General features: G+C 38.2%; 3 protein-coding genes across 8 annotated transcripts; 1 reads left to right on the plus strand and 2 right to left on the minus strand.

The window, feature by feature from the left end:
• Window positions 1-8,506: 8,506 nt before the first annotated feature.
• Window positions 8,507-17,613, minus strand: EIF1AX (eukaryotic translation initiation factor 1A X-linked). 2 transcript variants are annotated; one of them, XM_021552948.3, is made up of 7 exons: window positions 17,475-17,613; window positions 16,561-16,644; window positions 14,885-14,988; window positions 13,475-13,525; window positions 11,996-12,077; window positions 11,797-11,888; window positions 8,507-10,220 (listed from the first exon to the last, which is right to left on the minus strand). In XM_021552948.3, exons 1-7 carry the CDS (start codon window positions 17,488-17,490, stop codon window positions 10,215-10,217), a joined length of 435 nt encoding a protein of 144 aa, XP_021408623.1. In that variant the 5' UTR covers window positions 17,491-17,613; the 3' UTR covers window positions 8,507-10,214. The 2 variants fall into 2 exon arrangements, with proteins under 2 accessions (XP_021408623.1, XP_085415690.1); XM_085559564.1 differs by lacking the exons at window positions 8,507-10,220; window positions 11,797-11,888; window positions 11,996-12,077; window positions 13,475-13,525 and having other exon boundaries at window positions 14,933-14,988; window positions 17,152-17,510.
• A 1,514-nt stretch (window positions 17,614-19,127) lies between these two features.
• RPS6KA3 (ribosomal protein S6 kinase A3) lies at window positions 19,128-92,396 on the minus strand. Of its 5 annotated transcripts, XM_021552994.3 has the most exons (23): window positions 92,255-92,396; window positions 83,121-83,200; window positions 79,439-79,495; window positions 59,133-59,249; window positions 56,947-57,028; window positions 53,159-53,239; window positions 52,100-52,179; window positions 49,562-49,668; window positions 46,649-46,686; window positions 46,176-46,318; window positions 43,041-43,111; window positions 38,690-38,778; window positions 38,360-38,424; window positions 38,159-38,261; window positions 37,848-37,972; window positions 35,962-36,087; window positions 34,433-34,522; window positions 29,953-30,111; window positions 26,363-26,524; window positions 26,094-26,170; window positions 24,918-25,035; window positions 24,072-24,212; window positions 19,128-22,947 (listed from the first exon to the last, which is right to left on the minus strand). In XM_021552994.3, the coding sequence occupies exons 3-23, from the start codon at window positions 79,466-79,468 to the stop codon at window positions 22,825-22,827; spliced, it is 2,127 nt and encodes a 708-aa protein (XP_021408669.1). In that variant the 5' UTR covers window positions 79,469-79,495; window positions 83,121-83,200; window positions 92,255-92,396; the 3' UTR covers window positions 19,128-22,824. The 5 variants fall into 5 exon arrangements, with proteins under 5 accessions (XP_021408669.1, XP_021408671.1, XP_021408670.1 ...); XM_021552996.4 differs by lacking the exon at window positions 83,121-83,200 and having other exon boundaries at window positions 35,962-36,084; window positions 92,255-92,389; XM_021552995.4 differs by lacking the exon at window positions 83,121-83,200 and having other exon boundaries at window positions 92,255-92,389.
• Window positions 92,150-97,062, plus strand: LOC144248913 (uncharacterized). The gene is made up of 2 exons (XM_085559554.1): window positions 92,150-93,437; window positions 96,411-97,062. The coding sequence occupies exon 1, from the start codon at window positions 92,567-92,569 to the stop codon at window positions 93,080-93,082; it is 516 nt and encodes a 171-aa protein (XP_085415680.1). The 5' UTR covers window positions 92,150-92,566; the 3' UTR covers window positions 93,083-93,437; window positions 96,411-97,062.
• The last annotated feature ends 47,117 nt before the right edge of the window (window positions 97,063-144,179 follow it).

Below are 144,179 nucleotides of genomic sequence, written 5' to 3' on the forward strand. Positions count from 1 at the left end.
TTATGCTTCCCTATGATGAGATCATATAAGTGACCTGGTGGAAGAAGGGAGAGCAGTGGATGTTATCTGTGTTTGCTTTCAATGCTGTCTCTTATAACATCCTTGTAGAGAAACTGATAAAATACGTAAAAAGTCAATGGACAGTGGGGTGGATTAGAAACTGACTGAACTGCTGGACTCAAAGGGTTATGATCAGAGTCGTGAGCTCAAGATCGAGGTCAGTCACTTGTGGTGTAACCCTGGAGTTAATACTGCATAACATTTTCATTAATGGCCTGGATGATGAGACAGACTGCACCCTTTGCAGGTGACACAAAACTGGGAGGAGTAGGTGATACATCTGATGAGTGTGCTGCCATTCAAAGGGACTCTGGAGAAATGAGTCAACAGAATCCTTGCGAAGTTCAAGAAGGGGAAATGCCAAGTCCTGCACCTGGGGAAAAGAAGGGAAGTACCTGAGGATGGACTGAAACACTATGTCTGATCTCCTTTTTTCTTTTGTTGGAGTCCAAGCAGTAGAAATCTCCTTTTACCTGCCCTTGTCTCATGCAGTACCTGATCCAGTAGTTCAGTAAAAGCTGGTGCTGTTTGAACCACTGGTGACTGTCATTTCCATTCCCCTGTGACAGTGGGTGCTTGGCCATGGAAGGGCTCTTCAGCTTCTGACACTTAGAAGATTGAGCTGAAGACTCTTGTTTTAAATATTGCAGATAGAGAACTATGACTTTAGGGGTTGCTGACACTAAGGCAGTGCCAAATAAATAGGGCTTTGGATTAGATAATAGTTTGAATTAGAAGGGAACTTCAAAATAATCTATTTCAACACACCCCACCCTGCCCTCCCCCTACAATAAGCAGAGACATCCTCAGCTAGACCAGGTTGCTCAGAGCCCTGTCCAACTTGACCTGAAATGTTTCTAGGGGATGAATTATCCAACACCTCTCTAGGCAAACTGTTCTGGTGATTCACTACCCACTGCCAACACAAAAAACTTCTGATTTATAACTAGCCTAAAACCAAATTCTTTCAGTTTATAACTGTTATGCCTTGTCCTATTGCAACAGGCCCTGCTAAAAAGTTCATCCTTATCTTTCTTTTAAGCCCCTTCTAATATTAGAATGCTGCCCAGACCCTTCTGTTCTCCAGGCTGAACAGCCCCAACCCTCTCAACCTTTATTCATAAGGAGTGGTACTTCAGCTCTGGGATTGCAGTCGTGGCCCTCCCATGGACCAACAGGTTCATGTCTTTCCTGTGCTGAGGACACCAGAGCTGGATGCAGCATGCCAGGTGGGGTCTCATAAGAGTAGAGTAGCAGGGCAAAATTCTCTCCCTCACTGTTTTGCCCATGTTGTTTTTGGATTCAGCCCAGGACATGGTTGTTTTTCTGAGCTGCAAGTTGCACATTGCCAATTTGCATCCAGCTTTCCATCCACAAGTATCCTCAAGTCCTTCTCAGCAGGACTACTCTCAATCTGTTCATCCCCCAGTCTCTGCTGATACCAGGGATTCCTTCAGCCCAGGTGCAGCCTTTTGCTTTTGATCTTGTTAAACCTCATGAGATTTGCATAGGCCACTCCTTGAGCTTGTCCAGGTCCCTTTGGGTGTCATCCCATCCTTCAGGTGTGGCAGCCACACCACTCAGCTGGGTGCCACCTGCAAACTCACTGAGAGTGCACCTGCCCCCATCATGTCATGGATGTAGACATTAAACAGAACTGGTCCCACTACAGACCCCAAGGCACAGCCTTGACACAGTTCTCCATTTGGGCACTGAGCCACTGGACACTCCCCTGTAGAGGTGACCATCCAACCAATTTCTCATCTGCCAAACAGTCCTCCCATCAAATCCAGATAGACACAGAAAGGGACTTTCAAATGGTGCTGGGACAGTCTCAGAATAACAACAATTAAATTATTCCAGTGGTTGCACTTATTTCCTCAGAAAGCACCTCCTTAGAGGAAAGGCTGCAAGCTAATTAAATAAAAAGATGAACAACTGATCCTACAGAATGAACACTCAGACTGATTACAGACTTAAGAAAAATACTTTGTTTAAACACAAACTTAAAAATAACCCCAGAACCTCACAGCTCAAACAAGTATACCTTTGAAAGTCCTCTGGTATGACAAATATGTCCTACCCCCTATAGCAGAATTTGCTTTTCTTAGCTGGGATTCAGTAGATATAAATCACACCTTTGAAACTTAGCTCTAAGACTGCCAAACACTTTCAGATCTATCTATCTGTTATGACAGTAACCAGTACCATAGTCTGTGGTGCAGTTTTCAGTTACAGGCACTTCTAGTTGTGCTGAAGGTAAAAGCTAGTTTAAAAAGAAAATTAAAAAAGAGAACCTCTACATTTTTATGCAATACTTCCCATTTGTATTTTTCCATTCCTGCTCAGTCAATCACTCAGTTACCTTCTCTAACAGAGAGGTGAGTCAGGAGCTCTCAGATACTTGGAGTCAAGTTCTAATCTTGTGATTCAGACCAATTGCTTCAACAGCTCAGCCTGGTTCTGACTGCAGTGAAGAACACTGTTATGCTGACACTGCATCCAAAGCATTGTGTCCATTTTGAGGCTCCCCAGGCATGACAAAAATGAGCAGGAGATTCCTGAAGGAACTGGAGCACATGATACTGGGGAGACATTCATATGGCTGGGCTTGCTCAGGCCAGAGAAAAGAATGCTGAGGACAAATCTTTTCTGCAGCTACATAATTGAAGTGGAGGGGAAGAGAGAGCCAGACTCTTCTTGGCTGAACAAAATCATGGGTGAACAAAAGGCAATGGACATAACCCAGGGCACAAGACATTCAAATGAGATGCAAGGAAGTTATTTGTTTTCAAATTCTGGAACAGATTTCCCAGAGAGGCTGTGGAACCTCCAGCCTTGAAAATACTAAAAATGCAACAGGACAAAGCCATGAGCAACCTGCTCTAACTCAACCTGCTTTGTACAAAACACTGGACTTGCAACCTCCAGGGGTCCCTTCCAACCTAAGCAATTCTGTGAGTCAAACAGCTGCTGGAGGCCAGGATTTCCTCAGAGCCTCCAGAGGCTATACCAGTTCACAGCAGCATCTGTACCTCCACTGCTTTTCTCACCTCACAGTGCATTTTTCCTTCAGCTTAGCTGGCATTAATGCAAATGGAACAGTGAAGTGACCCAGATTAAAAAGAGGCTTGAAAAAAAAGAAGTTTTGTTAAGTAACTAAACAACTAAACTGCTCTGAGATGGCTCAGGCTGTGCTACATACACTGTTGTATTGTACTGTGGCAGAGGTTCAATTGAGTATTGACCAGGGAAGGACCTAAAGATAATTTATCCAAAAATATTGTCTTGCCAGTGATCACTGTTAAAATTTTTACAGTTGCAGAAATTCTCCTGTTTCAATAAATGTTATTTTCATCTTTTTATCTGCCATTTATACCAATGCAATATTATCTGCCAACACAACCATGGAGAAATAGAGTAACACAAATACTAATTTCCTAAAGTGGTCAGTACCAACTCTATACTAATAAACATAAAACTAACTTTAGTATCATTAAAGGACTACTCTTGCAGAAGAATTACAGTAGGGAAATTTGTTGCAAAGATTCCCAGACTACTGCTAATTCAGCTTAGCCTATGAGAGAAAAATGCAGCTTCTGATTTCTTCTTCTTGAATAATAAATAGTACATAATAGTAATAATATCTGCTGAAGAGATCATATGGATGTAGTACTTCAGCTGTGCAAACTAGGTGCATTCATTATTGTTACAGTGAAAAATATTAAAATATATGCAAACAAGCAGGAGCCCCTAATCTGAATTTGATTCCTAGATCTCCACTGGATCTCATTTTCTCCTCACATACTCTGTTCTTCAGCTTGTTCTAAGGATCAGGATAACTCCCAAATTATCTTGAAAGTTTAAATTTCTCTAGAATTATTGTCTGGGGAAAGTCCAGTGGTTTACAGTTTACCCTCCTTAGGTATGCACACATCAAAACAAATCCCCAAAACCTGTTTGAGAGTAAATAATATTTTCAAAACCATTAATAAGGAACGCTTGGGTAATAAAGAAGGAAACCATTAGGTGTCATACTCTCCTTCCTTTCCCCTGTTATTTTTGTAATTGATTTAGATGTCAATCTAGGCAAGTAATCAGAAACATGCTGTCTTCTCAAAATAAAGTTATTGGCTACTTGGCACTTAAGCTGTTTCCTCTAAATACCTCCCCATGCTCTAGACCAGACACATATCTTCAATGTTTTTTGATTCCCCAACATTTGCTTATGTAAGTAACTATTGATAGGCTAACCTAAACTGCCTGTAAACACACAAAATCAGCTACTGGCTGTATTATGTTCTCTTTCTTTGTAACCATACATTATTTTCTGTATTATCTTATACTAAATATTACAGTTAACCTAGACTTTGTGGTCCTAAACAGTAGCTTTACATCTGTTTAGTTTAAAAACTTTCATGAAGCCTGAGATTACTTTCTACATTTGTGGACAAAAATACACCTGGCAATATGATACATCAATTCAAACTGGGGAGAGGAGGGGCAGAGATAGTTGTTGAGGATTAAAGCACAATTTAATACAAAAAAGCACGAGCTTTTTCCACTTTTCAGCAACCGTTTCACTAGTCTGTGCAAAGGTAACAATACACCAGTAACAGTATTTGTTCCACTTACAGGTTGCACACCAATACTTCTAATGAAACAGTTCCTAGGCTGTTGCACATTTCCAACACCTTTGTGGAATTGGCACCCTGTTTTGGGAAGAGATTTCTGCTCACTCGTCCATACTCTGGTTAACAGCAGCAATCCAGACCCATTTCTAGGCTGGAACTTGTGTAAGTGCTATTAAGGGGATGCAGCTGACAACCACAGTGAGATACAGGTGCCCATTCCTTGGGACCAAGTCCCTCAAGAGGAATACAGTAACACTGGACAACACACCAGTGAATCCCAGGACATTTTTAAAGATGCTTTCAACTAACAGGGCTGCCAGAATCAGATCTGAAGATCCATCTCTGTATATTCCATCACATTACTTAGCACTGGCTATTTCTGCCATTTTCAGCAAAGCTTATGATCTAGCTGCATATTGTCACTTGTTCATGACAACAAGGTCCCCGTGTCAGAGCTGCTGCAAGACTCCCTCTGCTCAGCCACTGCTGCAACAGCTCATTATTAACATTCCTATGTATTCCAGAGCAACCTGGCAAGGCAAGCTAGGATAGTCACTGTCCAGTGGGTAAAAAGGCAGCAAGGTCTTCCACATCCTTTCAGGGTTTTGGGCTTCTTGACAAGTCTTCAAGATTACAACTTTAATCACTGTAGTTTCTGTATACGTCTTCATGAGCAGGGTGGACCTTTCTACTAGGTCAGGCAGCAAAAGACTAAAATTGTCTTTTGTCAAGGTTTTCTCAGAAACCTCGTTAATGCTCCTTTCTCCACCCTCCACCCCTGTCTACTACAGTTAGTTTCAAAGTCTTGTAAGTCAGAAGCCTCAAGCCCTGTGCAGCACTTGGCTTTCCTCTCCAAGCACTGAGGCTAAACATAGTCCCCACAGCGTCCTGTCATTGTCTTGAGGCTGAATCCTCCCTGACAGCCAGTACCACTGATAGTGGAACATATGTAATCTACACAGTTCTGGGTTTCCCACGGGGATCCTTCAGTATTTCTGCTGCTCTTTGCTGTATTTACTCCAGCTGGCAACAGCAGTATCCGTTGTTTCTGCCAGTGCCAGAGGTGCACCTAAGCCCGACGTGCTTCCATCAGCTGCTTCTTTAGGAAGGTGACCTACATTGAAAACCCTAAAAAAACCTCAAGTATATTTTCATTGCTGGCAATACTTACTGCAGACATGGGCACCTCAGAGTCTCTGAAAGCCAGGACTAGAAACTTCCTACTGAGATGCTAAGGCACCCTGCTTGCTCCTCTGTGTCAAAGTCTGGTTTTTTGTTTGTCTGCTCCCTCCAGAGGCCAAGCACACAAAGGCATTTAGCTGATCATCTTCCTCAACTGGGAATAGAATTCATTAATTTAACCATAATGATGAGTAGAGCTGATTAAGAAATACAGGGGCTGGTGACCACAAAACACTCCTACACCATCACAGCCTAGATACACAACAACAAACCACCTACTTCTGCAAGAGGGAAAAATTAATACCTACAAAACACAGTGAAGAGGGCTTCAAAAGAGAATTTACTGCTAAGCAAGTGATGCAGTAAGAGGCCCCAAGTCTCTGTCAGCTTCTGCTGAAGCTTTCCTTCCTTGAGCTGGCAGCATGGATATAAATAAAACTCCTGTGCAAGTGTCCTCTCTACACAGAGAAAAATGAATGGTCTCATCTGTGTATTTTTTGAAAGTATTTTTTTTGTCTCACTGAATTAGCTGCAATTACTAAATGAAGGTACTCATAGTTTTTACTTTGCCTTTTTATTTGGTTGTGATTGCATTTTATAATCAGAATGCTGAGCTCTGGCATTCCATCGGATAGGCAAGACAGCACAAGCTATAACCTGAATTAATCAATGGGAACTCTGACTCTTGCTTGCTGTGATTAAAAATGTAACAAAGCCAAGGCATCCTCCCTTACTTCTCCTTCTCCAAAAGGCAGGGCAATCACAGTGCAAGAAGTAAATCTTGAAGACCTATTTCTTCAACAAAATGAGAAAACACTGCCAACAGCTACCTGCAGAAAAGCCAGGCATGGGCCTCAAGTTTAAAGGGACAAATAAAGCTGCACTCATGCTACAACAGTATTATTTCAGATAATACTTCCCTCTTCCCACACATCTTCCAAAAACCTACACTTAAAAGTCTTCTTTGAGGCCTACAGAATAGCAGTGTCCACAGATGAGAAGCTAGGTTTGAGTCCTCTAGGGAGTCACAGGGTAACTCAAGTTCCCTGACATTCATATCCAGTAACAGCAAATAATTATGGATTAGACTGGAGCTCGCTCAACCACAGGAACAGCTGACACCCCAATTCACCTGAGAGCAGGACTTACCTTATGGCCAAAGGGTCTCAGGAAGCAGCAGTCCCTGCATTATTTCACACACAGAGATGCCACCAGTCCTACCAGTTTATCATGAAGAACCTGTGGAGTGTGGCCAGATAGCACACAGAGCAACCTGCCAGCCTTGGTCATCAGCTCTCTGACATTCATGGACACTATCCAGGAGACAAAGCAACCCCTGTGCCAGCCTAACCCCTGCAGGTTCCATCTGTACACTAATTTAGGTGTGTGTGTGTTTAATATGGTACCATATATAAGCGATTTATGGCATGTATCACATATCTGCATGGCACTATCACACAGTAGCTCAGATGTGCATGCTGGCACATGCAGAGCATGACACAACCTATCACCAGTAACAAATAAATGGCACAGAGGTCAACAGTCATGGGTTACCAGCTCCTCCTTTTGAGAAGGGAACAAGAGGTTGCTTCTCATACACTTTTTCAGTTGCTGGGTCTGGACTGTATCCACAGTAGAAAAGCATTAGGGCTCTCCAAGCAACATACACTTGTCCCTATTGTAAGGTGAAAAGATCTGGAACAATGGACAAAAATTATTTTTCAAAATATTAATCACAGAGAAAACCTTGAAGTGGGAAACAGAGAACACAAAGTTTTTATTTTAGATGTGGGAGAATAATCTTTGTATCCCTGCTTTCAGTTTTGCACTCTAGGGAAAAAGCCAACAGAAATTCTCACGCAAGAATAATGAAAAAATTATCTAGAAAATACTTTTACAGATGGAGTGCCTTTCACAGCTTTAGAGTCAGCAGCCTTGCAATGTTCTAGCTGGCAGCTGCTCTTCTACCACTGTTCTCTGAAGGGAGACATGGGAAAGCCAGCTTCTTGTGCAAGCTGCTTTTCCAGCCCAAATGAAAAAAGGCACGAGGAATGATATCAAGCTGCATAGATTGGACTGTTAAGGGAGCTTTAGCAGATGACAGAGAAACAAGGTGACTGAAGGTACTCACAAAGGCAATACAGTCCAGCTTATGAGTAGAAACTGAAGGGCATTAAGCTCATGCACTAACAAAAAATTAATAGTTAAGTAAGAAATTTCCTTAAAATCTGCAGATTAGGTTAAGCCAGATAAGAACCTGGGAGCAATGAAGACTGGAAGGAACCTCAGGGCAAACCACAACCACTTCTGACAGGAACAGCTCCATCTTTGACCCACAGCTGAAGTCTGTGTTACACTGAGAACTGTAGGCTCCCAAGAGCAGCAGTGTCTGTGTGTTTCCCCTTACCACTGACCATGCATTTATATTTCACATACAGAGTATGAGACTGACAAGTACAGTTCCCACAATACCAGAATCTTCAGTACCCGTTTTCTGCAATTTAACCACTAACCTTCCTGCTAGTACAACTGAAAGGACAGACACCTTCTGCACTTGGATCTCAAGAACTTTGAGAGCTTTTAAACATTTTCAGATCTGCTTAGCCTGCTGAATACAATGAGGAAACCAATGAGCTTAGGAGTGGTTTATCAGCCTTATTCAGAAACATTACACCATTTATGTTCCTTCACAATTGAACCTTACAGACATACAAAGACAGTAAATTGATACATTTAAGATCAGTTGAGTAAGAATGCTGTACTGGTAGTATCTCTCCCTCAATACTTACCAAGGTTTTACAACAAATAAAAATGTCAAAATCCATGAAATAATTACTTAATACTAAGAAAATGGTCTTCCTAAAGCAGGGTACCTGATCCATGCAAGGAAAATAGACACTACAATGAAAGAAAAAAGAGAAGACATTTTAACAAAAGCTCTGGATGTTTAAATCTCCTTAAGACTACATATAAAGCAAAGAGGCCACTCTGTAGTTAAAGTAATTTTGTTTTTATCTATTGGGGTAGTCACTTTACATCATACCAAAAAGACTGTATAAGGAATACAAGTGTCAAGAATCAGATCTTTATGGCACAAAAGGAATTTTTCCATTAACCTGCTTTCAGAATTGTTAAATACATAATTAAAGACAAAGACACTAAGGCTACCACAAAATAATATTTGCATGATGATGTTAGTCTTTATTCAGCTTCTCAATTGACTCCTCCAGTCTGAAGGTGGACAAGAATCTTTCCAGTAGTCTGTTTCACTGATTTATTCTGGATGAAAAGATTCTTTCTACTTTTGACACAAACTTATTTTCTTATTTATATTGTTACTCAAAGTTCACATAAGCTTTTATGTTGCACCTTACAATGTATGGAATTTCAGATTAAAATAAAACTCTACTCTTAACATAACCTTTTATATAATGTAAAAATATTCTACACGTTTAACATATCAAGAATGTTAAGCATTTACTTTGGGGAAAACCTATTTTATGCATTTTTCAGTGCAAACCCCACTGTGAAGGCTTTGCATTTGTGTCTCCCTGTTCAGTCGGGCGCCACCCAGTGTTCATCGTCTGCAGCTGCAGCTCGGCCACTGCACCAACCGCAGTTTCCAAAAAATTGCAAGTTTGAGATGCTGCTCACTGTTCATCTTTACTCCTCTCCCATCCCTCCCTCCACCATGGAAAACTGACATCTTTGAAATAATGAGTGTTTTCAATTATCAAAATCAGTATAAAAATAGCAGCATGCTACTAGATGCAAAAAGCAGAATCATCGTGCATTGTGAGTTTAAATGCAGATTTCTGCCTTCCTCTTATACTATCAAAATCTTTTTAAAGTTAACATCAAGGCAAGGGTTATAAGGACAGACACTGCATAGTATGATTTGATACTAATCTGAACTGGGTTATTTTCCTTTAATCAAAATCCATGATAATTACAGGGTAAACAATTTTTATTTCAAAATACAAGTTTAACTGGAATTGTAGTGATGAAAGCAGAAGAGGGGAAAAATGCAGTCTTTTACAGCCCATGTCACTGTATCTCACTTACATCCAGAGATAAAAGCTCTAATTGGTGAAGAGACAAAATATTTGTGGCATGTCATTGAACCTTTGTGATAATCCAGCGTTTTCCATTTCTAAAGAAATATAAATACTTTAAAACAAACATTGAAAATAAATCCTTTTGATGTAACAAACTACACTCTTTACTGAGAATTTTCAGTCTTCTTAAAAGTAAGGGACATCACCCAAAAAGTAATCGAAGTATCAATGTAGAACAATCCTTGGAGGAAAGAAGTTGGAATGTAAACCTCTGTCCAAATTATATCTGAAAAGCAAAAACACCACACCATGTATTTAATCCAAATGTATTTTTCATCAAGCAACTCTTTTACATTTCAACAGGAGACTTGCTGAACTCAGCACAGTCCTGTTTTGGCTCAGCTCATGCCCTTAACACATGAACAATTACTCCCTGCCTTTGTCCCCACAAGCCCTGTGACAATAAATGCAGGTGAGCAATTCTGCCTAACCACAGTATCTACAGTACAATTATACATCACTAGACCAGCCATAAATTAGGCCATGATTCTCAAAAATGAAAATAAAACCAAATTTGAGAGTCACTTCCCTAAGTGGTGACTTTCTAATTATCCTTGTGATATAAAAAACAAAGGTTCCACTGAGTTCCTCCTGTTAACAATGACCTTGGAAACCGCACATCATTCCAGATATATGACGGTGACCCTCAGAGAGGTTACTCACATCTTTTCTTTGTATCTTTTACTTTCTTAAAGCATGATATTAATGTTTTATTGAAGAGCTGGCAAAAGCTTAAAAATAATCATAGCTGCTCACTTAACCCCACACACAGATCCATTAGTTTGCAAACTTGTCCTACAGCTACTTATCTCTTTGATGTCTTTCAATAGCCTCATTATTAAAAGCATGCAGTACTAGTTTTCCTAGCTTCAATGAGCTAAATCTTCAGTAAGCTCAACCAATGACAGGCCTAAAGTGAAATTTTCAAAAGTCTGAAGAAAAATTCCTCAGCATTTTCATTTTAAAATACTTGATCTAATGAATCACATACTGATAATCTCAAAAAAGTCAGAATGGAAGAATTTTAAAAGAATTAGTCATATTATCAACTCAGAGAGAGGAGTAAAAAGATGAAGAATTAAAGCATAATAGGACTCTTAGAACAGTCTATCCAATTAAGTTAACTCACTGGCTCAGTAAGTTACTACTTATCCTCTCAGCCAGCTGACCCTGCACACATTCATCTCTCAGCTGTAAATTAAAGTGCATCAACTTAGAAAACATTAAACAGCAGATACTACTTCTGCAATTTACTATAAAATTTGGGTTGTAACAACTTTACTACTGTAATTTCAGAGTGTGCATGACCAATATTACAGTTTAGTGGTAAGCAGTAACACAACTGCCCGTGACAGTCAAGATAAAAAAAAACTATTAAGATGCAGCTTTTTGTAGTTTTTATGTAAACAGAAATGGAGACTTAAACCCTTTGTTTTTTAAAAAACAAATTCCTTAATTATTTCTGCAGTTCTGGTGGGACAGCAAGGCTGTTAAACCTAGAGGAACTGGGGGGTGTCAAACGACTGATTTTCCTTTAGGCACCTTCAGCCTGCTCTCCACGTGTGTTTTAGCAGCAGGACACCAAGTGTGCCATGTGTTCAGAGGCCAGCGCAGGAATGACTGTAGGACAGGAGAGAGGACAGACAGCTGGCACATGAATGCACCACACCACACCCTGAGGCAGTCCCTGAGCAGCAAAACTATCCTGAACACCCATGTATTCCTCGCTGTAGAACAACAGCAGCTTATTGCCAAAGATGAGGGCTTCAAGCATATGATAAAAATACACATTTACTACTTACATCATCAATATCTTCATCATCATCTCCAATATCATCAAACTGGATTTCATCATCATCTCCAGGACCAAATGTGTCTGTTTCATTGATTTTAGCTATGAAGGAATTTAGAGAAGTTAAGGAGTGCACTCACACTGTGCCAAGACAGACTGAGTATTCTTATCCAACATGAACTTCCAATTTGAAGTGAAAAGATTCCTACCATGTTCTGGAAGCTCCCCGTATGCTTTCAGGCTTCTGGCTTCATCTGCATTGTATTTTAGAATAACATCAGCCTTGTTATCCTAAATAAGAATTTATTAGAACATATTAGTCATCTATGAAGGAAAAATAAAACTCTTAACCTCAGCAGACTGCATTATTTGCAACAACTATATTATTCACAGTGAATTAACAGCTGCAATATTTATAGAAGAACATCTTGTTCTTCCTTCCCCTCCAGTTCCTTTAAATGTGAAGTAAACACATTGGAGTACTTTCGTTTCTTCTCAGTGATAACTTTAATTATCTCCAATTACAAGTAATTTATATATTCACAGAATGGTTTTGATTGGAAGGGACCTTAAAGATCATCTACTTCCAACCCCCCCTGCTATGGGCAGGGACACCTTCCACTAGACCAGGTTGCTCAATCTGGCATTGAACACTGCCAGGGATGGGGCATCCACAACTTCCCAGGGCAACAAGACAAAAGAGAACTTGAGACAAGTGAGAAATGTTGAGTATTCAAGAACTTGACAAGTTCAGTTCCATGCCTTTGAAATGAACCTTTCTTCAGACAATGCACACAGTGAGGTGCTGATGGTCAATCAGGAATCACAGAATTACTGGGTTGGAAGAGACCTTCAAGACCATTGAATCCAACGCAGCCCTAACACCTCAGCCAAACCATGGCACTGAGTGCTGTATCCAGTATTTTTTTTAAACACATCCAGGGATGGTGACTCCACCACCTCTCTGGGCAGACCATTCCAGTACTCTTATCACTCTTTCCATGAAAAACTCTTTCCTAATATCCAACCTATATTTCCCTTGGCGAAGTCAAAACAAAAAAAATTCCTGGTTTTAAGTACTTTAATATATACAATAAATGACAGTATTTTAAATGTTTTATAAACCTAATGCACATTTCAGAAGCAGGATCTATCCTGAACAACTGCTGACAACACTTAACATTCATGAAAGGCATTCACCTAATGAAAACCTGACAACTGCTTCCCATCACTGTTTATATTACGTAAAGTTACGCCACTCCATTTTGGGAAATTTTAGTACATACTAATTACTGATTAATTTGCCTCTTAAGGTAAAAGTCTAAACATCAAGGACCCAAAATACTGATTACCAACAATCCTAATTATTACAATAAAATATTTGTTACTTGACTCAATCTCCCTTTGTACCGCAGGATGCAAGCACCAAACAGCTACATCTGGAAAAAAACAGGTCAAGCTTGATGACAATAAGCACCTTCACTCACAAAGTCAGGGTTCAATTTAGAAGAACAAGTCAAACCAGAATTTGTCTACTCATTACAATCTTCATGTAGTACAAGGAAACTAAAAATCATGATTTAGCACAACTAAATACAAATGAAAATTTAGACAGGAATTTCCTCACAACACCTATAAAGCTACTTGTAAGATACTCCTTATAGAGTCATATTATACTGAATTTTTACCTGGTAGTCTCTTAAGCCAATCAATATAATATCAGACGTATTTATCCAGACCTGAAGGAAAAAACATATGTTGAAGAAATTCAACTTCTGTTGTATAACACAAGAACAAAACAGCACATTTAGACTTACGGAGAGACATGAAACATTTCACTACAGCCACCACCTTTATTTTCTAACCAGTATGCTAAAAATATCCAATTTAATGTTTTAACAGCAAACCCAAGGTCAGAAATACTTATAGTTACATTATTTTTACACATTATGGAGTTATTACAGGCTAATCAAAGTTCTTTGAAGAGCTTCTAGTCTACAGGGTGGTTACTAAGCCTTAACATCTGAGAAAACAAAGAATGCATCAAGACACCAGTAATGAACTCTGTGAACTGAGCTCCTCAGGGGCAAAAATTTAAAAAAAACCTGATGAAGGGGGTGATAGACAAGAACAGGGAAGAGCACAAGAAAATGAACTGAGTTGTTTCTAGAAACTGTTAACCAGAATTCTAGAAAATGTTAACCAGAAATCTTCAAAAGAGGATGTGCTTTAAAATGCACAGGGTGCTTCTATGTGGGTTCTATTCCACAAGCACTTGATTTTTTGGAGATTGAACTAATTTCAGTTGGAATTTCCTTTCTTTTAAACATAAGGAATAGATAAGTGGTGCCTTTTGTAGCAAGAAATTATTCTGCAGCACTCAGTGTTTACTTATGCACATTCTCCACTTCAACAGTTTCTTGCAGGCAGCTATAGCACTGCTTACACTGATCCCAAGACGTGTATTCAGTGCTGTCCAAAAAATTGAACAATCCAGAATGAAGACAGTGAATGTTTGCTTTCACTGGAAACAGACTGAGGGACCTCCTCCCCCTCACCATACACCAGCAGAGGACAGGAAGATGTAACACCAGACAAGGGCCAGAGGGGACACCATCTGAAGATGGCAAAGTTAAGAATGTAAACACACCTGACATCCCTGAAGGTAAAAATCTTTGCAACTAGCTTTCAACAAAAATATTTTGGGAACTGATGAAGTGGACAATGAAACAATGGCACTGGAGGTGTATTTTCTAAAGAGCCACCAAGCTGCCCATCTGTGATTATTACTTTAAATACATATAATTTTCTAGAATATGAAAAGCTTGTATTTCATAAGCAGCCAAAAAAACCTTCCCCTGAAATATGCACATAGAAAGGCAGCCCTTCAACTGTGAGCTTCACCCAAGAGCCAAAGACTGCCTATTCTTGTGCCAGCAATGGAAACAGAAGGACAGACTAGCTTACTATCAAAAAATAGTTTAAAACATAAAGTGCAGTAGAAATATTCATTTTTGTAACAAGCTACATATGTAAATTTTTACAATTACATATCATGTATAACATCATTATTTCCTATTGCAATGCTTCAGAATTACCTTTTTTCTTAGCTTCCCTCTAATATGACATAACCTCTTCACACCATCAAAACATAAAGCTTCCAGTCTTCCATTGCCTAACATCTTGATCACCTGGGCATATTCTGAAAGAGATGGTAACATACAGAATCATTTAGGCTGGAAAAGATCTTTAGGATCAACAAGTACAACTATTAACCCAGCACTCTTTAAGTCCACCACTAAGTCATGTCCTGAAGTGCCACAGAGCAAAACTTCTGAACAAATCCAGCTTCAAGACACAACCTTTTCAACTGTAACCCAAATCTGCTGTAATATTTTATCAAACATTAATTGCTGAGAAGAGCTTCAAGTACCCACACAGGCTGCTGAATGTATCACAGTTTTGTATCACTGTTGATGTTAACATTTTCAAATACTGTTCCTTCTTGGTTGCATCCACCCTCTTGTTCCCTCTGAAACGTTTACTATGGAAAATCTCAGAGCTATTGAGTCACACTCAGAGTATGAAAGTATATTACAACATCACAGGACCCGTCTTAAAGGACAACATCTCAGTGCTGTCACTGAGGCAGGAGAAAGCTGCATGCCCTGTACAGCCACCCACTGAGACTCTGAATCCCTCTTGCAGAGGCTCTGTGGACAACACCCCACTGTCCTTGAAAGGACATAACCCTTATCAGACTGGCTGGAAGGCAAAGAGCAGACTTCAGCTGAGGTCTGTGAACCACCTCTCTAACCCTCAATCTCTTCACCTTGTATTTCATCTTCTCCCTCACCAAGCTGCAAAAAAACCACATACTGGAGAACTCCACAGAATTAGTCCAATGAACCACAAGACTGTTCATAACTGAGAATAATGTTCCATTAAATAGATTTTGCTTGGGAGATGTAAGGGATCTTAAGTTTCAGATGTACATAAAAGTAAACTCCTTTTCTGCTTACAACCAACACAAAAGACCAGAACTTTGTTCAGTGGCACTTCTACAGTGATTTAAATCAGTACCCTTCCCATATTTCTAACAAACCAACTGATTAATTGGTTACTAGGAAAGCATTCATATCATGTGAGCAACCACCAGAGTGTGACACACAAGACAGGGCGAGCTGAAAGGGAGCTGAGCTCACTGTCACCAAAGGCAGGGCAGATGGGAAGCCCAGTCATCCCCTGGCTGACCCCTCTTGTGCCTTACTTCACCTCCCACTTCCATCTCCTGTTTTAATAACTGCTAGACTTCCAGCCCAGGAGCCAACTGCACTAAACCATCAGGGGACAGAACAGTGAGATGAGTTGCTCTGCCACATCAGTGACTTTGGGCGGCTCAGAGAAGGATCCAGGAGATGTTAGAGTCCATATAAAACAGAAAGTGGGACTGTGCATCCCAAGGGGAATTACTGGCAAAACTGAACCACATCTGCTAAGCCAGCTGCTCACAGACCCTCACACAAAGCTATCAAAAGGTTTATAGGAAATGTTTAAGTGCTGCTTTACACACAGCATGCACTAAGGTCAAGAAGAGAAAAACGTCATATTTAAGTGGTGAAGATATTGAAAATTTCCCTTCTCCTCCTGTCTTTCTCTTACATTCAATATGTCATTTGGAATTCAAATACAACCCCAATAAGAATACCTCCCTCTATTCTGTCACTTACAGTATGTGACTGAAAACAATGACATTGCCATATTAAAGACTCACCTTGCCCATCTTCTTTAAAGACCAGTTCTCTCTTTTCTGATTCATTCTCATTCTTACCTCGTCGCCTGTTTTTACCTCCTTTGCCTAAATTAAAAGTGGGAGAAGTAAAAAGCAGGTGTTACTGTGTTACTCTAGATACAGAGAGTGAAAAAAGTCAGACTTACAGAGATTTTTATGCCTGTACTCTATATGGCTATTTTAAGTATCCTACCCAGATCTAGATTCTTTTGCTTGCTTTTAAGTCTAAATTTTTAGCTGGGTAATAACAAAGTAATTTAACATTAGAATCTACACTGTTTAAACCGTCCTGCTTGCTCTGGAGTGACAGCAGCCTTTAAAATGATTTTCACAAGATGGCCAATTTCAGTTTGTGATCCCTGCTACCAAATACCTCAAAAACAACGGTGGGATAGCCCGATGCACATAATCGTCAAGAGCACATGAATAGCTTCAGTCACTGTGCTGCTGAAATCCCTGAAATACTCAAGACGAAGCTTACCCTCCAAGCGAAGCTGCCCTTTTTAAAAGGCACACACGTGGCAACAGCATTAGATGCTCTTCACGAAGAGAATAAGAGCAACTCATACTTGCCCCGCTGTTAAAATCTGCTGCTCCCTTTCCCTCGCGGTTTCCGCGTTTCTTTCCGGAGGAATGAAGGGAAGCGGCAGCAGCGCGGCCGGCGAGGGCACGGAGGAGCCGGGCCGCCCCTGAGGAGCGAGCCGCGGGCAGGGCCCCGCTCCCGGCCGGGCCCCGGCGGCCTCCGGGGCGGACCCGGCGGGCGGACCCGGCCCGGGCCCGCCGGGAGGGCCGCTCCGCCGCGGGCTCCACGTGAGGGGCCGCGGGCCTGCCCTGCGCCACCGCGCCTGGGCCCGGCCGCGCCGCCGCGGGCCCGGCCAAGGGAAAGGGCGACTCACCTTTATTCTTAGGCATGGCGCCGAACGCTCCGCCGCGGAGGGGCTGCGGGAGGGGCGGCGGGAGGGGCTGCGGGCGGGGGCGGCGGCTCGGGCTCGGCGGCGGCTCCGGGCGGGACCAGCGGCGGGGCCGGGGCTGCGCGGGCTCGTGCGCGGCGCTCCGGCCGCCGCGCCCGGCCGGCCACAGCGCCCCCCTGCGGCCCGGCGGACTCCAGCGGCGGGGGCCGCGCCCGGGGCCCGGGAATGGCCCGGGAATGGCCCGGGAATGGCCCCGGGAATGGCCCGGGAATGGCCCGGGAATGCCCCGGGAATAGACCGGAGAAGGGCCCCGCCTGGGCACCGCCCGGCGTTCTGCGGCGGAGCTCAAGGAAAACGAGGAGCGGCAGTGCGCGCCCCTGCAGCCCCGGGACACCGCGCAGCGCCCGGGGCCGCGGTGTTAGTGGTAACTCCTTCCAGTACCTGCAGTACCTGCCAGGAAAGATGCGGCGAGACTATTTGCAGGAGTTCGGCGTGACGGAACACGGAGGAGTGGGTTCAAATTGGAGAGATGAGAATTAGGAAGAAGGTCTTTACTGTGCGGCTGGTGAGGCAGTGGCACAGGCTGCCCGGAGGAGCTGTGGATGCCCCATGCACGGAGGTGTTCAAGGCAATGCTGGATGAGGCTCCGAGCACCCTGCTCCAGTGGGAGCTGTTCCTGCCACGGCAGGGGATTGGAACTGGATGATTTTCAAGCTCCACTCCAACCCAAACTATTCTCATTCTGTAAATAAGAGGGCACGAAGGTGAGGAAGGCTGACAGCAGGAGCTGCGGTATACCAATCCCCCCTTTCTACCTTTGCAGAATTTCTGGAGGTCTACAAATTATCCAGTTTACTTGTAAATAAATTAAAAAATATTTTTAGACAGGCAGCACAAAGTGTTGTGTGAACAGAGGGCCACAGCTATACACACCTCTAATTACAGGTGTGAATTTCACTGAGGAAATCACAGTACCCTTGCCCCATATCCATTACAAACTTCTCCATGTTACCCGATGCCTTTCTTCTGGTATGACTGCAACACTGGTACACTTAGCAAAACCTCTGCTTACATTCCTCACAAATCCACTATCCCAATTACTATAATTTTTGCACACCATGCAACCTCTGAAAATCTCTCATCTTTTCCAGGTTGCAAGGTTAAAAAGAATCACAGCTGTATGCTTCCAAGTTGTATGAGCTGCTAAAACATGGGCCTGTTGTTTACGGAGTACTTCTGCACATAGTGTTATGATTCAAATGTTTACGAAGTGTGTTAATTTTCCAACATGCCCATATTTTCAGTGTCCAGGGCAATGCAGGCATTGCATGTTTATTTCACAGCCTCCCATTAAGAGGTACTTTCGAGTTGACTGGAACCTCATGGGGTATTTAAATACAATATCCTTGCACTGTGCTCTTGCTGTATGTTAGATCAGGTCTATAAGCACCGGCTGAATATGAGTTTTTCCTTTGTCCCCATGTTTACCTTCCTCAACGTGCTGCAATGTTGAGACACTTACTTTTTACAAACCCTTTCTTGTTGGCACAGCACAGTGTGCTGTGAAGGTAGTTCAGCGCTAGTGATGAACAAGCAGTGACTTTTGTAACTGGTCAGAACAAATGATTACACAAAACAACCCTTTAAGATGTTTGAAAGTTTATTCATAGTAGAAATTTCAATTTCTTTTGAAGACTACAAAACCTGCCATTAGACAGGAAAACAAGCAATGATACTTTCCAAAACTGTTCATAGTTACATCTGGAACAGTTTTAATTACACATTAATAACATGATTGGAACATCTCTCAAATCAGACTCTGAATAAAACAACCATTTAAAGTATTCAGTACAATTAATTATTTTTTTAACTAGCATTTCAGTTCTATGACAGCAGTGCCAAGCATCTAACAGATGCTATTGTAATGGTCTAGAACAAGGTACAATACCACTGATTTCCTGGAACAGTACCTTAGACTCAATTACATGCCATGCTGAGAAAACTAGTATAAAGTATGATTGTATAGAATCGTAGAAAAATATTTTATCTGTGATTTTGCAATTTTTTAAAAATTGTTTAAGTAGACTTCCCCCCCCAACTAGGTTGCAAAATAATTACATCCCTCATAAGTACACCTTCCCTTTGATTAGGTCAAGAGTATCAAGATAAAGCTAATCATTTACATCATTTTCATACGTGAAAATTAATCTATTAACCATTGCTGCTTAGTAAGGGCCAGCACACTTTGAATTCTTTCCTTCCAGTAATAGAAGAGCACAGCTTTAGTTGGTAACACCACATTTACAAAAGCAAAACACACACACACACACACACAAATCCCAGACACTTAAATCTATTTTCTTATGGCCTTGTCTCTTCAGAAAAAGGTTTTAACTGTTTTCTTGAAAAACTCCTTATAAGCTTTACTCAATGTTATAGTGATTATGAACACAGAACTTTGCCATTTCAGGACACAGATGGCATTTAATGAGTATTGCAACTTCACTCTTCCCTCTGTTCCCTCATGCTCCCAAGCACAGTAAATGGTAATTTCACACTAAAAAAAAAAAAATTAAAAACAAACCATGGTCAACACATAGACAAATTCACCTGTATCTGCATTCTCTTTTTTTATCCTCTATGACTCTCTGAGTCACTTCCTAATGCTTTGCAGACCAAGCAGCAGTCCAGCAATACATTTACACAGTGTGTCATAAACTCACATTCTAACAGAAAAGTGCTGAGACTCAGAGAAGCATTATGTGGATTTCTTTATAGGTTATAACAACTGCAGCTATAAAAACCTTAAAAAAAAGTGGAAGTCATGAACATGGATCCAAACCAGGAAGTAAGGTACATAAACCATGCCTGGCTGTAAAATACACCTCCCTGATTAGGCAGGTTCTTTATACCTTGGTTTAGAAAGTAACTTAAAAATATAGTGGATCTAGACTTCAACCCATTCAGCTTAGGGTGTGCTGAATTTTCCTGTTTTGCTACAATTTCAAATGTTCATCTTCTGCTGATATATATACATGACTTAATAGCAACATTTGTAAAGTCTAGACTAAATTAACAGCTCACTTGAAAGTGTAGATACATAAAATGCAGGAGTTAACTTTGCTTCACTATTTGGCTAATGAGTTTGAGGACCACAAAATAAGGCTACAATAAAACTACTGAAAGTATTTTTTTATTATTTTAATGTGGATATTGCCAATAGTGAGGCAGCTTAACACTGCCTCTTTTTGGTCTGTTCTTTGCTAGGTACCTATATACACAAACTGAACAGAGTAGGAACTCCTTCCTGAAGTGAAATGTTATTACTGACACACTGGCAAGTACTGCCATCTTTTTATTTCAACAGCATTTAAATAATTTGGTTGACTAGATATGTCAGTCTTCTAATTAACACCTTAAAAGCCACCAAAAAGTACATTTTCCAGATTTTGAAAAGCCTGATTTAAAATTGTGCACAGAGCTGAAAAATATTTTTTTGAGAGGGAAGGTTTTACTAAATTCCTCTGGAACTGCTGACACTGTAAAAAAAAAAAAAAAAAAAAAAGATTGCCTTTTTCTGCCTCTGCTTAAAAATGTTTCTTGAAGGAAGGGTAGATGCATCTGTACAGTTAAAGGGAACTTCAATGCCAGAGCACCAAGTAAGGGAAAAATACCATTTGCTTGGGAAGAGCTGTGTTTTCAAATTTCTGAGAGCTAGGCAAATTTAAGAATCCTTGTTTATAAAACTAATTTCTTCACAATTCTATAATGGATTAAATATTTAGCAAAATTTTAAGGGAAAAAGAAGTGGGATCCTTTGTAGATCTAGCAAAGGAAGCTTCCCCAAGGAACTCAGAAATTCTGGCAGGACGAAACACTCCCATCCAGAACAAATCTGTGGTGTCATAAAGATGATTGTTCCTATCAACAAAGCACTGATGATTTCAGGGAAATAAGCCAATTAAGCACCATAAAAGAAAGTTAATACCACTAAACCAAGAAAATACCTTCTTATGCAAAACACAAAATTGCAATGTTCACCAACAGCCATTCACCCAGATCCATATTTCATTAAAGTTAGAATTCCCAACAGTCATTTCCTATCTGGAAGGACATTTTCATAGCCTATAATTTTGGTGGAATGGAACACTCACTGTATTCAAACACATTCCAGTGTTAATTAAAATTATCAGAAAGTAACTAACAGAACATTAGATCCATCAGTTTTGCAACTGCAATGAATGCAGTTTAAATCTACTCTTTGCAGGCTGCTGCTTATTAGCAACCAATAGGTTTTGCTTTATCTTCAAATTCTGCCTTTCTTCTGTAATGCCAACATTCATTCACTGAACAATTCCTTTTCAGCTTAAACAAAAGTAATAGAATACAGATAAAATATTAACAATGGATTATAAGAATAAACCATATAGAAATGTCCTCTATCAGAAAGTATTTAGCAATAATTCCTGAGTCCAGAGATTAGATGGGAGGGACTAAAAGGGAGGGGAGGGGTAACAAAGACAGTGAGATATGGAGCAAGTTATCTTTTCTCTGGGTTACATTACCTATAGGATATATAGTATAGTGAGAGATTCACTGCTTAAATTTCATAACATGACATGTGGCATCAAAAACACAGAAATGTAGAAAAGACATAGGCAAAGAAAACTACTTATCCATAGTATTACATTCAATAGCTGTTTAACAGTCAGGCTTCTTTTAGAGCTGTCCAACAATACTGATTAATCCAGGTGAACTGTTTAATCAGACTTACTTGTCATAATGATTAATAATATCTAAGTAAAACAAGGCATGTATACATTAAAGAAAACAGCACGGAAATGTACTGCTTGTGAACTGTTTACAAAAACATACAAAATGTTGGATGGCACAATGTATAGTGCTAATATAAACAGATTGTTTAAGCTAAGTGCTTAACATAAACTGTCCATCTCGACCTGTAACAAAGAATATTTTAGGGGACAAAAAAAATATTCCTTATAAAAATAATGCTATGTGGTGCAGAGTGCTTTATTCAGTGTATTTTTGACGGAGGTGGCATTTGTAATTCTTCTGGTTTACTCAGTGGCGAACATGGTAATTCTCATTGTTTCCACTTGTCACTCCATTTGCAGCTCCGGTAAGATCAGTAACTTGCCATCAACAGTTTAAAGCGAGAGTAGATGAAAGCAGTAGCAGCAGCAGGAGCAGCAGCATTATAGGTACCAGCTGGGACAGAGTGTGCTTGCAGGTATCTGTCAGATATGTGCTACCTGTCGCCATGGTTTGTGCTATCATCTTATGCTGTGGTACCAAGTGTCTGGTTGAGGTCATTTCACAGGGCTGTTGAGGTAATTTTTTTAATACCTCTCCTCTGAGCAAGAGTAGAACGGCCAACTGGCTCCAAAACTGGTGACTGGTTACGATTCAAAGCAGAATAAGTTGCTGCCATTGCACCCTGTGGGGCAGAGGGGAAAAGAACAGTAAGAGTAGGTTGTGACTGATGCATACACTACAGCAGTGCTAAATGCCAGAAACTCTGAAGTTTCAACTTTCAGACTATTTTCATCTACAAAACAGAAACATACTACTGCGTTACTCAAGTCCTAGAAGTGTTAGAAGCGAGTGTTTTTTAGGGTAATAAATAGTTCTACATTGCTTAGTCAAACCCAGAAGGTACAAGCTAGGTTGCCAAATTAAGTTCTATCACTATGTTATGTGAAAGAGCTGGGGAATGAAATCCAATTGGTAGACTGTCTCTGCTTATAACTTACATAACCATTTTAGTTTCCAACAAAATATTTAAAAATCACCCACATTATTCAGCACATAAAATTAATTAAAAAAAAATTATAAAGTTGTGAGCTGTAGGATCAGAACTCCCCTCCTTCCCACTTGTGTTTTGGATGCTAGAACTTTCTAATAGCTGACTCAGAGAGAGTGTTAATTATATTCTTCTGATCCCTTTTATGTTGCACAAGAGATTCTTGAAAGTAGGACTGAAAACAAGGTTGAATACAAAGAAGTAGAATTCAATTATTTTTGATTTTCCTCTGCTTGTTCAAAGTGAAAAAGTTCCAAGTTGTTTCAGACAGAGTGCAGAAGTGTGATAGCATAGTAATTAACACTGCCCTTTTGACTTCTCTTCAGCTTTTACTGTGATCACAAAGTATTCTGTTTTCCTTCAGTTACTGGCAAGTACCCTCCTCTGAAACGATAAAGTTAGCAAGCGATTTTACAGCTCCCCTATAGTCACCTGACATTTTTCACTTGGAGAAGAATGATTTAGGCTGGTTTCTAAAAGCACTTAAACCTTCCAGTGTAAGTAAACCCAATAGATTTAAAACACAATACTATTTTTTTTCCCAAATATATTAGATGTATCACCTGTCAGTGGTTTCACATTAAATCCTATTACATATTACAAGTTCATTTTATGGCTTTGTGCAACATCCAGTCACAACAACTTTTTTACAGTATTTAGAAGATACACCTGCTACCCCCAACCTTAAAAACAAAACCCCTTTTGTTTATACTAATTTTGGCTAAACAGCAAGCTGAAAAAAAAAAATCTATACTTACCTTCACTAAATGGGGAGCATCCTGCCTGTTCAGCTGGTATTGAGGCAACTGGTCACAGTGAACTATCCAGGGGTGACTGAGAACTTGGGCTGCAGTCAGTCTTTGATGAGGGTCAACATGAAGCATTTTTGAAACAAGGTCCTGTCAATGAAGATCAATGGAAATAACAGCAGAACTTCAACTTTAAAACAAATTAATAGTTCAAAACTATCAAATATTCTAGAAGTATAAAAATATGTGCATAATGTCAGTTTAAAACAAAGGAAAAACTACCAGCAGTGCTAACAGTTTATTTTTTAATTATGTGACTTAATAGACATTTGGTAACACGAGTATGGTATCCAATTAAATGCGGAAAATTTTAGCATTTCAAGCATCCATCTAGAAGGGCCATAAGGGATATTGCACACTGAGGTTCATAATCTATTTGCTGTTAAAAACAGAATTCTCAAAAAAGTAATTCTTCATTGGTTTTCATTATCATGAATTAGGGTACCTGTATGATTTTTGAATGTCATTCTTCCACATGAAGCTTTATCAAAGCACTTCTCACCATGGATGACTGTATGTGTGATTACTGATAAAACACACTAGATTTCTGAGGACAGCTGTTAACTGCTACAGTGTAAGTCACACCTGTTCTTTCCTCCTACATGCAAGTGACTGCTGAAACATGAACTGATCAAAACCAGGAAACGAAATTCTAGGCACATAAGGGATTAGATCAGTATTTTAATATAACAATGGGGGAACTTAGCCAATTGTCTATGATATAACATATACGTTATAATCAACAATGTTGCAATCCATCCCTGATCCCCGAAGAGACAAAGCAAATATACTTGCCTTAGCTGTGTCTGAAACACTGTTCCAATAACCACCGCTGAGGGAGAACTTCCCACTTCCTATTCGGGCCAAAATCTCCTCCGGGGTATCATCAGGACCATTTGCAAAAGGAGTGTAGCTATTTAATCAAACAAATTCAATGTAAGCAACTTCCATTACCTGGGTCTCAGTAAGTATTATAAATCTGATTGCAATTTCAGCATAATTATAGGCAACAAATAGTCAAACAGATGTAACAAGAATTTATTCTTAACATGTGAAAATACATGGTACTGACTATAGATCTGCTCTTATTGCATGTATTTCCTCTGTGTCTGGTTTGAAAACCAGATTTTTCCTATAGCAGTTCACATACTGGTGGGTCCTGAATTACAGAAAGTATTCTTTAAACTTTCATATTCAAGTACTAAACCAACCCATTCTGTTGTAAATCTAAATGTCTGAGAATGAATAAAGCTGGTTTAATGCCAGAGGAAAAAAGGTGCACCAATTTTCCTTGCTTGACTGTACATACTCTTGCTGCTATCAGAATGCCCCCAACCAAAAAAGAGTTTTTGTTTGTATGTTTGTCACTTATTTTAAAATACAAAAATCTTTGATGATGTTAACTCAACCAAAGTGGCAACCTGAATAACCAAGCATAAAAAGACACTTGCTATTGCATTTGCTAAATAAATTTTATTTTGAACTTCTGGTACTAAAGTTGAATTTCTTATCATCTTTTACACAATTAATTTCTGTTGCATATACAAATGCCTTTCTTTTGCATTTATTATATTTTAACTGCATCACTTAAAACATTCAGTGGCTGGATTTTGCACAGAAATATGCTTTAATGCATTGCAATTATATTTGCAACATATATTTTCTTCAATATATATGCTGCTTAATCTGTCTTTTAATTTTCACATGAAACAATAAATTCTTAGTGCAAAATCACCTTTAAGCAGAAATTAAAGCCCTAAAGTAGAGGAGACATTAGAAACAAAGAACTTTTCACACCAGTCCCTGAAAACTTGGATTTTACTAAAGGCAAACCCTTTTCTCAACCCCGAAGTTGAGATGAATCAGTACTTTGACAGAAACATCTGCAACAGTCGGCCTACTTTTATTACTGGTTTTGCTTGCATTGGTTTGGTATTCTACAGCAAAGCAAATGATAACCATTACCCTTACCCAGTGAGCATGGTATAAAGTAGAACACCAAGGCTCCATATGTCACATGCAGCATCATAACCTTGCCTCTTTAAAACCTGAGGGAGACAAATATTTTTTTGAAAAAAATGCTTGGAAATGCTCTGATTATGCTATAAAAATGGTAAAATTTCAAATTTTTACTGTTTACAGAATGATTATACTTGTTGCACAAGAACAAAAAAAAAATCTATCTTGCAAAAAAATCTCAGTAAAATATATCAAGCCATATAAACTATCCTGGGTTTTACCTCTGGTGCAACAAAATTTGCTGTGTAGCATGGAGTCATCAGAAGACCATTTTCTGCTCGCAGTTGTTTTGCAAAACCAAAGTCACAAATTCTAATTGATTCTGGATTACCAGATTCATCAACATAAAGAATATTGCTAGGCTTCAGGTCTCTGTGAACAACCTAAAAAAAAAAAGCCATTAAATACAATAAGCTAAACAATAAGCTAAACATATGAAAAACTTTTTATTTTAATTGGCAATTCTGCTACTTAATTTTAAGTCTCCCATTTGCATGCTCAGTTTCCAGAGTTCCAGCTTCCACCATCAGCTGCAGTGTTTTGATGATCTGTGGTGTCTGGAGCATGACAATTCTAACTTGGAAACTCTTAACTATAAAACCCCCTCCAGACATCCCTGTCACCCTAATTTATTTGTACAGACAGTTCCAGATGTATCTTCTAATAGTTGAATCATGTCTTTCCTTTTAACATGCATAACTAACAGGCTCTTTAAATCAGAACCTTTGGTTTCTAATATCTTTTGGAGTCGGGGTGCCCATAGCTACTGATGTGCCACCTTGCTATGTAACCACAGACTATTTACTGCTGGAGTAACTCTGTATTCCATTCTCTTCACTCAGACAATCTGAATTAATCTCAGAAGAACACTTAAAGCCTGATGAAGAAGGAATTTTAATAATAATAATAATAATAAAACTCCCAACAAAGTATCGAAGAGGTATTCTCCAAATACCCAAAAAAGCCTGTACTGGTTCCCAAGTGTCTCCTTTTGCAGGAGCTCAAGATGTAAAATGCTTGACAATACTGGAGAAGCTGCCAATGTTCTGGCAGAATTTGAAGCTATGTTATAACAAGACTTAACAAAACCTGGCATTCACAAGGACAGTCTTTGAAATCAGTTGACCTGCTGTATTTTCTTCACAAGACTAAGTTAGCCTACAGCCTCCAGAGACTCTGCTCTCTGTGAAGAAGAGGGTATAATACCACTGTAAGACAGCAGAGTGGAGCTAAGTGTCCTCCTTTAAATATGAAAGCAGAACATGAGGGCCTTTATCTTCCTTGTTGTGTTGTGTGTTTCACTAATGTTCAACACAGCTTTTCATGGTTAAATTTAAATGGAAGAGATTGCAAAATATTTCATTAAAGTAATCACATTAGAAGAAGATACCCCCAGACTTCTGCAAGTAAGTGGTATCTAAAATTCAGGAGCCAAACACACTCATCCAAACCTAGCAGGGTTTCAGGACAGCAACATGAGACCAAGGGGTAAGAGTGCAGAGGGTCATGCACTTTGCAAAGCTATTTAACACATTAAGTCCATTTAATAGAAGCTTCTCCAGCATGCAAATCCTGTGCAATTCTCAGATTTAACAAACCAAGTACCTAAACTTGTAAGCTGAAATATATAAATTATATTAAAGAATTTAACTTGGAACAGTAGGTCTTAAGGGGAACATCTTGGCTTGAGATGTCAGTGTATGAGAGAATCAGTTCCTGACTGCCCTTGTTTTTTAGTTTTGTCCTTAATAATGAGCCAAACAACCTTTACTGCTCCAAGAGGCAAATAAAAAAACCCCACATTTTATTCTTGTTGATGTTTTGGGGTTTTTTTGGAGAGAGATTCTAAAAGGGGTAGAAAGGAAGAAGTGAGCAATGGAAGCGCCACAGAGCTGAAGATTTGGCAGTTTCTAGAACAGTCTGAGTTGTATGCTTTTTTTGAAAGAAGGGGAAGCGAGGCTCAGGTAGGAGGACGAGGAAGTTTAACAGTGCATTTCAAATTAAACCACTACTTCCCAAGCAACCAAAATGTTTATGTAAAAGACTAAGTGAAACACCTTCCTATCTTAAACTGTTTCCCCAAAGGTAAATTTTGAAAATATTTAAAAATACATTTTTTCAATTGCCAGACTGTTTAGATTATGTTGGTATTTTGTGCAGAAATAACATTTTATTTTAGAGCAACAGAAAAGAACAAAGTACCAGGCAGGAACTTTCAGTTCTTTATTTCTTAGCATTGCACTTTTGACCAGAAGTCTCAATTACCTATCAGCATTCAGAAGTCTGCTGCTCCAAGAGGACATAATACTACTTGTTTACCTGTTTTATGATGTCTCTTGTGCAAATCCTTAATCACTGTATGTTGGCCCTCATACTTTTAAAATGCTTTGGGTGATTGAGCATTGGAAGCACTACTTATCCTGAGGATTTCACTCCTTGCTTAGCTAGTTTCTCAGTTCAGAAATATCAATGTCCATGAGTAAACTCTTCCTGGAAAGGTTGTGGAAACTGCACACAGATGCAGAGATTGTCAAACCAGACATTACCTAACAGCATATTTAAATAAGCTCCTCCAGTGTCCAAAGAGTTTCAACAGGAAAATCCACTGAAGATATGAAGGACTCTTCCAAAAAATAGACTACTCAAGTGCCCACTATTTACATATATGGCCAGCTTTCCTGTGGAGGTGTACTTAATGTAAGACTTGAAAATTTACAAAAGCAAACATTCCAAAGTGCATGTGGTCTAACAGAAGTTAAAATGCCAATATTTACAGAAATCTACTGTAAAGAAACGGAAACCCCTAAAATCCCTTACTTGATGCAAGGACTCTGGGCCTCTTTCAGCCACATGTGGCAAGAATGAACCAAGTTATGATTTGTTATTCTATTATCTTTATTTCCTTACAGAAGGTATCAAGATTTGATCATAATTCCAATGGGTGCTGCTGGCCAAGGACTATAATCTGTGCACATAGGCTCCAAAAACCACACACAAGAGGAAGTGACTGGAGTGATGAATCACAGAATGAGATACCAAATAACTTTGATGCTAAGTTTTCTGAAATAATAGCTTCCAGCCATGACAGTGTGTATTGAATTGTTGTTATTTAAAATAATTTGAGTACTGTATGTTCTAAAAAGCATATTTTCTTGGGTAACAACATCATGTATTAGCAGCTTGACTTTTTCCTCGCACCCTTATTTTCTGCTTTTTCTCCATGCCCTTTTTCTTGTTTTATTAAAAATGCAACACAACTTGTCTTTCTTGCCATACAATTATCACACAGTCCTTCTCTATGTTTGAACTACTTCCTCTGTCTCCAAATTAATTTCCCAAAGCGTCTGTCTCCTACAAGTTCCTGACCCTATGGCACAGGAGTTACAAGTCATAAACCATGTTCTTCAAAACCAAGAAGTCAAAAGAATTACAAGTATGACAGGTGGAAAATAAATTTCCAGGGTATATCACAGGACAAGACTGAAATTACATTAGGTCCCATGGCTATGCAACAACAGTGGTCCTAGCACTTCTTCCTGAACTTTCTTCCCCTCATATCCTCTCTGTTAGTAATTATCTGCATATTTCACAGAACTGCTGACAGACTGCGCAAAGAACAACAGAAGCAGTTGCATCATCTCAGTTATCTGAACACATACAGAGCTGATAAGGAAAGTTTAGATTTCAACACAAATTCCTGTTTACCAAAAACTACTTACCACACAGAACAATGTATCAAGATACAAGTTTATGCTTCTGAAAGAGAAGAGTATCAATAGCTAAAAGCACTTTGTCTGAGATGAAAACTTACCCCCTGTGTGTGGAGATATTCAACTGTTTTTGTTATTGTGAACAGAACAGCACTAGCTTCTCGTTCTGAGAAAAATTTTTGTCTAAGAATTTTATCCAGCAGTTCTCCTCCTTTCATAAGTTCTGTTACTACATACACATATTTTCCATCATCATACACCTGCAAAAAGTACATAAAAATTTAAATTTAAAAAGATTCATACTCTGCTGTCTTCCTGTGAAACACACAGAGATAGTGCAGGTGTGTCCACACGCTGTTTTCTTCAATTGTTTTCCCTGTATTTCATAACCCACATGCTATCCAAATGTTGTTCATCTTCAGAAGTGAACACAAAATCTTTACAAAAAGGCAATGCCATACCAAAATAACATAGAAATACTGTGATGAAAGTGTTTAAAGATAGAAGGATAAGTAACAGGAAGTTTCCCCCACACAGGTTCACTAAACCAAAGGAAACTAGACGTAAGAAATGAAGTAGTAGAAATGGAAGCTAGTCTAATTAAGACAAAACCAGAGCTAATTCAAGCAGCAACTATTGCACCAAATTAAAAATACAAACAGAGATAATTCCAACAGTCAAACAAAAAAAAAGGAAAAAAATGAATCTATGTTTATCTCAAATAGCCTCTATGAACCATGAATAAGAAGTTGCTATAATAAAAACCTAAAACTTACATATTACTCTGCACATAAAGCCTATGCCAAAGTCTAAAAGCATTAAAATATCCCTATTTTTTCCTTTACTTCTAGTCATGGAAAATGGCTTAATTTTTGCATGGATTTTATTGTCTAGGGAAGCATTTGAGAATTCTTTACATTTTCACCAGAGGGCACTACAGACTGAGTGATACCAAAGCACATTTTAAGGTACTTACACTTCAGCATTTCACTCCAGTTGCACTTCCAGAGAATCTTAGAATGGCTTAGGTTGAAAGAGACCCTAAAGATCATCTAGTCCCAACCCTCCTCCATAGGCAGGGGCACGTTTCACTAGATCAGGTTGCTCAAAGCATCCAACCTGACCTGGGAGTTCCAACTTAATCCAGAAACAATTCCTGCTTTAGTGAAATCTTTTACAAACTGTTCCCTTTAATAGTTTCCACCTACTTTTATGGTGATGTCACAATTGTTATTTTCAGTAAAATGTGTAAAATAAAAAATAATTTGTATTTAAGTAGAAACAATTACCAAAATTATAGTAAAATAAATTTAGGACTAGAGATCAGCTAAGTAACAGAAAATAAGAATAAAAAAAAAGTTTACATCCCAACTCCCTGGTCTTAAGTTGCCTAGGAAAAAGTTGCTAATAAAGTTCTAAGCATCAAAATTTTTGTTCTCCTAACAATACTAAAAGGATTTATTTTCTCACCAAATTAAAAAAAGAAGAAAGTTAAAGAATTCTGTGGGCCTTACAAGCTTATGATCTTAAGAGGATGAAGACATGACGGGTTTCTGTGTTCTCATTTAACAGGAATTTTTCCCCCATGAAATATAAATTATTCAGCACCTGAATGTGTTTGTATTAAGACTTTAAATATTACACAGTATTCAAAACCAGAATTATCTAATTCTAGATTCTAAACAGGATTTTTTAAAAATAGGTATGCTTCCTCTAATCCTGGTATTACATGATAAACATAGTTTATTTCATTTGACACGACAGAGCATACACATCTCAGGATTGAAGAATTCAAGCAAAATTTGCATTTGATTCCTATTTTACCTGCTGGTCTTGTCTGTCAACCAAAAAAACCCAGAGATAACTCCCAAACAAACCATTCTCCTTGTACCAATTCCTCTAATGGTATTACCAACTCAAGTTGGTTTTGAATAAATGCTGATGAAGTCTTCTTCACAGATGCACAGTATCATGCTAAGATCACAAATGTGACACTACTTTTTAAAATTAACTGAGCACAAGCCACAGGTCAGTAAGTATGTTTTCTCTACAAGGTAAAGTGGAAGAAACTATACTGAGAAACATATGTAGGCGTATGAACATAATGCATAATACATCATGGAGAAAGAAATCAAGGGTTTTGCCAAGGGAAGTAAGATTTTACAGACATATTATGAGGCTCTTTTGAAATCATAAATAAGCTCTTGGACAGGAAGACTGGATATCTTGTATTCAGGTTTCTAAAATGTTTCTGAAAAGATTCTTCAGGCAATGCTTTAAATAACTCAAAGCAGGACAAAAGTTCTGTTACAGAACAGTAACTATTACATAAAAAGAGTAAAATACTTATAATGGTCTGGCACAGGAAGTTTCTATGTAATGTTTTGTTGGAAGCTGTGTGCTTCCTCCCTTCTTACACTGTTTCCTAGTCATCCACTAAGGGCCTCTGTCAGAAGCAGGATATTGGATAAGAAGGCTATCTGAATTAGTACAATATAGCTGCTTTTGTTTATATACTGTGTAACTGAAAAAGACCACTGATAACAATCTGAAGGAAAACCCCCAGAGGACTGTGCACTGCAAGAAAGAATTTGGTCTCTTGAATATCCATTGTTTCAATCCAAACACCTTCAGAATTAAATTACATAAAAAAGCTGAACAAGAATGAAAACTTCCATCTTAAGCAAAATCTAAGTATTCTGCATTTCTTCTTGAGCTAGAAGAAAAAATAGAAATTATCTCTTGCAGAATAATAATTTTCAAAGCAGGTACTTAAATGCTGAAATATTTTATTTTGGCACTTCAGATTAGAAACATTGAAGTTGTGATGTGGAACTAAATGAAAAATTGAGCAAATCAACAATGAATTATATTTTTACAACAGTACTCTAGAGTTTGAGACCTGAAGGCAAAATACTCCTTATCTTCTCTGAAAGCTGTAATAGCACACCACTATAATGTGGGATATGTAAGCAATCTGCCCCATGGGTCTGTACTAGGGCAAGAAAAACCTAATGTCAAATTCTTAAGGATTTATACAAGATTCTATTACATATGAATTTTATATATCTTTTCTTACACTGGACATCCTTCCATAATTTCTGCTTGGGGAACTGATCTGAAGCAGAAGCGAGTGAGAATTACAGCCTCTCGCTTTGTGGGCTTAAGGTTTTTTTTTGGATAGTCTTCTATTTGTATACTGCTGTTGTTGTGCATGAAATATGGTTCCTGCTGGAAGATGACTGATGATGATAAAAGATTAATTACAAAGTGAAATAATTCAGCATATATTGTAGCTGTTTAAGACTGCCTAGATTTCGATTTCTGTTCTCAATGTAAAATATTCATCATGCTTAAGTTCAGGTTAAGTGCTCACATTCTCATGTTTGTCTTCCTGATTAAACAACGTAAGATGTGTTATGAATTAAAGTAGCACATGAGCCCATCATGCAGCACTAAAAGCACCATGAATGCTGATGCAGGTTCTGTTCAGCACAGCTCTCAAGTAGCTTTACTGTCCAACTGCATGGAACAGAACAGAAAGTGGGACTGTAATGTGGTATCTTGCTCACAATAAGATAAGCTCCCTGGTGGGCTTCTCTGAAGATCTACCTTATTTTCTCTGTCCAGTAAAGGGCCAAACAGTATGATATCCATAAAGTGAAGACAGATTATAGTAGATCAACTTCATGCAGAGATCTCTAGTGCTCATCTCCACGGTATTTATGAGCTGTTGTTTTAATGACTTCAAAATGTCTGACAATCTCCTTTCAGCTGAGCTCAGCTTCCTGGAAATGGTTTGCTGTTTTGCCTGGGGTTTGGTTTGCGGGACCAGAATATTTCCCTGCAGTCTAAGAAAGTCATTAAGCATTTTAATTTTTAATCCTCTCTAATGAATAACCAAGGAGACAAAGACAATTTTCTTTTTCAGTTAGGTCATCAGAATATTCTGTTCACTATGAAAACCCTCTACCTCCCAGCTTATGTTATTCCTGTCTTTTTATGGACAAAGAATTTCCATGGTCAGAGCAAATAACACCAAGAAAAAATACCTAGATAGTGTTCATACAGAAGCCAGATAAAGATACTGGGTAAAAAAGAGTGAAAACTATAGACATGGCAAGATTTTGTCTACTACTGAGTAATACTTGCTACTGTCCATGAAAATTACTTTGGGTACTGTGCTAACAGTGAGTCCTTTGTTATATAATAATGTACATAAAAATTGCTTTTGATTAATGTAGGGAAAATCAGATTTGAAGTCAACTAAGCAATCAAAAAACTTCCCTTATCCTTTAAAAACACAGCCAACATTAAATAAATTACTCTTCTGCTAAGATTTATGAAGGATGAATTATTCGACTCATGAGAATAACACTGTACCACAATATATGCATCTTTAAAAGAAAACACAAGACATTCCAGTAAAAAAATGAACACTATTGAATAAACTGCATTGTTTTATTTTTAAATACTGAAATAACATGAACATAAATCTAAAATAGGTCGCTTCTCATCTCTCAAATTAGAAATTATTCACAATTGTAATACAGTAAAGGATGTCTTTAAAACACTACTTACATCTTTCAGGGTAATAATATTTGGATGCTGTCCATAGCGCAGCAGGATTTCAATCTCTTCTGTTGGATCTCTTTTACTCTTGTCAATAATCTGTAAGAGCACATACAGACATAGGCATAGTTCTTTTTGTGGATCTAGTGTAAGGCTTTGGTATGCTTATTAGCATCAATAGTTAATCAGTATTTATTGTTGCAAAAGGCATGGATTATAACCAAAACCAAGTCTGTTAAATTGGAAAATTAAACCAAGGCAAAGCAAAAAATACTGGGAAAAATGAAAAAATCTCTTTTGAAAATAATTTTGGAGGATAAGTGACCTAATGTCTTTGTGATAAATAATGCAAGGTTGTTCAGTAGGTAAGACTTCAGCGATCCATTATTTAATAAAATAATTTAACACAAGATATTGTTCAGATTATGCTAATGAATTGACTTTCACAATGCTAATCTCAAATATTTGGTACAGCAAAGAAAGCAGGAGAGAAAGAGAATAAAAATAAATAGAAAAAGTAAAAAATTCTCAGAGTTAATTCAAACATACATTCATTACAAAATGAATGACGCTCTTGCTCTAAAGTTCACCTTGTTCAAGCAAGCAAAGTAACAGTTTACCCTACTTAAATGTATTCTTGTTCTTCCCACATTTTCCTCTCCTGAACTGCACAATCTTCTATAATGTCTCTTCCATTGTTGTGTTACCCCTTCATCCTTATTCCCATACTGCTACTCATCCCCTGCTAACACATCAGACACTGATATCTTATTGTTTTTTTCAAGATTCCTTGAGGAAAAAAATGCCCTAAGAGAGGCAATAGAAAAGTAAGTGACTCTTCACAACAAATGTCATAGCTAGATAGGGAATTATTAGCTATGCTGGGACTTTCTTGCAGTTTCAAGAAATTACTTCAAATTGAAAGCACCGAAGTCAAATCTGTTCCAGGCCAGAACTAGAAGAAAAACAAGTATTTAACTACCAGATTGAAACTGGAAGGTTCTGAGGAGCCAATCTACATACTGAATTCATCTTTGTATTTTACATAATTAAGTAGTAAGCTGTTCAACAATTCAAAAAGAGAACTGCCTCATAGAATAGAATTTAAAGACTGCTTTTTTTCCCCCCACTTATAAAGTCTGCTAATCCATACTCTTGCTTTTATAGTAATCATTTGGACCCAGGTTATTACACAGAAAGACAAAAAACCTTATCACTGCAGTTCTGGGAAATCTACTGATTTCAACTGAGAACTTAATGCCTTCAGAGAAGTGCTAAAAAGCCCTATAGAATAACAAAAACAACATTAAAAACATTGCTGAAATCGAGGAAGCCAAAACAGAGTTGAAGTTTATTTTGGAAGTTGTACCAGACTGAAGACTGTTATGAAATCCTTACCTATTTGAGAATTTATGAATTTACTTCTACAGTTTTTTATATATATAAAAAAAACCCACCTTAATCTCTGTTTCTCTATTACAAATAAAAGATGCCTAATGCTAAAATCTGAGAAGTGTGGTTTATAACAAAGTAATTACCTTTACAGCATATTCCATATTTGATGCTTTATGAACACATCTCTTGCAGACAGAGTAAGAGCCAACTCCAATATCTTCCTTTACTTCATATCCATCAGTGAACTGAATGCTGTTCCTGTGCAACTGCTACCAAAATAACACTATCAGTTAATGAATATTCTTCATATGTAACTGATTTTTATATTAAAATAACTTTTTAAAAATTCATATTGATTTGCTTAGAATTTTAACTGATGACCCTACTAGATCAAAGTGGTCTAAATCCCCACTACCGTCTGTTCAAAATTAGTATAAGATAAATTATATATTACACATGCTTTAATTAATGCACACTGTAATTTAGAAACTGACAACATTATTTTTCTGATTGCTGCTTTACTAATTTAAAGATAAAAACTCAAACCCCCCAAAAAATCAGAAGACTTCAAGATAAAATAGTGATACAACAATGGTAAAGTAGTATCACTGTCTTCATTATCTGAATAGACAGAATGCCAGCTGGAGAATTCAAACATACTGAATAGAATCAGATTGGCCGGAATTGCATGGAATGGCAGTCAAAAATCCTTTCACAGAAATAAAAAGCTGAAAGGAGGACAAGTGCTCACTCTTGTAAGGGAAGGAAATGGTGTTCTAGTGTATGGAGTTTGTGCAAAGGATGCAAAGCATTTGCAGGAAACCATCTGGGTATCCTGCAGCACAGAAAAGAGGAAATAGGAGTGAGGAAGTTGTTGAGGGGCACAGAGGAAAGGCAGGAGAGAAACAGACCTTTACAAGAGAAGGAAACCATATACAAAGAGCAAAAATGCCATCTACAAAACTATGTGGGAATGAAGCAGCACAGAGCAGCTTTCAGAAACTTTTAGTAAGATCCCAGGATCAGAAATAATTCTGATGCATATATCAAATCAGAAAGCTTCTTGAGAATAAAAAAGGATCTAAATTCATATCTTTAAAAAATTTATTACACATGAAACAGTAATGTGTAGAAAAGCACGTTGCAACAATTCTAGACATGGGAGTGTTAAAGAAATACAAGGGCTATTATTCAAATTCTGTATAAATTGTGGGGTTTTTAAAATTTTCTCAGACATTTGCAAAATACCAGTGCACTGAAAAATACAAATAAACCAAATCATAGAAATAAATCCAATCATAAACCAAATAATTTATTCCTACCTATACACTTCAACACAATTTAGATCATAAGTTGGTTTTCATGACTCAGTAATTATTAAAAGCAGAGAGAGGAGGCAAACAATTTTTACAGAGGTTTCCTCTTCCAGGTGACAACCTCACAATTATTAATACATGGGACTCTACTGGAGTCACTGAAATACATCAAGGAAGCCAAAGCTTGAGTGTGCACTGTAACACTGACTTGTATGATGCACTGATACCAGCCACAAAAAGCACAGATTAGCTAACTAACTTCAAGTGGCTTAGGAGAGACAGAATATGTCCTGAGCCACGGATTCCAGCAGTCCAGAACATCCAGATACAATTCACCATCATATTCCAGTGCTTTCTACTACTGCATTGCAGGAGTCAACTGACATTTTCATGTATGGGGGGAAAAATCCAATAAATCAATATATCTGTTATTCCACTCCACCTTATAGTTATGGCTTGACATTAAAGAGTTAATACAGTACAGGTGGTAGAAGGTTTTCATTTAGGGTTGAAGCCTGTTTGAACCTGTAGCTGCTCAGTAATTATACAGGTTCTGTACCTTCAGAGATTTTGTTTGGATGAAATAATCTGATCTTTACTTTTCTTGTATAAAATAGGACAATGATTTTGTCATGATATCTCATTCTATGACAAGGAAACAATCCATCCACCAAGAGACAACACTGATTTTTTTTTTTTATTAATGTACTCACCTGGACAATTGAATGCACTCCAACTGTCTGCATTGCTTGGCTTTCATCATCTGATGCAATAGCTACAAAACTAAACCCCCGAAAAAGCTGATGTGCATTAGCACTGGGTGGAATACCAGGTGAATCTGAAAAATACATCATATATTTATAAGCAGAGTCTTCAACATGTAGATAGGAGATTAAGTACTGATATTTTGGTAGCACCTTGAATTTGTAAAGACAACAATTTCTATAAAATTTTGAAAGAAAAAAATTTGAAATTAAAATTCTGTCTCTTGAATATGTAAATTTTCTCATTCATATCTCTTTACCTTTTGGAGTTTTTGCTGTAAACTCAGGGTCAAAATAAAATGTATCTTCAGGTCTGCCAGTTGCAGGTTTAAAAGGAGGATGAATTTCTCTCCGGTACAATTTCTGAAGAGAAGGGACAAATTGTAAATGGAAAAGTTATATGATACCATGAAAGATTTAACCAAGAAATTTACTGGATTGATTTTCAATTAGATACTCACATTCCAATCTATTTTGGAAAAGAATGCATGCCTCTTAATTTCTTCTACTCCATCTGGACCTGCTCCTTTTATAAGGAAGAAAAATGTCTATGAATTATTTTCTTCTTAATAAAAGGAATGGCTAGCAAAATTACATTTCTTATTCCTTCTGCTTTAATTTTAGAGGTATGACTAGCAGAGATGATAATACTTTGGTGGTCACTTGAAGGGCAAACTACATTCTTCCTTTAAAGCCTATTTTACATAGGAAACAAAATTTTAGTCAGTTTAATGATCACTGATATTATGAACATTATGATCAAATTTAAAATATTCCGCTAAAAACTTTACCTAATCTGTTTGCTGGGTTTCTCTTGAAGAGCATTCGCAGGAGACTCTGTGCTTCAAGACTCAAGAATTGGGGCATTCCAAGTTTGGCCCTAGAGAATAAAAATAATTAATAGTATACAAGCATATCTAGGTAAGGATTAACTCTGCATTCCCCCTGTCCTTTGCCATTCAACAAGTCCATAATAAATGAAGTAGCATCACTGAGAAATTGCCTTCAGACATCAGACACAGAGCAAAAGTGCTGTCAGTCATGTAAACATGTTTGGGTTTCTAATTTTTTTTTTTAAGTAGTATAGTATTTTCAGTAATGACTCAGGAACTTAAGTAGAGGAAAAGGTGGAAAAACATGTAGAGAAGAATAGATAGAGAATAGCAGTTTATAAACTTGTAAATTTTCATAATATGCTTTGATCCACTTATAGGTCCAGTTACTGGCAAATGACACCAAAGCATTCTGATAGTTATATAATAGAAGGACTAAGAAAAGTACCACAGTATGACACACACCAAGATGACCCAGGAAACAAAGTAGAATACATAAATTCAATTAAGGTAGGACAGATCTTGCAGGATTAGCTGGTTAAAAAAACCAAAACAAAACCAAAACAAAAAGACCCACTCTTCTTTTCCTTTTTGCTCCCCTCCCCAATTTATTTCAAATAATACTTTTACTATTTGACAGCCTTGAATTTTTAGATTTAAGATTTTGTACTTCTTTAATTAAATTTTGTTTTGTAACCCTTGTCATATTTTTTTTTCTCTCCCTTTAATGTTGTGCCTTCATTCTTTCTGGGCTTACTGGGTTACTAGGGCTTACTTTTTCTTGTAACTATGATAATGGTAAGGAGGGGTATAATTCCCTCCTTTCCATCACTAATTCAGCCTGTAGCTTATATTCTGTAACAGTCCATGACACAAGCTCTGTGTTTCAATCAGAACCTGATCTGTCTTGCATTCCAGCTACTTGTAGATACCTCTGCATCACTTGTGTAAATGCAAATGTGTTGCCACTGATTTACTATTCATTACTTTAAAACTAGAACTTAGTTTTTCTACTTAATTTTCCATTCCTTTCAGCATTAAAAAAGCTAGGGCAGGGAGGAGGAAAAGCTGAAAAACACTGGCTTCTTCAGGCTCCTCAAAAACATACTATAGACAGATCAAGGCCACCAGAAGAGGGGAGGAATCGGCAGTGGGCCATCCAACTCTTCCTGACTGGCATGCACCACCACCTTTCACAAAATCCTGTATCAGGCACATGACAGAGGAGAAGGAAAGGCAACTGCCAGGTCTCCTCCGAGTTCCTATATTATGCAACTACATGAGTGACAGCATTTTTTTTCTGACATTCCTGATAGACAATGGCAAAATTTTATATGAAGGCATACCTCTTAAGTAAAGGATAAAAATGTTTAAAATTTCAGCAACCTATGATTACTCTAAACTGCAGGGCTTTCCAGTTTTAGGCAAAACACACAAGAATAAACAAAAATTTGTCTTGATAATGTTATAAGAAATAAAGAAACCTTGAAAAAATTTGTTTTAAGAAGAATGCATTTTCTGTGTATTTTTAGGAACAGAAGGTAAGGAAAGCAATATATTGTAAATGTACCCTATGGAAACCAGAATTCATATGCACGCCTGTCCATTTGAAAGTTTTATGAAAAATTTAAGGAAAAATATGCTAGGTATGTGGAAAAGAAAAGAAAACACAGATCAGAAAAAAAAGTGTGGACTTAATCAGAAAACACTTCAAAATATCTTCTGGTTTTCAGCTGCTTTAATGACCAAAAGAAAAACATGTCTATGCAAGATAATATTCATAAGAACATGAAACATTAAAAGAGAGTAAAATGTCTTTATATCATAGCACACTTTCTGTACAGCTATTTGAAAAGACTAGAAGGTGAAAAAAAGTTGGAAAGAAGTTGGATTTTATTAAGAGATACATTCTCAAATGAAATATGAAAGTTATTACAGAATCATAGAAATCTCAAATTGCTTAGGTTGGAAAAGACCTTTAAGATTATCAAGTCCAACCATTAAGCCAGCACCACCCAGTCCACCACTAAACCACATCCCTGTGTGCCACATCTTTTTAAAAGACCTCCAGAGATGGTGAATCAGCCACTTCCCTGGGCAGGCTGTTCCAATGCTTTACAAGCCTTTCAATGAAGAAATTTTTCCCAGTATCCAATCTAAACCACCCATAGTGCAATTTGAAGTCATTTCCTCTCATCCTGTTGCTTCTTACTATGGAGAAGAGACTGACCCCCACCTGGCTACAGCCTTCTTTCCAGGTAGCTTTAGAGTGATAAGGCCTCCCCTGTGCACGCTCCAGAATAAACAAACCCAGTTTTCTCAGCTGTTCCCCACAGGATCTGTGCTCCAGACCCTTCACTGGCTCCATTGCTCTTCTCTGGACTCACTCCAGCACCTTGATGTCCTCCTAGTGAGAAGCCAGAGACTGGACACAGGATTTGAGGTGCAGCATGACCAGTGCTGAGTACAGGGTGACAACTGCTGCCCTGGACTGCTGGCCACACTGTTGCTGACACAGGCCAGGATGCCATTGGCTTTTTGGCCACATAGGCACATGCTGGCTTATGTTCAGCAGTTGTTGACCAAAACTCCCTGGAGCTTTTCTGCCAGGCAACTTTGCAGCCACTCTTCCCTAAGCCTAGTATGTTCTCTTAGTAGGACCTGGAGCTTGGCCCCACTGAACCTCACCCTACAGGCCTCATCCCATTGATTCAGCCTGTCCAGATCCCTCTGTACAGCCTTCCTACTCTCCAGCAGACCCATATGCCCTCTTACCCAGGTTGGGGGCACCTGCAAACTGACACTCAATCCCCTTGTCCAGGTTGTTGATACAGAAGTTAATCAGGACTGGCCCCTTGAGAACACCACTTGTGACCACCCATCAGCTGGATTTCACTCAATTCATCACCACTCTCTGGGCTATGAATGACTATGAACATCAATTACCTGGAGAAATGCAAGGATACTCTACATGGCAGCTGAATACAGAAGATATTTATAGCAACAGCAAAAGGATTGTTGAGGAACAGAGTGGAGTCACATGCAGGCAAAGAGAAGAAGAGAAAGATATGACTCATGAGACACAGAAAAAAAAGGCTCCTGAACCAAGTGAGGGTGCAGCAGACTATCTCAGACTAGTTTCTTGTAAATAGGAGGTGGTCAGAAGGAGTTTATGTTTGCTGTGAATAGATAGAACTTTTTAGTTAAAAGACATTGAATAATCACAACATAAAGATTTGATATGGCATAGTGCTGAGGCAGCAGAAGAAACTAGCATCACTAAATATATTTGCAAATAAGATGAAGAAAAAAAACAAGGGCAAAGAATAACATAACATGTATGCATTATGAAAGCAAAAGCCAGGAAAATGATGAGTGTGTTTTCTAGTGGTTTTCATGTTCTAATTATTATTTACAGAAAATATGAAAGAATTCCATATATTTATTTTTCAAAACAGACTTTCAGTGCAAAAGAAATTCCACCTTTGATATATGGGTAGACAAGTGGTTAGCAGGACTGAGAACAATGCTAAACAATTAAGCAGAAAACAAATGAGAAAACTAAGATAATCTTACAAACTTCCATGGAAAAAAACAGTATTAGTTAAAAATAGATGGAAACAGAGAAGTGAACCTATGATATGAGGAAACAGACTTGTTTGCACAGTGTTTGGCTACAGTCCCAAAAATGGGGCATTTATGCCATAGATTGTACTAGTTTAAAGAACATGTGGGGATCTGGCAAGGAAAAAAGCAGACCTTCATTAGCAAAACCAAGAACATTAACTGCATGAAGGAAAGCAATTCCTGCAATAGAGCTAATGCAAAATCTATGCTGAAAACAGCAAAGGGAAAAATTGGAGCTTAGGTGAATCATAGGACAGTACAGAAGGGAGGAGTACTGGGGGGAGCTGGTAAGATAAAGAAGGATAAGAAGTGAAAATACTTTCTCAAAAAAACTCCAAAAACCTAAAACAAAGGAAAAAAAAAACCCAACAAGGAAAAATGCACATGTTATCAAAAAGGATAAGAAAGTTAAAATATTATGGAAATAAGATGTGAGAGATCATGTGGTTGGAGAAGTTATTATTACAGATTAAAGAGCTGCTATGAAATCCTTTGTACCTGGTATGGTGGAGGAATAGTGAAGCAAATTAGATAGGCAGCAAAGGGAATTAATAATATGGAATAGGGAGTGAGGATTTACCAGTACCTTTGAAAATGAGGGAGGAGTAGAAATTAGATATTGCAGCCCGGAGGGCATCCCTGTAGAATACCTGATGAGATATATAAATAAGAGTGTACTCACTTGAGAATCATAGTCATGGTTTCTTTTCTGTCTTTCCCTTGGAAAGGTAGAGTACCAGTGAGCATTTCAAACTGTATAGAGTAAAACTTTCATCAATTACATTACCTGGACAAAAACTAATTTTTGACAAAACTACTTAGCATCTTAACCTTCCAAAATTCATGCATGCTAACAATCAAGTCTGCACAAAACAACTTCATTGTACAGTTTCAATTTGTAAGAACATTGAGCAGCCTTTGCCATTTTTAAAGCTGCAAAATATTTTCCTATATTGGTAACTTGCTTTACATCCTTTTATCTGAACAACTTAGACTATAATGTTCTGTGTTTCATTTCTGCCTAAAAATTTTGTTCTAGGAAGACTTGATCTGTACAACTTTATTTTTAAACAAAGGGGAGGGGTAGGGAAAAAGGTTTTCCTTTCAAAGGTTAGTGATGATTTCTCCTCATGCAGAAGTTTTTAAAAAGGTCAAAATTTTGAAAATTGGCATGTACACAGCCTTCATTGGGAAGGGGAAAAGGTTAGCTGATTGACAAAGACATGCATGATGAAAAGTGGTTACTGTATGCATACAGTGGAAATAAAGCCTGAAGGAACACGGAAGAGCTACACAGTACGTGCATGCACATTCTACAGTGCCTGGCAGTAAGCAACAGACACTGCTAAAATACTGATTTGTTCTGAAAGTGACTGAGTAAAAATAGATAAATATAAAGGCACTCCTGTTGGACTGCAGTATGCTGCAGGGATATCAGATCTAAGTGAGGCAGTGAAAGCAGTCCAGCAGCAGCCATGGCAGCCAGCACTTAGGCAGAAATTGGAATTTTTTGATTTAAAGACTGCAAAATAATTTAGTTCAATGCAATTTCATGGCATACGGTTAATGACATCAAAATTAAAATAAATTATAAAGAAGCCCTCTGAACAGCTTATGCAAATGTCACACTGGTATCCTGAACACAAGGTATCCTCTATTCCCCTCTTTTCTGGTATGACCCAAGCATTCAGCCTCCTAAACATAAAAGATGGAGTGAAAAATAATGTGTGACTACAGTATTTGTAGATCTACAGTAAGAGCATGAAGTTGCACTAACAGTATTCTTTAAAACACCATTTTATTGAAATAAAATTTGAATTTTTACTACCATATCTTCACTACTGGTAGATACTTTATAGTCTAGATAATATTTCTTACTGATATATTAAAAAAATTTAATAATAATGCCAACATGAAAAAAGACTACTTTTAACTTTAATACCTAAGACAATTGTCAGGAAGATGTGAGAGGGATAAACCAGAACTGTAAGTTGAAAAAAAAAATTTTGTTTGTGGTTTAGAAAGATCTTCACACGGTGCACTTAAAAAAATAAAACCTTTTCAAAAAGGTAACTTCGGAGTGCTCCACTTACACTTGCAGGAAATATAGTTTCTTTAACAAGCTCCTAATTTGTCACAAACACATATATTTGTATTAACAGCTCAACATGTGTATTCTTTGTCATCGCTCCCAAATACTATATTCCAACATTAATAGGCCAATAATAATAGGCTTATAGAATAAGCCAACATTGGCCTTTCCTATTTATGTTTTATTTCAGGAGGAGAGTACCTCAGTGCTTCTGGAAACCTTAAATGAATGTTTTTACTTGTGTGACATCCCTTAAAACTGTTGCTGTTTTAAAGGACAAATTGGAATATAATTCTTAACAATGGCTTAAGCAAACTTTGTGTCTAGCACAAGAAAAGAAGCCAAATGATTTGTTGTAATATCTTTAAAGTATCCATTTCTATGCTATAATCTCTGTTCACTCTAGTTACTGTGTACTTATACCACAACAACCATCACTTGAATTTTAGATCAGCTCAGAAATTAAGAATTAATTAAAAGGGGATATTTACAGATTGATTATGAAAATTACAAACTATAAATGCAAGCAACAAAAATATGTCCTAGAGAAAGTTGCACTATATTTCATATACTACTTTACAGAATTTGGTTTTTAAGGTCATATTTTTGTATTCAAAGTAGAAGTCAAAGTATTTAATATGCAGTGCACTTAAGACTGTGAAAGCCACCCTAGTCACAGCTAACATCTCTACAGCAATTTTCAATTATACCATATCCATTTGATAAACAGCAAATTATGTTTCTTAGCTTTATAAATTAAAGCTGAAGTTTAATTATATTTGTGTTATCAACAACAAATATTCTGCAAGTACATTGCAATTATCTTTTAATTGACTGTTCTTAATGATAAAATGCATGGTTGTGAGGAGTGTGTGTGCTTGTCTGGAGAGAGTTCTGTTATCAGGTGCTACTTTTACATAGTCAGTTTTCAGATCACAACAGCATTCTAATCACCATAAAGCAATAGGATGACCTATTTTCAGACACAAGAGTCCTTCTTGTACTATAAAGCACACACATTAGTTGTACTGTTACAGTTATGTAGCAGAAGCAGTAAGAAATGAATACATTTATACAATTATTTAATTTTCATGTCAAAAATCCACACAGATATTTTTAGTATTAAGTCTTTCAGCATTCCTTAAATACCAAACATAATGATTCTTTTCCAATTAATATTCCATATACATAATATTTCCCCTGACCCTGCAATTTTACAGTAATTACCCCTTGTAGAAACACCATAAGCAACTGAGAAACTATATCCCTTATCAGGTGTCATTTAGATAAATTTGATGTGTGAGAACAGCAGTTAACAATTGTTATTATTCCACTAACTTGTAATTACACCATAGACTCTAATTAGAAAGTTACCAATCTCCTTCTTCCTCTTGAATGTAAATTCAAATTTAAAATTTGAATATTAATTTCTCCCCCACTTTGGAATAGAATTTTTCTGTATACTTCTTTATTGCTCTTGGTCCCCATAAAGCACCATAGATATAAAATATTTTAATTAGATAATAAAAATATGGTATATTACTGGATATAAAACCTAGTCCATGTTCTTGATCAAACTCTGTAGTGTTATTGATTTCACACAATTTAGATTTCCTTTGTAGTTAAAATTCGTGTAAAGCTCACCTTACGGGTTAGGGTTTGATTTGTTTCATCAGCCCTTGCAAACCACAATTTTGCTATTATTTACATTTACCAGAAACCTACCATTAAAACACCAAAGGACCACCAGTCTGCACTCTGTGTATGGCCTCGTCTGTTAACAACTTCTGGTGCCATATATTCCACTGTTCCACAGAAAGAGTAGGCTTTTTTTTCATGATCAATTGACTCCTTACTTAAGCCAAAATCTGAAAGGAAAAAAATAATTCCAAATGTAATTAAAAAAAAAAGTGTTATGCTTTTATCATTCATATAGACAACTGAACACTAATATGGAAATTACAGGATTCTCCTTCCCTCCCCACATTATTATAGGTCCATAAATCAGATATATTTGTAAATCTTATTGAAATATTTACAGATTTCATTTATTTCAAGCTAATTACATTGCTTGCTTCTGCAGCTAAATTACCAATCAGTTAAATTTACTTATTTTATCATACTGGTTTACCAAAAGGAAAATGCAAAGGTTATAGTATGAACAGAAACGATCCTAGTATTGTAATTCCTTTATTCACCTGTCAATTTGATATGTCCTTCTTCATCAAGCAGGATGCTAAAAAAACAATAAAAATAATATTAGAAAGTAATTAAAACATCTTAAGTATTGTTTCAGACAACATACTGACAACATTTAGGAATAAACAGCAGAGGACACACAAAGAGAGGGAGAATTAAACCTGCATGAAAATGAATTATTGGAAGATACATTCAAACTACACATTTTCTTTTCCTTCTACTCTTTCTTTTTAAAGATTAAGAAACAAATTTACTGGTGTTTTATTCAACTATTTGATTAAATTCAGTATGTAGTAACAGCTTTGACCATCTGCAGCACATGCAGCACTACTGTAATTGTTAAAAACAGAGGCATAGTTCTATTTCTCTTATACCAGGTTATGCTTTCATATATATACATAACAGGTATTAATTTGTAATTATAATTTCACAAGTTGTTGACCATTTCAAGTAATATCGAGTAATAATTATCCTCATGGTGTACCAAAGGACAGGACCCACAGGCTCTGTACTGGGAGCAGACCTTCAATCTTTTCACTTCAATCACAAGAAAGGCCACACTTCTCTGAGATGCCAACTGTCCTTGACTACCACTGAATATCACTGCATTGCAAAGCATGAAAAGCATTCAAGAACTGGATTTTGTAACACCCCCTACACATTGGATTTAGTTCCTCCATCTGCATTTCATCCTGGGGTTAAGACATGATCCAGACCCCGTCCCCTTCTCTTTGCAGCTTCCATGGTGGGAACCATTAAAACCTGTCCTAAAGTGCCATATGCAAACATTGCCTCCCTGCCCACCAGCAGATGAACACTTCCACCCAACTCGGTGCTGTCTGTGGGCTTGCTCAGAGTGCACTCAATCCCCTCATCCAGATCTCCACTGAAGATGCTAAACAGGACTGGTCCCAATACAGAGCCCTGGGATGATCAACTTCTGGTTGGATGTAATTCCACTCTCTGGGCCTGGTCATCCAATCAGTCTTTTACCCAGTGAAGAGTGCACTCATCCACACCATGGGAAGCAAGAAGAATGCTGTGGGAAATCGTGTCAAAGGCATAGAATCATGTCTCATATGCTGAAAGTCATTTGGCTCTGGGGCCAACCACAGATTGTTGGTAACAACAGATAAAGATTGCTAGTAATAAGCAAGGATTGTGGGTGATCATACACTGAGAAAGAACAAGATGTGCCCAGAGAAGAGGCACTTGATAGGGCAGCAATGATAGGGCAGCACTTTTCCAGGACAAACATCCTTGTTCTAATTCCTGAAGATAAGCACAACCCAGTACAGCACAAGTGCAGGAATGAGGTTGAGAAGCAGGCATGGACTGTACAGGAAGAAAGGACCACCCAATATTCCCAAAGACCCCAACCTATTTCCAGAAAGGTCTGAAAGAACAGACTGTGCCTAACAACTAATTTGTATGGAAAACAAGAAACTTAGCTTCATGGCAGGGAAACCTATCTATAAAAACATACCCCTACCAAGCCCAACCCATGACCCCCAGGACCTGGATATCCCATCAACTGCACTGGCACTGTAGCCAAGACTTGTGAACTCTTTCTTTCTCTTTGTCCCTCTTTAACTCACCTTTTCTTTTCTCTCTTTATCTTACCCCTTTATCTAAATCCCACTGCATGTGCTTTTATATTAGGTCAGGGACTAAAATACCAATTTCCATAACAGGTATATAATTTAATAATAAAACCTTGCAATTTTTTTCAGATCCTCTGATGTATATTGTTCCTTTCCACCAGGAGCACTTACAAATCTTGGGTGGTCCTTTCTCCTTAAGGGTTGGATGTCACAAAAGGCTTTACTAAAGTCTAGGTAGACAATATCCAGAGCCTTTCCCTCATCCACTAAGCAGGTCACCTCATCACTGAAGATGATCACATTGGTCAGGCAGGACCTGCCTTGCATAAGCTCAGGCTGGCCTGGCCTGAACCCCTGGTTCTCCTGCACACATTACATGACGGAACTCAAGAGATGATGACTCCATGACATTCCCTGCCAGTGAGGTCAGGCTGACATGCCTGTAGTTTCCTGGTTTCTCTTTCCAATCCTTCTTATAGTTGGGTGTCACATTTGCCAGCTTCCAGTGTCCTGGGACCTCCATGGTTGACCTGGACTTCTGATGAATGACTGAAAGTGGCTTGATGAGTTCTTTGACCAGCTCCCTCAGAACTCTTGGGTAAGTCCTATCCAGTCCCATGGGCTTTTAGGTTAGTTCCATGGTCTAAGGTGCATGGCATTCTGGTGGTCATTTCCTCCTAGATTATGGGGGTTTTCTTCTGCTCCCAATCTATCTTCCAGCTCAGGGGGCTGGGCATCTTGACAACAACTGGTCTTGTTATTAAAGACTGAGGCAAGAAAAGCAATGAAGTACCTCAGCCTTTTCTTCATCCTTTGTCACTATGTTTCCCCTCACATCCAACAAAGGATGGAGATTCTCTTTGGTCCTCCTTTTGCTGCTGATTTGTACAAATATTTTTTTGTTGTCTTCTGCTTCTGATATTTCTAACATACTGATATTCCTTTCATCCTTGCTGCTGAAAGGACCTCCATCCATTAACTCGACCTCCATGGCAGACCAAAGGACCTTGGTAGAACACTGTCCCTCAAAGAGTGGCATGCCATCCACAGGCTTACCTCTGGCTTTGTCCCCATTCCCCTTCAAACAGAGTTTAAAGTCCCCTCAACAAGCCCCTGTTAAGTCCTAAGCTAATACCCTTTTTCCTCTTTGAGACAGGTGAAAACCAACCTTTTAAATGAAATTAGCTCCCCATCTCTCTCTGTTCAATTTATATAGTAAATTACCAAAGTTTAACAGTTGGGAAAAAGTGCATAGGAAGTGCTACAGAAATGAAATTTATATCTGCATTTCTCACAGAGGAGCCTTACTTTTCTGGTTTTAGATCCCGGTATATTATTCCAAGACTATGTAGATGGTCTAAAGCAAGTGCTAATTCTGCCAGATAAAATTTAACGTCGTCTTCTGTGAACATCACCTGAAAAATTAACACAATGTATTCCACATGTGAAATCTGTAAAGGTTACATGAGCACAAACAAAATAACAATAGTGGTGTTTCAGAAGGGTTTCTTACAATACATGAATTCATTGCTACACAAAACACTAGAAATTCAAAATTTCTTAGTTACACAAAAACTAGCATTTTGTAACCCACATTATTTCATACTTGAAATACTTGGACATACCTGAAAAAGAACTTTTAAAGGCAATACATTCTTCTTTTTGCAAATTGGGAGATTATCTGATTTCTGATTGTTCAAGAAAACAGACACATTGTAGTGAAACTGAAATACTTTGGAAGCACTTAAAGAATTTGAGTACCTATTTGTTGGATGGGACCATTTCATTTACAGACAACGAATGGACCAAAGAAGTTCAAATGCCTGAATTTCATTCATGAAGTAAGAGAGAAGAAAATATATGCACCTTGATTTTGGAAGGACTGCCCCTAGGTACTTTGAGAAAGAAGTTACAGCAATGGTAAAAGCCCTAAGGTGCAGCCTGAGATGTAACTGCATAAAGGTAGATCAATGAGTAAACTCATAGAAGTTAACAAGGAATAAAGTGAACAGCCTGCATAAGAGCACAGGAGGATTCCAGGTAGCAATCCCACTTTTTGGATTAGGAAGATGAACTACTCTCTGTTTGTATTCATTGAAATGAACATATTGTCCCAGTATATCAACTGTTGTGATCCCTGTCAGAATACATTATAATTCAACTCTTCTAAGACTGCAGAAAAAGATAAAAATAAAAACATATCCTGCATGATTTGATTCTACTTCAGTTACTACTCAGTTATTTTACGTGGTTTGCTTTTAGATTCTAAGACTAATATGGCAATTCTTTTTTATGCAAAAGCATAAAATTTTATTTCAGCAAAGCTGAAGGTAATTTTAAACAAGAGTTAAGAATGGAGATGTTTTCCCCTCAGTAGTTTAATGAGAAAAAGCAATACTAAAGCTTGTACAATAGGTTGTTGCTGATGTTACTTCTATAAAAGAGCCAATATTTAGTGCAGACATATTCAAGAAAAGAAATCTCTATAAGAAACATTTAAAAGCTCAAATAATAAAAGATCCCATGAGGAGGATAATACACTCACATTATGTTATTTAAAATCGTTGCATGGGACTCATCTTTCCTAACCTTAAACATCTGCAATGTAGACATCTAGCTTTGAATTAATCACCTTTCCCTTTGTAGTCATGAGGAAAAAAGCAACAACTTTCAGTTCATCTGATCTATTTCAAAATCAGATAGTATGGTATGAGGGTGATATTAATAGCATCCAACATGCCAATTTCACTCACAAGTTATGAACTCTGCTTAGATTCAGGTACCTATAATGAATATTTCTCATCTAACCATGTTAAATTCTATCAAATGTGAGTGGCTCAGGATGAAAAAGTCATCAGCAGGAAGCCAATATACATTCTTTTTTGGGAATCAAGAATGAACTATGAACTTTAAGAGTAACTCAGTTTTAGAGCACTAATAACCTATTAGTCACCTGTGGCAAAAGAAATGACAAAGGGCAACTTGAAACAGATGGCATCATCAAAACAAATGTAATAATTTATGTGGTCAGCAGAGACATAAGGGTACATCTATATACAAAGTAAATTCTACTCTCTTAATAAAAATACATCTTTGTAGTGGCAATCCAGCTGCCCCAGATACTGTTGAGGCAAAGGAAAATCGAAAGCACTACAACTGCAAATCCAGGCTACTAGATACACATTGGATACAATCTCTAGCCTAAGAGATATTTGGTGTGAGTTTTTGAACAGGAATAATGGATAATAAAAACTTAAAAAGTTAATATTAGATGTTAACATTTATTTTAGGAATTATAATCAAATTGAACTGAGGTGATGAAAATCCTTGAAGTAGTTATTTCCTATATCTACACAGACATATTTCCATCATGGCAGAGGCAAAACATTCACTTTTTGATAATTACTAAAATAAGTGGAATACAATTCTCACTTTTTAAAGATTCATACATAATGCTATTTTGCGTTCATGGGTAAAAAAAGAGAATATCTTATCTGCCCCTGAATTCTGGATATTAAAACCAGCCATAAACTTACTTTATATAAATCCAGGTTCTGAGTCTTATATTTAAACATGGTAGCAAAAGGAGAAGATTTTGCCAGGTATAAAAAGCAGCACAGAAAGACTGCTTGTCCAAGACTTTTTTCAGAAATAACGTAAATTGCCATCAGCCCTTCTATGAAGTGACTGTGCAAAGAAACCCAATCAAACAAAAAATGTACCTGGTGGAAAACAGATCAAAATTTTATTCAATGAAAACTGAATTTAAAATGTAAATTCTCCTAATACAGACAATTTGTAGCCAAATTCTATCAACAGACAATATTTCAAATTTAAAAAGTGTACCTCTTTGGATAAACGTGTAAACAAGTCTCCTCCCCTGAGAAAATCCAAAATAAGATACAGCTTCCCTTCTGTTTGAAAAGCTGAAAAGATCAATTAAAAAAATTAAATTTTACCTAACTTAATCCATGATCAGGAAAATAACATATCAAGTAATTCACCCTTATTTTCATTATTAAAATTAATTTATCTTTCTCCGTTGTAAGAAAATGTATTGAAATGAATTACGTAATTGATCCCCTACCATGGACCAAGTAATTCCCATGCTATATGAAAATAAAGCAAATCACCAATCAAGTTCCTTTAAAAATAAACTTTACTTAGGTTAGCCAGAATTTTATTTCACATTTTAAAATAAGAAGCTAGATTTAAAAGGGCAAACAAGTAACTAATGAACCTTTTAGAATCTCTAGGTCAAACTCAGCTTAACAGGGACATTTAGTCTAGTTTACAAAAGAACGGCAAATAAAATAGTGAAAGGTAAATAATTTAAGCCCCATTAGAAAATGAGAGATATGAGGTTTAACTATAGGAAAAAACAAAACCTAAAAGAAAAATACAAGCTGAGAAAACCCCAACCAAACCAGAAACTGTCCTTTTTTCCCATATGTTAGAAGTACTGATATCTCCCCTCTTACATGTAAGTATTTTGCTATTAAAAATAAAATGCTATTAAAAAATAAAAGACTATTAAAAATAAAAGGCTAATTTCCACCAACCATTGCACACATTTTCTATAGAATAAACAAAGCAACTGTAAGAAATAATTTTAAAAAATGTATGTCATACAAAAGATTAGAGGTTCTAGAAAATAATGGCTAGTTATTAATAGATAACTTCTTTTAATAATACAAAGGGCTACAGAGTCTTACTCCTATAAAGATTTAACACTACGTGAAGTCAGTCACGTGCTTCTTTTGCTTGAGAATTGTTACAGAGCAAGACCGCACAACTCGGACTTAACAGCCTAAAGTTCTACGATTTTCTGAGCCACAAAGCAAATATTAAAAGTTATCTTGACAAACATGCTATGCTATAAAAATGAATTTTTCTGCAACTCACCATAATGTAACTTGACAATAAAAGGATGGTTAACTTCTACTAGGATATCACGTTCCATTTTTGTCCGAACCCGATCCCGAACTACAATAGAACATGAATGAGCAAGATTAAAAAAAAAATTACATTATAACTCAGTATTTCTCATATGCTTCCTGATGTACTTCCCATTTGGTAATATTGCAACTGTCTACAGGTCATTATACTGTACACAGATGAGCACTGAGAGAATTTATTTCACTTTTTTTCTGATAAATATCTTTATGCATTTTGATTTGCTTTGGTTTTTGCTATTGACAAAACCTAACACTAGGCAAATAAATTTAACAAAAGCAATGAGAAAACAGCCGCCTTTCAGTCTGCCCTATACTTAGTACACTTTTCAAACATCACAGCAAAACTGCCACAGCTACAAAGCATTCTGGTGGTGAAAAGCATAGAGAATTAAAATTGTAGCAAAACAAGCAGCATAAGTATAATCATACTATCATAAAGATGTTTATATTGGTTTAACTCATTAAATAACTCACACTAATGAAATATTAAGTCCTTTACAATTTGGAAGGGAATTTTTTTCTCATTTCCTTTATTATAAACTTAAAATAAAAATGCCATTGATTCAATGTAGTGTATACTTCAGATTATATTTTTGATTTTAAGGACATTTACTGAGAGTAAATGTGCATGAAGAAATATATCAGACATTAGAAGCAGTTACTGCTCAAGCTGACTGTTCTGTCCCTCCATGGTGGCTCTGAACAGGACATACAAGTGCTCCTATGCTACTAGAGATTAAACCCAAATGAGCATTACATGCCAGCAATGCAGGAATACAGGCAGGGCAGTCAGCTGAGCACAGCACCTGCTTCAGCTGTTCTCCACAACTCTCCTGCCAGCTCCAGTCAGGGCTTGGTTCCCATCTGAAGCTCTGAATCAGCCAGGACACAGATAAAATTCAGTACTTTACACAGGGGAGAACTATCAAAGTCTGCTTTCAGTGGTTTAAGATGTTGCATTTTTCTCTTTCCCTCTATTCTTTGTTTTGTTATTGCTCCTTTCACAAATGTATCTTCTAAGGAAGCACCTCAGAGCAATGAAGTCCTGTCCAAAGTTTAAGCTAACTAAATTCCTTGTACAATTAACAATCCAGAGTTCTCCGATATTAAAACATAACAAGGCAGAAAAGAAAAAGAACAAGAAGCAAAATGGTGTTGAGGTGTTTATTTATGTTTTCCCAGAAACAGGCACTTACAATAACACAGATACTTATGAAGAAGTTATATAGATACGTTTTCATGAATGAATACAACTATGAAATTTCCATTTGCAGAACACATTCCTAAAAATGGAAGTTTATGAAATAAGTGCTCAAATACAGAGCAAACATCACATTTGAATGTTGACCTTTGCATCTAAAGCCATTAAAATGTCACAAGATAGTTGTGCAGCTTAACTGTTTCAGCAGTTCATCTGAATTACAAGATTGAAATTCAGAATATTTTTTTTTTTTTAGGCAGCTTCATGTGAGGAAAAAATTTAAGACTTTCAAGTGACTGCAGTTATGCAGCAGTTACATGGAAAGTATGGACTTAAAACTCCAAGCCAAAGAAGTGTAAAGAACTGAGCTCGTCTCAGATAATGCCATAAACCATTATTTGACTGATATCTGATTTCTGTTTGACTGTAATTTCCCTGTGGGTTCTACTGGAAGCACTGATTTTTCTCAATACATTTGATTCCAGACGCTCTAGCAATGTTTTGGCTCTGTTTCTCTCTCCACATCATAAAGGGGAACTGAAATATAACACCTTCTATCAGAGTGTATTAATAAACTAGTCTCTGCAGTAAACAGAATTACATTTATATATTCTTGGATTTGCTCTAAACATTAGAAAGTTGGACCGTGTAGTTATATATATGTTTTCTGGCTAATACAACTGCATTTCTATGAAAATATTCTCTCTAATTTAGATTTGTGGATCAGGTACACTGCTTTCATGTGTGGTCTTTTTATCTTTAATTATAGAGCACAAAAATAACCTTAAAAAATAGATTTGAATGTGCTAATTTTCATTTTCATCATTTATTCACAGACAAATCAAATAATATGCTGTTTTAAAAATACAGTATAACATAAAAAAGTTGCAAGTATGAAAATTGCAATTATGCATTAATTCCAGTTAATATTAAAGTTTCAACAGTAACCTTAATTTGCTTGCAACTCTGCTCTTTCTAAAACATTAATCACAAGCAAGCAATGCAGGAAAAGCATCTGATAATCCAGATACAAAGTGTTGAGAACTGTGGCATCCTCTTGATGTTGTCACCTTTCTGCTCAAGCCTTTCACATCCTTGAATTCTCAGTGCCTCAGAGGGTCTCCTTTCCCAATTAAAAGTCATGCTCTCAATTTCAGTATTTATCAGTCTCTCCTATCTGTAGGCAAGACTAGAACCACAGCTTGGACTGTAATTTTTACATGAGGTTAAACTGCAATCAAAAGGTGATGAAGACAAGCCCTCGAACATCTTAAAAAAGCAACTGCTGAGTGACCTTTGACCAGTCCTGAGCTATTAACAGGCTGGGAAATGAAAGCCTGTTGAGGATATTAATGTACCTTAAATGAGTGGAAATCAAATTCAGAAAAATAGGAAGTAAATAATGAGAATGGCACGTGCCACAAAACACAAAGGAATCAAAATATAGGAAACTGTTCAAATACACACTCCTCTGTAATAGTTTTAAGTGTAAGAACTGTGACATTCAGCACTAGATCTTAAGTGAAAAAATTTCAACATTTTAGCAGAAGTTCATATACCAAAGTTTTTGTTCCCTCCATCATTATATAAATATTTTATGATAAAAGGATATGTTAAAACTGAAATTCAATTAATGATCAATAACATTGCTATTGCTAAAGCACTACAAGCTGTTGGAGCCATCCCAAAATTCTCCTTTCAGTTCCAGTACAGTCATGAATTAGAAGAACTTCACATAGACAAAACTATTAAACAATGACATAAAAGAGCAAGCATACAATCTGGTTAAGGCATTAGTGCCTTAACCAGATGACTTTCATTCTGATCTTTGGTAAAAAATACCTTATTTATTTTTTCTTACAGAATTCTCTGAGACAGTAATTGAGATTGCTCAGGCTTACACTTATTTTACTACTGATAGCATTCAAGATCAAAACCACCCAAGAAGCAGATAAATTCATAATTTGTTTTTGCTCAAGTAACTTAGATTATTAACTTAAGATTTTATTAAATACATTCTACATTGACATCATGTACCAAGAGTTTGGGGCAAGTGTACTGTACAGTCTTTTTTTATGAAACAGACATAAGTCACATGAAGAACTTCTAGAAGAAAACAGCTGATATAAAGCGCTTTTAAATATCATGACCTAATTATAAACTGAGCAAAAGGCATTAACTGTATCCTTGGTGACACACAGCAAAGGAAAAATGGGAGGATATTAAGTTTCAAATAACAGCTCAGGAGCAAGTCAGGTGGCAGATGTAACACAACCACTCCATTACCCCTCCATCATCTAAGGAAAGTGCCATGGGAAGGAACCTGCTGTCCTCTCTAGCTACCAACATGGTATTGTTAATCCCTAATCCTTCCAGGTTTACAAGACAAAGCAGTGTATTCTGCTATTTCCTGTTTCAGAGAAGAAAGCTGTAAGACACAATCTGTACAGCAGCAGCTGTGTAAAGATTAAGTTTTGGGATAATGTCAGAGTTTTCTTTTTTATTTCTCTTCCCTTGTTCTAAACAATGCTTACCTTTCAAGGTGGCCTTTTTCAATACCTTCATTGCATAAAGCTGTCTAGCATCTGATCCTGAGATTTTTTTGACAAGAAAGACCTGCATTAAAAATTAGAAAGAATTCTTAAAAGAAAATAAAAGTAAGCCAAATTAATGTATTTTGCTATGAAATTCAAGTAGTTACAAAGATTTCAATGAAAGTCTATTTGACAGTTTTAGATTCTGCAAAGCCAAACCTCCTTTAATTTTTTTTTTCCTTCTATTCTTTATTAATATTCTAAAAAGGTTCATTCAAGTTCATTCAGAAGATACTCTGACAAATTAATTTTGGTCTAATTTAAGTAATTTCAGTGAGTAAAAGAAAAAAATTGGATTCTCTCAGTTCATCCAAATTTGACACACAAAAATCAGCTTTTTAAAATTAATCTCTAGTTCTATCTTATTGAAATTCTTAGGATGGCAAACAAATGTGCTAATAAAATAATTTTCAGATATGACCATAAATATGTGAATAAACTTTGATTCAGAAATATAAAATATAAATCAATGTATAAAAAATTTTCAAAAATATCCTAGTCTTGCATATACCAATAAAGAACAACCAGCCTCAATTAAAGGGTGTTTCATTTCCTTCTTCAGTATCATGGGATTTCTTGACTGGTATTGTTTTTGATACCCTTAACACAAAATTAATTCCAGTAGAGACAAATTTTAGATTTAGGAATGAAAAGCAAAACAAAACAAAACCACCAAAACCAAGTGTCACAGGTTTTCTGGCTATGGACATGTATAGAGACATGAGGAAGTTAAACATGTTATGTGAAATCAGTTTGATGTCTGGTTTTGTGCCCAATTCTCACTTACGTAAACATTCCTTGCATTACCCAAAGATTACCAAATGATCATCAAGAGACCTTGAAAAGCATGCAGATTTACTTTTCTTAAACTAAAAGGGAAACACTGACATCTTCACAAATTATTAGAACAAAATGATTTAAGGATTTTTTAAAAATATTCATGATTTTTGCATAAAGGCTAAGACAACTGGATAAGACTGGCATTTTTGCAGAAATTTGAGTCAGCTAGACAGTTTATTATTTTTGCTTTTTAAAAAATCACATTCCCCCTTCTCCCTCCCATTAAAGTACTGAATTTGGTATTATAAATAAAAGCAATTGCTGAAATGATCATTTATTAGCTAACTTTTCCTTGCCCTTGAATGATTTACTTGTGATCTGAAGATTTCCAAATAAAAACTTGGTTATGATTCTGGATTAAAGCAAACCTTTGGAATCAGGTTTCCCAGGGTACAAAATGTTATCGTTTCTAAGCACCTAGATTTCCAAACTTAACTGGAACAACAATGTGACTAACAGTAACTTGCTACCACCAAAAGAGAATTAGACCTATTTTTCTAGTTTCCCACCACATTTAAGGTGGTTTTTTTACATGCTAGAGATTAATATCACATTCAGAATTGCAATTAAAGTTGAAAATGGATGTAAAGGCTCTCCTGTCCTGCTTTACATATTCAATTCAGTCTTGACGATGTGTCTTGCTATGTGAACTTAATGTTTCGCTTTCAAGTTGGATTTGGACAACTAAAAGTACAAAAAATTTATGCCTAGTGAGATCTCGGTACTCATGCAATGCTAGAAACGTTGACTCTTTAACAGATGTTCAGATAATTATCAAGGTACATTGCACCTTAACCAAATTACAGCAGATAATGAACATGACTGGGGTGTATCACATTTACTTCAGTAGCTATTATTGCCCAAAACTGGTTCATTACAATTGCAACATGCTACAAAAACCAGCTTCTGTACTGATGATATCTTACAATTAGCAAGCAATAAGGAATACTTATCAAAAAAACATTTCAACCCTCATCCTCTCAAATAGAGAAGAGTAGTTAGAGAAGAATGACATGCCATTTTAACAGTAAATACCCCATTATTTCATATCAAGACATTTTTTCTATTGAACTTTGAAATCCACATATCATGCTAACATGAAAAGAAATTACTGCTTTAAAAAGATCCACCACAATTACAGTGCCTACTTAGCGCTACTTTAGAAAGCAGTTTTTACTTTGGCAACATTGCCTTAATGCAAAACTGTGACTGTTCTAAGAATTTCACAACCAATATTCAATGCTATATTCCTGAATAACTGGCTCCACAGGAGTTCAGTTACCAACCTTTCCAAAGGATCCTTGTCCTAATACTTTCAGAAGTTCAAACTGTGAAGGGTCTGCTTTCTCATGTCCTTCCTTTACATGGTGAGTTATTGCAATTTCTTTGATACTTCCTTCTTCCTGGCAGAGGAAAACAGAGTAAATTTAGATTAATGGTTTACAAATATTTACAAATCCACAATATGTTGAAAAATACCAGTGTCACTGAACCCAATGAATTAGACTATGCCAAATATAGGCAAAAAACCACTTAGCAATTTTATTTGCATAATTAATACAGACAGCACTAGTTCAATAACAATGTAGCTTAAACTTTAAGAGATGCACTGGGATCCAGACAATAAAAGAGTTGACAGAAGTCAGCAAACCCCAAGCTTTGTCTCTTAGGCCCATATAATTGGGCTCATATTTCTGTTCCAGATTCACAACCAATTAATGGAAATCAATCTTAAGAATTTAGTAATCTTAAAGCACACCTAGAACGTATCAAATGGCCCAGATGTCTTTGGAAAGCCCTCCTTTTTAACACTTGAATGACGATCACCATGCTGCAGCAATGCCAACACCCACCTTTTAAGACCACATGAGACTCAAGACATTTCCACACAAAGCAACACTCTCCACTTCCACTTCAACAGCAGGCTTCACCTGCCACTGATAAAATTCTGTTGAAGAAAGTATTCTGCCTTTCTTCTCAAGGAGAGTCTATCCTATGAAAGCTGCCCAGTCTTCTTTCCCCTTCTGTAAGAAGCTGGTCACCAGAAAGCTCCAAGCAGCAGTGACTCTTATCTTCTTGTGCTCTGCACTTAATCCAGTGTTTTCTGCACTTAATTTGAGAATCCACTGAAAAGTGATGCTCCTTGCCACACAAGGAAGGAATTTCAGAAGTTATCATCAAGTAGGTAAAAAACCTGCATTCTTGTTAATGTCATCTGAAGATCTAGCTAGGCATTACATGCAATCCAAGCTATTGTAAGTTAACACATGACTGACTGCTAGTTAACATACAGAAAGCAATATACTATCTACAGTTTTAACTTCTTGTTAATTCTCTTTCTATTTCTTCTCTTGGTTATAGTGAATAAAATAAATCTGAGAATACTTTTCATCTCTTTATTGAGGAACTCTTAGACCCATTTAATAGAATTGCAGACTGGCTGACATTGAAAGGGACCTCTGGAAATCATCCTGTCTAACCCTATACTCTTTGCTCAAGCAGGGCCACCCAGAGCCAACTGCCCAGGACCTGAATATCTACATGGATGGTGACAACCTCCCTGTGCAGCCTGTGCCAGGGATCAGCCAGACTGATAGTAAAAAAGTGTTTCCTGATGTTCAGACAGAAACTCCTGTATTTCTCTTTTTGCCCATTGCCTCTGGTCCTGCCACTGGGCAGCGCTGAAAAAAAAGCTCTTTGCACCCTCCCTTCATGCTGGTCAAACATCATTTCTCCATTGTCAATCCATGCTAAATAATCCCAGCTACCCTTTTGTCCTCCATGTATACAGGAATGCTTAGTTTCTCCATTATTTCCCTGGGGATTAAGGCCTGGCTAACCAACCTATAGTTCCCTGGATCCTCCTTCTTGCCCTTTTTGAATACAGGAGTTGACAATTGCTTTCCTTCAGTCCTCAGTCACCTCTCCTGGTCATCCTGGTAATTAGAAAATAATCAACAGTGGCCTCACAGTGACAGCTGCCAGGTCCCTCAGCACTCGTGCTGCACTAGGGCCCACAGTCTTGGATACACCCTGTTTGCTTAAGTATTCTCTAACCTACACAGTGGCAGGACCTGAGGGAATGGCCTGAAGCTGTGTCAGAGAAGGTTTAGGTTAAATATTAGGAAAAGGTTCTTCATCCAGAGGTTGGCTGGACACTGGAACAGGCTCCCCAGGGAAGTGGTCACAGCACCAAGCCTGACAGAGTTCAAGAAGCATTTGGACAATGCTCTGGGGCACATGGTGTGACTCCTGGTGGGTGCTGTGCAAGACCAGGAGCTGGACTTCAATGATCTTGATGATCCCCTTCCACCTCAGGATATTCTATGATTTTCCTCTAAGAGCTTGCTCCAGTTTTTCCCTTCATCTATATGCACCAATATGTGCACTAATTAGTTATAGTGGTAGGTTAGTAGAGGCCAAGTTCTAAAACAGTGTTTCTGAAGTGCTAATTTGTAAGCCTTTCAAGCATTCTGCAAAATTTATGGGCATGAATTAGTGTTGAAAGTACCCTTTTGCATCTGATCATTTCAGTATTATATAAAAATGCAAAGCAACTGTCCACCCAGGTCAGCACATTCCAACACATGCTTCTCCCAGACTGACAATTCTTCTTGAAAAGATTCTTTTTTCAAAAGATTCCAAAGTTGAAAACGAGCTGCACATAAGAAATCCTGAGTGTGTGTGAGAGTCTGTATATATTAAAAAACTCCAGCATGTGATTTGGAATAATGCACAGAACATGCTGGGAACTTTTAAAATCAGAGAGTGAAAAAAGATACTTCAATGCGAAGAATATAGTTTTAAGAATAGTTTTAGAAGATCCAAGATGTCCTCTAAGTTTACATGGCTGTTTCCATTTTAAGACAGCCAAAATTTTGTATGTGTGTGCACACAGGCATGCTGAGTACTCCATCTAATAACCTGAATTTCTCTGTCTTTTCAGGAGAAGATGCTACCAGCATTGATTACCGGCTGAATCTTTAGAGTCTGAAAGATAGATTTTTTCCTTTTACTTGTCAAAGGAGTAAATTGATGGTGGACATTTTTTGCATTGTATTTTAAAATATTATGTGATCAGTTGTATTACATACTACTTAAACCACCCATTGAATCTTAGAGAATCCCAAGGGAGGAATAGAATAGCTCAGCATAACAGACTGCCAAGCACACACTACTTCAGATACTTTGATCCATTTCTGCTTAATGGTTTTATCTATTTGCTCCCTGGCAATCTTCGGAAAGTCAAAAACATGTGAAGCATAATATTCTCAAATCTCTTATCTACTGCCTTCAGGGACGCAAAGCAATCAGGTGGACATAAGAACACAGAACTGTTGGAACAAGCCCAGAGGAGGGCCATGAAGTTGGTAAGACAACTGGAGCATCTCCCTAAGACAGGCTGAGAAAGTTGGGGCTGTTCAGCCTACAGGAGAGAAGCTTGCATGGGAGACCCCATAGTAAAATTCCACTATCTGAAGGGGACTACAGGGAAGCCAGAGGGGGATCCTTCATCAAGAACTGCAGTGATTGTGCAGTGAATGGACATGGAGTAATGGGTACAAACTGAAAAACTGGAAATTTAGGTTAGGTATTAGGAAGAAATTCTTTACTGTTAGGATGGTGAGATACTGGAACAGGTTACCCAGGGAGGCTGTAGATGCCCCAACCCTTGCAGTGTTGAAAGCCAAGCTGGATAAGGCCTTGAGCAACCTCATGTAATGGAAGGTGTCCCTGCCCAGGGCACATGGGTTAGAATTAGGTGACCTTCATGGTCCCTTCCAACCCAAACCCTTTTCTGATTCTATACTGCTTTAAAAGCACTACAATACTCAACAAGAAAATATATTATCTTGCTCTCTATACACAAACAAAAATTATTATTTTTGAATGCTGTGCAATTATTATGCAACCAACTTTCCAGTGGTTATTTTGAGCATCCTCTAAAAAACAACACAAACCCCAAACCACCACTTCACATTCCTGATACCAAGAGAATATTCCCAGACTTTTCTCAGGGCTCCGTTACTCTTCAGACCATAAAAGGCAGACCTAATAGAACTCTGGTTTAAAACGAAAAGGAACTCTAATGATATCCAACTTTAATTTGTCAGTAACTCTCGTTTGGGAGCAAGATTTATAATGAGTGGTTGCCTACAAATTTGCAGTTTCCTTTTCTGACGTAATGCTGAATGTTTGTTATTTTAACCTAAACAGTGTTCTGCAAATGCAGTTAAAAATACAAAAGCTAAGCCTTTTACAGAAACACAATTTATATGCAGAGGTAATCAAACCTCACTATCTACCTGAATTAAAATACAAGTCTTATACACTGTAGAAAGAAATCTCTATTCTCAACCAACTGTACTAATTACATCAGATGATATATGTCATCTTGCATAATGGAAGAGATGAAACTGGAAGAGAAGCCAGCCATTTCATCTGGTACTGAATTGTTTGATCATTTCTTAGTACTTGGCAAAACCATTTGTCCCATGTGATGAATTGAAAATAAATGGGATGCTGGAATACTTGGGTCCTCTGCTCCTTTCTCCCATTCCTTGGTAAATTTCCTTGATAACACAACTACAGACAGTCAACTCACCAGTTGCTATGGTTGGGTCTTCCTTCCAGTTACAACTATACCCCAGTGCCTACATTTTATTTCTGTTATTTATAAGCTTGGAAAGCTCCCTTTTTTCAAGCATTATACTGCAGCAGGGTGTAAATAAAAGTCTCAAGACATGACTTCCTCTTCTTGGCACACAGTTCTCTCAAAGCCTTCTTCACACTAAAAAGTTACACTACCTCAGAAAGACATTAAAAAAAACCCAAAACAACCATGTGAGCCAACTTCGAAGTGGTTCCTACTGGCTTCCACTACAGTGAAACTAAATATGGAATACAAGGAAACAAATAGAAGGTAACACTACTGAGTTTACTTAACAATGTAATAGTGTTAAATCAACACTGGCCTAGAAAGGAAGTGAGTGACAAACAACTTTAGGTATCAATTTAAAATACCATATTCCAAAATAATTTCCTGTAGTGATCTGCAAGTCAGAACTATTCTGGCCAGTATCTCCATATAAGTAAGCATATAGTAACATACTTCACAATATATGCCTGTGTACAAGAACACACACATACATATAGGAAAGAACACCAAATGGACTGTATGACACAGACAAAATCTGAATTAAAAACTTTATAGAAAAAAAAAAAAGGGGGATTCTGCAACACCAAGGGCAACTCATTTTTACCTTAAGTAATCAGCTGCAAATTGGAATAGGAAACATGCTTGCTAGTAAAAAAAAGGACAGACACCTTCTAGGGAAGCAGTGAAAAACTATTTAATTATTATCAGGCTATAAAAATAATAGCCTAATCATGTTGCTGGGAAAAAAATCCCACTATTTTAGGTACTTAATGAACATTAAACACTCATCTTGCTTCTAGTAATTGAATTTCCTTTACCTTCACTTTTAAATTCAGAAGTAAATTAACTCTGTTCCAACATAAAATATTTGTATTTGTTTGAGATCTTATTACAGGAACAACTAATAGATAATGTGTTAAAACAAAACCAGACTTCACACCCTAAAGGGAGTAGAAACAGAGTCTTACCAGATACATATTTCTCAGTAGTAATGAAAAGGCCCAGAAAAGCAAGAGAAAAACATGAGTTTATCTATACATAGACTCCTCTGCAATATACCCTTCAGAATTCTGAATTTTCACTAGGAGACCTGAATACTGCTCTGTGTAAAGAAGTGACCGACACAGAGCTGGATGGCATAAGCTCATCAGTGCAGAACATGCTGTATGTTATCTGCAAACCTTTTTCTGAGCAGTAAGTTCTAGGGACAGCTGAAAAGCTGGTCTAGGACGACTAAACTGGGCTCTGAACTGGCATTTAGGAGAACTACCAGTAAAATCCACAATACTATTGCGACGCTCATTAGTGTTTAAATAGTAAATATTCAAAACATGGAAGCATTCTTAGTCTACAAATTTTATGTAAAAAGGACAGAAATAATCAACTAAAGATTAAAATAATTTAAAAATATATATTAATGTATGCTGCAGTACTGGCAAAATAATCCACAAGGAAATACTCCAAATCATCTAATTAGGCAGCACAGAATCAGATATGTGCTCTTTCTTGTAGCAGGAAGAGGAAAGCCATTCAGAATAAGGAATATTAGCACACTCAAACACCATAGCCCAAACACCATAGGAGTCTCACTGCACCTAAAAGTCTCAGTCTCAGTTTCCTGAAAAAAAATGCATAAGCAAAGTGTGAACACACATGATGACAAGTGCTTGGCAAAGAAATTTCAAAATACCGGCACAGAAATAGGAAATTCAGCAAGAATTTACTCTTAAAGACATGTAAGAACTAGATGTGAATTAACTTAAACAGAACATCAAAGAATAAACTGCTATGGAACGCATACTTAGGAAAGGTATTTCTGGAAGACAGACTTCTCCTTTTCTAGATACTCAAATGAGTAGAAATATTTTAAACACTTAAACCTTAATGAAAGCATATTTCAGGTAACAGGTATTAAAAGATTAATTAGTTCATCAGCTTCATGATGAGTGACTAAGACTTGAGTATACACTTTTCAATATACTGAAAGTATAAATTAAAGTTATGATATTCATATAATACTCCAAAGGAAAAAAGCAGCATCTACCTAAAAAATGTAAAGTTTTAGTGCAAAAATAATAATGGGCTGGTGTATTTACATTGCTCCTACACACAGATGACATTTAAGGGGTGTAAAGTCATGAAGTGACATAGAATTGGAAAGGTAAGGAAAAAAAAGTACAGGGAAACATTTACAGATTAAGACATTCAAACACTAAAGTCAATAGCACGTGACTTGAAAAGTAAACTGGACCCATCCTGAACAGAAAAACTGACTGCCTAGTCTCTGCTGCCCGCTTCAAACTAAATAGAAAGGTGACTGAAAGCAAGATACCCAAAAACTAAGATTCCTAACAAAGACAGGCATGTACAACAAGATTGGGGGTTGGAAGGGTCCAGAAAGATTTTATTTGATTATATAAGTGTGGGATTAAAAAAAAAATCTCTCTAACTACACAAAGAACAATAAAAAACCCGTCAGGTTTAATTTTTTTCATCATATAAAGAATAAAGATAGGTATGTGCAGTACATGCCACAAGTACCTATAGATGAAGGCTTTTTGAAAGAACATTATATTTATTTTTAACATGTCAAAACACTTCAAAAGGATTAGCATTACTTTTTTGATTATTCTGAGGCCCATTATTGTGGAAAATGGATGTTCATCTCTGATGACAAAAAAAGGAGTAACAGCAGCTAAAGGCTGAACAAAATAAATTACTCCTTCACCATACCCGAGTTCCACCTGGAACAAATTCAGGAACAGATTTCTGAGAAAGTTCTCTTTATAAAAGGTTGATTTAGAAAATCCCTGAAGTCATTATTGCATGAGACATGTAATGAATAACTATTTTATCTTGACTCCTTTGCACCAGGAAGGGGATACTGAAGATAACACACAACATCCGCATGCCGTTACAAGAAGGGATGCAGAAGAACTGAGTGCAAAACAAGGCTGGCTGCATGCTCACTTTCCCACAAAATCAGCATTGCCCAGATGAAGGTGAAAATCTCCTCAGAAGTGCAGTAAATTTCAGCTGGCAGATGACTAAATGCTGATCAAAAAGCTTCCCCTCTGCACACTTGTTGGCTATACAAAATATAGCAAGAAATACAGCACCAAACCTGATTCTATGCATCAGAATGAAAGGTTTTTTCGTCATTGAAAAAAGTAAAAGGCCACATACCAATCCCTTCTGCATCTAACAGAGATGGAAGTTATGAAATATAGGACATAAGAAAGGAACAAGGACAAACCATTAACCTCACACTCATTTTAAATAAAACCTCTGAATTTTACAACACTATTTCTGGACAGAAAGAAAACCCTGTCATATCTTCGCTTTTAGAACTGAGAAAAAAATTGACTATCAGCAGGACTTTTAAATAAATTGCCATTTTCCAACAAGCACACATCATTAGGACAGATGTGCTATACATACTCAAGTTCACAAAAACCCAGTGGGAGGGAAATCTGACACATGCAAAAAATCCTTGGATGGGTCCAGTGATCATAAAAGTTCTTCCCAGACATCAAACATTGTTAACATGCTGACCAAAATCTGTAAAAATGAGGTTAAGGCTTTGACTTAAGGTAAACATCAGATAAGAAGATTAACAAATTTTAATATCAATAAATAATTAAAACTTTTATAATAGCTAAGCCATCTTAAGCAATTGCTGGAGAAATTAATTTAAATACTGATAATCCTGGTTCCAGCATTATCCATGTTTCACCTTTACCTGTTAATTGTGTACTGTCTTAACAGAGTGAAGAAGTTACAAAACAGAACCATCTTGAACATAACACTTACAGACATAAGTCTTAGTTAGAACTTAATTTGCTCCTTATGAACTTTTTCAGATTTTTCACTGTCAAGTGATTTTCTAGTTTGTGTTCTTGCAAAGTCTTCCCCAAATTTTTTATCTTTACTACTTGACTGTTCATGTTATTATGGAAGCCCCTGCACCACTGATTTATGCTGCACATAGAGCAGTAACCCTCAGGCTTCCAGCCACAATCCTCCTGCCTCGACCTGCAGTGACCACAGCTGCTGAGGGACCAGCCATGGGGCTGTGTTTAGTTGGTACTGAGAATCCTTCCAAGAGTCACTGCCTGACAAAGCCAAGTCACTCCCCCAAACTATGCAAGATTTTTTTCTTAATACACCATTTAGCACTTAACTGTGCCAATATCGTGACTTAAATACTTATTTTAAACAGACCCTATTAATACATTAAAAGATATTGGTGAGATCCCATCAGAAACTCTTTAGTGAACTATTTAATGAATATGTTCTGTTTAAAACCACATACTACAGTATTTTTTGTATCTATTTTGTATGGGGATAATTTACATGTGAGAAACAGCCAGAATCACCATCAGGAAAGATGGCAGTTCTGGAACTTCAACTTCTATAGTTAGGAATCAGAATAAGAAAAAACAAATCCTTTTTGATAGCTTTGATCATAACAATTAAGTCAAAACCATATTGTCCATATTGGTGAACTACCCTCAAACATCAGCCATTTTCAAGGTAAGACCTAAGTCAGCGTATCAATCCTAAAATCAGGGTATGCTGTTGACCATACAATTTTCAAAAAAAACCAAATCCAAATGTGCAGCACCAAAGATACAGCTTTTTATAATTTTTCACTTTTTAGTATTGATTATGTAACATAGATTTTTTCCATTTTCGTTATTGAAGTAGCAGCTTTGTTTTCACCCCTCTCAATCTCTTTTCATTAATGTTTTGCTTCCTTTAGACAAATGCACTTTCCTGAAGCACATATATATTCACTACAACCAAAGATAATACTGAAAACAGAAAAATGGATTCCCCAGCAATTTACTTCCCACTGCTCCAACAATGGGTAAAGGTTGCCTTTTACTACTTTGTTAGCCTTCATTGTACTGCTAAGAGCTCTGCTGGACATGGCTGTGTTCGGCAAAATATTTGTCTGTCACAAGCATCATAATGTTGATCCCTATAATCAAATAAACTATTTCTGAAGTATTGACTATGATAATAAACCTTGGTACTGAAGTTACATAAAGCAGTTATGTCCTGTAAGGACACTAAGCTTATTGGATATCAAGTGATTTTAAAAGGATGACTCAATGTTGGCACAGTTCCCCAGCTCATGTACAGAATTTCCTTTTCCTCCCCTCCCTTGAGTCAGGAAGTGTCCTAGATGCATTTTTTCTTTCCCAACTTGTTATGAACATAGGATGAATTTTTAGCATTAGCTGCAGAAATAAAACTCTCCTTTTGAGTTATACTTTTTGAAGCAATAAAGAGCAGCACACTGAAAACAAATTACTTCTACTTCTTTTATTACAGCTTACAGACATATTCATTAAGGTAAAAATGGGAGTTAAAAATGTGAAGAATGCACCAGTCTAGGTGTTTTTAAGTACCTTAGACACATTTTATATGCTTTCATACATTCTATACTTTTTATACTCCTACCTTCAAATTCAAAACTACCTTACAAATAAACCTCACAGTACAACAAGTACTTCACAATCTCCCATTACTTTGGTAAGCAGTATTAGTAAGCTAAATCATGGACTAAAATCCATTCCTTATAACTGTGACTAATATTCAATTTGAATCACTTAATATTACTAACCACTACTTATCTCCTCATACACAAACAATTGTTCTAAAAAGCTGATTAAAAATTCTGCTTCTGAAGCAGCAATTGTTCCATTACGACAAAAAGCAAAGCAGTACTATGCATAAAATTAAGTCAAGCTGATCTAAGGATATTCTCTGTTTATTGTGTCTTACACTACTACCAAAGAAAAGCAAGAGTACAGCAGAAGTTCTAAATGTGGACATCTGAAGTCAGATACACAGGCTTTCAACAATTTATGTCTTTGCTTCTTTTTAGAAAATTAAAAAACTTTACAATTTTGACTAACATCATAACACTTGCTGCAGACAGTATTCATTGTTTTATCTGATAGAAAAAAGTTTTCTTTTAGGAAATCTTATTTCTAAATGTTTAGTTTCATGGTCTGGGCTTGGTGCTTCTTTTTTTTAAATTCTTAAATTTTTAAGTCTCTCAGAGGAAAACAATTTGTATAGATAAAAAAGAAAAAAAATGTATTTGTGTATTTATTCCTTACTCTCTTTCTACTCTTAATTTCTGGCTTTTTCTGAAACAGTTTTGAGATCTAGAAGGATGCCTATGTCTGCATTTGGCCATGTAGCCAACTCACAGAATGAAGACTGCAGACCTGGTTACTAAGCAGAACTCCTCCCAGTCTTTTGGTTGTACAGATGAAGGCAGATAGGAGTTTGAATAATGAATCCTGTCCCAGAGAAACAAGCCAGAGGACAGGTAAGGCCCTGTGGATAAATATGGTTCACCAGGCTGGGAGGGTAATTCTGAAAATGCTTTCTTTCCTTAGAATGAAAACACAAAAGGACAGGACAGAAGTAGGACACTATCCCTTCCTTCCCAAAGGAACTCCCAGCGTTAGGTTGTTTGGAAGGTAAGATGAGGAATTCCTGAATGTCACCAAAGGCAGTTTTGCAATGTAGTTCTCTTTTAATCTAACAGCACAGAATTATCTCATGAACTGAAATGTGCTCGTCAGCATTGGAAAAAAATACTCATTGGGTGGAACTTTCATTTCCCAGTAACTCTGATATAAGTTTTTTCCTACTTTATAAGCACTAACATTTCAGAGAATTGCAATTAAAAAACTAAATAAAGTTAAAAAGCTCCAAACTATTTAGAAGGAAAAATAATCCCTGAGCATACTCAGCACTAATCTATGAGCTCTATGAATCAATCCTATGTTTTATTATCATAATTTCCTGAACATATACTGAAATCTATATGGGTTGAAACCCGAGTTTGGTCTGCAATAGCTAGCATTTTAAAATCAACAGAATGTTGAAGACAACAAGGCTCCTGTAAGATAAACCAATGTCATTATGCGACAAAATTTCTGAAGAATGCCATTCATGCTGCCTGTGGAAAAGAACTATAATTCAGGACTATGAGTTGTTAAGTATTTAGTTTATAAGGTTTACATTAAAAATTGGTTATAATGCAAGCTATGTTGTATTGTTTTACATTCATGTCTTGTTCTGGTGTTTCACTTGTGGCAAGAAAATTCAATTTCATTTTTTAACATGCATTGCAAAAACTAATACAAATTGTTTAAACCATGACATGGGCTAGTAGGTGTCTACCACTTTTACAAGCTAATAGACTTTCACGTAAGATTTCAAGTCATTACACAAGAAGGTCACAGGGTTTTGGACTTTTTACTCCCTCACTGAAAAGTATTTGCAGACCTACAGAAGGTCTGATTTGACTTCCAACGATAGAATGTTCTGTCTGCATGTTTACATGTAATATTAAATAGTTCTGAAACAGTGCTTGGGACAATACAATATTCCACTAGTAATTTTTCTAAACTTAAACAAAACTTTTTAATGCTTAAATATATGCCCAACAAGACAAATTACAAATTAAACATCTGCTATGACTAAATTATCATTTAAAAGTTGAAATAACTCTTATGCAAGCATCACTACTCTCCATACCATTTCAGAAATAAATTTAAGCTATTAATATGCTTGAGTTATTTTAACTATCATCACACAGAGCCATATCTTACAGTTTAAAGCACTATATGAAGATGTAACTATTAAAATAACCACTAAGCAAGAAAACTACAAAGGTTTTTAATAAAACTTGACTCTCAGTGAGAAAACATACAACTAAGCTCATAATTAATACCCCCCACCTCCCCCTAAAATATATGTTTTACATTATTTACATACAGGTAACAATTTCCTAATAAGGCTAGATTTTATCAGCAGGTACCTTAGAAACTTCTACAAGATATGAACATACCACAGACTTTTCTTAAAGGAAATATAAAACACTTTGTATCCAAACAACACTGATCCCTAAGCAACGAAGAATTAAAACTGCTCTGAAATTAGAAGTTAAATAAAAGTCAAACTTTCCCCCTTATTCTCTTAAATAAGAAACTAAGCTCACCCGAACAGAGCGAACACGCAGAGCCAGAAATTTAAACATGACTACGAAACCATGATGTTTGGATTTTCTGACTGAGCGATCATAAGTCTAGCAGGGAAGACCAACCCTGGCGTTTTTGCTGTGACCAGCTGTTCCGGCAATTAGAAAATTTCCTGTCAGGCAAGTCACACACAGCTGGGGGGTGGGGAGAGAGAAGGGGGGAAAAAAAGGTCAAAAAGAAAAAAAATTATATTAAAAAAAAGACATTGATTTAATACACACACACACATAGAACTGTGATAAAGAAAGACTGGGCAGCAGTGGTACTCATATTGCTGATACTTACAGAGATCAGCACAGGAAACTTAAGCAGATTGCCTGATAGCAACAGGCTGTTGCAGATGTTACTGATTCCTGGTTCCCAGAAAAGAACAAAAGAGACCAGCATCTATTTCAGAAATCACACTACTATGTAACATTTCACTGATTAAGCACAATAGCAAGTATTTTTAGTCTATATGTGATAAATGTATGTTTATGAATTTAACTTTACAAAATGTTTTAAGATCTCACATATCACTGTCTTACAGACTTCAATGCAGAGAATGCCTAAAGATTGTTTTTATTTACTAGAGTTTAGTTAGAGGACCAAAATGACCTTGTGCCTAGTCCTTTGAAATCCTGCACACAGAAAATGCTCCACAGATATTCTAGGCCAAAGCAAACTGGAGAAATATTTAAATTGGATTGCCCAGCTCAAATGTCTGACTTATGCACCAGTATTGTATTGCTCTGTAGAAACTGAACTTCTTGAAGTAAAAAAAATCCCTAAGCTTTCTTTCAATATTTAACAAGTCCCAAACACTTCAAATGTTTTAGGAATTAGGATTCGATCTATTTACTGCAAAGAGTAAGAGAAAAGATTTTTAATTTGATCTCTCTAGACTATTTTCAGGAGCTATTTTCCTGAATATTGACACTATCTTTAGCTTTGTTGATACTTGTTAAAACAATGAATTGCAAAGTACATGCTCCTTTAGTAGAATAAGTCTGTTTTTCAAGTAATAAACAAACACAGGCAAGTAAAAAGCTTTAGTCAAAGGCATATACAAGGATTCAGCTATAAACATATCCAGGTGATTCCGTTTAGAGACTATGTATCAAAGGAAACATACAGCAAAATACTGTAGTCCTGCTTGCACAAGACATGAAAACAAACCCACCCTGCAGACAGCTTCCCTTCATTGGGCTCTAACAAATATCTGGATTACTTCATTTTTTGTTATATTTTAATTCTTCTTCAGAAGACAAAGCCAGTAATTTAAGTGACCGAACACATTGCTATCTCTATCCCACATCCTGGTTCCCTACACTATCAGTTTCTGGCTTTTCCTTTAAACTGGGATTACACATCTCCTCAGCATGAGCCAAGATCCTCTTGTCAAAATGGAGAGGTGAAATAAAGACCTGACTTTAGCCATATCCCAGATGCAAAATTGTGCTATTTTAGTGTTCTTTTGTACTCCTATGGGTCTTTGTGTCACATCTGCAGGGACAATCTTTCAAAATCTGTGTACCGAATATACACAATTATTATTATTATAATAAACACAGGCCTTCAGGAACTACTACTACACAAAGGAGGACTTTGTGATTCAACTGAAGGCTCAGAAGTGCTCATTGCCAATATGCTTTTTACAGTCCAGTGTGGTACAGCCTTTTTGGAAGAAGCAGTCTTTCCTACAGCAGTAGTAAGACAGCATGAAGAATTATTAAATATTAGTTTCAAGATGAACAAAGCTTCTTGAACACAATAAGCTTAGTGCAACATAAGGATTTCAAATATTTCATAAACAGCATAAAATTACTTGAAGCTTTCCTCTCTTCAATTGGTTCAAACATGTAGCTACTTCCTCCTTCAAAACTGAAATACCACAAGAATTTATTTTTGCAGTTTAACAGCAATATAGTTATTTGCACTTGGAAAACTTAGAAGAAATTTAAATAAACAAATGGGAGACCACTCAAGCTCTCTGTCTTTACCTTGTTAATAATAGATACAATTACACTAACAGCAGAGTGACCAGGAATCTTCAAGTCACTAATAAATCCTGTTGTACCAAAAAGGGCTAAAGGCAGAAATGGAGAGTAAATGGTAAGACAAGCTCTAACTACAATATTCCCTACAGACAAAAAGATACTGTGGGTAAATAATAATTTTCTTATCTTGTGGCTGTAATGGTATGAGTGTATTTTACTGCAGATATGCTGTATCTGCTAAGGGTGACGGGAATAAGCCATTTCAACTGAAACATTCGTACAATTACTGACTACTGCTCTCCCAAACCTTTTATGTGACCTCCCAGAGAAGTACAAAGCACTGTGCTCAGGGGTCAGTGGGGTTACTTCACAACAATAGCTCTCCTATAACCGGCGTGATTCTGGCAGGTGGAAGAAATTTCTTGTGTTCTGGGAGAACACAATCTGCATGGTTCCCAAAGAGCACCAGCAGCCAACCAGAAACATTAAGATATGAGCTACACAACTCGCTTTGAGCACCTCTCAGAAGAAAGCTTGCTCTTTTAAATATTCCTTCATGTATGGAGACAGGTTAGAGGGCAGCAGTCCCCAACAGGGAAGTCTCTGATGAAAAGAACAAATTGCTCCAGCAAGTAGCTTCCCTAACTTAAAATTTTGATAAGGATTTATATTATACTTGTTTATCAGGAGACACAGCTGTCTCCAAAACAAAGGGAATGCGGTATGCCTGTCAGTCACAGTCCTGTCAATCGCAGAACTCCACTTGCACAATGCATTTCCTTCTCCTCCAGTACAGAAATATAAAGTGAGTTCATCTCCCATTATCCCCTCCTCATTGTTTAAATTGGATGATCTGAGTTTACAAAAACGACAGGAAATGCTGCCTAGACTTTCTAGAAAACAGAGCTCACAGACACTACAGAGAACAGGAAAAGTAAAAAATGCTGAGGAACTCTCGAAGCAATACAGAACATTCGGGAATCCCTGAGTTTTACTGAATGCTGAAACATTCAATATAAGTAGAGTCCTTCAGATAAACTGACAATCTCCTATACCCTCCGTTTGAGAAGTGTAACAATGCAAATAAAGTCTATACAGTGCTAGAAAAGCAAGGCTCTGTTGTATGGATTGCTTTCAATTTATTTGCAAAAAACAAAGAAGCAGTACACATATGGAATGAAAAGCCCTTGTTTGACAAAGGTCAACAGTTGAGGAACAGAGAGCTAATTTTTTGAGTTTTCAGAAGCTGAATAATATACTTTACTTCATAATAAATACATTTGTATAGTCAAAGCAGCAATATTCTATTAAACAGGGGGTGTGGCAGCTTCCATCTGTCAGTTTACAGGCTTTGCAGGGCTACCATCTGTTTTCTCTCCATGTAAGACATCAAATGCAAAAGAAGTCATTTAGAAAATCCAGTAGAACACATTAATGAAAGTTTTGCTGTAATCTTTCCTCAACACCTGATGACATCTTAGGAGAAAAAAAAGTATTCCAGGGCTTGCCTTCCTTATGTATTAGTTTGATATCTAAGAGTTAACATCTCAGACCAAATGGTCTGCACTGTTTACAAGGATGCTGTAACTTCTTACATGAATTCCTGAAAGTCCATTCTCAGAGAGGTAAAATGCACCATGTCACAAAGTTGCTAACAAAATTCATCCAAGTTTCAGCAGAGTAGAGTCCTTTGGAAGATAATGAATTCCTAATTTCATCACATTAGACAAAAAAAAAAGTATTTAGCCTTTTACAAAGCACAGTCTGGTCACTGAGAAGAAAATAACTGAAGTTAATTTTTACAGATATAAATTGTTTGCCTAAAAAAATCTCTTATTTGTTCAAGAATAAAGTTATTTGATTGGAAAATAAAATTAAATACGTGAGTACATATATCTAAGTATATTTAGTAGAATATGCTAAAAGTAATGTAAGATTCACAGAATACTTTAAAGTACAAGTTTAGTATTTGAAAACCAAGCTACAAGTAGCTACATAAGTAGCTGTTTCAACTAAAATTAAGTATCAATCTGTAAATAACGAGAAATCCAAAACTTGGATTATGAACACTGGTGAATCCAAACATTTCCCTAATGTTTAAGAAATTATAGCTATGTCTTAAAACCTCTACCACAGAGCCAAGAATTTTAATCAAAAGTTTCATAAACATGCACACAAAAAATTGAAAAGTGAAGGTTGTATCAGCAAAAGCAAAACAAGTATATCAAAATCAGAAATGCCTTCATTGTCATGTTAACAAACATGACTGTTCTTAAACATGGAAACTGTTACTGACCACCTAAGCAGGAATATCCAACAGAAGTTTAGACCAGTTCTGAAACAGTGCCTCAACTTGCCAAAGGACAAGCAAAAGTTTCTGAAACATTGAGTTCTCACTAGTACAGATTATTAGAAATTGAGGTGAAACTAAAAATCTGCTAAAGCCTCTCTGAAAAGTTTTAAAATCTAAAAATCATTCAGTTTTGTTATGCTTTTTTTCCTGAATAACGTTCTTATCCTACATTATTTTCACAGATGAAGACACAACAAATGAGATTACCCCAGATTACTCTGGATTTAGTAATCTGCTGCTTGAGTGATGGGGGCTGTTTTGCCCACGGCTGTAACTGGTGAATGAGCTCCCTCTACTTTTCTTGACACCCCCACTGCAGTGCATTATAGATTTAGTGTACATTGTATGGTATATATGCATGTAAAATACATAATCTCAGCACCGACCAATCAAATGCAATACTTCAAAGAGACTGTATTGTCCACATGCTTCAAATTATTTTTCCAATGTACACTGAAGCCATTTTTAAGATCACGCTTTTCTTATAAACTCTTTCAATAAAAAACACTGACTAGGAAGACAATGGTCTTAATTTTCATCTCTCCTGACTGCAAACAGATGTGTTATTTAAATTCTACCAGAAAAACATAAACTAAAAAGACCTTTTAAACTACTGAATTATTTTTGGATTTCTTACCCTACCTTTTGACTACCCACTGACTAGTTGTTATTACCTTAGTTATATGTTTTTAGTAAGAGGATGACAGCTACTAAGATTTAATTTTTTATCACCCCGATCAGCATATTTCAATATGATTTGTTTTGATTTAGTTTTAATTCTATGTAAGCTTTAATTCTGCTTGTTTAAAGTAGGGCCAAAGCAAGAAGTCAAGGGTAGTAATATGACCCCGACACCTGCATTGGAGACAGGTTCATCCCAGGTTTGAACCTGAACAGGTTCCACTTCTGCCTGTACTGGGGAAAAAAAAAACCTTTAGTTCTTGCAGGTTACCAAAGAAAAAAAATTTCCTGCAACTTACAAATGAAAACTTCACTTCTAGTGAAAAGAAAACTTCACAAATTCTTGGAACCTAATATTTTTCATATGTTTAATAATTAGGCTTAAGCTAGTAGAATGCAATGGTAATGCATCAGTTGTACTAAGTATTTAATCAGTTGCATAGAATCCAGATAACAAAGAACACAGCACAAATATGATATGCTCTTCACATACACATAAAACGGGAAGCCACCTGTTAGACTAGCTGCAACTTCTGATTAGCTTTAACTAGCAATAAAGCATTCAGCATGATTGCAACAGCTCAAAACAATTTGCTCAGTTAACTTACTCAATCTCTATGGCCACAGAGGTACAAAAAGCAATGGCAGACAGCACAAGAGAAAGGTAGCAAACAAAAGGCTTTAAATAGCTTCCCCTTTCAGTAATGTTCACATAGGTTTTCACATCCGGTTAAGTTTCAGCCAGCTGTTCTTACGTTTATTTCCTGCTGGTCCCAGGTCATTTATGAGATACAGATAAAAAATGTTGGTAACAAGCTATAAAGTCAGATATAATCAGCACACTTGTTGTAATAAAACCAGAGTACTGAATGAGTGCCCTTTTAAAAGAAACAAGACTTTGAACCATACAGCATCTCGGATTCCTGAGAAATGGGTATCTTTATAGCTCCTGATTTTCCTAAAACAACCATCAAATTTTAATCACAGCTATGTAACTCAGGCTTTCCTGTAATTACCTTTACTTTTGACCAAAAGAACACAGATGTAATGAAACAATCTATCTTATGATACACAGAATACTAGAGAGACTTCCCATGTACATAGAACTGTGTTAAGTTTTAATATTTATCTTAAACTTCCTATCTCATTTCCATTATTAGCATTCTAGCCAACCACTTCAGACAGCAAAAGGATGTAGATTTCAAGCTTTCACCTTCTGTCTCCACAGAAGTATGGCAACTTTCTGTCCTGAACTTCCATGCTCTATACACCTACCAAAGTATTTCATCTTCTTACCTCATTTGCCAGTACACCCTAGGCATTCTACTGTCCTCAGTTACAATTGAGAAATGTCATAAATTGTTAGCAATTATGTAAGTGCCCCAAGACCATTTAAGTGCAAAGTTAAACAAAACAACTTAAATGAGTTTCAATGGTAATTTTTAATTGTCTGTATATTGCCAAAACAGATTATGAAGCACCGACAATCTCACATCCCAGCTCGGGTAGTATTTTATCACCCGACTGACAGCACTGGTTAACTTCCAGCTATAACTGACTGAGCAATTGAAGTAACAACTTGTTTAAAAACCCCTAGATTAATTTACACCACAACTGGCAACCTTTTTACTCACCACAGCCTAGAAATAAATGCAAAGTATACTCCTAAAATACTAACCTGAGACATTAAAAAGCTAAAACAATCTTAACCAAGCAGCTCAAGCATGACAGAAAGAATACCAGAGTAATGTTTTAACTTTTTGATGGTTATGATGTTCACCCCAAAAGCAGCATTTTGGAAATTTACAAAGGAAATACAGGGAAACATTTGTAAACATCCTGTAGTTATCAAAAATTGAAAGAGAAGTTCAATAATTTTGAGGGATAAACCTTAGCTGGCTGCCAGACACCCAACCCAGCTGCTTTCTCAACCCCCCTCCTCAACAGGACATGTAGGAGAAAAGTTCATGCACTGCTTAAGAACAGGGACAGCACACACCAGTTACCACCATGGGCCAAAGGGTATCAGCTTAGGGAATATTTATTTCACCCGCTGCCTTTGTGGTGAGAAACAAAGATGAAACTAAAACCACCTTTTTCTTCACCCTCCCTTTCTTCTCAGGCTGATACTACTCTTCCACCTCCTCCCTGTCAAGCAGCACAGGTGGAATGGGAAACAGCTGGATCATCTACTCACAACCTGAAGTCCACACAATATGCAATAGCAGTATATGAACCCTGAAGTCCAACCAAATAGGGAGTTTCAAAAATTGTTTTTATTGGCAAAGCCATTTATCACCAGACTTAGCATTCAGCTAGTACTCTCTAACACAAAAGTACAGCTAAACTTCACGTTTGACAAAATTCACAGGCATTGCAACAAGAAAAGCGAACTTGGTATCTTCACATTATGAAACTTTGTAAACTGCAAGTTTGACATGAAGACAAGGAACGTTAAAAATCATCACGGTCAGGAAGGTTCACCGACCTTCTCTTCAGTAACAATCTCTATTTTTAAGAAGCCTAGGTTAAGAATTCCTTTGATGAATGCCTTCCAATAACAAGCACAGTGGTAACAACACTTTCACGGTTGTTCCTCCCACTTGACCTTCCCTGAAATACTACTAAAGGCTGAGGAATGAGTTTTGAGAACAGCAGGATGCCAAACTAGACCTGAGTCAGTGAGGAAAAAAAACCTCTTTCAAAAATATTAAGATCTGAGAGTGCACCCCATGTCCAGTAATCTCAAACAACAAAACACTAGTGGCAAACTGCCATTATGAATTAACTGATGTCAATGTGCACCAATATGGTATTATTTTTATTACAGCCATCTTTTACTTACAGTTTGTTGGTTGATATCATCTTCTCCCATAGGCTCATCCACAATTTGCTGTCCATTCTGTAAAAAAGACACAGAAAGTGAAAATAAATACTGAATCCAAGTACAGAAATCAATATATTGGAGATAGGCTTTCATAGCATACTGTTGTACTCTCTTCTCCATATTCTACAAAAGCAGGTAATTGAAAGTAAACATGGAAAACTCCCTATTGCTGGCATGTAATGCCACTGTTGCTTTGAGCCTCATGTATTTTCAACCTGGATGAAGTCACAGTAACAAATACATAAAATCACCTGGCATTTGAGGCCTCACTACTACACAGGTAGACATTATTTTCCATTACTACCACTTCTGCAAAGCAGTTAAACCTGTTCATTTTGTGTGGCAAAAAGCCACACAAAATGAACAGATAAAGGGGTTCTTTCTAGAAGCATGTCCTTACATAGCAAGTCAGCCCTTATTCCACCTTAAGAAAAATTTATACCTACAGTATAGAATAAAAAAATATTGAATGCAATTCTAATTTTACTATCAGTTTTACATCATTTACCATTTTCTGTACTTTCCCAAAGGCCATTCTAACAAGCCATACAGAAAAAGGCTTTTAAATTTGAAATTTAGCCATAAAGATTTTTAAAAAATTAAAAATCTTCAATACCTTGTTTGTCAACAAAGGCTTTCTTTTGCTTGACAGTGATATTATACTTGGAGAATTTCTAAGAGATAATTTTTCCCTGAAAAACTTTGAATGACTTTGCTTGTACAACAAACATGACCAACAGCAAGTTGTAAGTAAAAGTAAGTACTTCCTAAGTTATGGTACAGGGCATCACCTCAGGCATTAATTCTTAGTTTGCTCCTAAAGTTTAACAGCAATTCAGTATCATTTTAGAAACAAATGAAAAACTATTAAAAATGGTTACCATTTTCCATTACCATCGAGACAGAATTTGAGCTCATTTGTGAATTGTTTCCCTAGAGAACCCAAGGTCTAATTAATCAACTTTTTTCAAATCCTAATTTACTTAAAAGTTGCATACATGTATAGTTACCTTTTAGAAGCCCGAAAGTTAATAAGCTGCTCAGAAATTCAGATTTTACCTTCATTTCACACCTTTCTTCCCACTACTCAGTTTTTCAGCATAATTCTTCAGAGCCTTCCTAGCCTCTTCTGTAATAACATCTATTATTCTTCAATTAGATTAATAGAATCTTCTAGCTTGCATATGGCTAGAGTCTTTCATATGTGACAGATGAAATCCAAACCACTTTCAAATTCTAATTTTCAAATATTGCAAGCACACTGAATGTTCAATCAGATGATTACCAGCTCTCTAGCAACTTTTCTCCAGAGGACTTTTTTTTTTTTTTGCTGGGAGATGTAGCTAGAAAAAACTAAATTATAGGAATCATGAATTTCCAAATATGACACATATGGGTTGGGTTTTTTTGAGGGGGTGTTTCTTTAGTTTTTTGGGGTGGTTTTTTTTTTGTTGTTGTTTTTTGGTTGTTTTGTTTTGATGGTGGGGAGGGGATGAAGGCTGGTCTTTCTGATTGTCTTCCTAGTGCAGACATCTGGCACATGGTAGCAGTGCTATTTTCTCATATTTCCTGGCTTCAGGAAGATACTAGAGATTTCTTACATGACGCTGGTCTACTCTAAAAGTCTTCTTTTCATAATGGAAAGATTTCTTTCTAGTAAGAAATCAGTGGCATGTGCTGTACATTATTACAGCAGTGAATATAATCTTTAAAAGCTCTCTCAGTTAAGGGCAGTTAATACACATTTTTATCAGTACAGCAAAGGGTAATTTGATGATTATCCAAAAAGCCCACATTCCCTACACTGTAATATCTTTTACTTATAGTGCACAGGCAGTGCATATTGTATTGTACTATTCTTCTTTAAGATACATAAAAAGTTGATATTATCAAATGGAATGCCAGAAAAACACCAGCTTAGCTAAGTAACAGAAATGAGTGTTTTTAATAAAGCTTGTTTACAGGGACAAGCTGTATATTAAGTACACATATATCATTACCATCAAGGCCACAAGTCACATACTTCCCCTTTTCTCAAACTTACTACATAAATTAACATTAGTATTTTAGCTACACATCTCTACATTCTGTTCATGCTACAAGATAGCTTCCTTTGATCTTGCCAATCAGGAAAAAAAAAAAAATCAGTAGAACAAATAAAACAATTGACTTTAGCTGAAAAGGAGGAGTCTGTAATGTCCTAACAGTAACAATGGCTAAACTCTGGGGCCTAAAATAGAGCAATTTATCTATCAAAACCATGTGCTCTACACTGACTCCACTCCACATGCAGATTTTCAGAAATAGTCATTCCTGCTACAACAGTCATTCTGCTAAATAATAATGTACATTTACTGCAGGTTAAATAAGAATTTACCACACAGTAAGTTTAAGTTTTCACATTTACTATTTTAAGACAACTGAAATCTGTTGGAAGTGAAATGCACTCTCAGAAACTTCGGACAAGCCTCCATTTAAAGACAAAAAGGTGAGATCAACTTCTGTTTTTAAAAAGGCTCTCATCTTCAACCTCACTGACTTTCTCAACAATCAACGAGAAAAACCACAGCAAGCTTCTGCAAAACAAATAAACTGTATTGTACAGTCTGGTCTTCCTGTTTAATCCTGCACTCCTTACAGTTACTTTGCAGCTGAACTAAAGCAAAACACACTCACTGGAACTAGGAACAAACTCAAGGAATCAGCATGAGCGCCACACAGTCCTGTCTGAGCCAGAGCACTGGCTTAGCAAGATCTTTCCAAACAGGTCTACCCAAGCAATGATTATGCTAAGGGAATCACTAGATGGTAGAACCAGTTTTTCTTAGAACAGTCTGAGCCATGTAAGGTAAAGAAGAATATGTATATATGATTTATGGTTTGCTGGTATATACCATTAAATGGAAAGCAGCTGTGTATTAAGAAAGGCTACAAAGTGCACAGCCTTTCTTAGGAATTAAAATGTAAAGCCCGAAGGTTCCTGTTAGAAATGGCACTATTGAAACCAGTGTGGAGTGAGGAGGTCAGCAGCATGCTTAAGAGGTGAGCAAATGAAATACATTTTGTTTTGCTGTGCATAGACTTCCTCTAGTATTTAACTAGCACCAAGGGCATGCCTCAATGGCATAAGAGGCTGGGAGCAGATATAATAGTCTGATGTAAGATAAGGCTGAATATGTATCCTTCATGTTCTCAAATTAGTTTAATTCAAAGGACAGAGACTCTAGTCCTTTATTATTCTTAAGGTGCTCTCCTCCCATAGCAGGACAACTAAGTAAGCAGAATTAATCCAAGATCTGGCTATTCCCAGTATTCTGGTAATATACTAGGTATTCCCAGTATTCCAAAAGTAAAACATATTTCAGATGGCAACACAAGAGAAGTATCAAAAAATAACAGAAAAGGTCCACAGAAAATTTCTACTTGCACCTGAACACATCAACAATCAATTTCCGCCAGGGAAAGGAGGGTGCACATCCCTTACAAAGGCAACCTACAAAATGGTCTTCCAACCCACTGTGATTCAACTTCCTATTCTGCTTTCCAGTGGCAAAAGTCATGTTAATTAAGGTACAAATTTTGTTTCCCCAAAGCTTTTAAACCTGTTGCCATATCTCACTAAATTAGTAGAAATCAATACCTAAACACAGCTGGGCTCCAGCAGTTTTCCTGAAGGCACATGGACAGGAACACAAAGAGATCCTACAGGTTCTCTACTAGCTGTAAAGCAGACAGACACCAGTGAATCTTTATCAGCCAGTTAGTACATTAATGTCCCCCAAATGATGTGACAGAATATGTGACACAAAAGTCAATCAATCATCAATATTTCTAGCAATCAAAAATTACAGGTTTCAACCCAATAAGTCTCAGAATGTAAAAACTCCTACAAATTCCCTGGCAGAAAGACAGTTTAAAGAAAGTTTTTTTAAAATTCAAATTATTTCAAATCTGGACCAGTAATGCACACCCATAAAAACCACTGCAGGGACGACGCGGTCACAAATAGCATCATATGTTAAGGTACTGGCATCAAGAAAACACAGTCATACCAAACTCTTTGTAAGAAAGAAGTACACCAAGAAATGTAGCCCACATCTCCCTACAATCAATTAACCACTTCCTTTGAAGCACTGAATATCCTGTACTTTGCATACTACAGTTGCATATTGATCTGCAAGTCATAATGCCACTTTTTTTTTCAAATTATGGTTCCAGCATTTACTGCAAGAGATCCAATTAGTCTCAGAAGTCTGGCAGAACTCACCTGCACAATAAAACTAATGCTTTTCACATCAACCTTTTCAATTAGCACTGGATCCAGATGGGTAATTTTGTATGTACAATAGAGCACCTAGCATCCATAAATACAATTACGACTTAGCAGTCTGGGGCAGGACATCTTGTTTTAATAATTATGTCAGGTAAACATCATTCCCAGTACAGTGTTTTTTACATGTATCCAAACCATATAAATTGAAATTTTAAGTGGGCAAATCATTATGTTTCCTATTGTACTAATTATCCTATTTTCCCCTTAGTTTCATCAAAAATATGATAGATAGTATACACTTGAAATTTTTAGATTTAGTTTAGCATCTCCATTCCTACATTCTGTTTGCAAATCAAAGTTCCACTGATTTGGACCTACCTTGCTAAAAACTACAGTCCAAAAGGATTTTTTTTCTGAAGTGCATTAAATTTTTCCCCAGACCTTCTTCAATATTTGACACCTTCTTCCATCCCCAGAATATCTCTCCTTTGCATTTAGACTATTGTTTAACATGTTCAAGTATTCTTTCTAGTAAATATTTTCACTTTTTTCCTCAACTATGTTTGTCAGCTACTTAAAAACTCCTTATGAAACTTATACGAAGTACATCTTTTGGAATAATTCTTCTGCCATCAAACTCAACATTTCCTAATTATTAATTCTGGAATTGAGCATATAAATTAGTGGGCAGTCCTTATACTATTAACAGAGTTCAGTAGACTTGGCAACTATTGGCTTTTCCATGTAATTGGTGCCTTGTAGAAGAACCATAAAATTCAGTAAACACAAAAAATGTTCTATTCCTAGACTTAAGCAATTAATCAAGACTGAACAAGAGTTAAATCAAGAACGAAACTGTGTATCAGTGCAGAATGGTGCTTTGAGGACAAATGAGCAAAGATGTCTGAATCAGACCCCTTACAAACTGTTATGTGGAAGTTTTAACATGCCAATGAGTAACACAGGTGATGAAGCTTCTCTCAGGCAAGTCCTAGTTGTCAACTACCAAAACTTCCAGACTTACTCAACAACTGCAGTTACTGGATTTAAACACATGAGAATTTCCAGTATTATTTAATATTTAGTCATTAAAACACTAGGTGTATAGATAGATCCAAGCTCTTTCTCCCTAGTGTTTTCAAGGGACTCTCAACTGACAAAGCCCAAGAACCGTGAGGTCCTTGGAATGAGTAAGGCTGTGACAATGCTTCTGCCTTGTCTCAAAGCAGCACAAAATGCAGTATTCCCACTGAAACACTCATAACAAATCTGCTGTAACACAAGGCACTGTGTAGAACCACATTTAGTAAAAACCTTTCGAACTGTGCGCACTCAAAATTGCTATTCTAAGCAGCAATGAGCTACCCTGAGAAAAAATTTGTAAGCCTGCAAAAAATAGTTGAAAATAGACTAAAAGGACCTTAAGAGGTCAAGCAATCTATCTCCATACACCAAAGCATGATCAGCTATTCCTATAATGCTGCTCACAAGACATTTATGTCTAAGCCCTTCTTAAATCTTCAGGAGTTTTCACAATCTATTCCAGTGCTTAAATAAAATGTAAGGCTTTAATAGGATCTGAATTAATGACTTGCGCCCTAACTTCTGAGCTGCGAAGCCACACAGATCCAAAGCACTTACCTAAATCCTGACCTAATTAAAATTTACTAGATGTAAATAGCAGAAGTGAGCCATCATCTTAGGTTTCTCTAGCTGTTCTCTTATAGCACTTATCCAAAACATTTTGCATATACTGTTAGAAATAGTACATGCAAGTATTAAAAACTCCATATAAAAAAAATCCCACAAGTATTTTTTAATATAAAACTTTGTTAACTCAAGTTCCATGAGTTCCGCATAATTTATTCTCAATTTTATTGTCTAAAGTGACTAACTTCTTCCTTTGCTAAGTATTAAGAGAAACAACTGGATGTTGAAACTTGCCTCTCCATAAACAACCTCAGATAAAAGCCATTAACCTGCGAATCATTTAGGCACAAAGCCAAACTTTTTTAAGTTAGGATACTTTAACTACGTGATTTTTTTAAATCCTATCTACTTTGCCACCTTCTTCCTATCTAGTATGACTCCAGAGTATAGTTGAACAATAAGAAAAGCAGTCCCCTTTCCTGCACTGCAATGTTTTCCTTGGCTGGTATTTGTCCAGCACTGTGCCAAGTCACATTAGAAAAGAATAGTAAAAAGGTTTGCAGCTCTCAGCAAGTTTAATTCTCTAAATTAACATATCTTGAAGTCAAACAAGTGCCACAACATTACTCAAGATGCTATACATGTACTGTTATAAAATCTTGGTCTTGGGCAAGCAGTCTATATAGCTCCAAATCACGTGTGGTCATGTATTCACAAAAAAACCTAACCAGTCAACCAAAAACCCAAGAAAACAACACAGGAAAATAAGAAAAAGACAGGGAAGAGAAAGTTTCACTTAGTTTCCTACCTGTACAAGTGCATAGGTAGTAAATTATTATATTTAACACATCAATTCAGCAGCCTTAGTAAAACAAAGCCAAAAACCCCAAAGCACCTAATCTCTGTTCATCTGCTCCAAAGAGGAAGAAAAAATACACACATTAGAAATCACCTACCTCAATATATCCAACCACTGCTGCACACCTGAAAATAGAAGAAATTCCTTCTGCTTGCACACATAATCTTAAGAGTGACTCTGGCACCAGATAGTGTACAAATCTTATTACCAGACCTGCATGAGAAGGCAGGTGCACCTCACCTTCCCTGCCTCCTGCAGTTCCAGGCGCACGGAAATGCCCTGTGCCTTCCTGGGCTCCTGCCAAGGGACTGAACACACACAGGGAGGATGTGCCAAGCCCTTCTCCTGTGAGCAGGGGCAGCCAGCAGGCACAGCCAGGCTGTGCACTGCACTTCCCTGGGTAGCACACACAGGTTTTCAGAAGTGAGCTGCTTTCTCAGAATTCATGGTAAATTCAAAAGGTGAAATTTATTATTTTGATATGTTCTGCTAAGAAGAGAGAATAAGCTGTGAAACAATTTCACTATTTCCTAAAATTCAGGATTTCTGATGTATAGTTCTGACTATGTAACAGAAGTTAGCTACAGGAAGACAGCTACAGGAGAAAGATTCCCCCATGAAGCTGAAAGCATTTTTTCACAAATAAGTCTTGAGTTCTAACAGTAACTAATTTTGGTAAACATGTTATGCAAGAAATAATTCAAATAATATTTACATCCAAAAACCACCACCTTTTGAATTTGAAGGACAAAGAAGGTTTTGTTTTTCAGAGCTATGCATTGCTAGATATTTAAAATCACAAAATACCATTTCTTTATATCATCTGCACATAGCTAAGCATGTTTCAATAAATTAATGCTTATATTAAATTATTTACATATTCTTTTAACTTTTATTTTAATTTAAACTTAGAAACTGCCAAGAAACAGACATAGACCATAATAAAGTATTTTTAAGATACTCACTTATACAAAATTGAATGGCTTCATAGAACAAATAAATTAATAAAAAGAAATGGTAGGACATTTCCTCCAAAAATAGCTAAGTGGAGCATTAAGCATACAGTAACTCTTACTGATAGGAACGAACTAGCAGTAACTTTGTGGTCAAGGCCCACTTTTTGGGTAGATCCTAAAAAATCAGAGTTCATGTAGTTCTAGAACAGTCTCAATGAATAATGCTAGATGGGGTCACTAAGCTGTTGAGCCTCATTTTCCCATCTGTTACACAGGATTTTTTCTCCCCTCTACTTCCAGTGGGTGAGGCATTTAATCTTATTTCAGGGAATAAGGAGAGAATAAGAAGCACAGTATCACATATGCAAGCATATAGCACAGCAACTGTTGGTACTCAACCACTTTGCCCAAACTTAAAAGTTCTTTGAAGGGATTCTAACTTTTTCAAATGTTACTGATTAAACTGTTCTCTTGAAAGTTATCAAGATTTAAAAAACCCAATTATATGAATCTACTCTAGCCTGAAAAACAGGTTAAAAGTTTCACTATTGGAATATGGCTATGAATTATATCTGGTGGAAAAAAGAACCCAAACAAAACAAAACAAAAAAAAAAAAAAAAAAAAAAAAAAGCCTCAAATCCAAAACAAAACACCTCCCCCAACCAAGTGCCACAGAAAAATGACAATTCCAAATGAGTATCTTGAGTTCTTAAAGCTGGTAGATCTGGCAACTGCCAAGATCAGTCAACACACAAAGCTAATATTTTTGATGTGCAGAAATAATTAAACGCCCACCTCAGTCTATATATCAATATGACTTTAAGTCTAGCATTTCAAATTACAAACATCTACAGTCAGTGTGACAGACCACAACCAGTTCAAAGATAACAGACACGCCTTTAAATGTGTCAATCTTCTTACATCTACTTTATGTTACACATCCCAGCTGGGGCAAGAAATATTGCCTACACTAAAACGAACAAAACAATTACAAGAAAACTGCCAATGTCATAAGAAAAGCAATAGAACTATTAAAAGAAGTTAAACTCAACACCTTTACAAAAAAATCAAGAACTGCAGGAAGTACACAGCAGTGCAAGAAGGTACTGAAGTCAACAAAGTAAAACTCCTGCCTTTTCCTGCCCCACTCAGCTGACCACAGGACATCCTTACTATGTCATGGACTATGATTGTGTTAACTGAAAAACAAATCGGGTAAAACGGTGCCAATAAGGTTATGAAAAATCTGACCACCCTCCACAACACTTTTCATGCAGACTACGTGTTTCTCAAGGCTGCATTTACATACATAAAAGATCTGTTATCTGTCTATCACAGCAGTTTGTGGAATATAGCTTATGCTACTTATTTAAATCAGAATTAAATTTCTAATTCCCACTTTTAACTCAGTACAAGAAAGCATCATCCCATAAATCAGTGAAAAATTCAGACTTCAGAATGTACCATGCTGACAGCAGTTCTACGTGAGAAGCAACAGCCAAGTGCTGCACATAATTTTGTCTACAATGGAGAGAAAATGGATAGTCCTCAAAATCCTCACAGACTAGTCCATTTAGGTGATTCCACTTTGGCTTTAAGTATTTACCTGTGTTGGCTATACCAGAAATTACTGTAAATATTGCCTTAGTTCCTGTGGAAGACAAGGACAACACTGATTCACAGTACAGAATGTGAAGAGACAATCACAACCACAGGCTCAAGGCTAAAGGTGGCAAGACATCTGACAAACTTCAGCTTCCAGGCCAGAAATATATATTGACATAGAGAATGCCACACTGACAATCAAAATAAAATTACAAAGCAAAATTTGCATTATACCAGTTTCTTTAAAGTAGCAGCATGACTGTTAAATGCTAGCATACCTTGTCTCATGCAAAGTTCAAATAATACACACTATAAAACAGAAATTTGCGAAGGAAGATTCATAGCACCTATTTAAACACCTGAACAAATGACCATAAACCCTGTCAAGAGCAATGGGAAAAGAATTTCTCCACAGCCAGTTCTGAGCATCTAAATTAAAACTCCTAATGACAGCTGTCACAAATGCTTCCCAGAAAGTCTAGCAAATGGCATCTCCTTATGATGGCCAGCTCTTTCAACATACTGGTGTCCAAAATTTGGCTGCCATAACTGTATTCATTCTCCTCCAGTTGACATTAATATGCATAACTGAGAGTACAGATCAAAGGATCAGGCTAGTTATTCAGGCATTCAAATGCAAACTCAAGTCATCAATACTTAATTTGCTCGAAAGCAGATGACTTGCAATAACAGGCATATTCTCACCATGAAAAACGAACCTATGCTTGTTATGAATCCTGAGTAGACTCTGAGTCAGTAAGAAACAGCATCATTCCACAAGCTTTAAAGGTGCTCTGATTTACAATATGAAACTGAAACTACACATACAGACACACTATTTAAAAAATATTTTAACAACTTTACACATTAAAAAAGCTGTCAGAGACAATGTGGATCACTGACCTATTTGCACCTGTAGAAAGAGAAGTCCTGAAAATGATTTTTAAAAATCATAAAGCCACATTTTATCTAAAAAACAATTGTCTGATTTTTTAAAAAAGAAAGATTATATTCTACTGTTCTGCTCACCTAAGTTACAGCAGCTGTTTGTGGTTAAGTACACTTCCAAACTAAAGCTATTTAAAAGTATTCTAGTCCTCCTAAATTTGCACACCCATCACAGAACATCACCTCCTTGGCAGTACCACTGTAACTACAGGACTGCGCTGGAAAACAAATGAAAAATCAAGTCAATTAAAAATTCCATAAGTCGTTAAGACAAGGAAAAAACTCAAAAATTTGTAATTCCATATGCTGATAATACAACATTACAAGAACTGTGTCAGCAAATCTGAGAGGTTAGCAGAAATGCTTTACTCAGAGTTACAGCTAAAGATATTATTAGTATCAAACTATGACTGAAATCACAATGAGTTTCAGGCAAATGTAAGAACATTTTTGCCCAAGGATACTCTTGCAGAATAGGGTCTGTAATTAGGATATTGCTATGCTACAGATAAACACAACTCATGCAAATCAAAAATCCAAGTTATGTATTTAGGTCACTTGTTGACATATTTGATTTAAACTTACCTATTTTTACTAAAATATATTTTCTTAAATAGTCATTTAATGTAAGCAATGTTTCTAAGTAACTTTTTCCTTTTGAGTGTCATCCGAGAAGCTTTTGCAGGTGCAGCCTGGTCCCTTCAAGAACTGTTTATTCTAGGCTAGGCCTTGGAGTACAAACCTGTCACTTCATGTTGTTTCATGTTTTATTATTGGTCCTAGACATTTTTTGGTGATAAGCTACTGTAGACTCATGTCAATATATGAGTTTAATTCTTTTTAAGGAAGTGATAAAATACACTTGTTCCAAAAAGTTTATGACATCAATTTAAAAACAAATCATGTCTGAAATATGTTAAAACAAGTGAAGTATAATCATGAATGTACACACATTGCAAATAACATAATCTATTTTTCTACATATCTAGCATATATACTATTATTGAAGTTAGACTGCATGCAGTGAGCAAAGACTAAAGCAACAGTTCTTTTCTCTAAATGATTAACCTAAGTGTTTTCCCTTACCACCTTCTGCCCCACCCCCAAGCATCACACTATTGTAGTTACTCCCAATTTAAAATCATCTAAGATCACTACTCCAGAAGTCAGTAAATAACTAGCACAAATTTAAAAAGTAACTACCTGTCAAGAGTTAAAAAATTATATGTGCCTGTAGGTTCTTCTGACTCCCTGAGATACAGTGACTTTCAGCAGAAGAATGAGAAGACAAAGATGAAAAGGACAAATCCTGATACTGCAGAAACTCTGCATCGGTCCCTCTATGCTCATCTCACTAAGGAGAGAGTCCTAACCTTGCGAATAATTGTTGTGAGCTGGCCTGGGTCCACACCGTTCCACATCAGCATCACTTGAAGCAGCCTGGCTGCGTATCAGCTGGAGCCGATTCAGGTCGAAGCTGCACTGTCAAAAGCAGCTTTTTCTTTTCAGATGGAATCTGGTCACAAAGTAGCACAAGCACTGTGGGCTACTAAGGACTCATGGAGCAAGCACAACAGACTGTGTAGGTGCAGTGTTTACACAGATCCAAACCAACAGTAGTAGGAAAAATATGAGAATAGCTGAAAGCTTCTATGGCCTCGGTGTCAAGTGACTCTAATTTCCAGCCGCTCTCATTACTCCAGCCTAGGAAAGCTGACACGCGTCCTGCCTAACAAGGACAGGCACAACACGCACTCCCCGCTACCACAACGGGAAACCCAGAGTGCGCGGCACCCCGGGCTTGTTCCCGGCAACGCCGCCGAGCACAAAGCTTCACCCATGCTTCACCACCCTTCACGTCCCTGCGGTTTCCCAAATTCTTGCGAAACTGCCGCCAACCCCATCCTGCCGAGATAAGGGGGCAGCGGCACCGGGCGGGGACCCACACGGGGAGATGCCGCAAGGCGAGGGCACCGGGCAAGGCGAGGGCACCGGGCAAGGCGAGGGCACCGGGCAAGGCGAGGGCGGGCCCGGCCCTCCTGCCCACCTCGAGCCGCGGCGGCGGAGGGCCGCCCCGGGAAAGGAAACTCGCCGTGACAGTAACCAGACACCGCGCTGGAACAAAAGCGCCCGACCCGGCGGCCACCACGGAGGCAGGTTACTCCCTCCCGGGAACGGGGCGGAAGGGGAGGGAGCGCGCCGGGAGCAGCCCGGTCCCGGGAACACACCCCGAGCTCGGCGCGGGCCGGGGAGCCCCGGCCGGTGCCGGCCGTGAGTCAGTGCCCCGGAGAGGAAGCGTTGTGCAGGGGCCGGCGCTCGCCGCGTTCCCCGCCGGGCCGCTGCCGCCGGCCCCCGCCCGCTGCCCGCCCCGAAACCTCCGGGGGAAAACTCTGCCCACCCGCTGAGCGACGGCGGCACCGGGAGCCCCGGTCCCGTTCTCTCCTCACAACTTTCCCCGCAGCACCCCCCGCCCACCCCGTACCTCGGTGCTGCTCTCGGCCGTGCTCTCCACAGCCATCTTCTGCCAAGGGTCTGCCAACTGCGCCAGGGGCATCTTTCCCGTCCGGCTCCCGCAGCCTCCGCGCTCCGCGTTCCCGCTACCCGGCGGGGGCGGCCAGGCAGGCAGCGAGCGCTGCGGAGGGCGCGGGACAGCCCGGCTGGCTCCGGCGGCGGCTCCTGCGGCGACTGCTGCCCGCTGCCGCCGCCGCGGTGCGCCCGTCCCTCCCCCGCGCCCTCCCCGCTGCCGGGCGGGGCCGCGCTGCCGCCCTCCCCCGGCCCGGCTTCCGCTCACGACATGGCGGCGGCCGCGCCCGCCCGCGCCTGCGCCCGGCAGCCCCCGCCGGCGCCGTTCGGTGCTGCTGAGGGGCTGCGCCCTCAGCGCCGCCGGCACCGCCGGGGCGGGCCGGCCCCACGGAGAGGGGCTGGGGAACCGGGGCTGCTACCGCCCCCCGGGGCTGGGGAACCGCGGCTCCGGGAACCGGGGCTGCTACCGCCCCCCGGGGCTGGGGAACCGGGGCTGCTACCGCCCCCCGGGGCTGGGGAACCGCGGCTCCGGGAACCGGGGCTGCTACCCTCCCCGGGGCTGGGGAACCGCGGCTCCGGGAACCGGGGCTGCTACCGCCCCCCGGGGCTGGGGAACCGGGGCTGCTACCGCCCCCCGGGGCTGGGGAACCGCGGCTCCGGGAACCGGGGCTGCTACCCTCCCCGGGCTGCGGGGAGTTGGAGACACGGAGAGTTTGTTCGCACAGACAAGCGCGGAGGGAGAAGTCGAGAGGCGGCTGAGACGTGGGATTGTGCAGAATATCATTAGGCAAAGAGGGAAAGGAATTAAGGTGTAGGAATTTGTTTTTGTAGCAACACCGTTTAAGCAGTGGTTGGACTGTGGGAGTTGCCTCGAAGCGGGAAAGTCATACTCCCTCATGCCGAGAGACATGAAGATAAAGTTGTCAAAAAAAAACCCCAAAGGTTCAGAAAACGGCCCTTATTTTACTTTTTATTTTCAGGTGTTAGCTGGTACACAAACATATAAACTGAGACCTACAGCCTATGTGGTGTTACATGGTTTCCTGAAATGCTAAGCGCTGTCAAGAACACCCAAGTTTTGCAACATTAGATGGCTTGGCTGATGCTGAAGAATCCTTGAAACGTGAGACCAGCAACTGAAGGTGGGTGAGCACTGGTGTCAGACTTCTTGCTGTTGAAGCCAAACTTTCCAGAACTCTGAGAAGGCCTCTTAGTTTTTGAGAGCCCCCACTGCCCCGAGCATTTCTAGATTTTGATAGGTCACATGATTTGTTCCATCCTTTATAAAAGTTAACATTCTTTAAATACTTGGAAGGTTTTTTGGAATGGGAAAAATAGCAAGAGTGCTAGTAATTAAAAGTGTGTATGTGCATGCACACACTGTTGTGATGAACACAGACTGGTTCTGTTTCTGCTTGGTAGCAGTTTTGATCCCAGTTCATGTAAATACCTATCTACAAAGAGGAATGAAGGAGTGGATAGGCAGTTGCTAATAATGAATCAGTTGATCCTACAGAGACTTCCATATCTGGAGTAAAAGGTCATAGTTGAATGATCACCTAAAGCCAGGAGGAGCAGATGTGCCCTCATTCACTGCAAGTCAGTCTGGCCCTTGCATCGACCTCTCTTTCAAGGGTTGCAATTGCTTGTGCTGTCATGTGGTGAGTTATACCAGGGAACTGACCCGCATCAAAACTTACCCTACTGTACCTTTTTTACCTCCTGTTGTCCTCAAAAAAAAACCCTATCAACCAACCAACCCACCATATTAAAGGCTGCAAGAGGAATTTAGACTGCTTCCTTCCAATGTGGTCAAGTTGCAGAACCCTAGCTGGTTAATGATATGAAATTTAGAACAATGCAAACATTATGATATTAAGCATAATGCAAGAAATAATTTTTCATAGTCTGAGCAGCAGCAGGTCACTTCAGTCTCAAACTGGCTGCTGGAATGTTGAGCATAAAAGTATTTTTTTACAGCAGTCATACATTATGTGGTTGACACACAAATCAGGACTTTAAAAAATAATCTCTGAGTTCATGTAAAAATTCATGATGTTAAAAAAAAAGTTACCTTACATCCCTCTGGAAATAAAAGTTTGTATTCCCTCACAGGAATATTTCACTTGACTTTATCAAAACTCATGCATTTGTACCTGCATCAACTACACAGTCAGGTACATACATCTGAGATGTTCCATTAGGGAGATGAACCTGAGAACTGAAAAGTGGCAATCACAAGAACAATACACCAAACCTAAGCTTGCATTTCACATAGTCCAACAAGTCCCTCTTTATAAAAGATTTTCTTCCTCTAACTAAAAAACTCCATGATCTCTTTTCCTTTCATAGTTTTCTAGTCCTTTCTTGCCACGGGTACATATTCTAAATTGTTTGAATTTTAAACTCTTTTTAGAAGGGGAGGGGCATCATAGTTTGGTTATGATTTCTGAATTTTTTACATAGATCTTCTTTTGTCCTTCCCTGTATGCATCTTACAAATCCAAAATAAAACAGGGGCAAAGATCTTCTGCACTAGCAGGTAAGAGAGCTGCAAACAATAGGAATCTGACCTTTTCTGAGGCACTGAAGTACAGAGTAGGTAGAAGTATGCCATTTCATTGTTCAGGGGTTTCAGTATTATTGCACCACGCATTTAAATTTTATAAAAGAGAAAGCTGCATCAGGATTTTAGTAGGAGCTACTATGCAAGAACAGACTTCAGGGCAAGAAAATCATCTGCAAAGTGTCTCCTCAGGGAGACATATCAGTTAATCTCTGGGAGATGCGGGGGATTCTGACTTTCAAATCTTGCTAAGCTCGGAGTTGGATCATCCTCCCAGAAAGAGGTAAGATGCTGAAGATATTTTACCTCAAGACAGCAGCTCCTATTTTTAATTCCTTTTGTCTCAGGCCAAAGTGAGGTAGTGCCTTCACCTGTGGCTGCAGACCTCTCCTTTTACCCTCTTTCCCTCTAGGCACAGCTATCTCTGCTTGACTGCAGTCACTGCTAATAACTGTCTGTCACTAGGCTCGGTTGTGGGCGTTGATTTCACCTTTGCATAAGTGGTTGCAATTGTGGTGCATCCACATGGATGTTTTATATGCATTGCAACCAAAAATTTGATCACGTTTGTTAGGAAAAGGGTAGCATATGGCACTGAAATGACAGTGCTGTATAAAATCCCATTAACTTGTCATATGAATTAGATGGGCTTCACATGCTGCACCATTTTTTTCCACTTCTTTCTAACAAACCTCACTAAAATGTCACTCGAATGCAAGGGAGACATCAGCTTAATAGTACTTACTCTTTTCCCACAGGCAGCCTCTTGATATATATGTGACAGAAATTAGGGAATCTTGCTTATGGCTGGTTGGATCTAATGCTTTGCTTAGCTTTGAAGTAGTACCTACATAGTCTTTGCAATTAGTGCAGAATTAATTGCAGAGTTAGTAAATCACCTTAGCCATGCCCCCCAAAATTAGAAGTGTAAAACAAAAATAGTTTGCTAACATTATGATCAGAATAATATTTGAGAACTTCAACTTGCATTTTTAAAATATACATAAAACCTGGGAGAAACCCAAATGAAACTATGGCAACAAGCCCCACAATCTGACACTTATCTAGAAGGTCTAGTAGTGCATTAGGTGGGAATTATGATGCTGTATCTTCTGAATGGAATATGAAACAGTAAATACAATGTGAAAGTGTGAAATTCTGTTTCAAGTATTGTGACCAAGGCACTGAGGTGTATAATTTGAATTTAATGCACAGGAAAATATGCAGAAGCTACTGTCTGAATTTATATGGGAAAAAACCTCCAAGGAGTTAAAAAAATAATCAATAACATTTATTTGTATAGCTGATAGACAAAGAGAGTCTCTTACTCTCAAGACACCTGGATTCAATTCCTAGCAGAACACAAAGGACAATTGTGTAATTTAGTCAGTCACTTCATATTGATGAGATTCAACTAAGAAGACTTAGTCTTTCTTCATGATCTTTTGAAAAGTGTGAGGAGGCCTTGTTTGAAGAAGCATAAATACATTCTGCCAAAATAAACTAAGGAAGCCTAGTGCTAGTTAGAATTGTTTGCTCTGTGCTTTAGGTGCAGATAGAAAGAACATCTCCTTAACCTCACTGGGATATTGGAAGGATGGTTTCAGTGATGTTTGGAAAGCTGACAAAGACCAGGGGAAGAGAGACAAAGTGCTACAAGAAGTTTCCAGCTGGTGTGAGTTGTCATAGCAGAGACACCAGAGCGATTTGCTGTACAAATCAGAGTTATAATCAATAACTAAGAAGGGAAGAACTGAAATGAATGTCTCTTGTGTACTAAGATTTAACCTGACCTTTCAAACAACATCTGCTGAAGGGGGCTTTCACCATTACAGGCCCCTGGATGATGGAATCATACAGGAATGCAAACATTTCCTGCATTTTCCTCTGGCAGGCTCTCCTTTGAAGTTCTAATCCTGCAAGTATAGTAGATGTGATAATGACAATAAGAATGCTTCTAAATCCTATATATGTTAGAGATACAATGTCTGACTCACTGCTTAAAGCTATAGATTTTCTGGATGTAAGTAAGTTTACATAAAATTGCACTGAAAGGGTAAAGCATAATGCATCATGCTCGATGGAATTACTTATCCAAGTTTTATCTGTGGTCACTATGCTAGCAGGAAATAATTGTGCCTGTGGTTTCTATATCCTGAGTGGAAATCTGGAATTCAATAAAATATGGTCTCATTACAGCATACCTGTCTCCAACATATGTTCTCATTTTAGTGTTTCTGTACATACAGAATAGCTCAGATTTATCGTCTGAATGACAAAATTTATCCTGTTCACTGCAGAGTATAAGAAACCTCTTGCTGAGCTTTGAAATCTTACATGGAAACCTGCTGTCAAATACCGAATGCAAGTTGTCACCTCTTTGCAGTGGAACACTGAGAATCAGATTAGAATTTCAGATAGTGGTATTTTGAGACAAAAAGGAAATGGTGGAGTATGAACAAGATCAGTGTTCAAGGGTCAGAGTTCTCTTACATTAAATACAACACAAGATAGCTGTTTACAAAAAACGCAACAAAAACCAAACCAACCAAAAAAAACAAAACAAAACAAAACCAAAAAAACCCACCAAAAATAGTGGTGATAGAGATAGAATATGATGTTATATTATACAATATAGCAATAAAAAACTCATCAGCTTCACAAATCATTGCTATAAAACACACTGTTGAGAGAAGGGCACATCACTATTTATGCACCCTACCCCCCTCCCAGATCTAGAAATTTAAGGGTCACATACCCTTTTATTATTGTTATGAAATTAAAGAGCCTACTGACAAGCAAAGCCTACTGACAAGCAAAGCCTACTTTTTCTCACTTTTTTTGCTATTTAACCTTACTACCTAAATTTCCTGATTTTATGCCCTCACAATTAAATAGTGCCTTGGTCTCTTTGAAAACTAGTTACCAAATCTATTCTAACAATCTTACTCTTCACTTCCTTTTATAGATTATCCATCATCTTTTAACCAAGAATCCCTTTTAAATCTAGAAAGCTTCACTTTCTCTTTACTGACCCTTAATTATACTGAACAGGATTTTCCAGACTGAGCTAACAGCTGTCCTTTATCCTGCCTGACAACACCTGATGCTCATTCCCAGTAGTCTGGGGATATTTCCAAGATATGTGCTGTCAGTGTACCTAAAAATAGAGTTGGTTACCTCTATTGGTTTGAAAGATCCATGTATTTTCTCAAGACTGTTCACTCACTTTTCGATCAGCATCTCACCTTTGTGCCTTGCCTTTTGCCCTGTGGAGAACAAAGCAGTGCCAGAGGGGGCCCAGGTTTGTGATCATGTCCAAGATGCTGTGTAGAGGTAATATTTTCCTCAGCTCCCTGTATGAGCCCTGGGCCCCTCCGTGATTCAGTGGAATGATGGATTCACATTCATCTCTGCTCTTGATACATCAAAAAGGAACTTCACTGTTGACTGCCTTACCCTGAAGTGTTTTTTCAGCCCTCAATATTGGCTGGGAGCTATCAAACTCCAAAGTATACTGGCACCCTTCCTTGTGTCCTACAAGTGATTTTACTAGTGAAAAGGTGCCTACTCTAAATATGGATACTTTACATCTCCAGCAATCATTTCAGCATATTGCAATGACACAGTTCCACGGTGAGTGCATGTTTCTATCCCCCAAAGTCAGCGCTTACTGAAGGGAAGCATGACTGTGATGGAAGACGGCTCTGGAAGCATTATCTGGAAGCAATGGAGAGAAATATGTTAGATGAAACAGCCCTGTTCACCCCTAAGTACCTCAATCTGCCCCGGCTGTGTTGGCCCACTTTGTCCTATTTGATGGAGAAAAGACATGGTCAAGGCCTTGTTCCAGAGTCCCAACCTTGCCAAAAGGAATAGCAGGATGAGGAGGCAGCAACATTTATCCTGTAATGCAGAGCAGCTTAAGACTGTGTTAAGATGTGGTTCCTTATTTAGAGTTTTAGAGATGCAAAATGGTATATATGTGACAGGTGAGTCAGAAACTGTAAATCTATGCTGTCTGATACTTGTTGAAGGTTCTGGGCTTAGGCTAATGAATAGTATGAACTTGATCTACTACTAGATGGTTAAGTTAACTGGAGGAGGGGAGACTGTGGAAGATTTTTGGCTTGTTGGTCATTCTTCATTAAGTGCCAAGGATGGTAATGTAAGATGTAGGATAAAATAGAGAAGGAATGCTGAGATAGAAGATGGCTTTTTAAAGAAAGAGCAGAACAGTTTTAAATACTATAAGAAGCACTTGTGTCTTGGATATGAATAGCCAGTTAAATCTATATATACTTCAGTAAATATTTAGTGAATCACAGAAAATGGTAAAGGCTGTTGTGTTCAAAGTGATAAGCCAGAGAGATGCTCTAAACATTTGTAGAAATCTGTTAGTATTTTCTTTTTTAAAGTCACTTGATACAAGATTAATGAAACAAACAACCATTCACATTAAATCTGTTACAACTGGATACAATTTCCAATGGCTTATCTTAATGCTTGTAGTAAGAAGTAAATGTTCAGCTCATGAGTGGACATATAAGTTAATAGAGTTTTTGGTATTACATCACCACAGGCAGTAGAAGGGATTAAATAAATTGTCAGGATTATATTCTTCCTCTACTGATTCACTTTGAGCAAACTGAAACTTTGTCTGACTTCAAAGAAGCTATTTTAAAAATCACAATTTTCAGGAAGCAGTGACGTTATTTTGCCTGCTTCATCAGAATGAATGCTCCTCTGCTGTACACAAATGCACTGCTTGCCCTAGTTGAACAAAAGCTATGATGAGGGCTTTGATCAGTGTTGACAGTGTTCCTGCAGTATTTCAGTGCTTCATTACTTTTTGCTTTTTAGAACCCCTACTAATGATGTTGGTTAAGAGAGAGTGTAAATTGCAATAAGATGGCCATCTCCAGAGAGTGCTGAATTGGTCTGTTGCAAGGCTTCCTTAATTATTAATTTCATTACTACAGATTTTTTTTTTGTTCAATAGTTTCTCAGGACAAAGAGATATTTTTATTAGCTCCTTAAAGCACCACTCATTTTATGACAAAATTTATACACCTTAGTCAGCAGAGCACCTTGTACATTCACAACATATCATGCCATGGATGTTCTTGTCTGAAATGTGACATTTTGCACTGGGTTTATTTTTTCCTTGGAGACAAGCAGGAAATCTGTCACTAATTTCCTTCCAGCTAGCTTTGACTGCCTTTCTCAGTCCTCTTAGTCCTCTGTACCTTTGTTCTTCTTCATTTCAGCTTCTGAAGACACATATGGTTTTCTTAACTTCATTCTCGTGTTTCTTTCAAGGTCTTCTTCATTTGTCTCACACAGCTTAAATGTGGCACTTGGCAGAAGATTACCTGTTCTCCTTGCATTATATTAGGTAGATCTGAGGTGCCCACTCACCTCATGTACATCTATTTCTTCATTTACTATGACTCCTCTTTCTGCACTATCATTATTTTTTAGTTATCGTCATGTTTTGTGTGGTGCATCCAAACATTTTCTTCCCCTTCTCTCAATAACTTCCCACTTGCTGCACAAGAAACCAACCTCTCTAATCCTCCCTGTCATCAGCTTCTCAGTAAATCATGTACCTTCAGGAACTGCATATTGGCTATTCAGCATTTCCTTCCTGTCTGTTGCCAATGCCAGGAGTTGCAGTCCTGTTGCTGTTCTCATCACCTCACATCCCATCACTCACCATCACAGCCAGGCTGCTCCCATCTCCCTTGACACTTCCACAGTTTCACTTCTTTCTGCTTCTTACTCAGGTTCAGTCTCATAGCTTGGCCTCTGTCTTGGCTTATTTCTTCATTTTCTCCTTTATCTTGTTCATGGACCTGTATATTCATGCATCTTCTTTTCTACTGCTTCTCAGCCTCATGCATTTTTTATGTCACTCTGTGCTTCAGGCTTCTTATGTAGAAAGGCCTGCTTTTCCCCAAATCCCCTTGAGTCTCCCCGTATTCACCTTAATAGTATCTCTCAGCCACTGTCCCAGATAGTCTTTTTTTTTTTTCCAAGCTAGAAAAACCTCTTCAAAGCGCAATTTTTGTACTGTCAAAAAGCAGAAGCTTTTCCACCTCCACTTTAAAAGAAAGCAATGCAGTTGAGAGGGAGGTATTTTTGCAGGTGTAGAGCCACATTCTATACTGCCCACGGGGCTCACAGGTTGGGCATCTGAAGACTGACAGATTTCATATAAGGTCACTTTTGAACATTTTGGCAAATGGTTTAGACTCTTCTCTGCTTTATTTAGATGCAATTCTAAAGTATTTGGAGGACTTGTTCCCACTTCATACATGGATAAAATTGCTGTAAATCTTATGCTTTAGTGCTTCCTGAAGAAAGAAAGAAAATGTTTTATATGGTTACAAGCTTTTGAAAAATGCATGTCTACTTTTAAACACAGAATAACGAAGCAAAAAATACCTAACTTGAGGGAGGGGATGCAAAGCAAATGTATTAGGAGTCGGCATGAGTAAAAAGTTAAGTTTCCCTTTCTCACTTTTATGCTTCTCCTTTACCGGTGCTGTAGAGACTGAAAATAACTCTACTCTCAGTGATGTCATCACCATTAGAGGCATGCTGTCAGCTTAATTTGTTTTCTGACTCCAACAAAGGAAATAGAATCTGACTGCTGACTCACTTGTTAGGTCTGAAGCAAGTAGTTACGCTTATTTCATCTATCTTGGCTATGACTTTGGGTCTTTAAATATCCACCTTCTTTGTAGCAGGTACAGGTACTTCTATTCATGAAGGAAAATGTAAAGGAAGACTGAAATAATTTTGCACTTTGTTATCATACAGCAGATGTTGTTGAAAGCAGGAATATATACAATTTTTGCAGAGCTGTCCTACTGATGACTTTTCTCGTTCCATACCAGGCCACAGTGTTGGTCTAGTTGTTGGTTATCTGGAATGGTTGAATTGCTACCTTCACCTCAGCTGACGCAGTGCCTGTGGTGTCAACAAGTGGTGGTTTGGCTGCAGATCCACTGCTCAGATGCTTTTATTTTTCCTTCCCAGCCTGCCCCAAAATACCTCTGCAAGATAAAGTGAAAACATCTTGTGGAAAATGAGTGTGTAAATGCAACCTCTTTTCTCAGTTTTATTATCTTTTGTTTTTCCATGTAGCTTCAAGGTTGGGCAGAATTGCTCCTGCTCACAAATAATATTTTTGATTTCTATGTGACATATTTAATGCACATTATAAGGGAAAAAAAGGTTGCAGTTTAGTTTGGATGAACAAAGTAGTAGCAAATGGAGGCTTTTCCAGACAGCATACTTTTTTTGGCTCTTCTTCTGTATGTAAATATCCAGGGGTCAGATAATTTGCTGACAGATGATGAAAGGGGCTCTAGCTTTTCTGACCGCTTTGCATTTTCAGGGATGCCACTGACTCACCTAAGCAGAATGGAGTTGTGTCCATAATCAAAAGATAAGGCATATTTGAATGCAATTAATGGTTCTATATATTCAGAACAAGGAAGAACACACACATGAAATAAGAATAAGCAAAAATAAAGAAATTGTTTCATTTGTGTTTTTCCTCAGGATGTTTAAGTAGCATTGCCTTACTTTCACTTTATTTTTCTGTAAACCTTAGAAGTTATTTCATATCAGATCTCATCTAATTTTCTGCCTTTTGCTTGTTTGTTTTTAGTTTCTCCTTTTAAAGTTTAGGTTGGAAGCTGCTCCTTATTGTTTTTTCACCCTTTTGTTATGATGCAGATGAAAAACATGCTGGTGTATTTCTAAATTCTCATGGACTCAGTGAATCATTTTTTGGTTTGTCACACTTTTGATCATGTGTGTGCATTTCTGTAGGAAAAAAAAAACCAAGGAATTCTAGAAATGAATGTCACAACAACACTTAACAATACTTACAGAATCTCAGACTTACAGAACCACAGAATGGTTGGCATTGAAAGTCATCTGGTCCAACCCTTCTGCTAAGGCAACTTCACCTCTACCTGGCTGCACAGGATTGTGCCCAGGAAAGTTTCAAATATGACCAGAGAAGGAGTGCTTTGTGTATTGCAGTGCTTTGTGTATTGCAGTGCTTTTTCACCCTCCAAGTAGAAGTCAAGGTAGACAACTTACACTGCTCTTCCCTCATCTCCCTGGCCATTTGTGACCTACAAGGATGTCAGATTGGTCAAGCATGTTTTCCTCTTGATTAATTCACTTTTTCAGAAGTTTCCCTCTAGACATTAATGCCATTTGTAGAATGTACTTTCTTATAAAAAACCTGAAAACTAATGTCAGCATTTAATTTAAATATGAGGTACATGGAAAGGTAATCTCTCCAGCTGAGAATATTTTGTGATTCTCCGATTCTGTAATGTACTAGCACAGTAAAACAATTAATAGAATTATTTTCTCATTGAAACTGTAAGCATAATGCAAATAAATACCTAAAGGAGCAAAAATCAATCTGGCTCTTAAACTTTTATTTTTAAATGGGACAGTTCCTTTGTCATAGAGGACTGCTGCATAGCAGCCTTCAAATTAGGAGTTTTCAAAACAGCTTTCTGGTAAAACACCATGCATTTAAAAGACATGTGAAGAACTTTAATTTACAAAACCAAAATTTCCATGCTGTGTCATAGACTGGGAGGGTCTTCACCTCATTGAGCCCACAGTGGCATCTACAAGGTTCATGCTTAGTCTTGCTTTTAACTCTCTGTACAGTTTGATGAATTCTTCAGATAAGCTACTCTGCATCCTATAAAACAACTTATACTCGTAGCTTTCAAAAGGCAAGTACCAATCAAATCTCATGGATGTTTTGTTTGACAAAGAACTGACTAAACTGTAGATAGAAATCTCAGGTTCTGTAGAATCAGAGAAAGCTCAAGTAAATAACTCTTTATTGTTACTACTGGCAGTTATTGAGCTTGTTAAACAAGCTGAAGGAGATTTCAGCTAAAGAAAATATACCTGGAAAATGAAAAATTACGGAAATAATAAGCAAACAGCAGTGAAAAAATTGGAAATTCAGACTTACTGATTGATATGTAGTTTTTAAGGTGTTCAAAACCATTATCATTAGTACATTGTCTACCATAATATTATTCTTTCATGTATTTGGTGATGTTTACAAAATTGAAATAACTAGATTGAATGTCATGCCTTAATAGGGATGTGTTCAAACTGAGAGTCTAACGGCTGAGAAGCCATTTCTATGTTTCATTATGGGCATATGAAATACAATACAATACAATAAAAGTGAAGAAACTATGGAAGGAAAATTCTTATTGCCTTATGCATTGTGTAATTTTGGCATAGAAAACAAAGTAAACCCCAAGCTTTCTAAGGTAGAGTCTCAGATCTGACCCTGAGATAAGATGAGTATTTGTTCCATCCATTGGTTCCCAGCACATCTGCCCATTTGTCCTGCTTTTTCTTTCTCACAGGTTAACCATTTGTAACAGCAATATTCAAAACAGTACCTGGGTAGCAGCTAATCTGTATGCTTTGTACATGTCAGCAAAGCAAAAGAAATACAAAACCCAACACAAGTTCAGCAAAAGGTAGTTCAACTTGACTTTTTAGCTGGAGGAGGAGGCTAATACTGGTGTTAATTACACGCCTTTAAAAATGCAAATCTTCATTACAGCTATTGTTGCCAATTCAAAGTCAGTTAGATTTACTGTCTGACACAATTCCTATCTGCAACTGCCTCCATACAAAAGACTGCAATCAAGAACTTGCCAAAATTAAATAGATGCGTGCATTGACATGCTTATTATATCATTTATGATGCATTAAGTGCCAGGTGGATGCATGGACTATGAGAGAATAAAAAATACAGAGCAGTCCCAGTTTTATGAATTTGTATTGCTTTGTGAAATGTATCTGATGTTCTATTTTTCAAAGGCATTGAGATTACATACTTAAAAAAAAAAAAACTTCCCTAGGGTGGAGGAGCAAGGTTTATTAAGGTTGAGAAATGTTGGTTCTTCTAGCACATCTGTAGAACATTTTTATGGTAAGGCAACTGAACTTCACTGTCTGAAAATTGTAAAGTAGAATGTGGCATTATCACTAGAAATTTTGTTGTATTGAGATATGCACTATTAACTTCTAGGAGTCTTTAAATCACACCAACAATAGAAAGATGGTACACATGTAGCATATCTATAGTTTTATATTGTGTCAGTGGCTGAAGATAAACCTGAAAATGTGAGGAAAAATGTCAGTCACTTGAAATCAAGCTCATCTTTGTATCTGGAGGAGGCTTTCTGCACTCAGACAGTACTTTCTTAAGTGGAGCAACAAATTAGGATTTTTCTTGTAGAAAAATCTAGCCTCTTCCAAGCTTTTCAAGCCCCTGGACAGCCACTGGCATGGCCTGTGTCTCAGGCTGCTACTCAGACACAGGCCTTCTTACCACCCTGAATTCCTTTTCACTAGGGCAAGGCAGATGTGAGAAAGAGAGACCATAGCTGGCAGAAGTCTCTTCTCTTGCACAAAATCAGTGTTGTACAAGAAAATTACCCAGACACTATAAGGACTTGCAGGGAATCCTTTAGTGTAGTCCCACACAGCTCTGCCCTGATTTTGAATTCTTGCCCAGAGTTCAAGCGTCGCTTCTCCTTTCTCCTCTCAGCCACATGTCAGGTGCCATAGCAGGAGATGCCCATCTGCCTTCCTGCCCACCACGTCTCAGAGATAGCCTTGGATGTCTGGACAGACTTCACAGCAGCCTCAAAGATGACAGATGCAAGAGGGGTCCAACTGCATCAGTGAGAGCTGACCCTCACTGACAGGAGCAGGTTGGTGGCTGCATCTAAATAGGTCGGCAATACGCTGATCAGCCTTCACTCCTTAGACTGAAATGCCAAACAACAACAGCAACACAACATCAAAACCAAAGAAATTGAAAAAGTGACTCCTAGTGTTTCCAAGTGCCAGAATACTTGCAGTGATAAGAGCAGGCCGGGGGGGATTGTGGTCAGGGCAAAGGATGGGTGTGGGCCTGAGAGCAAAACTTGGAGCAACAGCTAAGCAAACCACAACAACCAAGAGTTGCTCAGATAAACAGATTCAGAGAAAATCCTGCTTTCCTGGCCTTAGAATGAGCAGACAGACCTAGTCTTACCTTACTGATCTGCCTATCAAATCAGACATGACTGCTGGGCTCCTGGGTTTTTCATATATGAAAAAGAGTCAATTAATTTCTATCCATGACTTTATTTTAGACAGCAACAAGAGCTTTTATAGAGATAGTGTGGGCTTGTCCCATGTCTGTTCTGGCTTTGCCCATTGCAAAAAATGACAGAAAAGCTGGCAAGTGTAGTCAAAGGTTGTTTCCCCAAACACTGCTCTGGTCCTGATTTGCCTTCCCATGCTATACTCAGTAATCATTTGAAAAATTATTCTGGAAAAAGGTCTGTGCTCACACCATAAAGAAATGCCAATAGACATTTTTGTCTTTAATGTTTCTGAGTGAGAAAGGCCATGGTATGAAGTTTCAATTGTTTCTTTGGTATCTAGGGGAAAGTGTTTTCCTCAGGAGCTCCCCTTACCCCTCCTGTAGCCATGGCTGGGGCTGTCCCATAGTCTGTGCTCTCTCTGGTTCACCAAACTTTGAAGCTGTCTCAGGTCATGGTCTGACCACACAACTGTTCCAGGAAGATGAGCTGTAGTCAAATTCTTATCTTCTTGCTAATATCCCTTCCAAGCTCTGTTGCTGTCTTCCAGTTCATCCTGCTCAATCCCAACTGGTTTCCATGAAAACACATCTTATATATCTCTTTGGTGTTGGGTAATTCATGGCTGAGGGTTTCAGTATTTACACAGAGTGGGTGAACCTGATTGTCAGTGTGGGAGCTTTGGTTTTTACATGTTTGGGTTTGCCAGGGATGGTGTAAGCTCAGAGAGAACTGGGAAGATGATAGAGGAAATGAGACTTATAGGGCCAGCATGTGACAAAATGTCCCCAATGTATTAGGCAAGGGCTGGATATTTACATGGGAATATGGCCCATGTGTCCCAGACTCTGTGTGACCTTTGGGTGGAGACATCAAGTTAGTACTAGAAATCTACTGGAGAGAAATGGAATGAGTCACGGTGGGACATACGTATAGGTTTAAATTGCCTTTGACAGATACTTTAAGGTAGATGAGCCTGTCCACTGTCTTTCAAGTTGCTAAAATGAATGAAACTATTCCTGCAGAAATATCTTAGAGAAAGTGTTGTGGGAATGCCAGGTGGGAATAACAGAGAGGATAAGTGCTATGGGCTGTATTAACTGATTAGAATCAGACTATGAGCTACTAATGAGAAGCTGCCTTGAAGCACAGTGCTTGGATTTGTCAATTGAAATAATTGTAAGGAAAAAAGAGACATATTCATGCAGGTGTGACTCTGCCAAAACCTTATCAGGAGTATTGTGTGCACTTCTGAGCTTCAGTGACTGAGGGAGAGGGAATTCAGACTGGAACAGGTGCAGAGATTGGATTACAGTAATGGAAAGTGTTTTGGATTAGAGACCTTGCTCAGTTTAGAAAAGCAAAAGCTGAAAGAGGACGTGGTTGCTCTCTGTGAATGCTAAACAGTAAAACACCTGGAAGGGAAAGAGCTACTTGTGCTAGAGAGCAATACTGGCACAGGAACTAATGAGTATAAATTGTCTGTGAATAAAACTAAATTGGTTTATAACTACCAGAGCAATAAGGTTTTGGTTGCTTTGAAACTACAGTGGAAATAAGGGATGACAGAATCTACCTGTTTTTAAACCAGAAGTTGGTCAGTTTATAAAAAGGAAGATGCAGGTTGTTTGCTAGTAATACCAGATAGATAGAACTTGATGCACTAGGAAATCCCATACAGTCCATTGCTCTTGGGTCAGTCTCTAGCCTTTGTACCTGGGCAGATATAGCAAGTACCATAACAGAAAAAAATAAAGCTAAACTAAAATTGAAATATGAGTGCTTTCTATGGAAGGGTGAGTGATTATTTAGGACACAATATGCTTCTGTATATACTAGATTCAAGTTCTTGCTGGTAGCACTCAGGTACTTAGTCATGAGTGCCAACCTGCAAACCTGATTAGATAAAGACAACTAGGGTAAAATAGGGAATAAGAAATACTGCTTTGTCAATAGAAATTACATTGCAGAGGTGGTTTAGCAAACACTATTAACCTAGAACCTTGAAAGCAAAGGAATAAGGGAAAAAATATTTTCTTTTCTACATGGTCCTTAAAACTCAAAATACTCAAGGACTGCAGAGTTTCACTCTACTGCAACAAAGGCAACAAAGACCCACACAACTTCTAAAAGAAAACCTTACTGGTGGCTGATACATATGACTAGAATAAGAAATATTAGACTAGATGGGCCAAATTTTCCATTCCTAAATTTCTGTGATATTTATTCCTGAGAATTATTGGCATTTCTATCCATCTTCAGCGTGTTCTTCATCCCTCAGAATAACGATCTCATTTTAGGATCTCTGATGATAAAGTTAGAGTTTCTGGTAATGACAATCTGCAGTGTGAATCTTAAGGATCAAAAAGAATGGCCAAGGAAGAATACAGATGGCAACAATTAAACCAGCACTCTGCACTTTTATTTTTTGTCCCTGCAGACTTAAACTTGCTTAAAACACATGTACCATCCTCAGCAGCTCTGACAGAGCTGTTATCTTTCTTTCCTGTAGAAAAAGAAGTCTTAAAATCTTTTAGATGAGAAAAGTCTCAACCTCTTTTTCATAATGTTTTACATTTCTGGATCTAAATTTCAAGACTGAAGATTCCAGATGCTATAGAACATTATTGAAGTGCAACATGGTATTAAGGTCATGTCTCACTGGTGCAGACTGTACTGGTTTAGCCACCCAGCCTGGCAAACTGCTGCCAGTGCCAAACCAATATAGCTATTTTCCCCCCTATAATTATACCATTTTTATCCGTGAGTGAGATTTTTCAGGCAAGCTATTGTTCTCAGGGATATAAGACTCCATTTACCACTATGCTGCAAACTTTCCCCTGCCCCCACAATGCATTCAAATATATATTTGCTTGTACAAAACAATGGTTTCATAATCACATGTTAAGCAAAGTGTAGTTGTGCTTAATAAAGTGCTGGATTACAGACATGGTAATTTTATTAATTAGATCTAAAAAAAAAACCTCTCTGTACAATACTATTTTGTTATTTCAACTGTCAGAATCCCCTTCTAAAACTCAGATGCGGTATCAAAATTTAAAAACAAGAAGTCATTGACTGGAGCACAGCAAGACCTGTGATTGTCATGCCAGAAAATAATTAACAGTGAAAACAAACCGGAAAGCTATATTTCACGTGAAGCAGTTACATCAGTGATTGATAAGCAGTAATTTGAGCTGATATTCCTGTTATTTCCAGAAAGGAGTTCAAAGTCCAGATTTTAAAAGAAATACCATTTTCACTGTACTAAGTATCACTGTAATTGATAGAAAAGCTGTCCCTTATCTAAAAATAGAAGACCAGCTCACCTCTTCAAGGCAACTATTATGGAACAGTCTTAGGAAGTTTAATAGTGTCTGTGGCTGGCAATACATGGTGGTACAGACAGGCAGGGCTCACCTGTGGCACCAAGGTGCTCGCTCCTTGGGAACAGGCACAAACTCCAAACCAGCAGCACGACCCTGCAGGCAGGCTCTCCTCCTCGGGGTGGTGGTTTGACAGAACCCCACTGATTGACTCAACCTGCTCCCCACAAGCAGGGAAGAGCTGGTGGCAGCTCTGGTCACACAGGGCAGCCCAGGAAGCAGCAACACAAGATGCTGGAGGTTGGGGCATGGAGGAAGGCTGGAAGGTGAGCAGAGGACCCTGGTCTTTGGGGAAGCAAACAGGGACTGCTTCAAGGTTTACCTGGCGTGATCTCTTATGGAGCTGCTGTGAAGGGGAAGAGTGCCCAGGAAAACTGGCTGGCTTCTGAAGGTAACTTACTGATAGATTCAGGAATGAATCTCACCATGTGGAAAGACTGAATTTCTGGAGAGGGTCTGCATGGCTAGGTGGGAAGTTTCTCATTGAAATAGCTCACAAAAAGGAAGTGGAGAAGATGTAGAAAGGACAGGCAGTATAGATGGAGCAGTGAAGAAACTTAGTGTCAAAATTAGGAAGGCCAAAGCCCAGCTGGAGCTGAAACTACTGAGGAGTATAGACTCTGGGAATGTTAGCTTTAAAGTAAATTCAGGACCCAAGGATGGATGGAGAAGAAGTGATAGTTAAAATGGATCAAGAATGGCTTAAGTATTCAGTGACTTTTTAACCTCAGTATTCACAAGGAAAAGCTGATTTGAAACTGGCATGATGTGGGATGGAGAAGGACAGCCCTTCCTCAGTGGGGAGAGATCAAACAAGTTAGAGACTTGGAAGAAGCTGGATGTACTCAATACCAGGGGATAGGGCTAGGAAGGATTTATCTAAAGGTGCTGGAGAAGCTGACCTGTGTAATTGTGGGATCGGTATATGGACAAAAAATTTTTAAATTGATTTTTTTTTTTAATAGCAAAGATGCTGTGAAGAAGAAAATGGAACAGGCATGTGAGCAATTTTAGATGTAGCTGAGCTATGTTAGCTGCTCTGGTTATTATAAGGAAAGAAATTCCCACAACTGAGTGGGCCATGGGGTTTAATTTTCATATCTCTTGTCCTACTTTTATGTTTATAAGACATTACATTTAGCAGCTTTCATAAAGACCTGGGATTTGGTGTTTAATATTTCTGAAACAAAAATGAAAGATTTACTGAATTTATCACTGAGAAGAGGGAAAAATCCAACACCAGGTGAAATGGTACTTCTAGAAGCTGGACTTGGTATGAGCTTTCACAGCTGGTCTAGGTGAGATAAGCTGGTAACCTGGTGAAATACTCATTTGCCATCTGGGGAGGAAATGATGTGAGGAAGTAAGCTCTTATGGCCAGTGGGCCGTCCCAAAGTTTCTGCTTAGATTTAGCTCAGCCAAATGCTTGTCTGACTCATGTGGATTAATTCCTCTTCAGAACTTAGATATTCCCAAGCACTGCAAGTCATAATCAAACTGATCCCTCCTCCTCCTCAAAAAAACAAAACAAAACAAAACAAAAACCAAACCAAAACAAAACAAAAAAAACCCAAACCAAAACAAAAAAAAACCCAAAAAACCCCTAAACATAATAGAAAAAATAACAGAATATTCAGTTAGTGAGTTGTCACTTGTGAATCTTGATTTCCGGTCTGGCATTTGATTGCTTGAGGCTCCTATCACACTCATCCTGACTCATCCTTCTGTGTGTTCTGTAATACCCAGCTATCAACGGTGCTATCTGTGCTTCCAAGTACTGCCTTTGCTAGAGGGGCTGCAGCCTGGCAAAACAGGGGGGAGTAATAACCCCACTCACACTGCCACCTTTCTCCTTGTGACTAATGACTAATCTGGGTGTCTCTGCTATTTCCCCAGAAGGCGTAGAAATACAACCTTTTGGAGATCAGGAGCTCTCTCAAGTTAAAGTACATTAAGCTAGAGGGTTCAGAAGTGAAGGTGAACAGAAAGAAAATGTGGTCGGATAATCCCTATACCCTTCAGAAGCCAATATAAATGTATAGTGAATCTAAGAAGGAAGAGAAAAAAGGAAACTGAGGCTGGGAGTGAAAGATACCAGAATGTCTCATTTTCCTTTGCATTTGCGTCATTAGGTTTGAATAGGAACAGAGCTGTACCCTAATTCAGCTATGCATATTTCAAAGAAAAATATTTTATTTGGGCCATAATTAGAAAAGGTGTAATTTAAACAGAATAAAGAGGAGACAACAAGCGATGCTTGTTCCTTTTCTAAAAAAATTCTGTTTGATATTAATATTTGGCATCTATTGACACATTAATTTGAGAAACAATCAAAGGAAAAACGACTCCTTCAGAGTTAGGTGGCAATATAAAATAAATTACTTGATACACTGGAATAAGTAGAGAAATGGAGATAAGTATTTTATTACCAGTTAAGAAACAGTGAAAGGGACTCATTTAAGATTGAATACATAACTTCAACATTACTATTTTACATCTTGCTGTGCTTAGGCAATTTACATTTTCTTTGAATGTATTGCTTTTAATGAACAGAAGGATGATACAGTGTTTGTGTATATACTGAGATAAATTCACTTTCACCCCGGCTATCTGCTGTACATTCTGAAAGACTGTAATATCATTATTAAAGAGCTTTGGTCTCCTGATATTTAAGTCTAAAAGCTTCTTAGATCTTTTCTAGCAACATATCCATCTAAACAAATTTTCAACCTGCTTCTTCAGATTCAGCACTGGCTTTTTTAGTCTGACCACACGGTTTCATAACCATTGAGCACTGGGGTTATTAGTCCTTATGCCTTTATTTGGCACGGTATGAGCTAAGCAGTGGTTAAACATTTAATTTGGGCAAGAGCTTAAAGTTATGTGAATTCTGCTGGACAAACATGCCCCTTCTTGGAGTTGTGCCCAGCGATGCCATGATTCATCACACATATTCAGGAACAAGAGAAAAAAGGTAAAGAGAGAAGGGGAGAAGTATTTCTGAGACAAACTCATCTTCCTGAGACCCTCGAAATGGCTCTGGACACCTGCAATGTGCAACCTCCTGATATCTGGAGATGAACCAGGCAGGAACTGACTTTGCAACTTAGCTCCTTGAGAAGCCAAAGAAAACATGGTCTTGTTAAATAAGAATCCATGGGATTTTTCTACATTGGGTTAAATGTGCTTAAATTTGCAGGGTATAATTAAAAAAAAATCAGACTAGGCCTCTTCTGACAGCAGATTGTCCACTGACTGACAGCCTTCTTTGCTTCTGGTTTTTAATTCCTTCTGCACTTTTCCAAAAGTGGATCTTCTCTGTTATTCTCTCCAGGTGTATTAGTCAGGGGCTCAGCGTCTTCTTATGACATAATTTATTGCTTAGCTGTCACTGACCTGGAGTATTCAGAGCTGAAAACTCCTTTGACATGGCCAAGAGCCAAGGTTTCCAAGGGTGGCACGTGAAGTGGCTGGTCAGGTTTCACTGTTCCTGTTCACCCTGTGCTCCATACAAGAATTGGCCCTGTGTCCTCTCATAGGTTCAGTGTCAGCTGGGAGGGCAAACACAGGAGAGGAGGCAAAAGAAACCCATGCTCAAATTGTTTTGAGCCTGGTATGCAGATGCATGATGTGATTTAAAAGCCAAATAAAAGACATTTCACTGAGGTCTGCAGTGGCCAGAGCTGGTTGTTGGTCTGCCATACTCCACACAACTTCCAGTCCTAGTCAATAAGCAGTGAAATCAGCTGAAGCACAATGTGACTTACAGGGAATATTCACTATACAGGATGAGTAACTATACATGGTAGAACTTCATAAGCTTACAAAAATTGATCTTGGTTATGCAGAAAGAGAATGGCTGGGATCTGAAACGGAACTATAAAAAATGCCACTTTATCATCTGATTTATAAATTCCAGTTTTGGGCTGTACTTAGAGCTGTAATCAGTGTTTTGAAAGAAGTTAATCCCAGAGCATGAGAAGTGACTAATACTATTACTCTCCTTTGCTTGTACAGAGCTTCTCTTTCTGATTAGTAAGAGGAATTCTCTACCCAAAAGTCTCATTTACTTGCAGCCTCTGCTGCTCATAGTCAAGGATTACTTTCATTTAGGAAATCACTTGGATAATTTTCATAATCTGGTCAAAATTTTCCTTTCCTATCTTCTATTTTTTCTCTTGCTTATATTCTTCTCTGTCTTGCACTGTACAGAGGGCTATCCAAAAAAGAGAGAGCTTGCTATGATCTTGCCTCTTCCGCTGCAATAGGTTTAGCGTGAAGATTTAGTGTGGAGATAGTTTCAAAATTACCCCACTTGTGAGCTTCCAGCTCCATTTCCCTTCTCTAAAGAAAGGGATAGCCTCTATCAAAGAGGCTATCATCTCTGTAGTTTAGAACTCAGCAATTCAAAAGCAAATAAAAAAATCTGAACTCTTCTGCTGCTCAGGAGTTTTGCATTGGTTTAAACAAAGTTAACAGTCAAAATGATGCACAGGCAGAAATCCAATGATGCACATCTACACATCCAAAACCAGCTTGAGACACCAGTGATTCAGAAAAGGGGAACGTCTTCCTTGTGCTGCTTCTTTCCAAGACATTACCTTGTCTGCTTTTAATTAGGTCCCTGTTGATTGCAAGGTAATGCAGTTACCAGTGGCTCAAAGCTTTAGCAGTTTGTTGTTGCTCTTCTACTTCTCAGTTTCAGAAGAGATCACTGCATTGGGTTGGGACTTCCCTCCCAGATGGTTGTCTCAGCTTCCCAGTAAGTTGCTTTAGTCATGTTGGGTTCAATAACACTTTCTCTTCCCAAAGACACTTTCACAGAAAATCTTCTGGCTTTTGTGGTTCCTTTCTGGGGCTGTTGCAGCCTCTCAGGGGGAGGCAGCATATTCCAGAATGCAAGGGAGTAAAGCTCATCCCCAGAAATATATCTCAACCCAGACACAAAGTTTCTCAATCCTGATAATTATTCCTGGAATGGAATATTCCCATCTCTGACCTGTACTTAGTAATCGCTGTGAGTTTAATCTTCACTCATTCTTTATCAATTTTACATAATGAATTTGTTGGGAATTACAAAGGTTTGATGTAAAACATAATTAGCACAGGAGTATTTTTATAGATTTCAAAGAGCTTTTTATTATTTGATAGTTCTCATTCAGTAGGAGGTAGACAGTTCTGGCTCACAAATGGGTAACATTATTTTGCTTTACTTTCATAAGTAACACTTAACTACTGTTTCTAATAATATTGCAGCAAAACAGTTTCTAAATATGACAGAGTGTTGAAAACACTGATGTGCAGGGGAAGTTGCATAATTGAAAAAAATCTTCACTTCTTGTGCCCAACACTTTAATCCATCCATTCAAAGCCTAGAGGTTTCTTGGTCTTTCAGCTGCACTTGTCTGATAAATGAGCTTTTAAAAATAGAGATGGCAGTAAATTCAAAAGAAGTTTCAAACCTCTAAGTACTGGGAGAGCATAGATAAACTGAGCTTATATTACAAGCAGCTGCTGTGCTAACCATCTACAAAACAGAAAATAGGCCTGAAGTTGACTCATTTATTGAAATATCATAGTATTTGGTTATGGTGTAATCTGGTTCTCCATGTGTTATTCTACCCAACAAAACGTGATTTCAGTTTAAGATCAGTGTCATTATCTTCTGGAAGGCATATGCTGTTACTGTGCCTGCTGACAGGCAGCACACATGTGCTAGGAACCGGCTGTGGCTTTGACAGCTGGTCCCAACTAATTGCCTCCAGCAAGATAAACATGGTCTGGATTTTGATCAACTACTTTTTAGGATAAGGAACCAATGGAAGGGAGCTGTGTGCTGTGGGAATCCAGGAGACTAATGGGGAAAAGATGAACACTGTAAGGATATTTTATCAAGGAAAAAATACATGCATATTTTATGCTTATAAAGGTACGTTCTTTACAAGCAATTTAGAACAATCTGTGATTTTACCTTTGCTGCATCCCACGAAGAGTATCTCGTTTCTTGCAGTGCCATTTATTCAGTAATTGTCCCAAGTCATTAGACTTCCCACACAACAATTCACAGTCAGAAATTTAAGTGTGAAGGGAAATGAATTGCTTCAGTTTATGGAAGAATATGTATCCCTCTTCCACTTGGAGTGAAATTCTGATCTGATTTATTGACACCTGCCCAAAAAAACCTACTTTTATTATTTAGCTTTCCACATGATCTTGTGTCTTGAAGAAAAATTTGCCTAATTGTTTATACTGCTGTTGCACAGGCACAGACTTGATGGATGCACCTCTCCCTTCTCATGCCAAACCCAAATGTCAAGAGAGATAACAAGAAGAATGCTGAAATTTGTTTTGAGCTATGTCTGGGTTTGTATTTTGTGGCATACACTAAACTAATATTCTGTTAAGGCAAAGAAGAAAATTCAGTTTTCACTGTGAATTTATTTCAGTCACATGCAAATTTCTGAGGCTACAATGACTTTTCAACATCTATAAGGAATAGAATTATCACAAGAAACAACGTTGAGAAGGGGAAGTTCAGAGAAGCTAGCAAATTTAACTTCAATGTCATCTAAATTTGAGAGAATTAAGGCTCCTTGTTGCCAGCTATCTTGCGGTAGTTCCACTGTTAGCTGTCTTCTGTGAAAACCTAGAATGTTTTCTCCCCAAACCACATGCTAAAACTTCCCCAAGGACTGAGGTGTTAATAAGCAAGATGAAACATCCCTACTCTGGCACAGCACTGAAATGGTGACACCAGGCTCCAATAGCACCGATGCCAAGTACACGAGTGCATTCATTGTACAGTTACTCTGTCTGTGTGCCAGTTGCAGTAATTGGAAAATTGGGTCCACAACTGCCTAACTACATTAGTAACTACTCATTGCTAAATTATATGTGAGCAATGTATAAAAAGTCCCAGTGTTTAAAATCCTTTGTTACAGAAACTTTCATTTCATTAAGCCCCATCCTAGTTGAGAAAAGCATGCATATGTGTCATGATCTATCTTTTTGTTCATTCTTTTTAAATCTGGACAGGTCTGAATCTAGACAGGAAAACACAACTGAAAAGGAAAAGAGGCAGCTGTGAACACAGGCTCTTGTTTTTATCTCCTGCTGCTTCTCAGAGCCTTTCACGAAGTGCCCTGGGAAATTAAATCAGGAGGTTTTAGATATTCTGCCTTTAAATGAGCATTCTGACATGGTCTTTAACTGACAGGTTGTTATGACTTTTTTCTCCTCTCCTGGCCTTTTCACAACTCCCATTTCAGTTAATTTTATAGGAATAAAATAATGACTTCAAAATGTCCTGACCTGAAGGAGTTTTGGAGAACTGAGCCTTGGCAATGGCAAACCTATGAAAACTCAACTTACCCTAAATGGCCACTGCATGGGGAGTTAGTAGAGAGTTACCAGGAGGACCATGTATTTCACCTGAGAGCTCTAAATGGAAGCAAATAAACTACTAGTTTAGAACACAGCCACTTGTTTCTCACCTTATCCTACTGTTATCCAGTAACCTGGATAACAGAGGAAAGGAAATGTACCAAACGATGCCTGATGATGAATAGAGTTTCAGAGATTTTAGAAGATTACCAACTGTTTTAGTACATTAATAAAAGAGCAGAATTACTGGATATGTAGGTAAATATGCTACATTCAGAATGATTATTGGTAGTTCTGTAAAGGTAATGAATTTCTCATAAATCTTTCAGCGTTCTCTGAAGAAGTGAACAGCCATGCTGGCATGGGAGATACAGCTGATAAGGTCTCCTTGGATTCCTGAAAGTCACTGGACAAGATCATTCACCAAAGGTCTTAAAGAAGTTAAGACTGGGATGAGATGGACAGTGCTGACATGGATAGGCAAACAATTTAAAAAATTTCTTTTCTTGCCAGAGGGAACTTAACACTATGGTCCCATAGGGGTATATCTGATGAGCCCTGTTCTTCATTACATTCACAAATTAATGGAATATGAAGTGACAAAGTTCAGTGACTGTTCTGAACTCTTCTTTGTGTTAAAACCAAAAGCTAGCAAAGTTTGAAGAGCTGCTGTAACATCTTGTGATACTGAGTAACATGGCAGGATGGGGAAAGGGAATGTGTGAAAATGTAAAAAGAGTTCAAAAGAGGAATTCAAATTTAAGATATTTTATTGCAGACCCTGAAGAATCTATTATCAGCTAGTCTAGAGATTATGATGTCATAATAGCAAATTATGCAGGAAGATCAACATAGTCCTGAATGGCAGCCAGTATGAAGCAATTTAATAGGGAAGGGAGGGAGAACGATGCATAAAACAATATTAAGCTATGGTATCTTGAAGACTGTGGACATTTTTTAGCCTTCATATCAGTGTGTGTGTGTGTGTGTGTGTGTGTGTATTTATATATGCATGTATTTATAAAAGAGTATGGTTGAATGACAAAGAGAACTGTGGGTAAAAAGGTTCAATACAAAAAAAAATCAAACATGGAAGGACTCTAGCTATAAAAAATGTTGACTCAGAGGAAATATGAAAGAGAGCTGTAAAATCATATATGGGATGAAGATCAATAAGGAAGGATGATTTTGGTCTTCTAAAATAAGAGGGAGCATCCAAGGAAATCACTAGGCAATAGCTCAGCTGTAGAAACCAGACATGGGCATATATGAAGTACTAGAAGTTAACTTTGATTCAAAAAGTGATTAAACAAATTCATGAACATAAAAAACCCCAAACCGAAGTAAACCACAAATTTCTATTTAATGCTGAGGTAAAGTAAGAGATGTCTCATTAGTAGACTTTGGCAATGCCTCTCCCAGCAGTCCTTTATGATGACTCTAACTTTTAACAAGTGTTATACATTGCCAATACTTAACTTTTCTTGGGCACATAGTTGTTATGGAAATAATAACTTGGCACTGACCTCTTTGAGAAACTCCAGATCAGTGAGTGTCACAGATATTTCATGAATGAATTTTATCTTGCAACCTGCACACACAATTCTTGAGCTGACAGGATAATAGTTTTAGAATAAATAATACATATCAAAACCAGTCACTGTGTATGGGAGGTTTTACCAGTTTCACTTTTGAGGAAAAAAAAGCAAGTGTCCCAAAAGGGAAGGAAGAGGGGAAAAAAAAAAAAGAAAAAGAAAGAAAAAGAAGTATGCAGTTTATTTATAAATAAAACCATTCCAAATTTTTCCAATTGATGATTAATGAAATGGCTTTTTCTTTTTTAATGTATGCAAACAAGCAGTTTTTTGCCTGCCTTGTTCTTGCTTTTGGATTTTATTTCTGTTTATTTTGCTTTTGTATCATAATGCCATGATATTCTTGATCCATGTTTCAACAGTCCATTTCTACTTAGCATGTACTTGAAGTTCCTTAGAGAGGTTCCCTGATTTTTTTTTTTTTTTTAATATCTGGAACATTATCCTTGTTCTTTTTCATTCTGAGAATCCTCAGTCATATTCACACACTCATATTGGACGCACTGGCTCAGAGAAATGATGGCTTCCCTTCAGATTGCCATCTCAATGACTCAGCAGGCATCTTAAGATGTTTAAAATGAGGATGACACAACCCAAGGTCTGGAAATTTTGCAGACTGTGAAAGTTATTTAATAAGTTTTAAAACGGGAAACAAATTTGTGATAGCACTGCAGATTTACTAGTAGATGAGGTTGCTGACAATAAATCCTCAACCCTGTGGGGGTTTTTCCCTTTTTCCTGGGGAAATTCTCATTTTTTGTGCATATACTGCTTAAAATACTGAAGTTCTTTCTAACAGCTCTGGCTTCTGTCCTGCAAGTGCCCTGACCACTCTGTCTGCCAGCCAGCTTGGTGGGTGAGAAAACCACATCTTGCAGTGCCTAAAAGCTGGGATCTTCAGGAGTCAAATACATCTTCTGTGTTCACCTCTTGAATATACACCAAATATGTGCAGCTCCCCTTGCCAGAGTTCCTGAGGAATCTACCACAGCTTTTGGAAAGTTTTAGCACCCAGGGATGTGCTATAGTCACATACCCAGAAAAAGGAAATGAGAATTATAAAAATAAATGCCAAGGAAAGCAAGGAAAGCAAGAGTTCCGTTTCAGATTGAGTTAACAAAATATATGGTCACTAGTAGAATTTAAGAGCCACCCATACACAGCTGGAGATGTGAAAGACAGTGAAAAAATAGCATCTTAAGCAATAACTTATGGTCTATCAAGACTGACGCTCCTTGCACCTGTTGCACCCCAAAGATAACTCATATTGCCATTGCTGTTAATGTTAAAGGCATAATGGTTATAGCTCAGCATAAGTTGTACCCATGGTCTGGTGAGGGGCAGAGCCTGCAACAGAGCCAGCAGTTAGCTGCTGGTGGTTTTGTGCCCTGGTAGGTACAGCTGGTTGTACCTGCCTTGAAGCCAGTCTTGGACTCCAGCCATCACAGAGATGGCCTAAAATGCCAAAGGAAGTGACCTGACACAAGCTATGCCTTTAGGTCAAGCGTAACCAAAGGGAGTTGGGGTTTATATGGAGTGCAGAGTGTTTGCTGCTCTTGGGATGCACTGGCACAGTCAAGCAGCACAGCCCTCTTTGTGGCTCTGACTCCAGGACATCTTCCCCTTGTGCTGTTCCAGTAGCCCCAAAGAGTTTCACTTCAGGAAGCCGAGGTTGCGCAGATCAACTTTTGAAAGTAACCCAACAACAAAATATCTTGCAGACTTAAACTTTTCTTTTTCTCTGGGTATCCTCATATTTTAAATGTAGAATTTAAAAGTCTTTTTAGTTCTAGGTCCGTGTGTGTGTGCTGCTTTTCTCAATTTGCTTAAAAATTTCACAGAAAAATCACACAGCAAATAATATAAATATGTCAGCAGATTCAGGATCATGAAGCAGTATTTGCAAGTTTTGTTTAGCTTAGAATCAGTGTCAAGCAGCATGACTTCTTTTTGCACTTGATAATCTTAGAGAAACAGCCCTGCACAGTAATTAGGCTCATGTACTCAGGTCTCTATGTATGACTAGCATTAGATTCTGCTGAAAATCTGTTATGACTGAGTTTTCTTCTAACTTTTAAAACTGGGAGAAGGAGTAATTACTTTCTGGTTTTAATTCATCCAGGCAGCACGAGTCTCAGCAAGTGCAGACCAGTTATCAAAACAGAAGATCAGTGTCATCAGATGTCAGACTTGTGGCTTTCATGGCTACCATCTCCTCCTGTCTGAAGCATTCAGCACCGTAGTATTCTGTGCCTTGGTGAGGTGGAGTGGAAGTTACTTAGACTAAAAGCCTTCTAACAAAGTCTGTGACAGAATTCTTGTGTGTCATGTGCAATCTCTATGAAAAGCCAAATTAATGGTAAAGATTGTTTGGTGACACATAGTAAGAGTATGTACAACTAAAATATAATTAGTAGTGCACAGGATCAGACTTAGGAATGTAATAATAACAGGGAAGTGCTTTGAACAATTGAGATAACTCTCAACTGAAGATAAGCCATGAATTCTTCACCTGTACATGAACAGGTCTCTAGGAGCTGATCACGATACACACAAGTAATTTGCCACCTCAGTTAGGGAACTGGTAGAAGGAACCAGTAACTCAAAGATCAACATCAAAAGCAACCTTGAAGCAGCAATCAAAAGCAACAATTTCCAGGTAAAGCCTGAGTACTTCATTTGTACTGAGGAAGGAGTTTTGAAAGCATGTAGGAGAGGTTGGCCTATAGCTCTTGGGGTGCTGCTGGAGTAGTTGAATGTTGTACCTTGACTTACTGAGTCCTGACTTAGGAATCATAGTTGAAGGACACGAAAATGGTTGGTGAGCAGCCTAAGCCAGGCTAGAACCTGGTTAATTGCTCTGCTCTGCCTCCAGGAACTTCATCTCCAGTTTTGCAACAAAGACATCAACCTTTGGCTCTTCTAGTATAGCTAGTATCACTTGGAAAGAGGCAAGTCCAGAGTAAAACCAGTGGGTTTGGTTTATAATTCATCCTCTTTTCCTGGAGGCAGTAAAGCCAAATTAGCCAGCATGCACTTCCACCCCGAGATGTGTTTTGTGGAGATTTGTCAAAACAGTAGCACTGGTCTGGGCTGGGAAGGAATTTCAATGCAGTGAAGAGTGGGTATTTGAAAGACACTTTTCAGCTTCAGGCAGGCCCTAACTCACCACCATAACACCTCTATTGGATAGGAGGAATAATTACTTTTCTCTAAGTATTCAATATTTCTGGTTTTCAATCATAGCCTGAATGCTGTGGGGGTCTTCCACAAACTCCACTGCTAACAGTTTATGTGATACTTGCCTAACTGAAAGACCTCACTGATCTGTTAGTGGATTATAATCACTGGATGAAGCTGCTGGATCCCTCAGGAAACTCCAGCTCTGTAGCTGTAGTAGAGGCAGGCTCCTCTGTGTACAGGAGCTCATTGTCTCAAGAGGCTGGCTACAGGATCTGGACTCTAACTCTTGACTTATTCTCTGCAGTTTAAACATTTACTTTCCTAGAAGAGCAATGGCAATGTGAGCTTTTGGCTTGCAGCTGAAACCCTCAGAAGCCACAAGACAAGATGCAGACATGCTTTGCAGAAAACTTACACTCCTGCTAGTACTGGACCTAAGATGAAACTTGAAGGATTAGAGAAAGCTCAGGCTTATTCTCCTTGTGGGGCAGCTGAAGAGAGAGTCCCCAACCCACATAGTGAGGTATGATTGCAACTTCTAGTATAAATTTCCACAGGAACAGATTGTGTATGTATAATTGCATGATCTTTCCCTTGCTGTACAAATGTGATTCCCAGAAATGGGTAGATGTAAATTTGTATGTGGTGGTGTTGCAAAATAAATAGCTCATTGCTTTTTAACTTTCAGTGGTTTATTTGTAAATAATTAATTTTTTTTAGAATTATGTTGATAATTTAGTAGCAAAACTGTAACACAGTCTGGCTTGTTACTGGCATCTCACTGCTTTTCTAAGAATGGTAACAGCCACAATCAATACCTTAAAAGATGAAAATGTGGCCTGCCCTTTGAGTTATGTTCTGTCTGTGATGTTACAGTTTCATACCTTTAAACCCCTCTGAATTCTTGGTAAATATGCTTAGTGGAGATAGCTCACTGCTATAGTTCTTACCATAGGTGAGATTCACTAGCCCACCCTAAAATAAAGAAGTAAATTAAATAAAGCTGATTAATGCTCAGCACAGCTCAGACAGTCCAGCTGCAGTGGTTTAAGAAAGTGAAGCTCTTCCTGTTCCCTCCAGACTCTCTGTACATGAATGTTTCAGCCTAGCCGAGCTGTGAAATGCTTCACAGGCATTTCGTAAGTATGAATGAATGTGTGCTGAACTCCTCAGGGATTCCTCCCATCTTGGTGCCAGTGGCAAAATTTTAATGAGAGGACTCAGTCCCAATATGGAGGAAGGAATTGGAGCTGTAGTGAATATTGGCTGCTCATGAGTTAACATGAGGGAGTTTTTTTCCCACTGTTGAGATTACAGCACAGATTAGCCAAATGTATCAAAGTGCTTTAGTGCTGCCTTAGTATAGAAATGGTTTTAGCTCAAAACCTCAGTGTTAATTTCCTTTTATGCAAGTTGAGACACGCTTGGCCTGGACGGCAGAAAAGCTGCTGCAATTCAGTTACACTGAAGCTGAGGAGCAATAAAATGCCAAGCGTTTCATAAGCCAGGAGACCACACACACACACACTTTTCCTGCTCAGCAGAATGAAACCAGCAGAAAAGTGCCCTTTTTGCTCATGCCCAGTGAAGCCTCCCAGGTGCAGGGAGAGCAGGGGCAGCCCATGGAGCTGCCAGCCCAGGGCTGGTGCGACCTCCTCCCTGAGTGGGGGTAAAATGCACCCCAGCTCCATGCCCGCAGCAGACCTGCCTCCCTGCCTGCACCCTAAGGGGACAGGGCACTTCACTTCTTATTGTACTAATTCCTGCTGCCCTCCTGTGCTCCCTCTTCTCTTGCTAGCCAAGTTACAGTGCTCTTTGTGGGCTGGCCTGCATTCAGACTTGGAAAAATTGGCAAGTGACAGGAATAGAGTTTCCCATCATTCACTGCTGGCAGTCCTTCATTGTCCCCATCATGTCCTACAGTGAAGCCAATAAATTGCAGCTAGGGACCATCACACTCACTGCAATGTCAGAGCAGTGTCATGGAAAGCCTCCCCCCATATCAGGATTTTCTTAATTTGGTAAATTATGGCCTTGAAGAGGGCATATAAGTTGTATATCACCATTTGGGCTCTAATTACTTCTCCAGTGTCTTATGCAATGACACTAAATCACCTTAAGAAGCTGTTAAATAGGACAGGTATTTTTTTGTGATTTCATTATAATGATAAAGGCTGGAAAAGGAACAAAATTACTGTTGCTTTTATATATATAAGTATATATATATATATATACATACATATATATATATATATATATATGCTTCCAATATTACTTCCAAGTAACATTGTATGTCTACCTGTGCAACCTTCTGATGTCCTGGGGTGGAAATTTCAAAGCTGTTTTACCTTAATTCCCAGGCAAGGAAATTTCAAGAGTTACAATGGGACAGCTGCTGCTCTCAGGTCTCTTTCAATGCTCCCTTTCACTAGGGAAGGTCACACAGGCCTCTTCTGCAGGTGTCATCCTGTTGGCAATGGTGGTGATGGCATTTGCCAGAAATATACTCTAAAGTAATGGGGTCCCCACTGTGGCATATGGACTATTTTGGTTGGTACAAATGTGACCCAGAAGTAAAGTAGATGGCAAATTCCATTCAACAGAGGAAAAGAACAGTGCTTCTGGGTGGCAGTTTTATATTCTTTTGTTGCTAAAAGGAAAGCAGATGAAGATTTACATCAGTTTTTTGTTTGAGGAACCATAACACAGTAGGAGTTACAATCCTCATCCTCAAACCCATTTAGTTTTGAGATGATAGAGGTAATCATGGGGAGCAATTTTCACATTGCAATATTGAATTACTATTATCTCATATCTGTGTAAATGCCTGGATCAAGGAACTTTTTTGAGAAATGATCTGTGAGACAAAGTGTAGGAAATGCACGCAAAACAACTGTCACCAGTCCTTTTGTAGATGTAACAATGTATTTTAGCTGTTAAAGCATAGGAAAGCCTGTTATCAGGAAAGCAGAGATGAATGCAAGGTTTTATGGTCATGTGAATTAAAGTACTTCCTGATGTGTAGCATTTGGCAAAGCTTCCTGGATTTTTCTTGAATAATTATTCATGAGGATATTCCTGGCATGTCACTCTTACTTTGGAAAATGCAAAGTAAGGTGTACTCTGCTTATTCCATTGTTGGGATTAATGCTCTCCATGTGAAGGAAGTGCTGAAGGTGGTCACTTTTATGAGTTTACCAGAAAATATGGGAATCCTGCAGAAAAGCCCACTTGCACTCATGGAGCTAGCAGCCTCCCTTCCTACCCTGCATGGGAGTTTCAATGTTTCCTTTCCCTCCCAGTCTCTCTCTGTTTACTGGTCTGGAAGAAGAACTTGCCTGTGGTGCACCCCGTGCTCTGCCAAAGGTGAGTTCAATCTCCTGAGTGGTCCACACACCCGAACAGTGCAGAAAGTGAGCCAGGACTCAGCCCAGGCTGCTCCTGCAGGTGCCCACAGGACTGTCAGGGCTGTGCTCTGCTCCTCTGGAGATGCTGTGTTCCACTCATCCTCACAACTACAGACTTCTTGGGATGTGTTTAACTTACACAGGCACGTAAGAAAGTGGTCAATGACATGTTAGAAGCATGGCAGGGACACTGAAGATCCCAGCTATAGCTGCCACCTCTGCTTCCTGTAGCCTTTGTCTTGGGACAAATTGTTCTTATTCATTTGCAAGAGGGTATATATTCTCTTGTTCTTACATAAGTCACATTCCTCCTTCTGCCAAAGACAGCAATTGCATTAATGTCCAAAGCACTTGGACATACCAGGCATAATTAATGCCTGCTCTCTCTCCTCTTTTATCAGGGAAGATGGAGCAAGGATAAATTTGGCCAGGAGTGAAACCTCCACTCAGCATTGTGCTCCTCATGCATTAATGTTATATTGAGGAACAATCACTTGCTGACAGGGTTACTAGCAATTACAGGGCATATTTCATTAGTACATCCACACAGGGCATTGGCCAGCTCTAACAGCTGCCTAGGGTTGCACTTGTGAATGCCAAAGAAAGTTTCTTTTATTTGCCTGCCTGGGTACAGATGTTGGACCTGAATTACCTCTCAACATGAAGTCCCTCATTGTCTCCCAAAATATCTCTGAGTCATTTAATTCCCTCAGGTCACTGTACCTGACCTTTAGCTAGAACATCCCAACCTGCTTTTCCCAGTGGGAAACAAGGTCTGTGTTCAAGCTGGCAATGGGAAGGCAGTGTATGCACACAAGTGCAGGGTGCCTGTAAACAGCAAAAAATACAATGTGAGGGTTGGGAGAACCACAGGAAGGGTTATTTGAGCCTATTTCTAATGCTCATTTGTCACTGGATGGCTGAGCCATCCTCTGAGGGTCCTCTAGGCTGAGTCCAATGGCTGCACCCAAAATGAGACTGTATCTGAGTGGCTGAGATCAGCCTAAGTGCCTGAGGACCTGTTGTTGGAGAGATCCTTCTCTGGGTTTCCTCTTTTCTGGGTGCTTTGGTTCAACTCATGGGGCATGCAATTGTAGAAACAAAGACATGGAACTTTGGCAAAGCAGTTTTTGAACCTCTGTGCTTTTCTCTAGGGCTCTGTGGTACCTGCTGCAGGCACAGCAGCCACTAGCACACCAGTTTCTTCCTCAGTTTCCTTGCTAAAGCCAGGGATCTTCAGGGCTCTTCAGAGGATGTTTTTTCATGCCTGCAGTCAGGCACAAGTGCATTGATGAGTCATTTTAACCTCCAGTGACTAACCCATCCAACCTGCAGGAGGGAAGGGAATCATAATAGTAATAACAGTTTGTGTTGCCACTGGAGGGTTTCAAAGTGCTTCCTAAGCAATTTTCCTTATCAGGGTTCCTCTGAGAAATGACAAACATGCAACTTATATTTCATGGCCATTTCTGTCTATTATCTTTTTAAACTACTTATTGCTTTTTGTTGCTGAACCCACAGAAACATGAAACCCTCAGAATTTTGAAACCCTCTTGCTGAACCCCGGAATGGATCAGGTTGGAAGGGACCACACTGGGATCATCTGGTCCAACCTCCCTGCTCAAACAGGGTCATCCCAGAGCACATGGCACAGGTTTGTGTCCAGACAGTTCTGGAATATCTCTAGGAGTCTCTCTGGGCATTCTGTCCCAGTGCTTGGTCACTGCACAGGAAAGTTCTTCCCCATGGTCAGGTGGAACTTCCTGTGCATCACTTTCTGCCTCTTGTCCTATTGCTCATCACCATCAAGAAGAATCTGGATCCATCCTCTTGACACCTCCCCTTCAGATACTTACAGACCTTGATGAAGTCCCCTCTCAGTTGTCTTTCCTCCCAGTTCCTCATTTTCCCTGGACACAATCAATTATAATTTCCATTCTGGAAAGTAATATGGTGAATTGCACTGTAGTGAAAGCAAAACTGAATGCATAAAATACCCATCTGTTTTTTTAACATAACCTGTCAGTTTGAAAAAACATGAATGGTTGCAATGACTGCAAATTAATCAGCTGTCAGGGAAGGCAGAGGAGTCAATTCCACCTGTTTAAACCCTTGGGACTGCTCAGGTACACCTCCAACAGAAAATGAGAGACAGTTCAAGAAGGTAGATATTGCTGTAGTTTTACATTTTTTTAATATTAATTTGGATATTTATTCAGTCGGTGTTTCTTTTGGCTCTTCAGCTGTTTTCCCCAGTGCCTTGTGTACAGTAAGAATATATACAGGAGAGTCTAATTGAAAAGTTATACTAATAATAAATAGATTCTTGATTGAATTGGGAGACACAGTGGACCAAACAAAAGCTGCTTGGCTGAATGCTTGGGTTGTGTTTTTTTTATTCTGTAATGCAGAAAAATTTCTGTTCTTTCAGGACTTTTCAATCTTTCAGGACTGTTCTTCCTGTCCAAAACCTACTTTTCTTGCTGTACATTGAGTCAGTAACCACTGAGGATTGCACTGAGATCTTCAGGAGGAGACTTGTCTACTCAGCCTCTTTCCCTCTGTATTTTAACAGCTATTTTTCTTTGGTTGCATCTTCTATTAATTTTTATGAAATTCACCCAAATTGCAGAATACACATGAAAAAATTTACATTTTGTTTGCATCAGCAACTTAGTGTGAATGAGGAATCCAAAATTAGTGAATCTTGATTGGGATAAACACATGGTTACTACTCCCTAACTCTTCCCCTGCCCACGAATGCCTAATAAATCAAATTCACAAGAGCAAAGAGGACAAATCAACTGGCCATAGTGAAGTATTGTTTAAATACTGACTCAGCCAGTTTACAGAATACTTTATTTATATAACCATTGAGGAATAAATTTTACAGAAAGCACAGAAATAGTCTGACAGATGAATTCTGTCTCAGACACTGTAAATGGTCCCTTTCTTTGGAAGAAATTAAATGAAATATGTACAGGTGTCCACATTATACAATCACATTCTTTTGTATATAAGATATATAAATATATTCACGTTCTTTATTACAGTTATAAAAAAAAACCCATACTATTAATGATGCAATCTGTGTGCATAGTGTTTGTATGAATATTTAAAATATAAGCTGTAGATTTTGCTAAATGGAGAACATATTATCCCAATGGCAGGGAATACTTTCTTCCCTTGTGGGACCATCTACCCATAAATATCTGTGAAATGGCTCTTGTCATTTTTATGGCTTTCATGTTATAAAAAGCTGAAAAAGCACACAGATAGAAAGGAGCTATGGATGGCTAATTGATCTAACATTTTTTTCCCCCAGTAGTATTTATCATATGATGTCAGACTTCCAGAAAATGTGAGATACAGTTCAGCTGGATGAATTAGAAATTACTGATCCTATGGGGTCATCACTTTTACCTGCATGTTAATGAAACTCTGATCCAAGCCTTTTTTTCAGAATTACCAAAAGATAACTGATGAAAGAAGCTTTTAAAAAAATATTTAGTTTGCTTTTTGGACAATGATTTATAAGAATAACAGAATTGACTGTTAGAAACTAGACTTACATTAAATCTAAACATTATTTTCCATGTCATATTAGCATGTTAAGCATATTTCTATGTACATTTAGCATATTTGTTTTCTCTGTCTGGAGCATTCCTCTCCATGATCTCCACAAGTTTATTTTTGGTGCTTATTTTTCATCTGTTTGATTGCCAGCCTGTCTATGTGTCTGTTTTTCATCATATTAGTTAGTAGTGTTAACCTGAGCAACAAGGTACCTCAAATTTAATGCCATTTTTTACAACAACTTGATGAGACCTGTAGAGTTTCTGTTGCCAACCTGGAGAGCAACATGCAGAGAATATTTGTCTGTTTTACTACTTTCTGGTTTTGCACTCTCAGACATTTTATCCCTTCTGCTAACACACACCAGACACTTCTATTACAATTGCATTTTGGTGCTGGGATTTAGTTTCAGGTGTTACTTTGGGTTTTGAGGGCAGTGCTCAGTGGGACACTCTAAGCTGCACAGTTGCTACAGCGATTTCTCTGTACAGCTATAGATAGGATTAAGATCCATCTAATTTAGTTGTGCCTTCCAGTTTAGCTTGCTGCTTTGCAGACGTGGAGTTAGGAGCTACAGAAAAGGTGAAGCAGCATAATTGAAGTCCACACCTGGTTCTCTCCAGCTAGCTTGCCCAGCTCATTGCTGACACACATTCTGCCCACTACCCCTGGCTCAGGGGGCTGAGCTGGCTGCTTCCTGCCAGGTCCCCACTACTGACACTGGCATATCTCATGTCAGAGCAGAGGGCTGCACTCGTCATTGCAGGAATACAGAAAAAAACCTGTGGAAGACAAATTAAAGTCACTGTCCTCAGCAGCACAAATATACACCTGACATAGACAGAAACACCAGAAAAACAGTTTAAATCTAATCCTATTATTTGCCTTCTATGCCCCCATTGGATGAAACCCAAATTTGTCAGCTGTTAGCTGTCAGCTGATCAATCACCTGGGTGTATTGGCAATAGAAACACCCCAACAGGGGATTTGTAGCAAATGGAAATATTTTTATGATTTCATCTGTATCTATATAGCTCTATTCATCACTGGATTATCGAAAATGAAATGCAATAGAACAAGAGTGTCTAATACATCTTAGTTGGCTTCTTCATGATTTATTTTCAAAATATCCCAGCTGTTAGGAAAGTACATAAAACTTTCTTAATAGCATCACATATAGTTCAAATTTAAAAATAACTGCAAGATTTCTCTTCTCCTTAAAGCTATGCTGATCCTAATGTGTGACCCTGCAAAGTAATCAAGCTGAGTTTATGTAAGTGTTCTCTTTTATGGGGAAAGCTCACCCAAGCTGGAAACAATAGGAAAGTATTCATTAACTTTAATGGAAACAGGATTTCTCTCTTACATTTTTTATTTGGTTTTGTGTTTTTTATGGACAAACTATTGAATTTATATGAATTGAGTTAGTCATATATACTACTGAATGGTCTATAAAAATAGACAGATACATACGTGTGCACATAGAGTAAAAGTAATCACTGTCACAAAGAAAATATTGTTGTATTACATTAGAAGCTAAGAATTCAATGAGAGGGTTCTCAATACACAAATAAATTCTTTAGAATAGACAGTCCTCAATGCTGTAGAATACATACAAATGAAGTGTACAGGATTTTAGTGCAGCTTTGCAGACCTCCCTATTCAATGCTTGGCGTTTTTCTTTGGGTACTGATTTAATTCCTGTGCTCTAGAATACATTCTCTTTTTTTCTGGAAGAAGAAAATTCGTCTTGCTGACTTCACTTAAACCCTTGTCATTGGATATTTCCCCTCCTAAAAGAAAGCACTACCACTTACAGACCACAAAAATATATTCATTCAACAATTTTCCATGATACTTCAGTTTTAAAGTTAACAATAATATAATTTCACCTGGACAGAAGTAGATTTCCTGAATCACTCTGCATGTATGCATTACTCATAGCAAGCAATGAAAATATTTGAGGTATAGGTATAGCTGATTGTGATGATGTATGAAAGGAACATCAGGACAAAATCTCTTAAATAAAGTTTGAATTCTCATATTCTAGGCTCATGATTCTTAAAAGATTCTCAGAGGATTCTCCTCTGAAAGTGCAATTTTTCCAGCTTGTTGCCAAGTGCCATATTTTTTTCAGATGAGTTTGCATGACTCTATCATCTTGGAGCAGAGCTCAGGGTGTGATGCTTTGGTTCTTGAGTGCGTCATGCTGCATAATTGGGTGAAAATAGTTCACATATTTGTCATGATGCAGTTCAGCATTTGTAGCTGCCCAACATTCCCCACTTTTGTACTTAGAGTTTAGTGGCTTCATAAACAAATCCATATGATCTATAGTTGTAGTAAACTAATGCAATTCTTTTCCATAGCATGTGTCTTCAGCATGGTACAGGCCATTCCTCTGACTACTCTCCTCTGTGCAAATGGATTATGCACCCTCTTTGTTATCTGGCTTGTGGTTATTCAGGTCTTTTCTCTGCAGTTTTAGTTACCAGTTCTACCATGATTAGCAAAAGGGGATCTTTTGCCCAAGAAAAGAACATCAGTGGCAAATAATTAAAAACCTCATATATGCAAAATAGGTTTGAAATAATTTCACCTCTACTTTTAAGGTGTATTTTTTACTGCTGCATCAACAATTATCTTGATAATAGAAGAGGTATTTAATAGATATTGTTTTCTCTTTTTATAAGGTCTAAGTGAGATTGTTAATTTTAAAGTTTACTGTGGCTCTGCTGCAGCTTGTTACTGTGATCACTTTTCCTGAAAATGGCATCTTCTGAGTCTTTCACTTAGAAAACCCCTTTTTTCTCCACTAACTCCTCAGACCATGAGTATACGTCTTGATTTGAGTTACAGTAGTGTTCACATGCTGAATTTTTCTTCTGTATTTGGACTCTCTAGAACAGTCATCAAAATACCAAGAAACTAAACTGATTTTTTTTTTTTTAAAAAAGCTATTTTAAGTGTTTATCCTCTTAAAATAAAAGAATGATTGCAATGCCTAGCATGGTCACAGTTTAAAATGTTGATGTCTAGCAATTCTCTTTTGAAGCTCTCCTACTGTATATCCAAAAACATCCCATTGTTCTTGGGCTTTTGAGAAATACAACTGCTGCTGTAGCCTGTTGTGAAATTAATTCTAGAAATTTGTTTCCTGTTCAAAGGCTGGGTGCTTAAGACAGCAGGGGATGTAATTAAAAACCCTCTAAAAAATTCATGGGTATAATAAAGCTAACCAAGCCATTTCAGAAGTATGGTTTGTGTAATTGAGAAATAATGAAGTGATGCTTGTGGAGGTCCATGTTGGCATCTGCTCTGAAGAGCAATAGAGCATTTGCAAAGCTTAGAAAGACATAGATATAGGAGGATCCTTGAAAGACAAAAATTATTAAATCCATCTGATGATTTAACCAAAGTGAATTATGACTTGAAGGGGAGAGTAAAGAGAATGTTTCACTGGGCATGAAGGAATATAAAACTCACCCACACCCTTTCTTCTGCAAACAATAGCTCAACAGCTACAAGTGCTTGGCAAGTTAAGCCATGTAGGCAGTAGGAGGTACAGAGATTATGTAATTCTTCAACTATCTTCCATTTTTATTAAAATAGGTCATCACTGCTTTTACATAGAGTCTACTACAGGTCATAGTTTCAATTTATCTGTAATTGCCTTGCCCTGCTATGCTCAGTACTGTGCTCCCACTGTGTTTTTTATAGACTTGGCTTCCCTTAAGAAAAAGATTGGAAGAGGTTTAATGGCTCTCAGGGCAGCTGAAAACAGTGCTAAAGAGAGACAGATAAGAAACGGAAACACCTCGTGAAGAACCAGCTGCTCCTGGACACATGCAAAGGAACTGCAGGCTGAGCAGATTGGTTTTTGGGAATGAGTGAATCATTGGTGTGTGGTGGGGAGTGGTGATGGTTGGTACAACTGCCTGCTTGGCTTTCCTGGGCCAGGAGAACACAGATTATGGGGCTAGCATTTTGCTGCGTTTTTATTTTCTCAGGATATGTAATTTTCTGTTCTTTTCAAAGTCAAATTTAAATAGAAGTAGAACCTATCTTAAAGCCATATTGCCCCCTGCATTTATATTCTAGTACTGCTCTGAGCATAGAGATGAAATAAAACAGGACCAGGCTCATATTTTTTATCTTATCTCCCTTGCTTTTTAAATTTCCCAAATAAGTGTTCACCTGTGAACCCCTTTTACAGAGTAATTTCCCAAGGCTTACAAACCAACTTCTTAGTCAGCTGACAAACCTCTTATGTAGTATTTATTTACTATGTATAAGAATTCCCTTAATGAAGTTATTTTCCTGTATTCTTTAAAGTCCTTTAAAAGTGTATCCATAAGGCAGTTATCTGCCTCCTCCCGATTTTTTAAGAGGACTGGCTGTGTACAATAGTTATCCTCCTGAGATTTCAACTAACTTCTCAGTTGCCTACTGACCTTTACCTTTGATATAGACACAATTTTTAAAGGAAATATACTCTTCAAGAATTTAATTCCTTCTGATTATGCCAGCTCTTTCAGAAATGAACAGCTGCTAAATTTGCTGAAGCAGACCTGTGTGGTGCCACATTAACGGAGTGCTTTCTTGGAGCAGAACAATACATTATAGATTTAGCCACAAAGTGCAATCTAAAAATAATTCTACTCTGCTCCAGACATATGTATGGATTGATTATTTTTCTCCTTTAGAGGTGATTTAAGCTATTAAAATGTAGGATGAGTTCAATAAAGGGAAATGTGATTAGACCAGGTGCATTATACCTTTATCAGCTTCCGGCTTTCTTCTAAGAATTGTTAGTTTTAGCTTTGAAATGAATCACTTGTCATTTTGCATACTTAAGTAAGACTTTACTTTTGGCAAACAGTTAATGCTAAAGTTTTAATGTGGAGGAGTGGGAATGAAAAACATGATTTTCAGGTAACTGCTGAATTTTATTCAAGATGGAGCTGTGTTTAATGCTTAATTTTTAATGTTTAATTGTTCATTGTATTTGGCACTGAAAATAAAACAGAGTTTACTCAGTCTGCATGGCCTAATAAAATGCCTTTAGAATGTGCAGTTTAGTTCCATATTTTGTTCATGGCATGAACCCATAAAGAAACAAAATGAAGTGAACAGAGCTCTTCCTGAGCTGCTGGACTTCACTGAAGACCAGCACATTCCTGGTAATGCATCAGGCTTTGGTGATGTTGAGGGGAGGAGGCATTGCAGGGTTCTGCTCTCCAGGGCTCTGTCTCCCTTGCCAGTCTGTGAGGTTCCTCAGCCATGCTCCCCTCTGCCCAACCTCTGCCTTCCTGCACACACTTTTTCTCCAGTGTGTTTTTTCCATAAAGGACAGACCTTTAGATGCTGTTAAACTCCTCTTCTGCCCACCTTTGCAAAGCTTCTTAAATGACTGATATTTCTTTGCCCTTGCTTCTTTCCAAGTACCCAAGAATGCCAGTGTCTCAGCTGGACTTCTGTCAGGTCCTGGAAGCAAATGAGATTGTAATTACCTGCATGATCTGTGGAGCAAGAACTACATAAATCTGGCAATATTAACTGCATTTTTTTTTTCTTAAACTCAAAGCAGAAGAATACTGCTACTTGCTCAGTAAATACTCTATGGTGGTGAATAATTCTGTCATGTTGAAGAGTTCAAAAAGTATTTGGAGGGTGCTCCCAGGAACATGGTGTGACTCTTGGGAATGGTCCTGTGCAGGGCTAAGTGCTGGAGTTGATGATCCTTGTGGGGCACTTCTAACTCAGCATGTTCTGGGACTCTGGGATTCTGTGAATACTGAATACATGTGGTAGTTAAAAAAATACAGTGCAGTCTATAATATAAGGGTTTTTAATGCTGCCCCACAATTTGAATCTTTAGTGTCTCTTAAATTCCCTCAAAGACAGTCCTAACTCAGTTGATAAAAGTGCTAAAGGTGGATAATAGTTTTTGGCAGCTGGCTAGAGAGCATCTAAAATATTTTATATGGGAGGGTTTTTGAAAATGACCAAAACCCCAAATCACTTGCAACTTCATTAGTATCAGTAACCAGAATATAACAAAAAGTTTGCATATGAATTGTCATAATTTGGTATTTCAAAGATGAGTTGGGCACTACAAAGGTGACAAAAAGGCTGCTTCATGCTTTTTGCAGTATGACTGTAAAATATTCTGTGGGTTTGAAGATTTTTTGATAACCACCAAAACTGTAAACATGATTATACTATATTTAGGGATTGTGAAATAAATGTGAAATAATTCTTTATGAGGGATAAGAGGGTGGTAACAAACCAGGGAATGCAAATGGACTTTTTTCACCAACAGTGATTCATGTTTGGGATAGACCCAGAGGCTATGTCTAAACCAAAGACCTGGAACCACTGACATACTTGTGGATCAACAAAGTACTGCAGCCAGATCCAGAGGAGATACAAATTGCTAGCGGCACTCCCACCCTTTTCCTGCTTCCACAGAAAATGGGGCAGATGAAGCACAGTTTGTACAGCCCAGTGGTTAGATGCAGAATGTGAATAAAACAGTATCATTCCAATGGATGTCTCTAACTTCTGTAGTTTCATATAACTGCTGAGTTATACTCAGGGATTAGATAAAAATACATCTGATTTGTTGTCCTGGCTGGAAATCAATGGAAGATGATCAGCAGCAGAAATGTCCATTAGTATTGGCATGGCATTCAAACAAGGAACCTTCTTGTGCTTCAAACCTAGTTTGCCATTTTGAAGAAAGAAAGGTGTTTGAGAAAGATGCTTCTGCATCAGCTGTAGTATTATTCAGAAAATATAATTCAAAGGGAGAAAAAGAATCACCAGTTATCATATTTGCCACTTGAATGGGAGGTTTTCCCAAAGGAGACTGGCAACACGAGTTATTAACTCAGCTTCTCTCTTCGGACTGCTTTTTGAGAAAGGTTATAAACTAAAAATTTGACTAAACTTTTTCTTTACACATGAATGAGACTATTTTTTAATGAAGTGCTGATAAGGCTGGAAACTACGATGGATGCTTACACCAAAACCATATTAGACATCAGTATTTTCTTCTATAAGGAAGAGGAAGAAACTGATTTTAAAATTTTTTCCCTGTTGTCTGGGATGGGGATTTTGAACTTCTGTATGTTTAAAGAAAGGCTTTAACAGATTAAGAGTTATTCTACATAACTGGCACACTGCACTTGGTCACACCCCACATGTGGACATGCTTTGGGGAATTTCCTTTGCTCTATTAAATGATAATTTCTGCATGTATGACAAATTTAAGGGGCCAGTGAGCAAACTGAGGGGTTTCTGTGACTTTTATATTCCTGATCCTAGTTCTAATTGCAGATGGAATTTCCTGTGCATTTCTCCATGTCCTAAAGTCAAAGGTTTGCTTTCACTTTCTTATATTGCTCATGATGTCACATTTTTATGAAATAATGACTAAATGAAGGACACTCACATTTCCACGAAGACCAGACAGCATTTCACACGAAGTAAAATTTGCATATATTTGTTTCTCTTTCTAATTCTCTTAAGAATACTTGTGCTTCATGAAGTGGTTTTCAGCAGGGTGAAAATGCAGAGTGAGTGCCCATGTCCCACCAGCATGGTGCCCCAGAGGGACAGGGCTGTATGAGGGGGACAGAGCCCACCACCATCTGTCATCTCACTTTGCTTTTCTGCTTGCCATTAAGCTCAGAGTTCAAGAGCTGGTGATGGTGCACTTATTTCTCTTGCTGAGTGAACACAAGATGGTCTAAAAAAGGGAAATCTTTCAGCATAATGACATTATCAGGCAAGGTGATTTACTACTGGGGAAAGAGTCCATTACAGCTTTTCTGATTATGTTTCAAGGTTTTGACTCTTTTCTCTCCAACCCTCCCAATAATAATGATGTAATATATTAAATTAAGCGGTAACAATCTATGAAGCTGTGGTTATCATTAAATATTTATGCTTCTGGAGTGTTGTAAACACACAGTGACCTAATTAACCATAGGTAGTCTACAATTATCCTCTGGTAATAACCCTAATTTGAATTGGCTTATTATGAGAAATAGAATAGAATTTGTTTTCTGCTTGGTACTGAAAAAGAGAGCTGACAATTAACTAAAAACAGCAATTGCTTCATCCAACTTAAAAAAATTAAATTTTCCTCTTACAGCCTATCACAGTTTACACAATTGGAGCAGTTTTGCTCCAAAAACCAATAATCAGATCCAGCTTCCAAAGAATACACACTTTCATAACCTTGTCTCTCTGTCAGCATTGACTGATAGCTGTGATGCACAGAGGTCCATCAAAAAGCTCAGAGGGCTATCCACAGCATCCAGAGGCACAGAGATCATTTGCTTTGTGAAACTATTAGAGGAGTTAAGGGAGCAGGGAGAAAGCACACGCTTTCTTTTGCTCTGGGAATAATTCAGCTGTGGGCATGGAGAGCAGAGTCTCTTGTTTAAGTACGATGAGCAATATTTCTGACCACTCCTCTCCTCCCTTGCCCACTGGGAAACCTTACAAGTGTAAGACAGGGAGATCCCAGGCTGTTTGCAAGAGAGCAGCCCTACTCTTGTGGAGCTGTCCCAGGCAACTGGATCTCTTCAATAGCCCAGGGAACTTGGCACTCACTCTAAATGCTCATTCCCAGGCCTCTGCCAGCAAGAGAGGGAAACACTTACATGCAGAGGACATGGCAGGTGCTCTTGGGCACCATCCTGAACCAAAGAAGACTCAGCATCTCTGGACTAGATGATTCCCACTGGCCAGGGCTGTGGTGGACATGTGGCTCTGCTGCTACTGCTTAGCTGAGTAAAGGTGGTGTTGCCCCCAAAATCCCATCTCTATCCCCCCTTCCCCACCAGATTCCTTACACACCAATGCTGGGGTGCTGGGAATAGCAGGAAGCAGGAACAACCTTACCTGGAACTGCTCCCATCAGAAGAGGATCTGTAATTGCAACATGAGGATTGAGGACAGAATACTGCCTCTGTGAGGAATCTCCTGTTTCTAATTTTATTTTCCTATCTCTTCATAAATGTCATGAAAAATTAAAAAAGAAGCGTAGGGTGTTACAAAGTCCTGTCATACAAATATATCTTCTAAGTCATAAATTAATGATTTGTTTTATCCATCTGCTTTGCCTGATACAAACAGGAACAGTCTGCTTTTGCTAAGAGTGGAAATGCCTCTGCTGAAATGATCTCTTGGAAATAGGAAGATGTAAGAAGAAAATGTTCAAGTAGATTGTAAAGCTATAAACTGCTATAAACCGAAGAAAAGTAAGAGTTGGAGGATAGTGACTGATCCGTATCATATGCTGTCCTCATGTGGTATGTATGTATCTGTTTTCCACAATTAATGAAAACCCACTTTTTTTTTTTTTTTTTTAACTCTACTTCTAAAACATAACCTGCCTTTCTTTTTGTTATGTCTGTGACTTTGTGTTGTTGGAACTTAGCTCCATTCTTTCCAGTGTTGTTTTTATATTTTGCCACAATTACATTAGCTGCCATCTCCAAAGAGGAGATTTTTTAACTGTGAAAATAAGAAAAGGAAGATGCTGAAGATGTGCCTGAGCAGTATTACTACATCACTTCCAAAAGGTCATATAAGCTAATGCTTTGGAGACAGTGAAAAATGGCTTCAGTCAGAGTAAAGAAGGTAAGTACTGTACTTCTAGTAAAATTATTTTTTTATTCATTGCAGGAAATAAACAAACAAACAAAAATTTCTAAATTCCTTTTCTCTGTTTTCCAAATATCTTGAAGTTGGAGGCTAGTAAAACTTTGTGGGTAGATGTTAGCTATTTGCCTGTGGTTATGCCTGGGACAAGGAGGTATTGCAGAGGGAGGATGTTGGTGAAGTTTTCTGTATTTGCATGGTAAATTTCAGAAGACCTTAGGGACAGAAGGTGGGGAAATACATTGGTCTCATTGGGAGAATCAGTCCTGAGCTGGACTATGGTCTTTGCTTCTTCTCCAGCCTCTAGCCAGGGTATGTTGGGACTTCACTTTGTGGGGCTGAGGCAAGTGGAGGCATAATACAGACAGCTGAGATTATAGAAAACAGTATTTTTGCTTGTTAGCTCAAATCAGGCTCTCAGGAGAAAGATAACTGAGGCAACACCTAACTGGAGAAAGAGCCAGAAAGGGCAAATCTCTTTGCAAGGACAGTCTATGGAGTACATTGAAAAATGATGGCTTTCACAGAAATATGATAAAAATTGTATTAAAAAGTATGCACAAGCATATCAATTTTACATTTTCATTTTTTTCCCTGAGCTCATCCACATGTTCCCACCTCTTGTATTTTCCCTTGTATAAATAATCTTAATTTAAAAAGTCTTCTCTGTGAAGCTCTTTACCTCCCAAGCATTTCCAGCAGAACTCAGCACAGTGTGACTCAGATGTGACATCCTGCTCAGCCCTGCCAAGGGATGGAGACCCTGGCCAGGTTGCTTTGCTACCAAGGAAGGCTGCAAAGTTATCACTCAAATCAATCCCCTCCTCCCCTCCTGTGTTGCCTGAGATGTTCATGATTTTATGGAAAAGCCAGTTCCCTTAGTCCATATTTTCAGGTTTGTGTAGCAGTCCCTAAGAATTAACATTGAAGATGGAGGTGAAAGGACATCTATCAAGGTGAAGGTCTGCACAGACAAAACAGAGTTTTGGCTTTAAATGGAGTTTACTGGCCAATACTACCATAGGGACTGCAGACATGGATTTTTTGAGCAGTACAGATTGTCACAAGAGCCCTAAATATGGTTTGTTTACTATTTGCTTATTTTTGAAGTACCTCAAATTTTTTAGCTTAAGCAAACTCCGGTTTGATTTTATGAACGTGTTCTCCTTCAGTGCTGGATCTTGAACACAGAGGAATATAATGACAGAGGGCAATGAAGCACAGTACCTGGAAAGACTGCTTGAAAACCTCTGCAAACCAGAATGAAGTTTAAGTGAAGTGTCTAAGTGAATGTAGCCTCCTTCAGGATTGCAAAGGGCATTGACATCCAGAAATTTTGGCACCACTTGTCTGCAAGCTAATTCTGATTCTTGAAGGGACCTGGCCCTCACAGCATGACTCTGTCTGGGTTCACTATCCTTCATAAGCAGCAGCAGGTTTTATTTACATTAAATGTCTCTTTGCCCCTGTGGCAATACCCTTCTCCATCATTCAGTGTAAGGGCATTTCTACACGATACTGCATTGTGCTACACAAATATAACCTTTAAATTTAATGTCATTTTAAAAATAAATTTAACTGCTTAATAATTGCCAGAATGACATTTAGCATTTGCTTTTTGTTTTGAAATAGAAATATTTGTTTCAATTCCATACTCTAATAAGAAATGCATTATTTTTAATGGGCTCAAACACACCATTAAACTATTTTATGTGTTACCACAGTATCCCCATTTTTCTTTAAGTTATTAATTTGTTCCAGCACTCCCTCCTTTGGCAAGAAACTCACTTGCATAAGCTATTGGATCAGCTTTTGACTGATTTTGAACTCAGTGATTTTTTTACTTCAGCAGGAAGAATAGCTGAGTAAAAGAGCTTTTAGTTTAGAAATATTTCTTCTCCACCAGGAATTTGGGTGTCCATTAACTCCAGCAAGAATGGAGACTCTTAGCTCTTGGCAGGATGGACTTGCCACCTTATCCAGGTTCCAAGGATCTGTGCTGCTGCAGTCTCATTCCCACTTGTCCTTGGTTTCTCACCCTGTGCTTTTCTGACTCATTTCTTTAAGTGAAGGCATTGGTTTTCTTGGAAAGAGTTGCAAAACCTACCCCTCCCTCTGCCACAAATCTCTTATAAGATGCAATACAGGTAATTTCTCAGAAGTGTGCTTTTTCTTTTTAGTGGGCATGCTGCTAATCATTAGTGGGTGTTTAAGGTAAATGAAAGCCAAGCTGATGAGTGAGTGGTGCCTGGCAGGTAAATCTGTTGAATCTCTCAGTTGCTGTTGTTAGCTGGTGTTGCTTGCAGCAACTCCTTCCTTGCTTTGCTTCCCTGGAGTAGTGGGAAACAAGGGAAATATTTATTAAAATTATAATACCGCAATAGCGTGAGATATTTTTTGCTTGTTGGGATTCATTCTAAAGCAGTACATTACAATGGAAAATGCAGTCCTTTGCAACAGGCACTGCAGCAAAGCAAACCTTGAAGTGCTCTTGAAAGCTCTCAGCGGTTCCTCCTGTGGGACGTGTGGAATGTAACGACTGCGATAAGTGACTCACCTTGATCAGCCTCACAGATGCCAAACTGAAATGCACAGCTGGCTTTTTGGGGTTCTGTAACACTTCTCTTCACTGTGGTGGAGCCAGGTTCCAGATGGAAAATTTAAATTCTGTGAGACAGCCCACATGAAAACCTTGTGTGCCCAAAGTCAGGCTGAGTTGTGTCCAGATTCTCAGGGGACAGTTGTTTTATGCTTGTCCTAAAGTGAACTTGATTGCAGGCTTCAGACAACATTTACAAGGATACAACCAATGAGGCAGGAGGCTAAATTTGGATTTGATCCACTGTCGGCCAGTAGCTCAATGTTGATGGGTGTTAGTCTGCTGGAGGCAACTCTGTCTCAAAAGTTCCTACACTAATGGTCAGTAACTACGAAGGGAAAAGTAGGGAAACACAGCTCAAGGCATCATTGTCCTGAGCCTCCATTGCACCCTCCAGCACAGCCTCCTGGAGTAAGTGGTTCTCTGCTCTAACCAGTGGGACTGTTCCTGTGTGATTCCTTAGGTCAATGATTCAACTTCTGTGCACCGTCACTTCCAGATACAGAAAATGGGATAATGCCTCACCTTAACTCTGTGCATATGACAGGTAAGTCAGGGTAGACATATAAAAATATTCCAGCATCTGAAGATGCAAACTATCACGCAGTAAAGTTTTCAAAATACCACAGGTATCTCATTTCTCCTGGAGTGAATCACAGTGAATCACCTCAAACGCTGCTTATATGGGGCTCGGCTCCCAAAAAAGGAATTTGCACAAAGCTTTGACTCTTCTTGCAAACATGAATATGACTTTTTTTGTTTTGTTTTTCTTAAAAAATGAGACTACTTTTGTTCAAGTTTTTCACTGAAATTAATATTTACATGCACAAGCTCAAATAACACCCTTTTTTTCCACCTGCCCACTGTTGCTCCGTAGAGCTAGCTGACTTTTCAAGGGGTTTAAAGATTAAAATATACATTAATTTGCAACTCCCTTTCTTTTGTCAAGTCTTGGTCACAAATGCAGCTTTATAAAGGCATCTGGTTGATATGATTCAGAGCATATTTTGCAAAACCACTTGGCTCTGTGGAGAGATTTGATTTCTTTGTCAGTGAGAGTGATTGACAGCCAAAACCCACACAGTGTAAAAGGAGATTCAGAGGCACCGGGGACACCGGGCACAGCCGCTGGAGCCCTGCGGGTGGCCGGGATGGGGAGCACAGGGACGGATCCTGTCAGCATCCCTGGGTCTGGCACCACCTCAAGCAGATGTTTTGGCCACTGCTCCAGTAGGCTGAGCTGGGACACAGCACCAATTTTCGGCCCAGCAAGTCTCTCCGAGCTGTGCTTGAGTGTGGCCAGGTGCTGTGGAAGTGGATTCACAAAACTGAACCTTTGCTGCAGCCTTCATCTGGGACAGCTGCTCAGAAACCTGTATGTTACCAAAATCATGTTACCACTGCTAAATGCTGAATCATGCACCCACCAAATCTGTCAGCAAAAAAATTTATAGTTAAAAAATAAGTCAGTATATCTCTTTAAAGTGTTGTCAGCATTTTATCAGGATAAGTACTTGGATCTTGTAACTGTATGAGCTTTCCAAAATATTAATTTAATTGCACAGCCACCTTCTTATCTAATTTGCCCCTAGCCAGATCTTAAAATGATTCAAACTTCAAAGATGATAGTAAACCCACATGCACAAAGGCATTTGGAAGAACTATTTCTTTGAAATGTAACTGATTACAAACCAGTGTTGATTCCTGGTGCTTTCCTTGCAGCACGAGCTCTTCTGTGGGCATGGAGTGCTCTTGTAATTTGTCAACTGCTACCACCACTTAGGATCAGTTAAGCTTTCTCACATTAATTAAAAACTGTAATTAAATAACCAAAAAGCCCTCACTATGACTCAATCTCAGAGTGTGCATCTGGCCCTTGTTTGAGATGGGCGGAAAAAAAAAGTGAAGTTATGTCAGAAATTTCCGGGATGTTTTCTTTTGATTACCTCCTGAAGGCATTCTGCTGAAATGGTAATGGCTGGGAAGTAAAAGAGAGAGAAAGACATCTTTTGTTTAGGTGGAAAGAACTGTGACAAATCCTACTACTTATGTTGCATTTTGATCTTAGAGTGCAGTACAGGACTAAGAGATCAGGAACAGAAGTTGCAAAATAAATTTTATTGCAAAATATCTTTTAATATTTAGCCCTGTAACATCTCAGTGAACTTTACTTGAAATTTACTCTTTATCTTCCATTTAACACAAAAGGGGAAGATGAGTGCTGAAGAAGCAGATTTACTCTGCTAGTGTCTACTACTGTATTTAATAGCTATATATTTATGTATTTTTAAGGATTAGGGTATGGTTTCTGAGTATATTTGGGAAAGAAAGAAAGAAAGAAAGAGAGAAAGAAAGAAAGAAAGAAAGAAAGAAAGAAAGAAAGAAAGAAAGAGAGAAAGAAAGAGCTCTGCATAAGGCTTTTCATATTGCACAAGATCTGCTACCACGAATAAATAAAATTTTGCCTCTTTTGTGTTGTTTTAGAGAACATATAAAAGAGGGAGGGTAGGATACCTCAATATCTGTCTCTTGATGGAGAGGACATACATGTTATATCTAAAGCATTCTAATGTTTAAACTATCCTGATTGTAAAGACAATACTTATTTCCTCATAACTCCCCATCTAGATCTCATGTAAAGTGTTAAAAAACATTTGTTGAGCAGCTGTCTTTAGAAGGAAGAGTGCACTAGTGAAATGTATTTCTTAAATGGATACAGATTTTGGTGGATTGCTGTTTGGAGTTCTTCTTAAAAGAAGATTTCAGAGTGAAAAAATGTTCACTTCTAAATACACCTTTTTTTCTACAAAAAAAAGAGGTTAAAAATTATATTTACTGAGCAGAAAATTTGGAGTTACACAAAGTAATTTTTTGAAAGTGGGAAGCATGTATGGTAACTGCTGGCTTTATAGCTGAATTGAGTTTAAAAGAAAAAAGATAATCTCTTCCAAGACAGAAATTTCCTTTTTATCAGCTCAAGATTGTAATTTCTATCATGGAAGATGGCAAAAGAATAATTTATTTGTTTGTTTACTTTTTATTTATTCATATGTTAAAGTGAAAAACACATTTTAGGAGACTGTGATGTCACTTGTGAAATCATAGTCATAACATCACATTTGGGTCATCTAACTCATTTGGGTTGGAAATGAGTTGACAGATCAACTAATCCAGCTCCTTGTCTGCCTCTGGGCTAGATTGCTCTGAGCCCCATTCACCCTGACCTTGAACACTTCCAGCAATGGGACATCCACATTTCTCTGGGAAACCTGTGCCAGTGTCTCACCACCCTCACAGGAAAGAATCTTTTTCTAATGTCTGCCCTCTT

Source organism: Lonchura striata, chromosome 1 (genome assembly GCF_050655825.1).
Source record: "Lonchura striata isolate lonStrDom1 chromosome 1, ASM5065582v1, whole genome shotgun sequence".
Lineage (NCBI taxonomy): Eukaryota > Metazoa > Chordata > Aves > Passeriformes > Estrildidae > Lonchura > Lonchura striata.

Coding starts and splice junctions, on each gene's coding strand:
- RPS6KA3 (XM_021552995.4), bottom strand. CDS start 92,326: ATGCCCCTGGCGCAGTTGGCAGACCCTTGGCAGAAGATGGCTGTGGAG. Junction 59,250..79,438: donor ATGATATCAACCAACAAACT/GTAAGTAAAAGA, acceptor TTCCTCTGCCAG/GAAGAAGGAAGTATCAAAGA. Junction 36,088..37,847: donor GAGTGCATTCAATTGTCCAG/GTGAGTACATTA, acceptor TTATTTTGGTAG/CAGTTGCACAGGAACAGCAT.
- EIF1AX (XM_085559564.1), bottom strand. CDS start 17,490: ATGCCTAAGAATAAAGGTGAGTCGCCCTTTCCCTTGGCCGGGCCCGCG. Junction 16,645..17,151: donor CAGCAGATTTTAACAGCGGG/GCAAGTATGAGT, acceptor CTTTTAATTTAG/GCAAAGGAGGTAAAAACAGG.
- LOC144248913 (XM_085559554.1), top strand. CDS start 92,567: ATGGCGGCGGCCGCGCCCGCCCGCGCCTGCGCCCGGCAGCCCCCGCCG.